The sequence below is a fragment of the Schistocerca nitens genome, chromosome 9 (genome assembly GCF_023898315.1).
Source record: "Schistocerca nitens isolate TAMUIC-IGC-003100 chromosome 9, iqSchNite1.1, whole genome shotgun sequence".
NCBI lineage: Eukaryota > Metazoa > Arthropoda > Insecta > Orthoptera > Acrididae > Schistocerca > Schistocerca nitens.
In genome coordinates, this window is record NC_064622.1 from 8993750 (window position 1) to 9137928 (window position 144179).

The window sequence follows — 144179 nt, forward strand, 5'->3', positions numbered from 1 at the left end:
CATCACGCAAATCTGTTCAATCTCCCTCGTGCCGGCTGGTCACACGCAGCTGTGACTCTTGCAATGCGCACACTCTCATTCGAGATGATCAACGGATGAGAATCAAACACCTCGCTGATCAACTGGCCATCTCTGCTGATAGTGTTGACACACTCGTACGTTAGAAGGGATACTCAGATGTTCGTGCGCCCTGGGTTGCTTGCCGCCTAACACAAGACCGTAAAGGGCAACCAAAGACCGCCTGTCCGCAACTGCTTGCGCGTTACGAGGGAGGTTATTGACCCAGCAAGACTTTGGGACCAACGTCGGTCGGTAGAGTGGTGTCATGCCGGCGCACAAGCTTCCCAGCAGGGTGCCGTAAGGCCATAGCATTGAACGGAGACTGGAAAACACGGTTTTGTAGACAAAGGATTGGGGAATAATATGGTGTACTATAATCCTGAATAACACCAACTGACTCTCAGAAAGAAATGGTTGCATTGCTTATTGAACGCCCCTCCTACTGACATGTGTTGCGAGACAGGACCACCTGTCATTCGCAACGCCACATTAGGTTTCCTGGAGGAGAGGGGGAGGGGCGGACACCTTCCATGAACCAGCCCTGCAAAACTCGATATCAGAGCGCTGCTTATCTTCATTTCGGCGTTTTTTTTTATTTTTATTTGAACGAAGTGATATTTTAAGATGGGAGTACGAGGTCAACATATTTCGATTCTGATAACTAGTTTCACTCAGCACACAGTGTCTTAGTTACTGTTATCTAATAAAGATATTGATACAGACAGATACATAGACAACTTTTGTAATACTTTGCGTAGAATAAATCCAATTTCAGGTTAGAATTCTCTAATGAAACGAAATCGTTTGATATACATCACCATAATATTCCATATGAAACTTCGTGGCAGATTAACACTGTGTGCTGGGTCGAGACGACAACTCGCTACCTTTGCCTTTCGCGGTCAAGTGCTCTATCGACTTCTTATTTTTTTCAAGTTTAGATATTGTTAATGGTTTTCGATCTGCAAGCTTACAGCTCGGTAATAAGAGACGTAAAACACAAAAGAATGTGTAGCCCTATTTCGAGGTTAGAGCGTAGCGCTAACACAGCGTTCCTCTTCACAGATCGGCCACATCACAACTTTCAGAGTGGGCAGCTTCGGGCCGGTGGAGACAGGGTGGGCAGGGTTCGAAACCCGAGGCCTGGACACGATGCCTCCCCCTGCCCGTCCCCGAACCGCACCTCTCCAGCTTTTCTTTCTTTTTTAAGTAGCAAACGGGTTAAGTAAACAAAACATCTTTAGTTGTAGAAGCGTAAATACAACAGAAAAGCCATCCTTTCAGCGGAACCAGCAAGAGACATTATACTCGAACAAGACGTGCGAAAGTCTTTATTAACAAAGTGTAGAGAAAAAAAAAATAATACTGAAAGTAAGCTACGAGGAGTGAGGCCGCAGGCAAAGAGGGAAGAAGGGGCGGCTCGACAGAAGGGGAGTGGAGGCAGAGTCGGCGGGGCGCGGCGTTCGAGTCCTGGCCACGGTGTCTTCGGCACCACTACCGGCAAGAAGCGCCCGAGTGGAGGGCAGGAGCCGAGGGGGAAGCGACAGCGGGGTTGGGGGAGTGACCAGCGTGCTCTGGTACAGTGCATTAAAGAAAGGGGCGTGTGTCCATGCGCCTACTCCATTGTGGGGTGCGACACAGAAATGTAGCGCGGGGTAGTCTCAGATGTCAGCGAGGCGGGGGGATGAGGGGGGTGAGTGTCGTCTGCGTGTGGCGCCATCCAGCTGAGAGGGGGAGACGTAAAGATCGCGCGAAGGTAATTGGCGAAGAAGACGCGGTAACGCTGTCGGTGCTCGACTTCACTGTGGGCGGTTTGTAAGCGCTACCAGAAGTCAAGGCGTGATTTATTGCCACCAGTAGACAGGTAGGTGGTCGTCCATCCCTTGACCCAAAGAAAAGCACGGTTTTTGGTGTCAGGGAAATGAGTGTCCTCAGGATGGATGAAAGTCAGTGGGTCGAACGAATCGAAGGCGGAGGTAACAGGCAACGAACTGTCGACCCAGTTTCCAGATGTCACTGGTGGCAGCACAAGTTCGGTGTCCGTCATCGTCATCCACGAGGTCTCAAACTGAAGAGAGCAGATTGTTCGACACTTCGATTCCGTGAAGACGTTGATTTGTGGGGAATTTTCCACATGCGACGTGGTGCCACGTTGGTGGGAAGAAAACGCTGGTGGACATCATCGCTTCGATGGATAGTTCAGTTCGACACTGTTGCTGGATATGTAACGAAGCAGTGCGGTGCAGAATTCTTTTGTTCGAGGAAGGCGGGTGCTCGGTAAGTGAGTGTGAGCATAACTGAAGTCGGCGACGAAAACAGAAATGTGCGTAAGATGGTGCGTGATGTGGCTTACTGGCAGTGGCAGGGATAGGGTCGTGGGCTAAGAATGCCCAGTAAGCTGCACGTAAGTATAGCGCAGCCGTTCCACTGCTTGTGCGTACTGTCCATGTACAAAGACACCGTTTTGAGTCACGCATTGACAGGCCGAGGCCGCTTCTCGCGGAGAAAGTGGGAGGGGGGCATTTCGTAACGAACTGTAAAGAGCGTGCCGGCCGGAAGGAAGTATCCGAACTCGGACTGTGGCCTGCGTCCAACAGCTGATGGCAATGGGAAGATGGGAATACCTGTGCGATGTGGACAATTCTGGACGCGACATGTTGACTGAGATATTCGACGCGTTGTAAGGAATCGAGTCGGCGGAGAAGATTTTGTCGCACTGCCGTGCGGATAATTTGGAAGTTACGCCGAAAACTGACGGCGCCGGAGCTGCGCGCGGTAGAGGTGAAAATGATAGCAAGGTATCGCAGTTTTTGTACGCTCGGGGGGCGTGCTAAGTCGTCGTGTGAGAGGCCGCATCCAATGGGCATCGTGGAGCATTTAGTCACATTCATGTTACTGCCAGTTGCAGTTCCGCACGTTTATATCAAATCAAGTACCATCTGTTTTTCAATCTGTGAGCGGACTAAGAGGTGGGGAACGTCGTCCGCGTACGCACGACACCGAAAAGTGTGCTGTCGCAAAGTGAGACCACAAAAGATGGGTCGCCAGGCTCCAGATGAGTGGCTCCAGGGTTGTGGCACAGAGTTGTGTCGAAAGTGCACAACGCTGCCTTATGGAGTGCCGGATGGTCGCTGTGCCCGACACATTACCGTCGACGTGATCCGGGGATTGGGCGCTGCAGTATAGGTGCCGGATGATATCGATAAAGGCGGCTGGAAAACTAGTTCGGCTTATTACTGTGAGCAGAAAACGGTGCCGCACCTTGGCGAATGTGCTGTCAAAATCAATGTCAACGACGTCGGGGCGGAATCTGCACGCCGCTACCAGTACGATTAAATGACGACATTCCCCTGTGCCCGTTTGTATATTAACTGTGTAAGTAGGCTGTTTAGGTTTTTATGTTGGTAATGACACTGTGTGGACTCTGTGGCTGGTTGGACTCACTGTTGGAATCTTTGCTATTGTAGCGTTGGGCAGTTGGCTGTTAACAGCGCGTAGCGTTGGGCAGTTGGAGGTGAGCCGCCATCAGTGGTGGATGTGGGGAGAGAGATGGCGGAGTTTTGAGAGGTTACTGTGAGCGGACGATCTGGATGTGAGTCCGTCAGAAAAAGGAGATTTGTAAGACTGGATCTCATGAACTGATATATATATATATATATATATATATATATATATATATATATATATATATATATATATATATATATATATAACGACTTTTGAACACTATTAATGTAAATACATTGTTTGTTCTCCATCAATATCTTTCATTTGCTAACTGTGCCTATCAGTAGTTAGAATATTTTATTTAGCTGGCAGTATCGGCGCTCGCTGTATTGCAGTAGTTCGAGCAACGAAGATTTTTGTGAGGCAAGTGATTTGTGAAAGGTATAGGTTAATGTTAGTCAGGGCCATTCTTTTGTAGGGATTATTGAAAGTCAGACTGCGTTGCGCTAAAAATATTGTGTGACAGTTTAGTGGTGACCAGGATAAGTAAAGAGAGAAATGTCTGAGTACGTTCAGTTTTGCTCAGCTGTTTGAAAATCAAATAACGTAAGAGGTTTACCAGCACAGTCTTTCTTTACATTCAAAGGGGAAGTTTCATCTTTCTTTACATACAAAGGGGAAGTTTCAACTGAGTCACCCGGAGTTGTCTGTTCTGGGGATAGAATGCTACGCAACGCGTCGCCAGGAGCCGAGCAAACATTTTATAGTCTGCCTTAAGCAGAGTTATGGGGCTGTAATGTGCTGTCGTCACTCCCGGTATCGGTTTGTGGATGGGAATAACAACTTCCATGGCAAGGATGGCGGTACGGCGTTGCTCATTGTCAACAACTCGTGGAACATTGTTACCCACCACGACCCATTAGCGCGAGGAAGGCGCGATAAAATTCTGTCGGCAATCCGTCGATGCCAGGTGACTTATTCGAAGCACCTTTGTTGATCGTGAAATTCGTCGCACGTCATGGCCCCGTCAGCTCGTCCGCTTCGTCGTCGTCGGCGAGGGCGCGAGTGACGGGTAGCAACACAAAGTGCTTAGCGTGGACGCTGGCAGTGTCCTAGTGGTACATTGTGTGGAAGTGGTCTACAAAGGCACTGACGATTTCGGCCTGGCATGTGATGTGCTGGGCGCCACATGTGTAGATCTCGGTTATGAGCCGTTGTCGTCGCTTTTTCCTATCGGAGGCAATATGATCCGTGATGGGGCATTCCTGTTCCACCACGCCCTGTAGTCTACGGCGTGTCAACGTTACGATTTGTGCCTTAATCCCGCTGCCTTGCCTCTGCGTATCAGGGGTGGGTGGCTGGGCGTCCAGGTCGCGGAGAACTGCGTGCAAATAGTCGGTAGTGTGGCGGCGCCGCAAAACTTGAAATTTCCTGGCAGATTAAAACTGTGTGCCGGACCGAGACTCGAACTCGGGACCTTTGCCTTTCGCGGGCAAGTGCTCTACCGACTGAACTACCCAAGCACGACTTACGCCCCGTCCTCACTGTTGTACTTCTGCCAGTACCTCGTCTCCTACCTTCCAAACTTTACAGAAGCTCTCCTGCGAACCTTGCAGAACTAGCACTCCTGAAAGAAAGGATATAGCGGAGACATGGCTTAGCCACAGCCTGGGGGATGTTTCCAGAATGAGATTTCTGCCTCAGTACAGGAAGTTTCATATCAGCGCACACTCCGCTGCAGAGTGAAAATCTCATTCTCAACTACCTTCTTGTCATACTGAATCAAGGTACGCCGAATGGCGGGTTTCACACATTCCAGCCACCAAGTCAAGGTTATGCTGTACTGAGGCAAGCGACATTCACAGATGGCCCATGTCTCGGTAACGTGAAGATGGGAGGTGTTTGGCTTCCACGGTGCACGACGGCACCATACCACATGTTGCGGGAGGAAAATGTTGCAGATTTAGGCACAGTGGTCCAAAAAGGCCAAGATCTAAAATTCTGCACCTTGGAGTGCAGGTGTGAGTTCCCCAGAGACGTAAATTCTGTCAAGGCGGCTCGCGGAGTGACTCGTCTGGTAATTATGTCCAGGTGCGTCCCAAGTGTCGCTTTGCAGCAGATCACGGATGACAAGGCGCAGTTCTTGAAAAGTATTGTAGTGGGGCATTAATCCGTAGAGTGCAGGGCACAATGAAAATCACCACCACCCCTCCCTCCACCCAAGCAAGTAATGATCATAGCACCCAGAAAATAAATGGGCGCTTTATTCTGAACAGAAGTGTGCTCTGTCGCGTCTGGGGATGGAGCCTGACGGAGTATAGATGTTGACGATACGTGTCCCCACGACGGACGGAAGGTATGTGACATCGCCCGACGGAACGCCCTCTCGTGTGTGGATGGCTACGCTACGTCCCAGGTCGTCACCAGGAGAAGGATAAGTGTTATATCCCGCGACGTTCTGAACTGTGGCCAAATATACTTCCTATAGCAGTGCGATGTCGACGTTCGATGCCCGTATCATTTTGTGCAGCAGTTGAATTTTCACGTGCTGATCGTTGCTATTCGATACATTTGGAGTCGTGCCCCGCTGTGAAAAATGGTTCAAATGGCTCTGAGCACTGTGGGACTTAACATCTGAGGTCATCAGTCCCCTAGAACTTAGAACTACTTAAACCTAACTAACCTAAGGACAGCACACACATCCATGCCCGAGGCAGGATACGAACCTGCGACCGTAGCGGTCGCGCGGTTCCAGACGCGGCCAGAACCGCTCAGCCACACCGGCCGGCTCCCGCTGTGGAGGGGAACTCTATCAGCAAAGGGTCAAGAGGGCCGAGGCAGCGGCAAGCCGTGCCGTACGTCATCTGATACCGCGTAACTAGGTGTCCATCTGGGGCAGCTCCGTGCCCGGTGTGTGGTACGGGCCATCGTCGATGTCGTCCACGGCATCGAGGGCGCTGTCGTTGTGGCGTTCGTATGCTCCACCTCATCCGTAGGAGCGGAGGACGTCTCGGCGGCAGTCGTAATAGTGAAGTCCATTGCTTCAGGTGCATCTTGGCGAGCCGGCAGATTAGGTACCGGTGCGGCGAAAGACGTCTTCGCGTTGTCGTCATTCTTGTCGTCTTGCAGGCTATCCGGGTCGAAAGGCCTCTGGAGCCTCACGGGGAGGTGAGCTGTCTCATTCCGAAACCGTACGGCACCTCATTTTGGGCCGTTCAGGTGAAAGTTGTTTTCGTGTCCTTCCCACTGTGTTTGAAGACGGGAGTAGCGGCGGTCTGGGTGGAAGGCTGTCGCGGGGACGATAAGGTGAGGGACGTCCAGAGCATCAAGTGGGAGAGGCTCGGAAGTCGTCGCTGGCGCCCGAGTAGCGTCAGGTTGTGAGGGTGGCGCGTCGACCCGGCGGTATCCGTGGCAGCTGGAAGGGACAGCGGCACGTGGTCCTACTGAGGACGGTCGGCAGGAGGAGAAGAGAGCGCCGATGTGCAGGTGATGGTTGAAAGCGTCGTCAGAGTCGGAGGGGCCACGGTAGCGGCTGGAAACACTCAGACATGAGGTGCCTTCGTTGCCGCATCCGGAACGGGCAACAAAGAGCACAGGAGGACTTTAGTGCCATAAAACTGAATGACAAGTGTGCTAACAAACAATCAGAAATTGAAAATATTTTGAATAATCATTTTTTATATGTTGTGGAGAAAATAGGATCTAGATCTTCACTAGAAGAGGCAAGACTTCTAATAGAAGAGGCCATACCTGTGCAGTTTGAAACAACTGTAGTTCCACCAACCTCTCCCTCTGAAATCAGTAAAATAATAAACTCACTGAAAAGTAAAAGCTCTTACGGAATTGATGACATTTCTAGCAAGGTACTCAAAGCTTGTTCCCCACAGATAAGTAGGATTCTCAGCCACGTATGTAATAGCTCTTTGGAGCAGGGTGTTTTCCCTGATAGACTGAAATATGCCATTGTAAAACCATTGCATAAAATGGGGAATACGTCGGATGTCAACAACTACCGCCCAATCTCTCTTCTGACAGCTGTATCAAAAATTTTTGAGAAACTAATGTATTCAAGAATAGCCTCCCATATTTGTAAAAATGAAGTACTAACAAAATGTCAGTTTGGTTTTCAGAAAGGCTTTTCAACAGAAAATGCTATATACGCTTTCACTGATCAAATATTAAATGCTCTGAATAACCGGACATCACCCATTGGTATTTTTTGTGATCTCTCAAAGGCCTTTGATTGTGTAAATCATGGAATTCTTTTAGATAAGCTAAATCATTATGGTTTGAGGGGGACAGTGCACAGATGGTTTAATTCATACTTAACTGGAAGAATGCAGAAAGTTGAAATAAGTGGTTCATGTAATGTTACAACAACAGCTGATTCCTCAAACTGGGGGCCTATCAAGTACGGGGTCCCACAGGGTTCGGTCTTAGGTCCTTTACTGTTCTTGATATACATTAATGACTTACCATTCCACATTGATGAAGATGCAAAGTTAGTTCTTTTTGCTGAGGATACAAGTATAGTAATAACATCCAAAAACCAAGAACTAAGTGATGTAATTGTAAATGATGTTTTTCACAAAATTATTAAGTGGTTCTCAGCAAATGGACTCTCTTTAAATTTTGATAAAACACAGTATATACAGTTACATACAGTAAATGGCACAAATCCAGTAATAAATATAGACTTTGAACAGAAGTCTGTAGCTAAGGTAGAATTTTCAAAATTTTTAGGTGTGTCCATTGATGAGAGGTTAAACTGGGAGCAACACATTGATGGTCTGCTGAAACGTCTGAGTTCAGCTGCGTATGCTATTAGGGTTATTGCAAATTAGCTTACTATGCCTACTTTCATTCACTGCTTTCGTATGGCATCATATTCTGGGGTAATTCATCGTTGAGTAGAAAAGTATTCATTGCTCAAAAACGTGTAATGAGAATAATTGCTGGAGCCCACCCACGGTCATCCTGCAGACATCTATTTAAGGATCTAGGGATCCTCACAGTAACCTCACAATATATATTTTCACTTATGAAATTTGTTGTTAATAATCCAACCCAGTTCAAAAGTAATAGCAGTGTGCATAGCTATAACACCAGGAGAAAGGATGATCTTCACTATGCAGGGTTAAATCTGACTTTGACACAGAAAGGGGTAAATTATGCTGCCACAAAAGGCTTTGGTCACCTACCAAACAGCATCAAAAGCCTGACAGATAGCCAACTAACATTTAAAAATAAATTAAAAGAATTTCTAGATGACAACTTCTTCTACTCATTGGCTGAATTTTTAGATATAAATTAAGGAAAAAAAAACTTAAACATTAGTGTCATGCAATATTTTGTGTAATGTAATATCTTGTACAGACATCTTTTATTAACCTGACACGTTCCACATCGTTACGAAGTGTCGTATTCATGATCTATGGAACAAGTATTAATCTAATCTTCGGCATGGACTTTGTCTGTAACGATTGCGCGGCAACCGCTGACTTGCACGTAAGGTTGCACGTGCCAACGGAGATCGATGGTAGTCTGTAGTGCACCGTTAACAACGAGCTACGTTTGGAAATGCACCCAGAGTTCGGCAGTGTGACCATCTACAGTGTCGTAGGGGCGGAAACCCGCAATAACGTCTTCTACCGGAAGCTCGAATGGTAGTTCGAAAACTCGTATGGCGCGCATGTGGTCGACAGTGACCTTGCTGACATTGTTGTCGGAGTGGCAGAAAAAGTAGTCCATGTTTGGTGTCTTTGAGCCGTGCTGGCCCCCACTTTTGCGTTGGTTTAAACCTTGACTGTTACTCTGCGTTTGGTTTCCAGCGGTTATTGCTTCAAATGGTTCAAATGGCTCTGAGCACTATGGGACTCAACATCTGTGGTCATCAGTCCCCTAGGACTTAGAACTACTTAAACCTAACTAACCTAAGGACATCACACACATCCATGCCCGAGGCAGTGTAATGTCTCTTGCAGCGGTCTCTCCGCGATATTTTCAGAAATTTTATAAATTGTATAACTCAGTACATATCTCGGAATATGTCTTCTTATCTTACCGATTCCTAAACTTTAATATACGGTGATTATCAATGCAAAGTAGTTTCAAGCCCTATTATTCCTTGGAGCGTGCATTTACTCCATGGAATAGCTTCTCTGTTATCTATGTTCTCGCTTACGAAAAGAGGGTTTGAGATCTTGCCGATTAGCCGGGAAAAAAGGAGGATGTATATGTGTGTATTGTTGAGCTAGTCGCCATCTTGATGAGATTCTGTATGAGAAGGAATTTAATACATGAACTAAACTAATGTAAGTGTGTTCGCGTATTATTTAACGGATTATTATTACTGACAGTGTCTGCTTACTACGCTGTGTTGCACGGTATCAGTGGGTAACGTCTGATTTACACTGGACGAACCTGCCGTTTTGTATGCTCAACATATCCAGTTACTTCAAATAAATGGGCTAACACGGTCTTACCAGCAGATCTCCGGTCTCTCCCACGTGATCACCGAAAGTTAATAATTATTACAAATGTTTTCAGGAGATCGACTGACAATTTTCGTCGCACCGAGACTTCGAAATTGCTTCACTGCCTTGTGGAATTTAAGTTAAGCTCAATTTAATCAGGATGGAACAGTATTGAACTGTGTGAATGTGATAAGCCTACTTTGTGAATGAAAATTCCGTTAATATACGCATGTTTTTTACTATCCTGATCAGTGAAACTAAATCAGGCCGGTGCGAGAGAAGTTTTTAAATTTTAGATCCCACAAAAAACATTAAAGCAGGATTCGAACATGCGACCGTAGCAGTCACGCGGTTCCAGACTGAAGCGCCTACAACCGCACTGCCACACCGGCCGGCTCGGTTATTGTGGTTATGCCGTGGTTCTTCCTGTTTGTACGTGCGGCAGCAACCGTGTGTATCGGTATTCGCACCTTGTACTATCTTTGGTCTGGTGCTGATAGTTTTCAGCCAGCCGGTGTGCGGCGGTCGGTCGGTCGGTGTGGATCAGCCAGGAAATGTCCGCGCGGTGCAGTGGGACGGGCCCGCTGGCGGTCTCTGCGCAGTGTCGGAGTGCGTGGGAGCTGTTCCGATTGCTACTAGGACATCAGAGTTGAGTGGTGATTTAATTACCGAAGCCAGTATGTTGACACTGTGCCGTTGGTTATCATGGGTGGCTGTTGGGGGTATTCCCGTGAGCAGCAGCGAGTGTTCGAGTTGGCGAAAGTTTGGCCACCATCCGGTGGAGTTTAACTGTATTTGGTTATTTGAAGTCCAAGTGCACCAGCAGAATTTTCTGTCTTGTGACCGTTAGCGTTTCGGTTACGTACCCTGGCCGCTGACGTAAAATTCAGGCAGTGTCCTTCCCTCAGCGTGTTGTCGCGGTCCAAAACGTGTGTGTAGTTTTGACAGCTTATGCATACTTGGTTGTGGGCGGCTACGTCTTTTACGTTTTGGCTTTGGAGTTCCTTGTGTACTGGTCGGGTGGAAGGCAAGTCGTCTCGTCGGTGGGTCCGTCGACAGTCTCTTGGTTGGGTTGCCGGCGGATCGGATATAGTTCATCCGACTACATGTCTCCCCTAAGCGAACGTTAATATTTCAAGTGCAGACCGACCCCTTAAACTTCTGAGCGCCACTGGCTACACTGCCTTTTCTTATTGGCGTTTGATTGTGCATTTTAGTGGCTCATAGCCGATGGTTTGAATTCAGATGCTTTTAGTTGGGTTTTAAATAATGGGCCTTCAGCCGCTGTAAAATTGAAAGTTCCTTACTTGTCAAGTATTGCATTGCTTGAGCCTCCAGCGTCACTTAAAATATTTTAGATAAAGCTTTGGGCCTTCTGCCTTTGGAAAATTTATTGTAGTTGTGTTTTTCAATCATGGGCCTTCAGACGAAAATTTAAATTGATTACTTGCTAAATCTTAGATTGTTTGGGCCTTGAGCCTCATTAAAAAAAAAAAAAAAATTATTTAAGGATCAAGACTTGGGCTTTCTGGCTTGTAAAAATTTATTGTAGTTGTGTTTGTAAATTATGGGCCTTCAGCCGTTTTAAAAATTAAGGAGGTTGTGTCCTTAAGCCATAAGATTGTGTGACATATTCAGTCGATAGTTAAGCTCGTAAATTTGCGCTGTAATGTTTGGGCAACTAAATAAAGTTATATGTGTTCGAATGTAACTGACAGCCGCTCATTTTTGGCCGCTTTCCACAATTGCAACTGCCTGTTCCGTCCTGCGGATTTAACCAGGCGTTTCAGTCACGAAGTATTTTTACGCACACTGCGTCATTGACGACTTTGACGTAGACTGTACTGCTTAAGATGGACAAAGGGGTGCCCAGAATGTCGGAAGCTGGGTTGTCAGGTACGTCGCGTTCCACTTCCAAGGCCTTTGGTCGGGTATAGTCTTAGCAGAAGGTGAATCGTGGTGTGGATTTTCGAAAACGGTTTGCCACGGTTCTAGTATAAATAAGCGACAAGCAGGCGGAAACAGCAGCACGTCCGCTCTGCACGGCTGCGAAAGCCGGACTGACTGAGCTACCCAGGTGCGACTCAGCACAAGACCCGTTCTCACAGATTTACTTCCGCCAGTATCCCGTCTCTTACTTTCCACACTTCACAGAAGCTCCCCTGCGAATCTTGCAAGACTAGCACTTCTGGTAGAAAAGATATTATGGAGACACGGTTTAGCCACAGCCTGGGGGATGCTTCCAGATTGCAATTTTCACTCGGCACCTGCGCTGTTTCATGCGGTCGTGCATTGTCGCCCACAAAAGTGAAGTCAGGGAAGAACGCACCCCTGAAAAGGCTCACCTGGGAAATGAGTAGAGCGTCACAATAATGTTGACCAGTGAGAGTAAAGTGTTCGATGATTTGGAGGTAGGTACGCCCATGCAACATTATGCCTTTCTATACGATAACACCTGGACCACGAAAACGATAATGTTCTACAACGTTTATGGGCGGATTATGTCTTCCCGCCACTCGCCATTTGGGTGTACGTCCAGAATCATTACTCAGACTGAATTTTCTCTCATCCGGGAAGAGCACAGGACCCTATTCCTATTCACTGGATGTACTGTCTACTCGAGGTACCGCTGTGGTGTAACGGTGCCGAGCCGATGGCAACCAAAGGGCTGCTGCTACCAAACAAAATGGCACCCCGAACCACCACTCGTGGTTGTCGGGCCGTACGGCGGGGAAGACGTCTTCGCTGGTCGTCGAAGCTCAAATCGAAGCGACGCTCGTCAGTGAAGACAGCTCTGCTGCAGTTAACTGGATCCCAGGGCGAAGACGCGTCTGGGTACGTGCCGCACAGCCATCGAACGGCTCACAACGACGATATTCTACACTTTATTTTGTTGCCCTTCATGGCAAGCCATCCTGCGCTCACACTTCAGTAAGACAATGGACGCCCGCACACGGCGAGAGTTTCTACTACTAGACTTCGTGCTCGATGCCAGCAAGGTCGCTGGATCTATCCCCAACTGATAACGTTTGAAACATTATGGGCAGGGCCGTCTAACCAGCTCGGAATTTTGACGATCTATCTCGGCAATTGGACAGCATTCAGCACGGTGATACACAGGAGAACATCCGACGACAATATCAATCAATGCAAAGCCGAATAACAGCTTGCATAAGGGCCAGAAGTCCAATGCATTATTGACTTGTTCAGTTTGTGAAACTCCTGAACACGTCATTCAGTTTTTCTGAAATTGTAATTATTTGTTTAGTTGCACATGTACATCACTTCTAGTGATATCCGTTCTATCTGAATGATTCCTTCGTGGTGCGTCCTCTTTTTCCTCTTTAGAGCGTTCAAATGGCTCTGAGCACTATGGGACTTAACGTCTGAGGTCATCAGTCCCCTAGACTTAGAGCTACTTAAACCTAAATAACCTGAGGACATCAGACACGTCCACGCCCGAGGCAGGATTCGATCCTGCGACCTTAGCGGTCGCGAGGTTCCACACTGAAGCGCCTAGAACCGCTCGGTCACAGTGGCCGGCCCTTAGAGTGTATTACACACGAATGAGAAGGCGAAAAAATTTTCGTATTCAGCCGAACATCCAGAGAAACATAAACAGCTGCAAAAGAAACATTCAAAATCCATTATTCTCTTATATAAATCTTTGTATGTGATCTCCTTCGTATTTACGTTTATCAGATATTTGTGCCTTCTTTTTTCTTTTTTTTCTTTTATATATATAGCCATTTTCGCTATTTCCTGCCAGACGATAAAGTAATTTTAACAGTGCGACATAGCCGCTGCTAGTTACACAAACAAGTCTTAGTGTGGCTTATTTCTTCTTGTACATGTCATCCTGTTGACTTTTTTTTCCAAAGAGTCGAAATAGAAAATGCTCCTAGGGCGTGCTGAAAAGTAATGTCTCCGAATTTCCTTGTGTGAAAACTTGTTTTTGAAATGAAACAGACTCTGCACGTATATTCTTCGTGTCTACTCATTTATTTCTCATCGTAGACACACTGGCGATGAACAAATTCCTCCTAACGGGAGACCATTTTGTTGACATCATCACAGTAAAAAGTTGACGGAGCCATAACCTCACCTTTGCTTTCACAGCTTCATCATTATCGTAATGAAGTCCTCGAAGGTGGAAGGTGTTCTGTAAGTTCCGGAAACGGATGAAAATCGGATGGGGCCAACTCCGGAGTGTATGGAGGACGATGGATGAGGCTTTCGATTGTTGTAGATGCCGCAGCCGCGTCGTGTGTGGTCTGGCGCTGCCATGCTGAAGGGGAGGGGGGGTGGGGGGTGTTCCACGTGTGGACAACCGGCAGAGGGCTGCAACTGGGATCAGCGAAGTGGGAAAGTCGACGGGGTAATATGCATGATATGTAATACCTCAGTCGACACTGAGAACGGAATAAAAAATATCGGGAGCGATACTTTCATGCACGCCCTCACACGTTCCTATAATTTGAATTTCTTTTCCCTGCTTCACACTATGTCTTCTCTGCCAAATCCCTCCTGCAGTAGCCTGGGGGCTTGTAGCATAAAATGAGACGTTTTCCACTTCCCACACAAAGCTATTGCTCAAAACCTAACTGTTAATTTTCTAAATTCAACAGCACCGACCACTCGTATTAGCGGCCGAATCGTAGCGCCATATTGTCGCAAAGTCCGGACGGGTTTCCTAATCGTCATCTTCATCTTCTCCTGAAGATGGCCGGCCGCTGTGGCCGAGTGGTTCTAGGCGGTTCAGTCCGGAACCACGAGACTGCTACGGTCTCAGGTTCGAGTCCTGCCTCGGGCATGGATGTGTGTGATGTCCTTAGATTAGTTAGGTTTAAGTAGTTCTAAGTTCTAGGGGACTGATGACCTCAGATGTTAGGTCCCATAGTGCTTAGAGCCCATTGAACCATTTTTGAACCTGAAGATGACGAACAGGAAACTCGTCGAAGCGTCGCGAGTACACGACGCCACGATTCGGCCGGTAGCGCGAGAAAAGTTTCTCGATGAAATTCGGCGAGACGTCCTGCATTCCCGTACAACACACGACTGTGTTCCGAGGAAACGACGCTGCACAGGCGCCAAGTGGATGGCAACTGGTCGGTAACGCGGTGCTAACTACTTACTGGTTAAGCCGCCGGCACACGAGACGAGGCAGCTGACGTTGACGTGCAGGCGCCCGGGACATAGAATCTCGCGCGACACAACGCCGTCGACACACGGGACGACCTGGTTAAAATCATTTTGCGCTCTCAGCACTGTCCAGCGCCAATTGTCACCTTTCTTTGGCTCGCAAACAATGCAGTTTGGTCATGACTTTTCCACACGCTAGTCACGTTCTTCTGTCTGTAATACACATAAATAAAAACTTCAACATCCGTGAACATGTAATATGAGAAAAAGGAATGATACACGTCCAGTCAGTAAGAACATTTGCTTATAAAAGTTCAATCTCACTCCTGACAGAGAAAGTACTTATGTTTACATAACATCAAGTCTCGCGGGAATTATTTCTGTTAATTTCGTAACACAGTCCCATAGCCTTTTGGAAAATGCGAAGTTGAGAAAAAAGTTAAATACAACACGAGCCGATCCCTACGACCTGCATACTGTTGCGTAACATGGTGCCTTTACTCACTACGCTGGACCGCAGCTTCGTAAGAAGCGGTTTCGTGTTTTATCTTACAGTCTTCTACAGGCGTTAAGCGCCCAAATGTTATTAACTTACATTCAATTACAACAAATACTATGAAGAATGAGACATTTTTCACGAATCTTCAGTGTGTCGTCACTGACCCTAAACGGCTTATTCTGATATCACGCGAGTTATCACGCGGTAATAACTAAATACGAGATTTCTTTAAACACCAATATGACGTTCCCCGTCGCTTTATTACAACAAGTAGTAGCAATAACGAATCGCTCTCGAGACATTCATTGTACTGGTTCTTAGAAACAGCAAATATTCATGAGGTGTAAGGTACAAGAGCCACCGAATACGAGCTAGTGCTGAATGCGACAAGTATGAAGGGCGTCTTGCTTACTGCAGGCCTCAAAGTTTTAGATAGTGCCATAAGGAGGGTTCTCGGTTCTTCTGTTTCTACTTTACGCCACACTCCGTCGAAATATCGTGGAATTTATTTGGCGTTTCACACGACAAAACTTCGCCTGAATGTGGAATAGCAGGAAGTGACGTCACAAAACTCGCAGAACGGCACGATATCGCTAGCTAACTCGTCCCGGAGCCGCCTGAGAAGCAGGGGCCTTGCGACGAACTTGTGACGTCACACTAGTCGGCTAGTCCGCCACACTTCGCGAACTCTCGGCTGCGTGCAGGAAAACAATGTCTGACTGAAAAGGTAGCCACTGAATGTCGTGTGCTGCCGATAGTGCATGCATTGAAACTCTCAGTCAGTAATTATTAAACTCACTTCAAATAAGAGGGTTGCCCGCATTTCTCTCTTCAACAGTTCTTTATTGAACATAATGAGAATTACACACACGAAATAACGGTGTTTTATCCACACACCCTGTTTTTGCACGTAATCTCCATCCCGATCTATGGCCTTCAGATGGTTCCGGACTGAAGTGCCTAGAACCGCCCGGCCACAGCGGCCGGCCTCTATGGCCTTCCTCCAGCGCGAAACGAGGGCGTGTATGCCCTGCCGGTACCAATCCTTCTCCAGGTGGCGGAGCCAGTGCTTCACTGTGTGAATCACCTGGTCATCGTCCCCAAAATGTCTTCTACGAATGGCATTCTTTAATGGCGGAAACAAGTGGGAGTCCGAGGGGGTTAGGCCAGGGCTGTCAAGTGTGACAGCCGTGGATGGTCTCCTCCTCGACCGCTGCAATTCGTGGAGCTCTTCCGAACCGCCTTCTGATCATCTCACCCACCGTGCCCAGCGACTAACTGTACTTCTGTTGACAGCAGGTGCTCAACACACTTTTGTCAAGCGTTTCCACAACGAAGCATTGTTTCGAAATTTTGTAGAAAATCCTAAGAAATTCTGGTCGTATGTAAAGTACACAAGCGGCAAGACACAGTCAATACCTTCGCTGCGCAGTGCCGATGGTACTGTTACCGACGACTGTGCCGCCAAAGCGGAGTTATTGAACGCAGTTTTCCGAAATTCCTTCACCAGGGAAGACGAATGGAATATTCGAGAATTTGAAACACGAACAGCTGCTAGCATGAGTTTCTTAGAAGTAGATACCTTAGGGGTTGCGAAGCAACTCAAATCACTTGATACGGGCAAGTCTTCAAGTCCAGATTGTATACCGATTAGCTTCCTTTCAGATTACGCTGATACAATAGCTCCCTACTTAGCAATCATATACAACCGCTCGCTCACCGATAGATCGGTACCTACAGATTGGAAAATTGCGCAGGTCGCACCAGTGTTTAAGAAGGGTAGTAGGAGTAATCCATCGAACTACAGACCTATATCATTGACGTCGGTTTGCAGTAGGGTTTTGGAGCATATACTGTATTCAGACATTATGAATCATCTCGAAGGGATCGATCTATTCATACGTAATCAGCATGGTTTCAGAAAACATCGTTCTTGTGCAACGCTGCTAGCTCTTTATTCGCACGAAGTAATGGCCGCTATCGACAGGGGATCTTTAGTTGATTCCGTACTTCTAGATTTCCGGAAAGCTTTTGACACCGTTCCTCACAAGCGACGTCTAATCAAGCTGTGGGCCTACGGCATATCGTCTCAGTTGTGCGACTGGATTCGGGATTTCCTGTCAGGAAGGTCGCAGTTCGTACTAATAGACGGCAAATCGTCGAGTAAAACTGAAGTGATATCGGGTGTTCCCCAGGGAAGCGTCCTGGGACCTCTGCTGTTCCTAATCTATATAAATGACCTGGGTGACAATCTGAGCAGTTCTCTCAGGTTGTTCGCAGATGATGCTGTAATTTACCGTCTATTAAGGTCATCCGAAGACCAGTATCAGTTGCAAAGCGATTTAGAAAAGATTGCTGTATGGTGTGGCAGGTGGCAGTTGACGCTAAATAACGAAAAGTGTGAGGTGATCCACATGAGTTCCAAAAGAAATCCGTTGGAATTCGATTACTCGATAAATAGTACAATTCTCAAGGCTGTCAATTCAACTAAGTACTTGGATATTAAAATTACGAACAACTTCAGTTGGAAAGACCACATAGATAATATTGTGGGGAAGGCGAGCCAAAGGTTGCGTTTCATTGGCAGGACACTTAGAAGATGCAACAAGTCCACTAAAGAGACAGCTTACACTACACTCGTTCGTCCAATGTTAGAATATTGCTGCGTGGTGTGGGATCCTTGCCGGGTGGGATTGACGGAGGACATCGAAAGGGTGTAAAAAAGGGCAGCTCGTTTTGTATTATCACGTAATCGGGGAGAGGGTGTGGCAGGTATGATACGCGAGTTGGGATGGAAGTCATTAAAGCAAAGACGTTCTTCGTCGCGGCGAGATCTATTTACGAAATTTCAGTCACCAACTTTCTCTTCCGAATACGAAAATATTTTGTTGACCCCAACCTACATAGGTAGGAATGATCATCAAAATAAAATAAGAGAAATCAGAGCTCGAACAGAAAGGTTTAGGTGTTCGTTTTTCCCGCGCGCTGTTCGGGAGTGGAATGGTAGAGAGATAGTATGATTGTGGTTCGATGAACCCTCTGCCAAGCACTTAAATCTGAATTGCAGAGTAATCATGTAGATGTAGATGTGAATATTCCCCACAGTTTCTTGAGCCGCGTTGCGGCTCGCGTTGGTGCTGTCTGTAGGTTTCCGCCCTCTGTTGGAGGCCAGACGGTATCGTACAGTTGACACGGTTGCGGTTCTTTGTCTTCTTCTCGTGTTGACTGGCGCCACTCGGTTTCGTAAACAGACTTCCATTAGTCTGAATTACCATCTCGTGAAGTGAATGCAACTCTTGGCTGCCTATCATATCGCTCGCGAAAGTGTTTGTTGGCGGACCTTCTCGGACGTCGATGCCTGGAGCACCGTCTGTGGCCCCTTGGTTCTTGTAAGACATGTCTGTTCTAAAAGGAGGTCTGATGGCCAGTAGTTCAGTGTAACGCTCCTTCAGTCCACGCCTTCTGCGGGTATAATCTGCCTCAGTACCCTTTAAGGAACTTATGTACTGGTCCTTGTGTTTTATTATTGTATTATTTATTACAATACCTTGTAATGCCTACATTAAAGATTATATATGTCTAGTTAATAGTTGTGGTCGCCATCTGGAATAAATCTAGCAGTGTCGTGTTTAGTGGATGTTAAGGGTCGTGTTACAAAGATTACCATCATGTTATTCCACCTGTTTGGTGATCAGTTGGTTGTTTTTTTTTAATTAACCTTTGCTATTGTATTTGCTGTTTTACAGCGAAATGGTTCAAATGGCTCTGAGCACTATGCGACTTAACTTCTGAGGTCATCAGTCGCCTAGAACTCAGAACTAATTAAACCTAACTAACCTAAGGACATCACACACATCCATGCCCGAGGCAGGATTCGAACCTGCGACCGTAGCGGTCGCTCGGTTCCAGACTGTAGCGCCTAGAGCCGCACGGCCACTCCGGCCGTCGTTTTACAGCAGCTTTCTAAATGTTTTATAGTATTGCCTTTCCTGGCGTGGAAGGCCTTCAGCCGTGATTGTGGTCATTTGCCTTAAAATTCTAATTTGGTATTTGTATTGTAGCAGTAAGCCTTAAAACCTTATTTACTGCCATTCCTGGCGTCTGACGCCTTCTGCTGCGTTCATGGTGACTTGCCTTTAATATTTCAATACCTGTAATTTGTAAGTTGAAAGCGAGCTTTTTAAACAATTCTTAATTTATTGCCATTCCTGGCGTGTAAGGCGTTCTGCCCAGATCACAGAGGCTTGCCTTTGAAACATTATCTGCTGTGTCTGTATTTAATGGTGATTTGCTAAATTGTAACTCACTGAAAACACTATGATTTACACAGTTGTTTATTCCTTCATTAATAACGTGTGCTATTTTTATTTATTGTTGAGTCTGGAATTACTGGGTTAAAATAAATTGCGTGTAACTGTAAAAGGCAGGCAATAGTAACTGATTGCGGCGCCGTCCACAATCGTAACCGAATCCTGCCTTCCCTTGACTTCCAGGTTTCATTTCTCTCTCTGTGCAGTGAGAAATCCAATGACAGCACTTTGCCTGTAACACACGTCACGTACAGACGCCCTTTTGAAACTGTCCTGCAGCTACACTGTGTGTCGGAAGTGACGGGAACATGGCGCGTTCACTCAGGAGACCACAAGTAATGGGTAGCATTCATCTCACGCTAGGTGGGGAGAGCCCTACGTCATAGTGACGTAACGCTACGTCATCATGGCGTAAAAAAACCTAAATCGACTTCATGAGTACTTATATCGATCTTTGTAGCTGTACCACAGAGGTTTCACGGTAACGTGAAAGCTAAACGTAAATACACGGGTATAAACGAAGTGACAGCAGTTCCGTGGTATGCTCATCCCAGTTGAATTACATATTATGCTGTAATCTCAACAGTTTTCGATGTTAGTGTGTGTTTCTTGATATAATGAATGTCTGAACGAAGGAACCAAAACAATAATGAAAGTCAAAAATAGCGTCTAGTCATTTTTTGAAAAAAAAAATCCGATTAATTGTGCATAAATCCCGTGGATAGAAACGTGAAATAGAGAGAAATTAAAGTGTTTCGTATTTTTATAAAAGAGAATGGATTGTACATAATTCTTCTGGAGAGAAACGTTAAACTGAGAAATTAATGTGGTTCCAAAGATAATTCCGAATGTTGCTGGAATTTTAATTTTGCTTTCATGCTGCAGATGAGCACAGACACTTTTGCTCTTCAGAAATAGCTTATTGCTGATGATTATGATGTGCTGACCTGTTATAACACATGACATTATTTTTCTTCGTATGTTGTATACTGTGAAAAAACAGTGACATGCAAGTCACATTTACCGGAAATTTAAGCAACTGAAAGCAGTGAGTGCTGTTGCCATTTTCAGCTACTTTTTGTATGACTCTTACGCAATATGGAAATAGCTATAGTAATCATGCCAAACACCTCCAAAATTAATACCATGTCTATAGAGAGAATAAACACACACAGTATTCCACCATCGCACATGAAACATCGATTAGTGCTGCTAAAACTGTGGGCTGTTGTGGCTATCTTGTCAAGTAGCTCACCCATTGTGACAGCCAGAGTTCCAACATCATTTGGTAACTACTAGGAGACTTACTTTTTTTATAGTTGATACTGCTTACATATTAAAATGTGAGTAACAATTATAGACGAAATATCACTGTTTTTTTCACAGTATACAGCGTATAAAGAATGAAGGCAAAATTAAAACTCCAGCAAATTCCGAATTATCTTTGGAACCACATTAATTTCTCGGTTTAACGTTTCTGCCCAGAAGAGTTTTGTACAGTCCATTGACTTATATAAAAATACGAAACACTTTAATGTCTCCCAATTTCACGTGTCTGTCCACATGATTTATGCAGAATTAATCGGATTTTTTAAAATGACTACTCGCTTTTCTTGACTTTCGTTGTGGTTCAGTCTCAGGACTGAAGACCACAACAACAACAATGGTTCCTTCGTTCAGATATTCGCTATATTCATGTAACACACAATAACATCCCACATCCTTGGGATTAGAGCTTAATAATTAATTATCTCACGTTTCTGTCGCACAATTTTGCACGATTCGTGAGATTTTTCAAAAATGACTACAAGTTTTTTTTTTTTACTTTCGTTATATTCATGAAATACCCAATAACATCCTAAATTCTTTGGATTACAGCTTAATAATTAATTATTTCACGTTTCTTCCGTATGATTTCTGGACGATTCATCGGATTTTAACAAATGACTACGAGCGTTTCTTTCTTTTTTTTTTTTCTTTCGTTATGGTTCCTTCTTTCAGACATTCATTATGTTCAAGAAACACACAATAACATCGAAAACTGTTGGGATTCCAGCTTCATAACTAATTCAGCTGGGCTGAACGTACCACATTTAGCTTTCACGTTACCGTGCAACCTATGTGGTACAGCTGCAAAGATCGATACACCTACTCATGAAGTCGATTTAGGTTCATTGACGTCACGATGACGTAGCGTTACGTCACTATGACGTAAGGCTCTCCTCAGCTAGCGTGAGATGAATGCTACCCTCAAATAATAGACACGTAACGTTTCGCATTCGTAGCATTGTTTTCGGCTGAGACCAAAAAATGCGGTGCATTACTTTCTGGCCAAGCCCACGCAGTTACTCGCTTTCCACCGGAGTCGGCTGCTGGCACTCGTTAAGGCATGCAGCGTCACGTGCTGTGAAGTCAAAAAATGGTTCAAATGGCTCTGAGCACTATGGGACTTAACTTCTGTGGTCATCAGTCCCCTAGAACTTAGAACTACTTAAACCTAACCAACCTAAGGACATCACACACATCCATGCCCGAGGCAGGATTCGAACCTGCGACCGTAGCGGTCACGCGGTTCCAGACTGAAGCGCCTTTAACCGCACGGCCACACCGGCCGGCGCTGTGAAGTCACCCCACGGCAACTTCTCGTGGACCTCGACTCGTCCCGTGAGCCGACGGCTTTGGCCATTCCGCAGTCGCGCCGTCTGCAGAGTCCTGTTCGTCTACACAGTAAACGATTCGCAACGACCAATTACCAACTCGCCTCCGTCGACGAGTTCGATTTGCGTTGCTCCGCGTGCGGAGGGCCTAAAAGCTGCGGCAGCGCAGACTACGGCTGCACTTCGTCACCGCGTACAGCAGAGCAGTCTCCTAAAAGTTATGACCGATGACCGCTGCCGATCGCCGAAGAAACCTCCACTTTGTTAGGCAAACGGACTCTTCTCGTGATATACGGCGGTCACGTCTGGAGCGCAGGGGGATAAAAACAGCAGAATACGAAAACCAGTAGCGGGCCGGAGTGCCGCGCAATAAACTGCCCGAGGGCAAAAAAACGCGTCGGCCGCCTCCTGGTTAAAGAGGAGAGGGGGGGGGGGGGGGCTTCTGGGCCGCCGTGACGTGACGTGTGCGGCTGTCAGATGACGTAGCGCTGCTGCCGGCGCCTGCGCTCTGTCCAAGACCGTGGCGGTTCGGGGAGCAGCGGCGAACAGATACTCGTCTCGGTGTCTGACAACAGCGGACCGCTACTGTCGCCGTCTCGAGTGGGGGCGTTCATGAACCTGACCGAAAATGTCAATTTTCAGTTTTGAATGGTGGGCTCCATGTGGTTCCCAAGTCGTGCAGCGACCGTAAACCATAAAATTACCAAATAAGCAGCAACCAGTCGCAAAATCATGTTTTATTTATTCACTTTAGCAAATCGATGTCAACTGATTAACAGCCATCATCGGCGCTTTCAATGAATACGTGCCCTGAGTAGTAAAATAATCAGTAACTTCCTGTCTCCCTATTATTAATGCATCACCTAACCCAGATATTCACGGACTTATACAGCCCACTACCGAGAAAATAGTTCCTTGTAATTATTATGCTTTTGCTAACATGCATCTGTAATTATTGTTGTACATAGTGAGTTGTTATGCTCGGAGGTTCGAGTCGTCACTCGGGCATGGGTGTGTGTGTGTGTGTGTTTGTCCTTAGGATAATTTAGGTTAAGTAGTGTGTAAGCTTAGGGACTGATGACCTTAGCAGTTAAGTCCCATAAGATTTCACACGCATTTGAACATTTTTTTTGTTATGCTCGAATTACAGTTATGGTTCAGTTACGAAATGAACTGTGTGTGACTGATCGACACGTATAGCCTAAGAAAACGACCCAACACTACACAGCACTGAAAACAACCCTAAGAACGTCCCTAAGTTTTACTTTTTCATATGAAAACATAAGAAAATATCTTAACGCCTTTAAGCCCTGGATCTGAATACGAATATTATGGCACAAAACACATTAAACCATAAACGGTAGTTCGTTCTGGATCTTAAATTTGTCATAGTCAATTCTCGATCTATCACTTTATGTTTCACCTGTGCTTAAGACAGTTTTACTACTCAGGGCACATATTCGTTGAACGCATCGATGATGGCTGTTAATCAGTTGACATCGATATGCAAAAGTGAATAAATAAAACATGATTTTGCGACTGGTTGCTGCTTATTTGGTAATTTTCAGTTTATTTTTTATTCACGAAAATAAGTTCCTTTCAATGATGAACTCTCATCCGAAGTGCTTCTAAAATAATTAAATGTCCGACCCGACCTTCCTGCCACGCCCACTTTTTGAAGAAACACTTCAATATACTAGTATAAATCCATATAAAGGCAGGGATATTTGTAGCGAAATTAACATTGTCGGCAGGAATATTTACGCACAGTGTATACGCAATAGTAGGAGATCTAGTACACTGACGAATGCAGTCAAATGGTATCGCATTTGACGTCGGTACTGCAGTACAAGACTACCGTGATTCAGATAGTAGGCGGTGGAACTCGCTAAGAGGGCAGTCGGCTGTGTCCGGTGTGTGCCTGTCTTTCCTCCAGAAAGGAAACACACATCATTACCGACAGTGCGTATTGTGTATATAAACAACGCGGAAATCAGTTACCGTGAAATGAAACAGCAAAAATCGGTGCGTAGAAGCAAATGGGACTAGAATCTTGAAATCGCCAAGAAGTTGAACCGTTGAAGTACAGTGATTTATAATTTCGTCAGATTCGGCACACGATATGGATAGAACGGAAAATATGGGCGAAGTAGAAAATTATCGGAGGCATCGACAGGTTTACTTTTGCGCAAATAAAGGGTCACAAACCATTATTCCTCTCAATTTGTTGCTCATTCGTAGTTGTCTGTAAGTGCCAGACGTATACGCCAAATTTTGTGAAATCTAAACATCTTGCTTTCGAGAAAAGACTGCAGGAACCTTCTCTGACACCCAAAAGTACGCAGGCTACATTGGGGCCGGCCGGTGTGGCCGAGCTGTTCTAGGCGCGTCAGTCTGGAACCGCGTGACCGCTACGGTCGCAGGTTCGAATCCTGCCTCGGGCATGGGTGTGTGTTGTCCTTAGGTTAGTTAGGTTTAAGTAGTTCTAAGTTCTAGGGGACTTATGACCTAAGATGTTGAGTCCCATAGTGCTCAGAGCCATTTGAACCATTTTTTGCTACATTGGGTTTTGCTGAAAAACATATGTCTTGGTTCAAATGGTTCAAATGGCTCTGAGCACTATGGGACTCAACATCTTAGGTCATAAGTCCCCTAGAACTTAGAACTACTTAAACCTAACTAACCTAAGGACAACACACACCCATGCCCGAGGCAGGATTCGAACCTGCGACCGTAGCAGTCCCGCGGTTCCGGACTGCAGCGCTAGAAGCGCACGGCCACCGCGGCCGGCTCATATGTCTTGGACTTGAGACTGGACAAAGTGATCTTCAGTGATGAGAAGAAGTTTAATTTAGTTCGTCTGAATGGATATCAATATGATTGGCATGATCTGAAGACAGAGAAGCGAGTAAGAATGAGCAGACATTTTGGTGGTGGATGTGTTATGATTTCGGCGGCATTCTGCATTATACGTAAATGACTCATTTCTTGGGCTAACTCTAGGATGAACGGTACTACGTACACTGAGGTAATAGTGGCAGAATGGGTTAGATGAGGAGCTAGGGGACGAAAGTCTAATGTTTCAACAAATAATGCATCTATGAGGGTTTCTCCACAGCAAAAGATATCGATGTCTTGAACTGGACTGCACGTAGCCTGGATTTGAATTCCGTGAAGAATCTTTGGCAATACTTGAAGATGTATTTGTCGCTATGGAAGGCAATTTGAGGCCGTATGTGAGCTGAAAAGAGCGATACTAGAAGGGTGGAAAATAATTTCACTTCAAGGATTACAAACGCTAACAAAACAGAACAGAAGTTTTGAGGTAATAGAAGAACGGAGGTTGAACAGTATACTAGCAATGTAATAAGAAAACAGCACAGTGAGTTGCTTTATAACAATTTCCATCCAGGAAAGGCAAACGCTTTATTTTGTTACTCTTGCTTGAAACAAGGTACGTAATTCCATTATGGATGTTTATGTCTTATATGTATCTAATACTTTGATAACAAATTCCATACATACATGATTCAGACATTTATATTACTTTCGTAAGAACCCTGGCTTTATATGATTTCCACTACTGTACTAGCTCGAAGGACAACGATTGCGTGGGACGCTTTCAAGCAATCTCGCGCGGTATACATCTAGAAGGCTTTTATAGATCATCTATTACTGTGTTCCGTATCTTAGAAACGGTAACAAACCAGCTGCTTTGTTTATGAAGAGCCAGTTCTTCTTTTGCCACATTTTCATCTGTTACAGTGGTCAGAACTGCAACATATCACACAGATCTTGTACTTAATGGTGGGAACGTAGGGGGGATGAAGGTATGAGAGAGAATGGGCTTTAAGATAGGAAATTTCACTCAAGACATCTTGAGAAGAACAGATTTACAGCGCCTTTCTGCAGCTGAAAGCCGGCCGCAGTGACGGAGCGGTTCTAGGCGCTACAGTCTGGTACCGCGCGACCGCTACGGTCGCAGGTTCGAATCCTGCCTCGGGCATAGATGTGTGTGATGTCATTAGGTTAGTTAGGTTTAAGTAGTTCTATGTTCTAGGGGACTGATGACCTCAGGTGTTAAGTCACATAGTGCTCAGAGCCATTTTTTGCAGCTCAAAAGTCAGTTGAAAAATGGTAAAGGGAAGAAGGCAGATGACAAGAAACCAGAAGACAAGCCTTGAAGGAAAACAGGACCCTGAATACAAATATGGGGCCTTCTGAGGAGCTGAAATGGTTCAAATGGCTCTAAGCACTATGGGACTTAACATCTGAGGTCATCAGTCCCCTAGAACTTAGAACTACTTAAACCATACTAATCTGAAGACATCACACACATCTATGCCCGAGGCAGGATTCGAACGTGCGACCGTAGCGGTCGCACGGTTCCAGACTGTAGCGCCTAGAACCGCTCGGCCACCCCGGTCGGCGAGGAGATGACATAAGATAAAACATTAGATTGAAAATTAAATTGCATTTCCGAAAACTATGTTTCTTAATGTTTATGTACATTCTTCTCAGAATCTATGAAGGCTAAATTTATGAAATTATGTTCACTTAGTTCTACAAACCCAATAAACGTTGTTTGAAGAGTAAATTTTAAAATTCTGAGAGCAAGCTGAGGTATGGGGCAGATTCACGAATTTTATATAGTTACAGAATTATAATTAAAAATTATTAAAATTCTCCTATTCGATGTTTAAAAGAAGTCGAGCGAGAAGCTTATCATATGCAAAGAGATTACACAGAGAAAATTCTGTAGAAATCTCTTGAGTAGTTTCTGAGACAAAGGTATATACACTCCTGGAAATGGAAAAAAGAACACATTGACACCGGTGTGTCAGACCCACCATACTTGCTCCGGACACTGCGAGAGGGCTGTACAAGCAATGATCACACGCACGGCACAGCGGACACACCAGGAACCGCGGTGTTGGCCGTCGAATGGCGCTAGCTGCGCAGCATTTGTGCACCGCCGCCGTCAGTGTCAGCCAGTTTGCCGTGGCATACGGAGCTGCATCGCAGTCTTTAACACTGGTAGCATGCCGCGACAGCGTGGACGTGAACCGTATGTGCAGCTGACGGACTTTGAGCGAGGGCGTATAGTGGGCATGCGGGAGGCCGGGTGGACGTACCGCCGAATTGCTCAACACGTGGGGCGTGAGGTCTCCACAGTACATCGATGTTGTCGCCAGTGGTCGGCGGAAGGTGCACGTGCCCGTCGACCTGGGACCGGACCGCAGCGACGCACGGATGCACGCCAAGACCGTAGGATCCTACGCAGTGCCGTAGGGGACCGCACCGCCACTTCCCAGCAAATTAGGGACACTGTTGCTCCTGGTGAGGACCATTCGCAACCGTCTCCATGAAGCTGGGCTACGGTCCCGCACACCGTTAGGCCGTCTTCCGCTCACGCCCCAACATCGTGCAGCCCGCCTCCAGTGGTGTCGCGACAGGCGTGAATGGAGGGACGAATGGAGACGTGTCGTCTTCAGCGATGAGAGTCGCTTCTGCCTTGGTGCCAATGATGGTCGTATGCGTGTTTGGCGCCGTGCAGGTGAGCGCCACAATCAGGACTGCATACGACCGAGGCACACAGGGCCAACACCCGGCATCATGGTGTGGGGAGCGATCTCCTACACTGGCCGTACACCACTGGTGATCGTCGAGGGGACACTGAATAGTGCACGGTACATCCAAACCGTCATCGAACCCATCGTTCTACCATTCCTAGACCGGCAAGGGAACTTGCTGTTCCAACAGGACAATGCACGTCCGCATGTATCCCGTGCCACCCAACGTGCTCTACAAGGTGTAAGTCAACTACCCTGGCCAGCAAGATCTCCGGATCTGTCCCCCATTGAGCATGTTTGGGACTGGATGAAGCGTCGTCTCACGCGGTGTGCACGTCCAGCACGAACGCTGGTCCAACTGAGGCGCCAGGTGGAAATGGCATGGCAAGCCGTTCCACAGGACTACATCCAGCATCTCCACGATCGTCTCCATGGGAGAATAGCAGCCTGCATTGCTGCGAAAGGTGGATATACACTGTACTAGTGCCGACATTGTGCATGCTATGTTGCCTGTGTCTATGTGCCTGTGGTTCTGTCAGTGTGATCATGTGATGTATCTGACCCCAGGAATGTGTCAATAAAGTTTCCCCTTCCTGGGACAATGAATTCACGGTGTTCTTATTTCATTTTCCAGGAGTGTATATTATTTTTTGAAAAAAATTTCAATTTGATAAAAATGTTATACATATAAGCTACAGAACATGGATTATTATTTCATGTTAACCATGGTACAAAGTTTCATTTCTATATCTTCGAAATTGTGGATTTGATGATTTTTTAAATAATGTGTGTTTTTCACGGACGACATTTTCGTCGCACCCTTTAAGGTCGATTCACACTTGTCGAAAATCAGTAGAAACAAAATGTGAAAACATTCCACAATGCATTTCAAATGGCGGTGTCTCGACCGACCGTCATCGGAACGGAACGCTACCGTCAAGAATTATGGGGAAAGAAGTTTTGACGTTGACACTGTTCGCTAACAACGGAAATTAACATAATGTCGCAGCGGTCATTTTATACGACAATCCTGCTGTTGTATGGGGATGAGTATAAAATTGCGTGGCAACTGGAGTGGCACATAATTGATTGAAATTGGTATAGTATAATAGAGGTGTTTACCTGCAAGCGTTAAAACTTTTAAAATATGAAACTGAATAAAAAATCCAATAATCAACTTAAGCCCTATTTAGCTAAGTCGATTAGAGACTCATACAACCGGTTTCGCAACTTTTAAGTGGCATCTGCTGGTGTATATAATGCTGTGTCATGTGCTACAGGGAACTATCACGGAGTGCTGCAGAGTAACAGCAGGCGTGGCTAGGCTGAGTTCTCAGTCTTCTTGAACTGGTAAAACCGTCGTCAGTGCTGAATGTCTAGTCTGTTGCAAAATCACGTTGCTCTGCCATCTCTTGGCCGACTGAAACATGTTCCTGTGAGCTATGTCGAGCAACGGTCTACGCGCTTTGTTAATGTTACCCAGAAATTTACTGGGTCGCGAAGCCGACACGCTTACTTGTGTTTGTCACCAATATAATAGCAATCAACGGTCGGTGATGGTTTTACCAGTTAAAGTAGGCTGAGAACTTTGTCTAGCTATGCCAGGTGCGGCATTGTGTTACAGCACCCTGTACCATATGACATAGCATTATGTACACCAGAGGATGCAACTTAAAAGTTGACAAACCGGTTTTGTGAGTCTCTAATCGATTTCAGTACCTACAGCTATTGCGAACTATTGGATTTTTCATTCAGTTTTATATTTTAAAAGTCTTCACACCTGTGTGTGTTAACACCTGCCTTATACTGTATGAATGGTCAATGAATTATGTGCAGTTACTTTAGCTGTGGCTGTCCTAGTTTTCAAATTATCTGTAACTGGAAACGTAGTCCAAAGTTGAAGTACATGGCACATTACGAATCATGTGGACGAAATGTATAAACTGCATACCGATTCGCCGTGGAATTCTGGTGGTATATGGACCAAATGCAATTCCCCGTGCCGCCGTAGTGAAATGGTGCCAAGAATTTGACCAAAACTGCACACAGGCGTGGTCGATGCTGATTGGGAACGAAAACTGGCGGCATTGACCACAGACGACACTGTCTAGACAGTCGAGGAACTGATTCATAGCTGTCGCAGGTTTTCCGACAATGGGGACGTTCAAACAATGATTCTCGAATGACCTCGTGACCAATGAGCGGATTTCTCGCCGAGAGGAATCGAACGATTCGGAGAATATTCGACAGCTGTTCACAGAGCCTTGGTGGCTATGTTTAAAAATAGTGTCAGGTGTTTGTGTTATTTTAATGTGTAATGCAGCATTGAATTACAGTTACTTGGTCTACCAAAATAATGTGTAACTTACCTTTGGGAGGCACGTCGTAATAGCGAATTTTGTGCTTTTGTGATTTCTTAGTATGAATTTTGTTTTCCTGGTTGCAAAAATTTCATAAGGACCTTGATATATTCCTTTCAATATTTTCTAGTAAAGGTGCGAAAAATAACTTTGACAAAGAGAGAGCATAGAGTTGTACATAAATAATAACACAAATTGATGAAACAGTTTTCATTAAATAGCCTTCCACAATTTATTTCAGTTGGGGTCATTCACAGAAACCGTCTACGGAACGGATAGGAATGAAATGGGACGGAAAGGAACAGCACCGTCAACATTTTTCGGGAAGAAGATTTTGACCATAGACTTTGTCCTCTGACAACGGAAGTTAACTAGTTTTTGCTGCAGTCACTCATATTATATAACAATGCAGTTAGTGCCTTTTAGGTCTTTTTAATCTTTATTTTATGGTTGCTTTGTTTTCGCGATATATTGCGAAAATGCGAAGATTACATGACGACTTTATATTTTTCCTACGAATGGGCGCTGACCCCGAACATCTAAATAAAAAAACTGAGTTAACTTTCGCAATAGCCAATGCAAAACCTCACACTTTATTGGTATAAGATTGGAGATAGATAGAGTTTCTAATTAGAATTATGTCAACACTGAATATATCACTCGGTTGAGGATTTTTCTTTTGTTTTTTGCCTTTATCTAAGAATTAGAGCCAAAAGAAAACGTACAGTTCACGTAAGGACAGCGGATACAAGACAAGAAGATGTATATATAGAGAGTCGGTTATCCCCGCTCCATTAGCGACTGCAACAGGGAAGGGAATGATTAGCAGTGCTACAAGGTACTCACCGCTATACACCACATGGCAGCCTGCGGGGTGAAGATGCAGATGCAGAAAGAATTAAGTAAAAAGGCACTACGTACCACCTTCGAGATGTAAGGTGCGACAAAAAGACTCATCCGATTTCTCAAGGCTGTATCTTCTAAGTGGTTCAATGCAGATACAGGGTGCTTGTTGAAACACGCATCGAAACCATACATACGTTTACGTTGCCGTTACCGGTCTCCCTGGCACAGTGCGTTGAGTCGGGATGGCGGTAACACAGCAACAAAAGGCGCTTCTAGAGATTCACTCCAAAACAACAGTTCGGTAGTTCTGGTACATTACAGCATATAAATTGCAGTTTATCAGTAATAATCTCCTGCGCTTTTACGCAACCAAAGAAATTAATTTTGACGCAGATACAGTTGAAACCTCCCCTTAGAAAAATTATGAATTACTGTGCTGGTAAACCCCTTACGTTATTTGATTTTCAAACAGCTGAGCAACACTGAGCGTACTCAGACATTTCTCTCTTTACTTATTCTGATCATCACTAAACTGACACAATATTTTTAGCGCAACGCAGTCTGACTTTCAAAAATCCCTACAAAAGAATGGCCCTGACTAACATTAACCTATACCTTTCACGAATCACTTGCCTCACAAAAATCTTCGTTACTCGAAATACTGCAATACAGCGAGCGCCACTACTGCCAGCTAAATAAAAGATTCAAACTACTGAAGGCACTAACTACTGATAGGCATAGTTAGCAAATGAAAGATTTTAACAGAGAACAAACATTGTATTTACCTTAATAGTGTTCAAAACTATATATATATATATATATATATATATATATATATGACATCCATCTTTACAAATTTCCTTTTTCTGACGGACACGTCCAGATCGTCCGTTCTCAAAACTCTGCCATCTCTCTCTCCCCACATCCACCACTGCTGGCGGCTCACCTCCAACTGCCCAACGCTATGCGCTGTTCACATCCAACTGCCCAACACTACAATACAGGATATTCCAACAATGCAAACCAGCCACATATTGCACACAGCACAGTCAGTGATTTTCATACAGAGCGCTACGTGCTGTTACCAACATAAAAACCTAAACAGCCTACTTACGCAGTTTACATGCACAAACATAAAAAATATAATTATTGTAATTACTTTGTGCTCAATATTATTGTTGTTATTTTGTACTCAACAGAGTGTTCTTCATAATGATCAAAAACAAGAGTTTCCTGTTATTAGTGATAAATGCGAAAGTTGTTCGTGAGTAACAGAACCATGTTTTACATGAGTTGGGTAAAAAGTAGTGACAACACGACTATAATTCATAGCAGTAGTTACCGGCGGACGTTCACCGTACTACATGCCCTCAGTATAGTCCCCCCACATCCCGATCACCACGCAGTCAGAGCATCCACCTCTGTCCACGTCTTTCACGGACTGCCCCTTGTCACGTATGATGCCGTCTCTTGTGTTGTGGCCTGTGCCACGAAGAGTTTCCTTCATTACGAGGAACATGTATTATTCACACGGACTCATATCGCGTGAATACGCTGGATGTTCCAGTATCTCCCACACCCACGTAAACGGGAGCTCCTGTGTGGGGTTCGTCGTGTGGCGTCGTGCATTGTCGTGATGGAAAATGGGACGCCAGAAGGAAACGTCGTTATGCGCTCCGACAACGTCCCACTTAAGTCCTGATCCACGCGTGTTGTTCACGTTTCTTAGGCATACTGTTTGGGCGCTCGAACTGGCCTCCCGCAGTTTCAGACAGAACACACAGCGAGTGACTCGGACAAATCCGTCACCGCTCACTGCACTGCTTCATTTGACCTTCTGCTACCAGCTGTAGACAGCAGGCGTGTCAGGTGACGCTCATCCTTAATGTTAAGGCGGTGATAGTACTGCTTTTCATCCAACTCGTGTACATAAGTTCGACGGAGTATTGAAGCTACGTTTAATATATTTTTGTTTTGGGTATTTTTTTATCCTTTTGTTGAACAAATTGTGTTTTCTAGCGCTATGTGATAAATCTACACTGTTTTCTTTATTTTTACTGCAACATCCCTCTGTTTCACTTTACAAACCAACAGTTTTCGAATAAAACCAGAATTAAACATTGACAATTTCAGTTTTGCTATAAATACTGTTCATTCTTAAGTAACAGACAGGAGGATAACTGCATAGTGCAAAAATGTTGGTCGGGTTACCACCTAGCTATTTATATGTCCTACTCAGTATCTAGACGGTTCACCGTTTCTGGTCTTAGGGGAATCTAGTTAGACACTGATCGCATACGTAAAGGAAGCGATCATTATGAGGGAACGCCCGATAAGCATACAACACACCTCATGTACAGCTTACGCGGGTACAGCCTCAAGTGATCAAAGCTACTGGGAGAACTACCGTAGTCTACACTTACTTATTACGGTAGCGTGTGGTAGATTACGGTAGTTTAAAAACTCTAAGCGCTTCGCGCTTTTCGTTTCAGCAGGTGTAATTCTGTTAGCCTGCCCTGTGCGACGTTACTTCCGTCGACGGTATGGCTGTGCGCCGCCTTTCACTCGAAGCGTTCGGCGATAGTACGAGTATTTTCAGTGCTCTTGCCGTTTATGCAAGAAGAAATCCCCGAGTCGCCCCGTGTGCACTATCAAGATGTAGTGCACATTCAACAAAGTTTTGCACGTAGTGCAAAGAAGTCTGTTGCTCATGCCAACTGAGAGTTGGACATTCCTCAATCGACGGTCTGGCGTGTTTTCCGGCGACATTTATGTTTCAAACCACTACGGTTTCAATTGCTATAACCGATTCGTGACCGTGATAAACAATACCCTTTAGACTGAAACGTAGCTGTACAAGCCAATTTTTATTCTTGATTGCTTGTTGGTTGCCTGATGCTAATTACTAATCATGTGTAAACAGCACAGATTACTTTTCTGGCTTCTATCTCTGTTGAGTTAGATTCTGTGGGCATGTTAAGGAGTTTTAAGTGTTAGACCTTCAGCCGATTTGAATTTAACTTGTTTACTTCAGCCTAACTAAAGAACTGTTTTAAGATAAGGCTTGTCTGTTAAATTTCTGATTATACTTTCGTTTTAAGGTACAGGCCTTCAGCCGTTTTTAAATTAAAGTGCCTTTCAGCCGGTAATTAAGGCCCAAGGATTAAAGTTTCTTTTCGTTTAAAAAATATTTTTTTTTCGATATTGTAATGTTTAATCAAATAATAAAGTTGTATGTTCGAGTGTAGCTGACAGTTTGTGTTTTGGCCCCTTTTCAAAATTTATACCTCCTGTCCTGTCCTGCGTCTCAGGTTTGATGCGGCCAGCCACGAGTTTCTCTCCTGTGTTAGCCCGTATGCGAGAGCAGCACTCGCTATCGACGTCTCCAGCTCTTTTTTGGACACACTCCAACCTCTGCCTTTTCCTCCAGCTTCCTCCAGTACGTCTGCAGCACGTGATCTAGAGGCTAACGTTGCTGCCTCCGGACCACGGAGTCCCTGGTTCGATTGCCGGGTTGGGGATTTTCTCTGCCCGGGGACTGGAGGGAACTTCCTCATTTCTTATCTTACCACTCCACTTAAGTTTCAACACCCTTCTATAGCACCACCTCTCACATGTTCCGATTGACTTCTGTTCAGGTTTTTCACAGTCCATGATTCACTTCTCCGTACAAGCTGTTCTGTGATAAATTACGGCCAATGTTTGATACTGGTAGACTTATTTTGACCAGGAACGCCGCTTTTGCTTCCGTGTCTTTGTTTTATATGACCTCTTTACTGCATCAGTTATGTGTTGCTTTGCTTCAAAGATAGCAAAATTCCTTCGCTTCATCTACTTTGTGGTCTCCGTTCTTAATGTTATATTTATAGGAAATCTCATTTTCGCTACTCGTCATTAGTTTCGTCTTTCTTTAGTTTACTGTCAAACCATAGCACGTGCTCATTAGACTCTTCTTTCTGCTCACCATGTCTTGCAGTTTTTATTTGCCAAATTCACTGAGGATCGCAATATCGTCTGCGAATATTATCCTTTAACCCAGAATTTTTATCTCCTTTAACCCAGAATTGTTATCTTACTCTCGAATGTACTTGTGTTTGCATCACTGCTTCTTCGATATGCAGTATGAAAATTATTGAAACCGACAAACCTTGGGAAGTTGCACGAGACACCAGAACAAACATTTTTCTCTATTCCAGAATGAGATTTTCACTCTGCAGCGGAGTGTGCGCTGATATGAAACTTCCTGGCAGATTAAAACTGTGTGCCCGACCGAGACTCGAACTCGGGACCTTTGCCTTTCGCGGGCAACTGCTCTACCATCTGAGCTACCGAAGCACGACTCACGCCCAGTCCTCACAGCTTTACTTCTGCCAGTATCTTGTCTCCTACCTTCCAAACTTTACAGAAGCTCTCCTGCGAACCTTGCAGAACTAGCACTCCTGAAAGAAAGGATATTGCGGAGACATAGCTTAACCACGGCCTGGGGGATGTTTCCAGAATGAGATTTTCACTCTGCTGCCAGGAAGTTTCATATCAGCGCACACTCCGCTGCAGAGTGAAAATCTCATTCTGGAAACATCCCCCAGGCTGTGGCTAAGCCATGTCTCCGCAATATCCTTTCTTTCAGGAGTGCTAGTTCTGCAAGGTTCGCAGGAGAGCTTCTGTAAAGTTTGGAAGGTAGGAGACGAGATACTGGCAGAAGTAAAGCTGTGAGGACCGGGCGTGAGTCGTGCTTCGGTACCTCAGATGGGAGAGCACTTGCTCGCGAAAGGCAAAGGTCCCGAGTTCGAGTCTCGGTCGGGCACACAGTTTTAATGCCAGGAAGTTTCATTTTTCTCTATTGTCATAATTATCTGAGAGCATTTTTTTTAAATCCGGTACAGAGCGTAATCGCTCTCAGCAGTCGTGCAATTGAGCATAACATGGGAAGGAATCAGATGAGTGTAAGAAACGTCCGTCGTGAGCATTTGCTAATCCACTTCATTTGCATACAGCACGTGCACAACCTGGAAGCAGATGACTGTCCACTCAGAGCACAGTTTTCTCAGTGGAACAGTGTCAGATGCATCCTAACGTTTTCGTGCTTTGTGCTGCTCACAGATCAAGCAACGTTGGGTCTTCAACAACCACAATTCGCATGTTTTGAGTGAGGTGAATCCACATGCCACATTCACCCGCGCCCATCAACTGCTGTTCTACGTAGATGTGTGGGAAGATGTTGTTGGTCACTGTTTAATTGGGACATACCTCTTACCTAGGCCATTATATGACGGGCGCTGTTACAGTTTCCTCGCCAGAGCATTACCAGCGTTTTGAATAGCTTGCCACGCGCCACAACACAGCACCAGTGGTTCCAGCAAGGCGGGGAGCCGGCACATTTCTGTCGGCCTGTGCGCCGATTCTTGAACCGGCAGTTTCCAGGAAAGTGGATTATCAGTGGTGATCCTGTACCGTGGCATACTCGATCCCCTGATTCTGGTTTCTTTTCCTGAGGATAAATGTGCAACCTTGTTTACAAAACCCTGTTGAATCTGGAGAGGATCTGGTTGCCTGGATGGCGGCAGCAGCAGCAGCAGTGGGAATTAAGGACACTCCTGCAGCCTTTGACCGTGTTAGAGAGAACATGACACACTGGTGTAATCCCTATTTACAACTCAATGGAGGCATTTTTTATCCTCAACTGCAGCTAAAGTAATTGTATTCTGTTAATGGTCTTGTCTAACAGAAAAATAAAATTTGTTTGTGCTACTTTCTGTTCACAGAGGAAAATACATTAGAAAAAGCGCTTTCACTGTCCCATGCAACCTCCTAGAGCTGGTCAGTTTAATTAATTTTCATCCGGAGGGAACTCCCTTTACCGGTTTAAAAAATCCTAACAGCTAATTATGACGTTAGAGAAAAATATTTGTTCCGGTGTCCCGTGCAACCTCCCAGAGTTTGTCGGCGTAAATAATTTGAATTTAAATTGAATGAACTTTGAAGGGAACACAGTCATCCATTGACAATATATAGGTCCTATAAGGACACTTGCACTGGTTCTGTACCGTCTCGGCAAATATTACACTACTGGCCATTAAAATTGCTACACCAAGAAGAAATGCAGATGATCAACGGGTATTCATTGCACAAATATATTATAGTCAAACTGACATGTGATTACATTTTCACGCAATTTGGGTGCATAGATCCTGAGAAATCAGTACCCAGAACAACCATCTCTGGCTGTAATAACGGCCTTGATACGCCTGGGCATTGAGTCAAACAGAGTTTGGATGGCGTGCTGCCCATGCAGCTTCAACACGATACCACAGTTCATCAAGAGTAGTGACTGGCGTATTGTGACGAGCTAGTTGCTCGGCCATCATTGACCAGACGTTTTCAGTTGGTGAGAGATCTCGAGAATGTGCTGGCCAGGGCAGCAGTCGAACATTTTCTGTATCCAGAAAGGCCCATACAGGACCTGCAACATGTGGTCGTGCATTATCCTGTTGAAATGTAGGGTTTCGCAGGGATCGAATGAAGGGTAGAGCCACGGGTCGTAACACGTCTGAAATGTAGGGTCCAATGTTCAAAGTGCCGTCAATGCGAACAAGAGGTGACCGAGACGTGTAACCAATGGCACCCCATACCATGACGCCGCGTGATACGCCAGTATGGCGATGACGAATACACGCTTCCAATGTGCCTTCACCGCGGTGTCGCCAAACACGGATGCGACCATCATGATGCTGTAAACAGAACCTGGATTCATCCGAAAAAATGACGTTTTACCATTCGTGCACCCAGGTTCGTCGTCGAGTACACCATCGCAGGCGCTCCAGTCTGTGATGCAGCGTCAAGGGTAACTGCAGCCACGGTCTGCGAGCTGATAGTCCATGCTGCTGCATACGTCGTCGAACTATTCGTGCAGATGGTTGTTGTCTTGCAAACGTCCCCATCTGTTGACTCAGGGATCGAGACGTGGCTGCACGATCCGTTACAGCCATGCGGATAAGATGCCTGTCATCTCGACTGCTAGTGATACGAGGCCTTTGGGTCCAGCACGGCGTTCCGTATTACCCTCCTGAACCCAACGATTCCATATTCTGCTAACAGTCATGGGAGCTCGACCAACGCGAGCAGCATGGTCGCGATAAGATAAACCGCAATCGCGATAGGCTACAATCCGACCTTTATCAAAGTCGGAAACGTGATGATACGCATTTCTCCTCCTTACACGAGGCATCACAACAATGTTTCACCAGGCAACGCCGGTCAACTGCTGGTTGTGTATGAGAAAGCGGTTGGAACTTTCCTCATGTCGGCACGTTGTAGGTGTCGCCACCGGCGCCAACCTTGTGTGAATGCTCTGAAAAGCTAAACATTTGCATATCACAGCATCTTCTTCCTGTCGGTGAAATTTCGCGTCTGTAGCACGTCATATTCGTGGTGTAGCAATTTTAATGGCCAGTAGTGTACTATCAGCATATTGTTCTATCCTATTTTGTATTAAAATAGAAACTGGGTTAGATAACGTGGTAGAACACGGTATGGTGCAAATCTGAGAGAAAACCATCGTTTGCGAAACAGCTTTGGTGTCGGAGAACTCAATAACATCTCGTACAAGTTACTGAGAGGAACCTTTTCGTATTGTAGGGGAAACTCTTATTCAAATGGCAGCTGTGTTGACACAACGTCTTGGCACTGCAAAACAGTGACACACACACACACACACACACACAAACTCTTACACACAGACAGAAAGGGACAGACAAATGCTTTCGCGGACAGAGAAACAATCAGAGCGGCCGAGGCGAGACGTCGGAAGTCGGCAGTAATGACCGGCCGTTGACAGAGGGCTTTCCCACGGCGGCCGCACGTGTGGGCGCCCACGTGGAGGGTCCGCCGGTGCGAGGAGGTTGGCTAACCTGAGCAAACACGGCATTTGTCAGCCGCGCCACGCCATCCGTCGAGTAACCGTAGCCCAGGCGGGCAGGAAGCGTTAATGGTTCCTCCCGCACCGCCACACCGGCGCGGACACGCTGAGTTATCTCGCGAAACCACCTCTGTGGACCAGGCAGAACAACGGATTCTACCCTTTGTTTGCAAATCAGTAATGATCCGGAGCTAAGGACTCTGACCGTAGAATCTCTTAGTCACTGGGATTACTTAAGAATACTTGAAAACTGTTAGAGTAATGTCGCCTCCTATAGGTCTTAAGTTGGTGCATAAGTTTTGTTTTGCATGCTCATATTCCGGTTGCTATGGGTTTATTTAATGATAGTCATTTTTATTGTTAGTTGACTACATGGTTCAAATGGCTCTGAGCACTAAGGGACTTAACATCTGAGGTCATCAGTCCCCTAGAACTTAGAGCTACTTAAACGTAACTAACCTAAGGACAACACACACATCCATGCCCGCGGCAGGATTCGAACCTGTGACCGTAGCAGCAGCGCGATTCCAGACTGAAGCGGCTAGAACCGATCGGCCACAGCGGCCGGCTAAAAACGGAACGCAAGAGGCGTAACGTGTGGTACCTGTGTAGAACGACCGGCAGTCACGTACGTCCGGAGATCTCTTCATTATCCGTCGCTGTTGCAAAGTGATATTACGCCACGACACATACACAACTGCTTCCTGTTTTCAAGCTTGATCTGTGTTCAGTGTTTTTTACGGGCTATACAATGGACTAGCTTACCACTAAATGTGAGTGGGGTGCGGTGGGCAGTTTCCCTTGTCAGAACGGACAACGCTTATCCATTGCAATTATAATAAGAACTTGGAAACTTCACAAAAAGCACAAAAAACGGAAATAATTTGCTGAATTACGAGATAGAAAGCAACAATGTGAGTTTTTCAAACACTCGTCCGCGCAGAATATCTGTTACAATATCAACGCAAATACCGACGTATATCCTGATCTTTTCGTTAAGAAAAACTAAATGTGTTTTGACGTACGAGTGTATAACATTTTCCTGCAGTCACTGCGAAAACCTCATTCCTTTTGCACCACTAGCGTCGTAATGCAAATCAAGTACGCCAATGCCGTGTTCAAATTCAGTGCGTTTCTGGTACGATTATCTTCGACTCTAGTGTAAACACCGGTCTGTGGAACTCTCGTAGGTTACGAATGTCTATGGAGAGAGCATTCAGATGTGCAAAACACAGTCTCTGTAGTAAAAATAAGCTTCCTAGAAAATTACGTGACTATGGTGCAGCGTAAGATTGGCCAGTATATCATTACATCGCCGACACATACAGTTCCCGTTCTGAAGTGCCGTCTTTATAGGCATTTCAACAATTAGCATTCTATATCTGAAAAGCACTGTGTCTAAAGTTTCGAAGACATAAATCCAAGGATAATTCTCTTTTCTTGTGGCAAAATTCACAGCTGAGAAGACACAATTTCTTTTGTAGGGAAAAGATAGCCAGAACTAATTTTTAGGTTTTTACTGCACTTTATCGTATTCCTGAACCTCTGATTTAATCATTTATGATGCGGTGGTGTTACGAAACGGCTTCCTAGTACCCGAAAATAGAAAAAATTCCCGAAAAAATTCGATTTTGGAGCTATTACATGCAGCACATTACGGCTTTAAAATATTTTTCACGGACGAAAATTTCCTTCTTTAATTTGTGGTACAGCCCTTTTAATCTTCGTTCTTCCTTAAGGAATCTAAAATATTGATCGAAAATAATAATTCATAATGATAGAAGAACCCTGGAGATACTAAAAGGTATCAGATAGATTATATAATGGTAAGACAGAGATTTAGGAACCAGGTTTTAAATTGTAAGACATTTCCAGGGGCAGATGTGAACTCTGACCACAATCTATTGGTTATGGCCTGTAGTTTAAAACTGAAGAAACTGCAAAAAGGTGGGGATTTAAGGAGATGGGACCTGGATAAACTGACTAAACCAGAGGTTGTAGAGGGTTTCAGGGAGAGCATAAGGAAACAATTGACAGGAATGGGAGAAATAAATACAGTAGAAGAAGAATAGGTAGCTCTGAGGGATGAAGTAGTGAAGGCAGCAGCCAATCAAGTAGGTAAAAAGACGAGGGCGGGTAGAAATCCTTGGGTAACAGAAGAAATATTGAATTTAATTGATGAAAGGAGAAAATATAAAAATGCAGTAAATGAAGCAGGCAAAAAGGAATACAAACGTCTCAAAAATGAGATCGACAGGAAGTGCAAAACTGCTAAGCAGGGATGGCTAAAGGACATATAAGGATATAGAGGCTTATCTCACTAGGTGTAAGATAGATACTCCCTACAGGAAAATTAAAGAGACCTTTGGAGATGAGAGAACCACTTGTATGAATATCAAGAGCTCAGATGGAAACCCAGTTCTAAGCAAGGGAAAGCAGAAAGGTGGAGGGAGTATATAGAGGGTGTATACAAGGGTGATGTACTTGAGGACAATATTATGGAAATGGAAGAGGATATAGATGAAGATGAAATGGGAGATACGATACTGCGTGAAGAGTTTGACAGAGCGCTGAAACACCTGAGTCGAAACAAGGCCCCGGGAGTAGACAACATTCCATTAGAACTATTGATGGCCTTGGGAGAGCCAGTCATGACAAAACTCTACCATCTGGTGAGCAAGATGTACGAGGCAGGCGAAATACCCTCAGAGTTCAAGAAGAATATGATAATTCCAATCCCAAAGAAAGCATGTGTTGACAGATGTGAAAATTACCGAACTATTAGTTTAATAAGTCACAGCTGCAAAATACTAACGCGAAATCTTTATAGACGAATGGAAAACTGGTAGAAGTCGACCTCGGGGAAGATCAGTTTGGATTCCGTAGAAATGTTGGAACACGTGAGGCAATACTGACCTTACGCCTTATCTTAGAAGAAAGATTAAGGAAAGGCAAACCTAGGGTTTCTAGCAACTGTAGACTTTGAGAAAGCTTTTGACAATGTTGACTGGAATACTCTCTTTCAAGTTCTGAAGGTGGCAGCGATCAAATACAGGGAGCGAAAGCCTATTTACAATTTGTACAGAAACCAGTTATACGAGTCGAGGTGCATGAAAGGGAAGCAGTGGTTGGGAAGGGAGTGAGACAGGGTTGTAGCCTCTCACCTATGTTATTCAATCTGTATATTGAGCAAGCAGTAAAGGAAACAAAAGAAGAATTCGGAGTAGGTATTAAAATCCATGGAGAAGAAATAGAAACTTTGAGGTTCGCCGATGACATTGTAATTCTGGCAGAGACAGCAAAGGACTTGGAAGAGCAGTTGAACGGAATGGACAGTGTCGTGAAAGAAGGATATAAGATTAACATCAACAAAAGCAAAACGAGGATAATGGAATGTAGTCGAATTAAATAAGGTGTTGCTGAGGGAATTAGATTAGGAAATGACAAACTTAAAGTAGTAAATGAGTTTTGCTATTTGGGGGGCAAAATAACTGACGATGGTCGAAGTAGAGAGGATATAAAATGTAGACTGGCAATGGCAAGGAAATCGTTTCTGAAGAAGAGAAATTTGTTAACATCGAGTATAGATTTAAGCGTCAGGAAGTCGTTTCTGAAAGTATTTGTATGGAGTGCAGCCATGTATGGAAGTGAAACACGGACGATAAATAGTTTGGACAGGAAGAGAATAGAAGCTTTCGAAATGTGGTGCTACAGAAGAATGCTGAAGATTAGATCACATAACTAATGAGGAGGTATTGAATAGTACTGGGGAGAAGAGGAGTTTGTGGCACAACTTTTATTTATTTATTTATTTATTTATTTATTGTTCCGTGGGACCAAATTAAGGAGAAGTCTCCATGGTCATGGAACGAGTCAATACATGAAATTATAACACGATAGTAGATACAGATAAAATGAAATATAAAAAAAAACATATTCAGGTGACAAGTCGTAAGTTTAAATGAAGAAAATCAACAATGTAACACTGGAATTTGCTTAATTTTTTAGCTCTTCCAGGAGCTCCTCGACAGAATAGAAGGAGTGAGCCATGAGGAAACTCTTCAGTTTAGACTTAAAAGAGTTTGGGCTACTGCTAAAATTTTTGAGTTCTTGTGGTAGCTTATTGAAAATGGATGCAGCAGAATACTGCACTCCTTTCTGCACAAGAGTCAAGGAAGTGCATTCTACATGCAGATTTGATTTCTGCCTCGTATTAACTGAGTGAAAGCTGCTAACTCTTGGGAATAGGGTAATATTACTAACAACAAACGACATTAAAGAAAATATATAGTGTGAGGGCAATGTCAGAATTCCCAGATTTTTGAATAGGGGTCGACAAGAGGTTTTCGAACTTACACCACATATAGCTCGAACAGCCCGTTTTTGAGCCAAAAATACCCTTTTTGAATCAGAAGAATTACCCTAAAAAATAATACCATATGACATAAGCGCATACTTTTCGTGTTGAAGTGTCACTTATTTCAGATACTGTTCTAATGGTAAATAAAGCAGCATTTAGCTTCTGAACAAGATCCTGGACATGGGCTTTCCGCAACAGCTTACCATCTATCCGAACGCCTAGGAACTTCAACTGTTCCGTCTCGCTTATAATATGCCTATTCTGTCTCGTCAAAATATCGGTTCTTGTTGAATTGTGAGTTAGAAACTGTAAAAACTGAATCTTACTGTGATTTAGCATCAAATTATTTTCCACAAGCCACGAACTTATTTCATGAACTACATTATTTGTTACTGTTTCAACATTACACACAAGATCCTTCACAATCAAGCTGGTGTCATCAGCAAACAGAAATACAGGGTTATTACAAATGATTGAAGCGATTTCACAGCTCTACAATAACTTTATTATTTGAGATATTTTCACAATGCTTTGCACACACATACAAAAACTCAAAAGTTTTTTTAGGCATTCACAAATGTTTGATATGTGCCCCTTTAGTGATTCGGCAGACATCAAACCGATAATCAAGTTCCTCTCACACTCGGCGCGGCATGTTCCCATCAATGAGTTCGAAAGCATCGTTGATGCGAGCTCGCAATTCTGGTACGTTTCTTGGTAGAGGAGGTTTAAACAATGAATCTTTCACATAACCCCACACAAAGAAATCGCATGGGGGTAAGTCGGGAGAGCGCGGAGGCCATGACATGAATTGCTGATCATGATCTCCACCACGACCGATCCATCGGTTTTCCAATCTCCTGTTTAAGAAATGCCGAACATCATGATGGAAGTGCGGTAGAGCACCATCCTGTTGAAAGATGAAGTCGGCGCTGTCGGTCTCCAGTTGTGGCATGAGCCAATTTTCCAGCATGTCCGCGGGCTACGCGTGAAACTTGCACGCACGCGTTCAACCGTTTCTTCGCTCACTGCAGGCCGACCCGTTGATTTCCCCTTACAGAGGCATCCAGAAGCTTTAAACTGCGCATACCATCGCCGAATGGAGTTAGCAGTTGGTGGATCTTTGTTGAACTTCGTCCTGAAGTGTCGTTGCACTGTTATGACTGACTGATGTGAGTGCATTTCAAGCACGACATACGCTTTCTCGGCTTCTGTCGCCATTTTGTCTCACTGCGCTCTCGAGCGGTCTGGCGGCAGAAACCTGAAGTGCGGCTTCAGCCGAACAAAACTTTATGAGTTTTTCTACGTATCTGTAGTGTGTCGTGACCATATGTCAATGAATGGAGCTACAGTGAATTTATGAAATCGCTTCAATCATTTGTAATAGCCCTGTAGTTTTGAATCACCTGTAATACTAGAAGGCATATCATTTATATAAATAAGAAACAGCAGTGGCCCCAGCACCGACCCTTGGGGAACGCCCCACTTAACAGTGCCCCATTGGGACTGAACATCACTACCACTCTCAATATTGAGGAGAACTAGCCTCTGCTTTCTGTTCTTAAAGTAAGAGGCGAACCAATTGCAAGCTACTCCCCTTACTCCATGATGGTCCAACTTCTGGAGTAATATTCTGTGGTCAACACAGTCAAAAGCCTTCGTTAAATCAAAGAAAACACCTAGCGTTCACAACATTTTATTTAATCCGTCCAAAACCTCACAGAGAAAAGAGAATATAGCATTTTCAGTTGTTAAACCATTTCTAAAACCAAACTGAACATTTGACAGAAAATTATGTGAATTTAAATGCTCCAGTAACCTTGTATATACAACCTTCTCGATAACTTTAGCAAACACCGATGGCATAGAAATAGGTCTAAAATTGTCAACATTATCAAAGTCTCCCTTTTTATAAAGTGGCTTCACTACCGAGTACTTTAATCGGTCAGGAAACCGACCACTCCTAAAGGAAGAGTTACAGATATGGCTGAGAACTGGGCTAACATACATAGAACAATACTTCAGTATTCTGCTAGATACCCCGTCATATCCATGAGAGTTCTTGGTCTTTAGTGATTTAATTATTAACTCAATCTCCCTCTTGTCAGTATCATGGAGGAGCATCTCAGGTAACAGTCTCGGAACACTTTTTTCTAAGAGCGCTATATGATTCCCTGTTGGGACTAGGTTTCTATTTAGTTCACCTGCTATATTCAGAAAGTGATTATTAAATACTGTACATATATGCGACTTATCAGTAACACGGACATTCCCACTACGCACTGATTCTATATCCTCGACCTGTCTCGGCAGACCAGCAACTTCCTTTACAACTGACCATATGGTTTTAATTTTATCCTGAGACTTAGCTATTCTATCTGCATACCACATGCTTTTTGCCTATAAACATCTTGCCACTCTTGTTCCTTTATAAGGTTTACAAAGGTCTCTACAGCAACTGGATCAGCTTTCCTGAACAGCTGATGACTATATTTAACACGTGTTGCAGCACAAAAATCTTTTAAAGTTAAAATTTGTGCATCATGATCTGAAAGGCCATTCACCTTTTTTCTAACAGAATGCCCTTCTAGTAATGAGGAATGAACAAAAATGATGTCTATGGTTGTTCTACTGTTCCCTTGCACTCTCGTTGGAAAGATTACGGTTTGCATAAGATTATATGAATTAAGGAGGTCTACCAGCATCCTCTTCCTTGCACAATAACTTATACAATTAATATTGAAGTCACCACATATAACTCACTTTTTGTATTTCCTATAAAGTGAACCAAGAACCTCCTCTAGCTTTAGCAAAAATGTTGTGAAATCGGTGTCTGGGGATCTATAAATAACAACAATTAGAAGTTTAGCTCCGTTAAATTTAACCACACCTGCACAACATTCAAACACCTTTTCAGTGTAGTTCTTTGAAACATCAATTGACTCAAATGGGATGCCGTTTTTCACACACATGGCTACTCCCCCACACCGCAAAGAGCTCCTCGAAAAGCTGCCAGCCAACCTGTATCCTGGTAAAGGAAGCCTCTGAATTATCTCCTTATGTAAGAAGTGTTCAGATATACCAATAATTTCAGAGTCAACATCTATAAGCAGTTCACTAACTTTATCTCTAATACCTTGAATATTTTGATGAAATATACTAATTCCCTCATTACTATTACCAGCCCCACCCACAATCACTATCTGATCCTCTTTAGTAAAATTCCTACATAACCCCCCTATGTTAACAGTCACCTGAGCCAATCATGCATTAGGCTTCACAATGCTGGTGACCTGGTACTCACTCCCCAGCACTTCCTGCAACTGCTGGCCTACACCTTGTAAGTAGGCTGTTTAGGTTTTTTTACTGGTAACACCACCTCTGTATGAAAATCACTGGCTGTGCTGTGTGCAGTCTGTGGCTGGTTTGCATTGTTGTCTGCCATTGTAGTGTTGGGCAGCGGCAGCTGGATGTGAACAGCGCGTAGCGTTGCGCAGTTGGAGGTGAGCCGCCAGCAGTGGTGGATGTGGGGGGAGAGATGGCAGAGTTTTGTAATTTGTCATAAACTGCTATATATATTATGACTATTAAGGTAAATACAGTGTTTGTTCTCTATTAATATCTTTAATTTGCTAACTATCCCTATCAGTAGTTAGTGCCTTCCATAGTTTGAATCTTTTATTTAGCTGGCAGTAGTGGCGCCAGCTGTATTTCAGTAGTTCGAGTAACCAAGATTTTTGTGAGGTAAGCGATTTGTGAAACGCATAGGTTAATGTTAGTCAGGGCCATTCTTTCGTAGGGATTTTTTGAAAGTCAGATTGCGTTGCGCTAAAAATATTGTGTGTCAGTTAAAGCACAGTCTTGTATAATTGTTCAAAAAGGGGACGTTTCATATGTCGACCCTTAGCCGAGGATACCTCACTGGAATCTTCTGATTTTTTTTGTAGTTTGTGTAATTAGTGTAGCTATTGTTTATTGCTAGCGCGTAATTGTAGAGAGAATTTCCTTTGTAGTTGTAGTTTTTCATTGTTGTACACAGTTGTGGCATGCATTTAGATTTGCACCAAGTATTTCGCAGCTGCGCTTGCAATTAACTAGATATTATTTTCAGTGTTATGTTAATGTGTTCTCTTATTTTTGCTCTTCAAATTGTGCTTTTCTGTGTTATCGTGTGAAATATTGTGACAATAATGGTGTGTGAAAAACGTAACACTAGGCTCCAAAGTAAACTGAGAAATAATAGTGACGACGAGCGTAGCTTGCCAGCACCACTGTGTAATGAGTTAACAGACGTTCAAATTAGTGATTTGGTAGCTGTGCATAGGGAAATGGAGCGGGCTACAAACAATGGCGTAGACAGTGAAACAGGTAGTGAACAGGGAAGCATTATCGATCGATCGCTCGGCAACAGCTCGCCTCAGGAATCCGAAATGACAGGAAGCAATTTTGCAAATACTGTAGATTCAGGTTTTGCGTCCTCACCGTTTTCTCAAATGAGTCAAGACACATTTTCCGCTTGTCAAAATGTGAATGTTGCCGGTGCAAATTCACTGCAGAAAAGCACTGAGGAACATGTTTCAGACACCAGTGCATTGTTATTACAATTAATGCAACAAATGGGACAAAAGCTTGAAAAGTTAGACACAATGGAACAAAATCAGAGACAAACACAGCAACAGTTAGACACAATGGAACAAAATCAGAGACAAACACAGCAACAGTTAGACACAATGAAACAAAATCAGAGACAAACACAGCAAAAGCTTCAAAAGTTAGACACAGTGGAACAAAATCTTAAAAAGTTAGACTCATTGGAACAAACTCTTGAACAAACACGTGAAGATTTAACTACTGAGTTACATAACATTGAATCGAAATGTCAAAAAGTCTGTAATGACGTAACCTATTTTTTCGCGACATGAAACTGCATTACAGAATCACGAAGCAGCCATAAAAGAACTGCAAACCATTGTTCATGAAAATCACGACACCTTGCAAGCTAAAATTGACTCAGTTGCATCTACCGATTCGGTTACGCAACTTGCAAAAACTCAGGAAAACTTAAAGGACACAGTAGATACGATTTCAACACAAATGGACACTCTGAAACTTGGTTCAGAAAAACACACTGAGGAAATGTGTTCACTATCGGAGAAAGTAGCCGAACTTTCGGATCAGTTCACTAACTTATCTACGAAGGTAGATGATAATCTGAATGACACAAAACCGGTAGTCTTTAATGACACAGAAGAGAGCGAACAAATTAGGAAACTGAAACAAAATCTGAATCAAATTAATACGCCACACCAAAGAGAAATACGGGAAGTACAAGATCAGCTGACACCGGTAATACAAGAGTTACGTATTTCAGAGGACACTCGCGCCCCAATAAGGGAAGAGGGACTTAGAAATACGGAACACCCACAAGATAATAACACAGGACACTTCGGAAATTATGAAAGAAATTGGCAAGGTGCACCGAATTTTGAGATGGAACCGCCGACACGATGTAACAATGACAGATATGCTACTCGCCGACACGATGATTTTGTCTATAAGCTGTTTATTACTACACGTAAATTCAAAACATTTAAGAATTCTGCCAACGACATTCAGCCACAAGCGTGGCTCCATCAATTCTCTCATTGTTTTCCTCCCAACTAGTCATTGGAGCACAGGTTAGAATTTATGTGTGGCTACTTGGAGAATGAACCAGCTGTAAGAATGCGATCGGTCATTCACGATTGTCACAGTGAAGGAGATTTTTATCATGCCTTCCTCTCAGCATATTGGTCTCAAGCTACACAAGACCGAGTAAAACATAGCATCATAATGATGAAACGTTTCGAACAATCTGAATTTTCCAGTCTTATGAAATATTTTGAAGACATGTTGCATAAGAATCAGTATCTTTCAAACCCATACAGCCCCTCAGAACTCATCCGCATTTGCTTAATCAAATCACCTGAACATTTACGGCATATTATTTTAGCAGGACGTTGCAAATACGACATTGAAGCTTTTCAGGGACTGTTACAAGAATTAGAAATTGACACTGACAATCGCGGAACCCGAAAACAGAAACACAACAATTACAGCTCACATCCGTCACAATTCCGTGACGACAGAAACAATAACTGGACACGACAAGTCTATTCTTACAACGCAAATCGTGACCAAAACAAACACCACCCATATGACAACCACTGGCAGAGTAATAATAGGTACAGAGAAAGATCGCACTTCCATAGTAATGAATATGATAGAGATTACCATGGAAACAGACAATATGGGAACCAAAACAATTATTATCAAGGGAGACAGAATAACTTCAGACGCAACAGTTCGGCGCACAGTTACGATTCAGGGAGAAATTCTCCACCACGTGACCGACAAGAAAGAAACTATGGCATCTACCGACATGACGACAGACGATATGATCGTAACGACAGACCTGAATTGCACTAGAACTGGCGGGATTCAAACAGAGCAGGGCCTTCTCGTCAGAGTGAATTTGTAGGTTCAAATGGTTCAAATGGCTCTGAGCACTATGGGACTCAACATCTTAGGTCATAAGTCCCCTAGAACTTAGAACTACTTAAACCTAACTAACCTAAGGACATCACACACACCCATGCCCGAGGCAGGATTCGAACCTGCGACCGTAGCAGTTCCGTGGTTCCGGACTGCAGCGCGAGAACTGCTAGGCCACCGCGGCCGGCGTGAATTTGTAGAAGTTCGGTCTCCTAATCCCGATAACGGCGCGCGCCAACAAAGAGACAGACAATGACTCGCACCGCAGGCAGCCACCTGCGCCGGCTGGCTCAGAGAAAAATAACACAGACGCTAACCTTGAGAAAAGATTTAGCATTCCTTACCGACGTATAAAACATGACAATTCCTTTTCAGTTGAAAGTCTGCATACTAGGAAGAGTAAAGGATTGCACCACACTTCACATGTAAAACCGTTTATTGAAAGATAATCTGCTTTTTAACTTTGTCTTTGCCATAAAACTTTTCACTTCACATTTCTAGTACGCATTGTCAGACTTAGAAACTGTTACCATGCAACAATGTTTGAAGTTAAATATCCAATCAAGAACCAAGAGAACTTATTTAAACAGAAATTACGAATGCTTTGTTATTATGACCAGATGACACAGTGTTATTGTGTGTGTACATTCTTGCTTGTTAGCTGCATGATTACGTAACGACTATAAGGCTCACATACTTAGAACATTTACCAGTACTGCTAATGAGTTTTTAATGCAACATTTTGGTTTACTTGAAAATACATTCTGGATTTAAAGTACTTTCTGCGAAATACCAGATGACACAGTGGTTAGTTTATGTGACAGCTACACGATTTTATCACGACGCTACTAATGAGTGACAATTTACAATGTTGCTTTTTCAGTGTTTCTGTTTAAATCTGCACAGTTTTCTGAATTCTTCTGGAAAGTAAAACATGTTTTAGTAGTAACTTTTGTGGTATAGCAACAATGAGACAGCCTTTTTCGTGGCACAACAATACGTTACTGTACAGTACTTTCTTCATCACGCCAATAAGCATAATAACTACGATATCTATACGCAAAGCATTTCACTTTTGTTTATCATGAGGTAAGTACATTGACTTCAGCAGAACTTTGCTTACAGAGGACGATAACTACACTCCTGGAAATGGAAAAAAGAACACATTGACACCGGTGTGTCAGACCCACCATACTTGCTCCGGACACTGCGAGAGGGCTGTACAAGCAATGATCACACGCACGGCACAGCGGACACACCAGGAACCGCGGTGTTGGCCGTCGAATGGCGCTAGCTGCGCAGCATTTGTGCACCGCCGCCGTCAGTGTCAGCCAGTTTGCCGTGGCATACGGAGCTCCATCGCAGTCTTTAACACTGGTAGCATGCTGCGACAGCGTGGACGTGAACCGTATGTGCAGTTGACGGACTTTGAGCGAGGGCGTATAGTGGGCATGCGGGAGGCCGGGTGGACGTACCGCCGAATTGCTCAACACGTGGGGCGTGAGGTCTCCACAGTACATCGATGTTGTCGCCAGTGGTCGGCGGAAGGTGCACGTGCCCGTCGACCTGGGACCAGACCGCAGCGGCGCACGGATGCACGCCAAGACCGTAGGATCCTACGCAGTGCCGTAGGGGACCGCACCGCCACTTCCCAGCAAATTAGGGACACTGTTGCTCCTGGGGTATCGGCGAGGACCATTCGCAACCGTCTCCATGAAGCTGGGCTACGGTCCCGCACACCGTTAGGCCGTCTTCCGCTCACGCCCCAACATCGTGCAGCCCGCCTCCAGTGGTGTCGCGACAGGCGTGAATGGAGGGCCGAATGGAGACGTGTCGTCTTCAGCGATGAGAGTCGCTTCTGCCTTGGTGCCAATGATGGTCGTATGCGTGTTTGGCGCCGTGCAGGTGAGCGCCACAATCAGGACTGCATACGACCGAGGCACACAGCGCCAACACCCGGCATCATGGTGTGGGGAGCGATCTCCTACACTGGCCGTACACCACTGGTGATCGTCGAGGGGACACTGAATAGTGCATGGTACATCCAAACCGTCATCGAACCCATCGTTCTACCATTCCTAGACCGGCAAGGGAACTTGCTGTTCCAAGAGGACAATGCACGTCCGCATGTATCCCGTGCCACCCAATGTGCTCTAGAAGGTGTAAGTCAACTACCCTGGCCAGCAAGATCTCCGGATCTGTCCCCCATTGAGCATGTTTGGGACTGGATGAAGCGTCGTCTCACGCGGTCTGCACGTCCAGCACGAACGCTGGTCCAACTGAGGCGCCAGGTGGAAATGGCATGGCAAGCCGTTCCACAGGACTACATCCAGCATCTCTACGATCGTCTCCATGGGAGAATAGCAGCCTGCATTGCTGCGAAAGGTGGATATACACTGTACTAGTGCCGACATTGTGCATGCTCTGTTGCCTGTGTCTATGTGCCTGTGGTTCTGTCAGTGTGATCATGTGATGTATCTGACCCCAGGAATGTGTCAATAAAGTTTCCCCTTCCTGGGACAATGAATTCACGGTGTTCTTATTTCAATTTCCAGGAGTGTATGAGACTTCCACAGAGATTATCTTACAAGACGCACAGTTTAGCGCTACAGTAGACATATTTGAGTGATTAATTTTGTACTTAAAACATTTATTTTTAATGATATTTGAAGTACAATGATGCAAAGGTTTTCCGTGATACATTTCATCCCATAGCTGTAATCTGTAACACCTGAGGATATTATACATTAATCCTCAGGGGGGTACATGCTTACTTTGTGTACCATGTGTTTGGCAAGCACAAGGAGCCCTAGCTAATATGGTATTTGCTTATACAACTTTACACATCGGTACCATATTTCTGTAACAGAATTACACAGCTATCTGATTATTTAACAGAGAAATAAACATTTTTTTTACTACGGCAGTGACAGATGTTTACGTAATTACACCGTTGGATAACTTCAAACTTACGAAATTGTATTTTGTCTGTACTTTGTGAACTGTTCATATTTTTTCGCAACCATTGTGATACTATTAGAGCTTTGAATGATGTGTTTGGTATGGGATCACGATTTTTAAAGTACGTTTGAGGTAGATGACACTATTGAAACGAGCAGAGAATTTTCTTTAGGTTTTGAAATTATTGCAGAAAGCTACGACGTTTTTGAGATTTGGCTGAGTTTTGATGTTGTTGTTATTACGATGACTATGTGTATTATGCTGTTGCGGTATGTTTATGATCAATAAGCTGATACTATATGAGTTATTTGATTATGCTATGTATGTTATGATGAAATATTGAAGAATTGTCAACGAATAAGGTAAGGAATAATGAGTAGTGGTTAGGGACTCTGATTTATGAAAAGGATGTTGGAAACCAAGAATCGTACTTTAAGAGTTATGAAATGTGTGTAAATGCGTGAATGTATCACAATGCCGGCGAAAATTTTTTGGACACTGTTATATTTATAGGATTTTGTTTCTACACATTCGTAACGCAAATTTTCGACCTCTGAAATTTTTTTTATATGAGACTGTCACTGTAGCGCAAACTGCTGTCGTAAATATTTCGGTAAGGAAGCTAAGTGACTCAGGTGGCGCCCAGGTGTGCCAGCCACCTGGAGAAAAAGCCAGTAGGTGAAAAAAAAAGGCCATTATCCTCGTTGTTGACATTCCTTTGTAGAAAGCATCGCAAGTACGACACGCTCATTACTTGGAAAGGTACTTACATCTGCACACCTGATTATGACAAGCGTATTTCTACGAGAATTGAGAGAATTTCTACTAACTTATGAAATGCCACATGACTATTGAATGATATTTTTATGCTTTGTACATAGTTACTTATTTCATTTGATATCTGTTTTCCAGCTATGTTGCAGCATTGGTTTTATAAAATAAAATTAAATGCATTTGCTAATGTGAAATTTTTCTGTCAACAGATCTATAAAATAATAATTTTATGATCCACGTTCTTCGAAAAAGGAGCACATCGAAAGGAAAGAACAATAAGAGGGGTTAATAACAGTAACTGCATACATAATTTTATTTTCAACTACTTGGTAATTTTTTTTTTTTTGGTAGAGTAAGTTATTGTGATGCATCACTGTAGTGTTAAGATGTGACATAGGTATTAGACATGGCCATTTTTAGTGTAATATTTTTTCTGCTTGTGCTATGTCATGTTTAGATATGTTTTTGCATTGCTGCTGCTGTTTGCCAGGCATAGTGTTACTGAATTTGACTTTGTATTATGCTGTTAAGCCAGTTTTACTACGGATTTATTTTTCTTGTTTGCTGCATAGTGCCTTATATTAGTTGTAATATTGCAATTGCTTTGCAAATTTCCCTTTTTTTGTCATTGCTGTTTGTGTTAATTGTTTTGTGCTGCTGTATTGCCTCGTCCCTTAGTTTAGCATCTGAGCTCAGTAGATTTAAGTTAGCTTAAGAGGGGGTAGACTATAGAAGAGAATGAGTTGCGATGAATTTGAAGAAATGCATTGAGAAGTTATACGAAAAACGTAAAGAAAGCAGGTATAGGTAGGATTTTCTTGAAAATAAATAATGAGGTAAGAAGTATGTGAACATATAAATACAGAAAGCATGCTTGGATAGGATTATTTTGGTGGAAACAAATGTTGAAATAAGACGAAAGATCTATGGAATGAAGTTTTGGGTTGGACTGCAGTACCAAATGTTACACTGAAAACAAACCCTGTCCTTTCCTCCTGTGTTATTCTGATATGTGTTTATGTACCCTTGTGTATTTGTCTTTTTTCTGTCTTTATGTGTTTAGCTAATAAGATTTATGTTGTAGAATTTTTCAAATACTATGTTATTTTCTTTGTAAAGATGTTTAGACATTATTTATTCTGTTCTGTTTTAATGCTCATGTGTGAAATTAATGTTTCGAAAACTATTCTCATTATTTTATATATTCACTTATGTCATAATTCCTGTAACACTGATGTATATGTTATTTCTATTCTTTTGTAAAGCCCCTATTCCTACAAATGTTATCTGTATTATTATGTTTTTAATGATGTATTTTGTACCGTTGTTATTGTATTCTTATGCTATAAAATTGTAATTGATACCAGTTCATCATATTATTAACTTGTAAGTTCCATTTCACTGCACACATTTCTGTTGGTCATAGTATATGGACAATATGTGAGAAGTAGGGACTGTTAGTGTTTGCACGTGTGTTAATAATTCAGCAAGGGACTGGATAACAGCATTGCTGGTTCTAAGGACAATTCCAAAAACTTTGTGAGTGCACAAGTGGTGGGTTATGGACTTGCTATATTATCCGCAAGACTCTTCAATGGTGATTGTGCACCTGCACAGTCACAACAGATGGCTGCTGGCCATCTCTACAAGGACTACAGTGGGTCTGCATCTTTGATGACCCACCAGTACCATTATTTCTACAAGGACTACAGTGGGTCTACACCTCTGGTGACCCACCAATACTGTAATCTCTACCAGGACTACAGTGGGTCTGCTCTGTGATGACCTACCTACCAATACTCTTCAAAATTTCGACTGACTCTGCTGTGGGTTTGCTCTGTTGTGGACCAATACCTGTCTGCATGTCAAGAGTCAGCACTGTCTTTCCGTTGGAAGGACAACACTACTTCTTCAAGGTTGCATGGAAATCCACTACTACCTTGTGCATTTTCTTTTACTGCTCAGACTTTGAGAAAAACACTGCAATGTTACTGTGATGAAAGATCAGGACTGTCTTTATGGACTGTGAGAAAATTTTAGCTTTTGACCAACATTGTATCAATAAGTGTGTGCAATTGATATCTTTGTTATTGTAATTATAAAAAAAAATTTTCAAATCATTATTGGCCACTGTTCAAAACAATTTGTAAAATTTTTTGTGGGGAGCATGGGGGCTATGTAAGTAGGCTGTTTAGGTTTTTTTATTGGTAACGCCACCTCTGTATGAAAATCACTGGCTGTGCTGTGTGCAGTCTGTGGCTGCTTTGCATTGTTGTAATACTCGCCATTGTAGTGTTAGGCAGCTGGCTGTGAACAGCGCGTAGCGTTGCGCAGTTGGAGGTGAGCCGCCAGCAGTGGTGGATGTGGGGAGAGAGATGGTGGAGTTTTGTAATTTGTCATGAACTGCTATATATAATATGACTATTAAGGTAAATACAGTGTTTGTTCTCTATTAATATCTTTCATTTGCTAACTATCCCTATCAGTAGTTAGTGCCTTCCATAGTTTGAATCTTTTATTTAGCTGGCAGTAGTGGCGCCAGCTGTATTGCAGTAGTTCGAGTAACCAAGATTTTTGTGAGGCAAGCGATTTGTGAAACGCATAGGTTAATGTTAGTCAGGGCCATTCTTTCGTAGGGATTTTTTGAAAGTCAGATTGCGTTGCGCTAAAAATATTGTGTGTCAGTTAAAGCACAGTCTTGTATAATTGTTCAAAAAGGGGACGTTTCAACCTCTGCCATGAGAACTACCTAACAGCAGAACCTTCTTCTTCCTCTTCGTATTTGCAACTGTTCTAGGCACAGTAACTACTGATGTCTGCTGTATACTTGCTACATCTACAGCTACTAGAGATTCCTCTCCACTAGACTCTGACAGTTGGTCATGTCTATTGTAAACACCAATAGTAAAACTATCTGAAAATCTTCTTCTCCTAGCATATCTCTTGTCAACATCTCTTGTCAAATCTTGACAAGAAGAAGGGACCGGTTGGTAGGGCATGTTCTGAGGTATCCAGGGATCACAAATTTAGTATTGGAGGGCAGCGTGGAGGTTAAAAATCGTATAGGGAGACCAAGAGATGAATACATTAAGCAGATTCAGAAGGATGTAGGTTGCAGTAAGTACTGGGAGGTGAAGAAGCTTGCACAGGATAGAGTAGCATGCAGAGCTGCATCAAACCAGTCTCAGGACTGAAGACCACAACAACAACAACAACAATGATAGATGTGTACTAATACAGATTCCGGGCAAAAAATTATCACACTCGAAAAGTAGTCGTCGATTTTAATTCTATACGGCGTATGCCACGGGGGGGATATCAGATGTACTGATAATGCTTTCAACGTCGGCCGCCAACTGATAGCGTAGTGGTGTTCCTGGAGGAGATGCTAAACAGTGTTTGGTGCGTGCACAATGTTGTTACACCAGTTCTTTTGCCGTTCTTGCGACAGGAATGTGCTGTGTTGTTCCAACAGGCTAATGCTCGCCCACACGCTGGCCGTGAAACTCAACGTGGTCTGCGATATATAGAGCAACTTCCCTGGTCAACACGATCTTCAGACTTTTCTCCGATGGAGCACGTGTGGGACATGATGGGACGAAAAGTGACTCCTGCGACTCGTAAACCAACAACTCTTACAGGACTACGTGTACGGGTCGAGTTGGCGTGGAGTAACGTATCCCAGGACAGTATTCGCTATCTGTACGATCGGCTGGATGCCCTAGTCAACGCCTCCATTGGAGCACGTGGAGGCTACACCACGTACCAATACGGGTGTTTCAGCACGGTTCGATACCTGCTACCTCAGAACCACTTGCGCCATTTTGTCAATGGAGTGAGTGATTGATTATTTTGTAAACATTTTTGTTTATTTATAGACGCAATCACATTCTTATGAACAGTCATAAGACAACGCATGAACCTGTGTTCAGTGTATGCCGCCTTTAGAATCTGAAGATGGTCATTGTATGGCCGAAACCGGTTATGACTGTGCGATAAGAATGTGATTGCGTCTGTCAATAAACAAAAAAAATTTTTACAACCACTTGCGCTATTGATCTGTAAACGTCATCATTTCATGTAGTCCATAGGCACTGTTACAACAATAAATCTTGAGTAAGTTGGAGACCTCTAAAAGGGTGTATTGATTTTTTCCCCGGCAGTGTATTCCAGTTTCCTGTTGTAGCTAGTAACCACTTCCAAATAATTGTAATACCTTGGAGATCTGCATAATCTTTAGGAAAAGAGTCTTGTTGGAATATATAAATCTTATCTGCAGATTACAATCGCTCGAAATGTGCACACAATCAATGAATATACTGACAGCACACTCCCACGCTTACTTATCCATCGGTCACCATCGCTGTAGACCATTCGCTGCGTTAACAGCTCCACAGCATTCTGTCGTCGGTGTTTCCTCCCAATGATTACATTCGTATCTACATCTACATCTACATTTACACTTCGCAAGCCACCAACGGTGTGTGGCGGAGGGCACTTTACGTGCCACTGTCATTACCTCCCTTTCCTGTTCCAGTCGCGTATGGTTCGCGGGAAGAACGACTGTCGGAAAGCTTCTGTGCGCGCTCGAATTTCTCTAATTTTACATTCGTGATCTCCTCGGGAGGTATAAGTAGGGGGAAGCAATATATTCGATACCTCGTCCAGAAACGCACCCTCTCGAAACCTGGACAGCAAGCTACACCGCGATGCAGAGCGCCTCTCTTGCAGAGTATGCCACTTGAGTTTGCTAAACATCCCCGTAACGCAATCACGCTTACCAAATAACCCTGTGTCGAAACGCGCAGCTCCCCTTTCGATCTTCTTTGTCTCCTCTGTCAACCCGAATTGGTACGGATCCCACAATTATGAGCAATACTTCAAATCGTTCCGCACGCATACTCCCAGATATTTTACAGAAGTAACTGCTACCAGTGTTTATTCCGCTATCATATAATCATACAATAAAGGATCCTTCTTTCTATGTATTCGCAATACATTACATTTGTCTATGTTAAGGATCAGTTGCCACTCCCTGCACCAACTGCCTATCTGCTGCGGTTCTTCCTGCATTTCGCTGCAATTTTCTAATGCTGCAACTTCTCTGTATACTACAGCATCATCCGCGAAAAGCCGCATGGAACTTCCGATACTATGTACTAGGTCATTTATATATATTGTGAAAAGCAACGGTCCCATAACACTCCCCTGTGGCACGCCAGAGGTTACTTTAACGTCTGTAGACGTCCAATGAGAACAACATGCTGTGTTCTGTTTGCTAAAAACTCTTCAATCCAGCCACACAGCTGGTCAGATATTTCGTAGGCTCTTGCTTTGTTTATCAGGCGACAGTGCGGAACTGTATCGAACGCCTTCCGGAAGTCAAGGAAAATGGCATCTATCTGGGACCCTGTGTCTAACATTTTCTGGGTCTCATGAACAAATAACGCGAGTTGGGTCTCACACGATCGCTGTTTCCGGAATCCATGTTGATTCCTACAGAGTAGATTCTGGGTTTCCAGAATTGACATGATACGCAAGCTAAAAACATGTTCTAAAATTCTACAACAGATCGACGTCAGAGATATAGGTCTATAGTTTTGCGCATCTGCTCGACGACCCTTCTTGAAAACTGGGACTACCTGTGCTCTTTTCCAATCGTTTGGAACTTTCCGTTCCTCTAGAGACTTGCGGTACACGGCTGTTAGAAGGGGGGCAAGTTCATTCGCGTACTCTGTGTAGAATCGAATTGGTATCCCGTCAGGTCCAGTGGACTTTCCTCTGTTGAGTGATTTCAGTTGCTTTTCTATTCCTTGGACACTTATTTCGATGTCAGCCATTTTTTCGTTTGTGCGAGGATTTAGAGAAGGAACTGCAGTGCGGTCTTCCTCTGTGAAACAGCTTTGGAAAAAGGTGTTTAGTATTTCAGCTTTACGCGTGTCATCCTCTGTTTCGATGCCATCATCATCCCGGAGTGTCTGGCTATGCTGTTTCGAGCCACTTAGTGATTTAACGGAAGACCAAAACTTCCTAGGATTTTTTGTCAAGTCGGTATATAGAATTTTACTTTCGAATTCACTGAATGCTTCACGCATAGCCCTCCTTACGCTAACTTTGACATCGTTTAGCTTCTGTTTGTCTGAGAGGTTTTGGCTGCGTTTAAACTTGGAGTGAAGCTCTCTTTGCTTTCGCAGTAGTTTCCTAACTTTGTTGTTGTACCACGGTGGGTTTTTCGCGTCCCTCACAGTTTTACTCGGCACGTACCTGTCTAAAACACATTTTACGATTGCCTTGAACTTTTTCCATAAACACTCAACATTGTCAGTGTCGGAACAGAAATTTTCGTTTTGATCTGTTAGGTAGTCTGAAATCTGCCTTCTATTACTCTTGCTAAACAGATAAACCTCCCTCTCTTTTTTTATATTCTTATTTACTTCCATATTCAGGGTTGCTGCAACGGCCTTATGATCACTGATTCCCTGTTCTGCGCTTACGGAGTCGAAAAGTTCGAGTCTGTTAGTTATCAGTAGGTCCAAGATGTTATCTCCACGAGTCGGTTCTCTGTTTAATTGCTCGAGGCAATTTTCCGATAGTGCACTCAGTATAATTTCACTCGATGCTTTGTCCCTACCACCCGTCCTAAACATCTGAGTGTCCCAGTCTATATCTGGTAAACTGAAATCTCCACCTAAGACTATAACATGCTGAGGAAATTTATGTGAAATGTATTCCAGATTTTCTCTCAGTTGTTCTGCCACTAATGCTGCTGAGTCGGGAGGTCGGTAAAAGGAGGCAATTATTAACCTAGCTCGGTTGTTGAGTGTAACCTCCACCCATAACAATTCACAGGAACTATCCACTTCTACTTCACTACAGGATAAACTACTACTAACAGCGACAAACACGCCACCACCGGTTGCATGCAATCTATCCTTTCTAAACACCGTCTGTGCCTTTGTAAAAATTTCAGCCAGCTTTCTGTACCTATAACGATTTCAGCTTCTGTGCTTTCTATCAGCGCTTGAAGTTCCGGTACTTTACCAATGCAGCTTCGACAGTTGACAATTACAATACCGACACCGTAGCTCCAGCATATTTCTTTACATCGACTCCCCACCTATTTCTTGCCCTATGCACGGATGTGTTTGTTGCGATGTAGACAATGAGCGTTTGCTTAGGAAGTCGGGTCTCCCGCATACGAGTTACGTTACTTGCCTACTGGAGTCGTCCGTTCTTTTGAAATTATAAAAACTTCGTGCTGTCTCATGACGCTGTAATTTCATTATTCTTTCTTACTCCCCAAGTATCTCCGTCTCTCGCCGAGTCCAAATTTTCTCGTAGCCTTCCTTTCAAATGTTAGACGCTTTTGTATCTTGGTGGAATGCTTAATTAGCGTATAACGACATTGTAGATTTTCATTTTCGGAAAATGTGATATGGCGCTAGATATTCACATACTACCCAGTTTGTGTAGCGTTTGACTCGAAAATACAATGTGTCCCAGGAAGAATGGTCAATATTGTGGGTACGACGGGAACACCAATAGAAGAAAGAACGTCTAGTAAATACGAACTCTAAAATACATACCTTAAGAGCTACGAACATTTCTTCATCTTCGATACTTGAATCGAATCTCGCCTATTATAAGGTCTTTGCTTTCCATATTTTGGGAGGAAGTAGTATGGACAATAACAAGAAAACTGGCTAGTAAATATGGGTTGTAAAATACATGCATTAAGAGGTATGAAAACTTGTTCAGTTGGTGAGATGTGTATCACAGTAGCGAAGATGGGAAGCCTATAGCTCTTAAGGTAAGCATTTTAGACTCCGCGATTACTGGACTTCTTTGCTTTGAAAGATCGTTGCCGTCATATTCCTGAATGTCTGCATGCTTCCTGGGACACCTTTTTAAATGGCTATACAGTCACACAAATCAGCCCTATCGTATTAACTCTTCAGCACCCTTTGTCTCGATGTAGCTTTTTCCACTACGACCTTCGTGCTAGTTCTTCCTTTGACGTATTTCTATTTTAATCCGTAACAAAAAAGCGATGATGGTTAGTGCTTTAAGTGTCAGAAATCGGAATTTAAGTTATATTTGTACCATACCTACTTAAAAACTTATTTCACTGAATGTATGCCATATAAAATTACGAATGTGGTGGGATCAAGGTTCACCGGAAATGTCTCAGCAGAAATTCGCCATTGAACTTGGCATCTGTGGCGTATGTATTCTTACAATGTGATGAATAATTCGTGGAGATTTTGTTTTTATGGCCATTGGGCGCCTAATGTCCATAAATGAAAACCATCAAGGATTTAAATTTCGGCCCAGTAAGCGTGCACTGCATAAGGAATAACTAATAGATGGGTTCGTGATAAAGGCAATGTGCTGGTGGAGCGTGTTTTACTAAACTGGACATCTGATGAACGTGGATGAATCAGTACATTGTGTTGTTTATAAAATCAATAAGACAGTGGCAGGTTTCATCCAAAATCATATGAGAAGCAGAAGAAAAAAATTAGACCTGCCCATAACACCTGGAATGTCGACAACAGGCAGGGGGCGATATCACAACAATTCAGCGTGTTTCAAAAAGAATGGGGTGATTTCAAAACGTTATATTTATTGATAAAAACATACCACAAGCATGGGATGGATCGCAAAATATTCAAAAATCTTAAAGTGTGAATTATGCTATTACAAATGCCCTATGTGTTCACGAGCAGCAACACTAGCAACATGTGGACGATAGCTAAATTCCTCGTAAACTTTACACAATGTATCTCCTTTTACGGAAGTCATTGGAACGGTAGTCTGATCATTTAATATTAAAAGACTACGACCAACGTGTGGACGGGGCCAAGGGATTGACACATCAGACGTGATTTAACACATAAATAATTTATTCATAACATACAATACATAACACCAACTACGTAAATCCTGCTTAGATGCTTACCGCCGGCCGCGGTGGTCTCGCGGTTCAAGGCGCGCAGTCCGGAACCGTGCGACTGCTGCGGTCGCAGGTTCGAATCCTGCCTCGGGCATGGAAGTGTGTGCTGTCCTTAGGTTAGTTAGGTTTAAGTAGTTCTAAGTTCTAGGGGACTGATGACCACAGCAGTTGAGTCCCATAGTGCTCAGAGCCATTTGAACCATTTTAGATGCTTACCATTGCCCAAAATGGGAGGGCCACCACTTTCGAATTGGAAAGGATTTAATTTAAGAAATTAAAACGCCTATTATAATTTTTAAAAATAATAACACAACACATAAGTAAGCGCTATGTGAACGCACTCGTAAATCTTTAATTATTAATCACAAAGCGTGGGTTTACCACATTTAAATTCTCATTGCAATATAAAACATAAATACATGAATTCACAACACAGCATGGCTTCAAAATTTCTACCTGGACAACCTATGGTCCTAAAACTTTCGTGTTACATTCCAGCCAATCACATTAATAACTTATAAACACGGTTGGTAAAATACAAACGTTTGCACTATAATCAATTTTAATAATACACAATCACTCAAAAAACAACATCAGAAGTTCTATACGGAGCATGTAAGCCTGTTTATACAATCTTTCGGACCAAAAGAGGCACGAAGGCCAACATAACAGAAGTGCGCTAGTTGTTTTTAGGATAGGTGCTCCCATTAGCTTAATCACTGAGCAGATATTTACTTAAGCGACAGGTAAGATAGTTAATGCAAATAGAGGGTATTTCTAAAGTTTTTTTCCTTTCTCCCTTTTAACAAGGGGTTTTTAGTAAGGCGGAAATTACACTTTGAGGAGACGCAACAGCAACCTAGCGGGCACGCCTTCACGAGGACGCCATGCCGCTACACACGTACTGAAGCAGCCGCGTGTCCGCTGTCAAGCCAAACATTAACAACACAGTTCCATATTCCTGACACCCAAATAGTCGGGATCAAAACAAAACCAAAAATCCCAAAAGCGCAAGATCCTGCATAGCTTCAGAACAGATCTTACTTCATGCGGTTGCCTTCACAAATACAGATACCGAAATGAAAACAAGAACGTGTAACAACATTCCCTGATGTTCTTCGTTAGGTTCCGGTAGCGCTAGACAACACTGACATACAAATGTTAACAAACCTCTAAGGCAACACCCTGCAACTGACAAGCCGAAACCAATGTGACCCCTTATCAGCCCCGTGACAGGACTCGAACCCCAAACTACTGTCAGTGCAACTCACTTAGAATAAATACAGCGCAAATAGTATGGCGGACACATATACCCAGGGATTAACAGAACGCTAGACTGAACTAGAATTAACCTTAATAATACAGCATTAGATCTTGGGAGACAAGGAACTAACGCCCCACCCAAAATTCTGCAACCACAGGGCGGGAGGATGAACTACCAAAACATAGAAGTGCAAACGTACAGAAATAACTACCAAAATACACCACTACACCGGTTAGCAACGATGCGTGGAGGAATCTGCACTGTCAGAATTGCACCAGTGAACAGAACAGAGGATTGCCACGGCGGTGGCCACAAGGCGGGAAGGACGACTGGATAAACTCAATCCCAAAGGACGATCAACTTGAAACATTCACACTTACCTTCTTTCCTCCTTTCCCTCGGCGCACTTCGCCGTTTGTCCGGGACTGCTGTGCGCAACTCTGAGCCGTCCCCAGTCGTCCCGGCAGACACCGACCCAGCCGAACTGCTCCCGGACTCAAAACTTCGCCGAACGGCGGCTCCACCGCCCCATGATGGTTACTGTTTGTTTGCCTTCGTCGACGCAGGCGATGATTAGACTGTCATCCGCCTCCCGCGGACAACCAGTGAAGAGCGGACACAGGGGCCCAACCAGGCCGGCGTTCCTCCACGGGTAGAAGTGCGGGTTCGATAACAACACCAGTACGCGGAAGGCATGATGTCGACGTCTCCAGAGCCGACACGAAGGCCACTGCGCGACAACCTCCTCCAGCCCTTTTTTTTTTCATTGATTTTCAATTCCCCCGAAGGGGGCGGGCTGGCAGCAGCTTAGTACGCTGCTCTACAGCCTACAGACTTTTTTAAAAACGGAAGAAGAAAAGAAACAAGAAAAACAGGCGATAAAACGGCGACTTCAAGCGTAAAAATGGCGGAAAAATGCGGAAAGTTAAAACAGAAAGCAAAAGGGGTTGGCAATGTTAATAAAATAAACAGGAATAAAACAAGTAACATAGTAGACACACATTTAAAAAACATGGCGACAGTCTGGTTTCTGTTCGCAAGAGATAAAAAATCACACCCAGCGACAGTATGATGGCCGTTCGCAACACTTCTCAAAAGACACAACACAGAACACTCACTGTAAAACACTGCACGAAAATGGCGGCACAAAGATGACACCCCCGAGCCAAAGGCAGATGGGGGGGGGGGACCTAGAGGAGGGGGAAAAACACGGAGGGAGGAGAGGAAAAAACGAAAGGGGGGGAAGCAAGGAGGGAGAGGACTCATAAGGGGGAGAGGGGCAGGGCAGACGCGAGAGGGAATGAGAAGAGGCAGAGGCGGGAAATGCAAAAGGCCCCGGGGGAGAGAAGGGGGCAGAGAGAGGGGAGGTGGGGAAAAAAAGAGGATGGAAGGGGGGAGAGGGAGCCCGGGAAAAGGACAGAGGAAAGGAGGGGGAGTGAGGATCAGAGTTGATAGGAGGGATAAATGGAGGGAGAGAGGGCATCATCCGGGAGGGGGAGTTGATGGAAGCCAGCTTGGGAAAGGAGATGAAGGGCGTAGAGATGGAGGGTAGGTGGGACACAACAGTGAAGACGTGGCAGGGGGTGGGGGCGGGAGAGGAGAGGAGCAACCAGGGGGTGAGGGGGATCAAGGCGGCGGGAGGTGTAGAGGATGCGGATATGATCGAGGAATAGGAGCAGAAGGGGGAAAGGAATGAGGTCATAGAGGATCCGCATGGGGGACAGGAGGCGTATACAGAAGGTGAGGCGGAGTGCATGATGCTCAAGGATCTGGAGGGACAAATAGAATTTGGGGGGGGGGCAAATATCCAGGCAGGACTGGCATAACAGAGGATCGGACGGATTAAGGATTTGTAGGTGTGGAGGATGGTAGGGGGTGCAACCACCATGTCCGGCCAGAGAGGAGTTTGAGGAGTCGGAGGCGGTTGTGGGCTTGGGTTGGATGGAGGGGAGATGAGGGATCCAGGTGAGGTGATGGTCAATGGTGAGGCCAAGGTGAGGGTGGGGGTGAGGTGGACAGGACAGGCGCAGACAGTAAGGGAGAAATCCAGGAGCCGGAAGGGGCGAGTGGTACGACCTATGATGATTGCCTGGGTCTTGGAAGGATTGATTTTCAGGAGCCACTGGTTACACCATGCAGCAAAAAGGTCAAGGTGATTCTGGAGAAGGCGTTCGGACCGTTGGAGGGTAGGAGCGAGGGCGAGGAATGCGGTGTCATCGGCATATTGCAAGAGGTGTACTGGAGGGGAGGTTGGGGCATATCTGCCGTGTACAGGAGGTAGAGGAAAGGGGAGAGGACAGAGCCCTGGGGCACACCTGCAGAGGGGTAGAAGGTGTGGGAATTGGCATTATGGATGGTAACATAGGAGGGGCGGTGGGAGAGGAAGGAGGCCATCAGACGGATGTAGTTGATAGGAAGGGCGTAGGTTTAGAGGTTAAACAGGAGACCGGAATGCCAGACACAGTCATATGCCTTTTCGAGGTCGAGGGAGACAAAAATGGCAGAGCCACGGGAGTTAAGCTGGAGGGAGAGGAGATGAGTGAGGCGGAGGAGTTGGTCATTAGCAGAGAAGGAAGGTCGAAAGCCACATTGGGTGTTGGGGAGGAGGTGGTTTTGGTGGAGGTGGTGATGGATGCGCCGGGAAAGGATGGATTCCAAGAGCTTGCTGAACACCGATGTGAGACAGATTGGACGATAGGAAGAGGCGATGGAGGGTTCTTGGATTTGGAGAACATCAGGATATGGGAGGTTTTCCACAGGTTGGGATAGAAGCCAGTGGCAAGGATGACATTGTAGAGGGTGGCAAGGACTGAAAGGAAGGAGGGAGGGCAGTGTTTGAGGTGGCGGTAGGTAATGCAGTCGTGGCCAGGAGCAGTGTTGCGTTTAGTGTGGAGTGTGAGGCTGATGTGCTGTGTAGTGATGGGAGTGTTGAGTTCAGGTGGCGGTGTGTGGCCCAAGTACTGGAAGCTAGGAGCAAGGGGAGGAACAGAGGTAATTGTATGGTCCATGGCGTCAGGGAAGAGGGAATAATCAAAGTGGGGATCATCTGGGATGGAAAAAACAACAGAGAGGTGGGAGGCAAAGTGGTTGGCCTTACTGAGGTTGTCAGGAAAGGGACGGTCATTAAGGAGGAGAGGGTACTGGGGGGTGGGGCGGTTCCCAGTAAGGCAGTGGAAAGCAGACCAATACTTGGAAGAGTTTATGGGGAGCGTGGTGTTGAGTTGTGTACATGTCTGGCGCCAGGCATGGCGTTTCTTCGCAGTAAGCAGGTTGTGGATGTGTGTCGTTGTAATTGCCGGTGGCGGGTAAGTGTATCCCGGTCTTGAGTGCGGAGAAAAGAGCGGTAGAGGTAGCGGAACTCTCGAAGGAGAAGGACGACCTGTGGAGGCAGGTCGAGGCGGTGAGGGTGGATGGCTTTGGTGGGGATATGGGTGGCGACAGCGTCAAACAAGGTCTGGTGCAGGAAGGCGGCAGTGCGAGAGATGTCATCAGGAGATTGGAGGGTAAGGTCGTGGCCGTCAACCTGGGTGTGAATGGAGTCCCGGTAGGCATCCCAGTTGGCACGGGAGTAATCATGGACAAGTTTAGGAGGGACGTCGTGGCGAGGAGCGTTGCGGGGGTGGTGACCATTAGAGATAGTGAGGAGAACAGGAGCACGGTCACTGCCAATGAGGTCAAGGACATCTGCAGTGATGCGCCCAAGGAGGTTGGGAGAGGCAAGGACCACATCGGGAGTGGTGTTGGATTCGGGTCAGGTGTGCTGAGTCAGGGGAACCAGGTTTCCCTGGAGGGTGGTGAGAAACTGATACCACCACTGGAGGTCGGCAGGATCACAGCTATCGATATTGAGGTTGGCGGCAATCACATAGGTGGAGAAGGTGCGGTCAATGTGGGCCAGGAAATCGTACGGGATGGGGGTGCGAGGGTGGACATAAATGGTGGCACAGGTGATGGTAAGGGTGGGGAAGAAGAGGCTGAGGGTGAGATGCTTGACAGGATTGTTAAGGAGAGGTTGGGGCTGGACAGGGAGGTGCTCGAGGTGGCCAATAGCAACTCCACCACGTGCCAGAGGGTATGGGTTATCGGTGCAGTGTAGGGTGTAAGGAGCTGTGGAGATGGAGATATGGGGTTGAAGGAAGGTTTCATTTAGGACAGAGGCATCCACGCGGTGCTGACGGAGGGTGTGGAGGAAGAAGAGTTTGTGGGTGGGCATGGAGCGAATGTTGTGGTACAGCATACGGTAGGGTTGTTGTACCATGGGAGGGGAGAGTTAGACAAGGGTGGTGAGGGGGGTGAAGGTGAAGTGGGCCTGGTTGTGGGAGTATGTGGCATAGGTGGTAAGATGGAAGATGCAGTGAGGGCGATTTGGGAAAGGGTGTGGGAGCACTGGAAGGGGTGGATGTTTTGGAGCACAACGGTGATGAAATGGATGATGTCCTCTGCAGTAGGTGGAGGGCGGAGCGAGTTGTTGGGGTGGATGGGGTCATCAACAGGACGGACAGGGACGGTGAGCTCAGGGGTGACTGGAGGTGGTTTCGCTTTTCACTTCGAGGAGTAGGTAGGATGTGGTTCGTTACAGGTGTTGCAGAAGGGGGGAGAGGTGAGGTTGGGGCAATTCTTGAGGAAGTGTGAAGCTTTGCAGTGGAGATAAGTAGGGGGGTTCTTGCAGGCAGAGGTAACATGGTCATTGTATGTGAGGCAGCGTTGGCAGCGGTAGGATTGGACTGGGTAACGGGAGGGATCCACCTTATGATGGCGATTGTAGATGAGGGCTCCCTCTGTGAGGAGGCGGTCAATGGAGGAGGAGGATTCTGTGAATATCTGCATGAGATAAGTCGGCCCGGCATCATCGAAGATGCAACAGGCCGAGCGGATTTCAATGTCGGGCCGGGAGTTGAGTTCCGTCAACACTTCTGCCTCCGTGACCACGGGGCTAAGCTTCGTGATCACAGCGGTGAAGGTTGTCAGATGTCGGGGAGGTTGAGGCTGACGGAGAGAGGACGGGGTGTGGTAGGGGGTGAGGGTTGCACGTCGGCCAAATTGGATACGGGGGATGTGGAAGAGGAGATCGGTGTGGAACGAAGCATTGGGGGATTTAATGAGGACCGAGTCCTTGCGAGGAATCGGAAGGGAGATGGGGGCACTGGGGTAGTATTTCCGCATGGCGAGGGTGAGGGAGCGGGCATCAAGGAATTGAGGGTCAGGATTGGAGAGGACAAAGGTGTGGGTGGCAGGCGTGGCGGGGGTGGGGGTCGGTGTCGCGTCCACGGGGGTGGGTGGCTCACGAGGAGTGAGGTTTTCTTGGAGGAGATTTCGGGGGAAGGGTCAACATTCGGGCGATTTGAAGGTTTCGTGGTCACGACCGGGTGTAGAGGGGGCAGGGGGACGGGTTGCAGGGGGAGATGGCGGGGGGCAGGACCACCCTGAGCAGCGGATGACGCAGACGGAGGGGGCGTGAGCGTCACAGAGACTGTGGAACGTCGAGCCGAAATCCGTGCCGGCTTGGAGCCCATCGGAGGCGGTGCAGGGAGCGGCGGAAAGTCAGTAGCTGTCGATGGGGCGACAGTGATAGGGGAGGGGGAGTTGGGGGTAGTTACAGCCGAAAATGGCGCAGGGGTGGGTTGGATAGGGAGAGAAGGAAGGACGGGAAGGGGGGGGTGGAGGATGAGCTCCATGTCATGGTGCAGCGGAGGAAGGGTGAAAATGATAGTGGTGGTGGGTTGGGACATGGTGGCGGCGCGCGAGAAGGGCGGCGGCGGCGGCAGCGAGCACCGGCAGGCGGCGACCAGGCGGCGGGGGCGGTGGCGAGGAGGACCGGACAGCGAGCAGTAGTGACGGCGAGCAGACGACACGGCAAGGAAAAGTTGGGGCTCTTCCACGTCGAAGATACACCCTGAGAGTAGCCCAGGCAGTGCGAGTCTTCGATGAAGAAGTGAGGGAATCCCACCCTCGAATGTGTCCTCCAGCGTGACCGCGCTCGCCTATAAATACGAGGGGCGTTCAGAAAGTAAGCTCCGATCGGTCGCGAAATGGAAACGACTATGAAAATCCGATAAAGCTTTGCACAGATGTGTTGGGTAGTGTCTCTAGTATAACCCCAGTTAGCATCACGTCGCTCTTCTCATTTCTGAGCTCGCAGTGAGTGCGTAAAGATGTCTAGAAAATAGTGTCTGCCGCCAAGTACGAGGGCCTGGTGAGAAATTTCGCCTGAAGCTATGCAGCTAACATTACATAACTGTCGTGCTGTTTCGTCTTCAAGACAATTCTCAGCCGCATTCTGCAGGGGCAATGAAGATGCTCCTGCATCGTTTGCAAATGGAAATGTTAGATTACCCACAATACAGTCCGCAATTGTCTCCCCCTGAGTTTCATCTCTGGTCACATGAACCGCTGTCTTTGACGACAACATTTTGACACAGACAACGAGGTGTAGGCCAGCGTGGAGAATTGGCGGAAAGCACTGGCGGCTGCCTTCTATGATGAGGCTATTGAAAAGTTGGTACAACGCTATGACAAAAGTCTAAGTCAGAACGGCGACTATGTAGAGAAGTAGCTGAAAGGTGTAGCTAATTGTTACAAGTAAAACATTTCTGATGTTCACTGTGGTTTCAATTTGGCAATCAATCGGAGCTTACTTTCTGAACAGGCCTCGTAGTACAGGCCAAAGAGTCTGCTGCAGTAAACACGTGAGTCGGTCGTATTACCAACCTACGGTTTCTAAGTACACCAAAGACAGAACTCGCAATCGATAGTGGGTACACTACAGGTGGGAGTTCAAACTAAAGAGTTTCATAAAGACCAACCCTGAACAACCGCGGAAAAACGAAATAGAAGCGTAGCAATAAAAGACAGCAACGAGATACTAGAGCCCGATCGCGCCCAAACACTGTCGATTACCAAAAATATTGGCTGCACACACGTTGCTCAGGAAACGCGCCGTGGAAAGATGGAAGTACACACGGCTCAGTCATGGCGGCTATTATTCTATTTTCCACTTCTTGTATATCTTGAGGTAAAGGGGAGATGAACGCGCTTTGCTTCACGCATCTCCACAAGAAAATATCCGATGGAGCCATGTCTGGCGATCTCGGAGCTACAGTCTCGGGGTCCCGTGCCCCCAACCTAGCGTTGAGGCGGAGTGTCATTGAGAAACTGACGTACATTGTTGTGTCAGTGTGGTCGAACTCCAGCATCTTCGGAAATGAATTCATCGCATTCCTCCTGAAGTTATGGAAAAAGCCAATTCTGCAGCATTTCAAGAGAGCTCAGCCCAGTCACTGTGTTTTCCTCAAAAAAGAAGGAACTCTTACCTTTGCTCAAGCGTCCTGTCTCTCAAATTCGTGATACCATTGACGAATGTTTTTGGGTGAAGGCAGATGAATGCTAAAACGCCGCCGAAATCTCTGACTCAATCCGTTAGGTGGCTATAATTTCGCACCTTACAAGCACTCATCTACATACTTTGTCGTGATTAACAACTGGAATTAGGTATCACTTGATAGGTTGTACATCGTATATATGAATATTTAAAGAAGAGTGACATTGTCACGTACGCCTTGTAAATAGGTGTTAATGCTTATTGCATGAAAGGTGATGGAGTCTATCAAAACGGCGTCATGAATGATTGCCTACACCAGTGGAAGTTCGAACGCCAGTGGAAATGAAACGGCAGCTGTAAGTTAGGCCCTGGGTGGAGAAGCCCCCACAGGTGTGTTGGTCCTGCTTAACACAGGAAGCAACCCAAGACGGACGGTCGGCGCACCTGAGAGCTGAAGCACAACACAGCGGCGGCCGGCCGGTTTTGTAGAAGGTTTTGTAGAAGGATAACCGGATAATACTTCGGAAATTCGGAAAGTCTTTGGCGCAGCAGAGAGGAACGAGGACGCGTTACCTCGGAAATCATGCAGGCTGGGTTATTTCCGAGGATTTTTACTCTGAGAAACACAGCATTGTATGAATTCCTAATTACCGAGGATAGGTATTTCCTCGCAAACTTTCCGCGCTGGACGACAAAAGTCTAAAATATGGTATGCATTCAGAACAATCAGTAGAAAGAGAGAATATTCCGTGGTTTCTAAAATATGATTCGCCTTCTGATTTACGAGGGAGGGGAGCTGAGCTTTGCTGGGAAGTCAGCGGTGGAGAGAAGAGGTCTTCCGTTTTAAGCGCCCAGGTTTGACGGTCGCTCAGTATCAACTTCTGTTACTACAGACGAACTTGCTATCTTTGCTCCGAGGAGATTTCATAGTTAGAGCGGTTAGGCCCTGTACTATTGCGAACTTATACGAATCTGGACATCACGTCTGGGTAGGGAGTCGTCGTTGAGTATGCAGTGTTCAGTGATTGAGAGCACTTCTTCTGCCTATACTCATGTTGAGACGTTATCTGAACTCCGTCCTTGTGGCTGGGAGTGTTTCTCGTCTTTGTAACACAGGGAGGAGAAGACAGTATTAGATTATACTAGTCAGAGGACCGTCTTCTGCAGTCCTAGTGTTTGTTTTTTTATATACACTCCTGGAAATTGAAATAAGAACACCGTGAATTCATTGTCCCAGGAAGCGGAAACTTTATTGACACATTCCTGGGGTCAGATACATCACATGATCACACTGACAGAACCACAGGCACATAGACACAGGCAACAGAGCATGCACAATGTCGGCACTAGTACAGTGTATATCCACCTTTCGCAGCAATGCAGGCTGCTATTCTCCCATGGAGACGATCGTAGAGATGCTGGATGTAGTCCTGTGGAACGGCTTGCCATGCCATTTCCACCTGGCGCCTCAGTTGGACCAGCGTTCGTGCTGGACGTGCAGACCGCGTGAGACGACGCTTCATCCAGTCCCAAACATGCTCAATGGGGGACAGATCCGGAGATCTTGCTGGCCAGGGTAGTTGACTTACACCTTCTAGAGCACGTTGGGTGGCACGGGATACATGCGGACGTGCATTGTGCTGTTGGAACAGCAAGTTCCCTTGCCGGTCTAGGAATGGTAGAACGATGGGTTCGATGACGGTTTGGATGTACCGTGCACTATTCAGTGTCCCCTCGACGATCACCAGTGGTGTACGGCCAGTGTAGGAGATCGCTCCCCACACCATGATGCCGGGTGTTGGCCCTGTGTGCCTCGGTCGTATGCAGTCCTGATTGTGGCGCTCACCTGCACGGCGCCAAACACGCATACGACCATCATTGGCACCAAGGCAGAAGCGACTCTCATCGCTGAAGACGACACGTCTCCATTCGTCCCTCCATTCACGCCTGTCGCGACTCCACTGGAGGCGGGCTGCACGATGTTGGGGCGTGAGCGGAAGACGGCCTAACGGTGTGCGGGACCGTAGCCCAGCTTCATGGAGACGGTTGCGAATGGTCCTCGCCGATACCCCAGGTGCAACAGTGTCCCTAATTTGCTGGGAAGTGGCGGTGCGGTCCCCTACGGCACTGCGTAGGATCCTACGGTCTTGGCGTGCATCCGTGCGTCGCTGCGGTCCGGTCCCAGGTCGACGGGCACGTGCACCTTCCGCCGACCACTGGCGACAACATCGATGTACTGTGGAGACCTCACGCCCCACGTGTTGAGCAATTCGGCGGTACGTCCACCCGGCCTCCCGCATGCCCACTATACGCCCTCGCTCAAAGTCCGTCAACTGCACATACGGTTCATGCTACCAGTGTTAAAGAGTGCGATGGAGCTCCGTATGCCACGGCAAACTGGCTGACACTGACGGCGGCGGTGCACAAATGCTGCGCAGCTAGCGCCATTCGACGGCCAACACCGCGGTTCCTGGTGTGTCCGCTGTGCCGTGCGTGTGATCATTGCTTGTACAGCCCTCTCGCAGTGTGCGGAGCAAGTATGGTGGGTCTGACACACCGGTGTCAATGTGTTCTTTTTTCCATTTCCAGGAGTGTATTTTGTGGCTGGAGTTCTTCCGTCGTCGCGGACGTGTACGAGAACCATCACTTCAACGCACCGGACGCAGTACATACGGTGATATTGCTAATTCCTTCGGCTTATTAGGGCTATAAAGCTAAATAGCTGTGATCACGTAAATTTGATTTGTACTGAGGTTGCACACCACTACAGATTATCTTTGAAAGTTGTGTCTTCTGGTGTTTGGTACATAGATGATGTCAGTCATCTCGCGTTATTTATATTAGATGGCGTAGCCATAAAAAGGGCAGATTAGAGCAATTGATCAATCAAATTAACTAGAAAATTCATATGTATCTATTTATGTCCATTGGACATTGATATACAGGGTGGCTGGAAATTGCCGTTACAAACTTCTAGGGCATGTAGAGGGTAGTGAACACAGAACATTTTGAATAGGAACCCATGTCCGGAAACGTATCGTTTCCGTTCTAAGACAGTTTCAGTTCAGATGTGTACCTCGTCAACGTCTGCTTAGGGCAAGAGAAACGTCCCAGACTCCCCTGTCCTGGTATGCAACAGGGTAGACACGATGACGTGTACTACGTCAGACGATCCCAGATGTCGCTCATTGTCCGCTTTGCTGTGAGACCGAGTCAATACCTGTGCATGAGCGATAGAGGAAACATGGTGCAGTACACGCTTGCGGAATACACAGACGTGCTCCTTGTGTACGGCGAGGCTGGAGGTAACGGAACAGCTGCTAGTCGGTTGTACCACGAACGTTTTCCGCACCGTCACGCTCCATCGCACAAACTGATTGTCCAAGTTGCACAACGGCTACGAGAACCGGGTACCTTCACCGCGAGGAGGCAGCACTGTGGTGCTCCACGGCGACGCCGCACTCCCGAATTTGAAGAGAGTGTACTGCGTCGCATTGAAGACAGCCCGTCGACGAGTTCGCGAACAGTTACGCGTTCAATGGCTGCTAGTCACAGTACCGTCTTGGACGTCCTGCACGAGCAACAATTACATCCGTACCACTTACAAAGGGTACACGCTGCGGGTCCAGCAGACTTTCCACAACGCGTCGCCTTCTGTACATGATTCCTGCACCGTTGCATCGACGCGCCCCTGTTCCCACGTCGAGTTCTCTTCACAGATGAATGTAGGTTCACAAGGGATTGTGTTCTGAATGCTCGAAATAGCCATGTCTGGCATGTTCAGGGATTTCAAGACAGGTTTGGAATTAACGTGTGGGTAGGTATTCTGGATGGTCATGTGATTGGACCACACCTCCTTCAATCCAAGCTCACGAGTCCGCACACTTAGTCTTCCTACGACACGTACTGAACTCGTTATTGGAAGCTGTGCCATTGAATGTCCATCAGCAAATGAGCTCTGAAATTGCCCTTTGGAGAGACGCTACAGCTATAGTTTTATAGCTACCTTTTGGAAACTTCTCACATCTTTGTTATTGTAGTGTATCTCCATTCTACCTAAATCCAATCATCCTAGCTTTATCTAATCACTTAATCTATCTTGCTTCTGTACTTTTACGACACAAAAACAGAAAATTATGAATTTCAACCAAAATATTACTTTGTGAGATCCAGCATGCTGTTTCCATTAAATTACAATGGAAAAGGAATCCGAATATAAATTTTGAAGTTTCTAGCTCCTTCCTGTTGCGCCGATGATTTTTACATAAAACGTCCAAATTTCAAAAACTGTTAGAGCTACTAAGCTGAAACGTAACACAGTATTATTTTAGCATCACTCCTGACATACTATTAACTTTTCAGGTCATTTACTTTATTTTTAAGGTATTGCGCAGCATTCGTGACGTCATAGCTAGTTAGAGCGGACTAGGCTGGCACACAATGGAAAGCATATGAATTCTACATGGCGTGAGTAGGCTGCTTCCCTACAAGGAGTTGTGGGCCAACTTACCGCAGGAGGGAGTGCAGCGGCTTTATGACACACTTCCCAACCCAATCTCTCATGCAACCAGGCCAGAGAGGTTGCAACGTAATGTTGGTAAGTGGGTCACACTGCCAAGTTGACTCGATTTTTCACACATTGAAATACGTAACATCACATACTCTCTCAATCCGCAGAGTTTTACTACGTTTTCTCCTCCCATTTGTGAGGCAATGTGGTGTACTTCAGTTGTACCGGTGCCGATTTCTCGCTAGAGACAGCGTTGTACAAAATAATGCAAACACACATTCAGCGATACTTACTAACTCTGCTGCCAGAAGCAGTACCAAAGAATTAACCGTACCACCTATGCTGCTACTTGAAGTAACCTCCACTGTGCATCATCATGCCTTATGAATTATTATCACATAAACTTGTGTACATACACCTGTATATGAAGATGGGCCTGTCATGTTTCGAAAACTAGTTAATGAAAACAAAATATTTTATAGGTGAATAGTTGCAGCTATCTGTAGTTACAGAACAGTTGCTATACAGTCGCGGTGTTGCAGAATATCCGTACTTGTTAAGCTTCATTGAATCTGAGGATGTCGCATCTCAAGAACGAAACTAGACAAATAAATTCAACAACACGCTACTTCTGGTCCCTGCTTTGGTGGTACCAACTGTACATTAATCACAATGGTCGCTGTTCCCCTGCAGGCGATATCTGGGTTTGGTAAGTTTCTCTGAAGTTTCGTACTCGGTGTCCTATTAGGGCAAAGAAGAATTTCCCAGCTTTTTACTGAAATGGTTCCTATGCCAGTAAAATAACACTTTTATTATGTTGGTACATGGTGCGAAATATATTTCAGATCTCAGTCTGTAAAGTGATTTGCGGAATGGCTTTTTCAGTAACTATTTTCTTAGAAGTAGATACCTTAGGGGTTGCGAAGCAACTCAAATCGCTTGATACGGGCAAGTCTTCAGGTCCAGATTGTATACCGATTAGGTTCCTTTCAGATTGCGCTGATACAATAGCTCCCTACTTAGCAATCATATACAACCGCTCGCTCACCGATGGATCTGTACCTACAGACTGGAAAATTGCGCAGGTCGCACCAGTGTTTAAGAAGGGTAGTAGGAGTAATCCATCGAACTACAGACTTATATCATTGACGTCGGTTTGCAGTAGGGTTTTGGAGCATATACTGTATTCAAACATTATGAATCACCTCGAAGGGAACGATCTATTGATACGTAATCAGCATGGTTTCAGAAAACATCGTTCTTGTGCAACGCAGCTAGCTCTTTATTCGCACGAAATAATGGCCGCTATCAACAGGGGATCTCAAGTTGATTCCGTATTTCTAGATTTCCGGAAAGCTTTTGACACCGTTCCTCACAAACGACTTCTAATCAAGCTGCGGGCCTATGGGGTATCGTCTCAGTTGTCCGACTGGATTCGTGATTTCCTGTCACGAAGGTCGCAGTTCGTAGTAATAGACGGCAAATCATCGAGTAAAACTGAAGTGATATCAGCTGTTCCCCAGGGAAGCGTACTGGGACCTCTGCTGCTCCTGATCTATATAAATGACCTGGGTGACAATCTGAGCAGTTCTCTTAGGTTTTTCGCAGATGATGCTGTAATTTACCGTCTAGTAAGGTCATCCGAAGACCAGTATCAGTGCAAAGCGATTTAGAAAAGATTGCTGTATGGTGTGGCAGGTGGCAGTTGACGCTAAATAACGAAAAGTGTGAGGTGATCCACATGAGTTCCAAAAGAAATCCGTTGGAATTCGATTACTCGATAAATAGTACAGTTCTCAAGGCTGTCAATTCAACTAAGTACCTGGGTGTAAAAATTACGAACAACTTCAGATGGAAAGACCACATAGATAATATTGTGGGGAAGGCGAGCCAAAGGTTGCGTTTCATTGGCAGGACACTTAGAAGATGCAACAAGTCCACTAAAGAGATAGCTTACACTACACTCGTTCGTCCTCTGTTAGAATATTGCTGCGCGGTGTGGGATCCTTACAAGGTGGGATTGACGGAGGACATCGAAAGGGTGCAAAAACGGGCAGCTCGTTTTGTATTATCACGTAAAAGGGGAGAGAGTGTGGCAAGTATGATACGCGAATTGGGATGGAAGTCATTAAAGCAAAGACGTTTTTCGTCGCGGCGAGATCTATTTACGAAATTTCAGTCACCAACTTTCTCTTCCGAATACGAAAATATTTTGTTGAGCTCAACCTACATAGGTACGAATGATCATCAAAATAAAATAAGAGAAATCAGAACTCGAACAGAAAGGTTTAGGTGTTCGTTTTTCCCGCGCGCTGTTCGGGAGTGGAATGGTAGAGAGATAGTATGATTGTGGTTCGATGAACCCTCTGCCAAGCATTTAAATGTGAATTGCAGAGTAGTCATGTAGATGTAGACTATATATGAAAGAAAAATAGGGGTCAAACTGCCTTCGAGTATGACTTTCATTGTGGGCGAAGTTGAAACTTGAGTTGGGGAAGAAAATCAATCATATCCGCTTCAAAGGAAGCAGCCCATCATTTGCTTTAAGTTTCTAATATTGCAATTTTGAATTTCACATGTAGTGTTGTGCATGCTACGATTGAAATGCTGAGATAGCAAAGACAATTGTACATTTATTGAGTCTAAGGAACGTAAAACAATAACACAGTTTTCTTGAAACGTAAGTCGGCACTATTTGGTTCACGCTGAAAATCAGTCACCTACTTTGCACTGGAATGTTCTTAATGAAACGAAGTCTGTGATGCCGTGCTCGGTTGAGTGTAGTAGGCTACGGGAGGATGGGCCGAAGACAGAATCCACTAGGATGGTGAGTCTGAAGATGGTCAAGATGAGGTGCAGCGAGACAGTAGCTGGACGATGAATGAGATGAGGTCCAGCGAGGCGGAATTTTGTTAATATTCAAATGTGTGTGAATTCCTAAGGGACGACACTGCTGAGGTCAATTGTCCCTAGACTTACACACAACTTAAACTAACTTATACTAAGAACAACACACCATCCATGCGACCTAAATACTCACTCAGTGGACAGTTAGTGGTTGAGACCTCCAGGGGCACGTGACTCTTGGAAACGAAATTCTGCCGCTATTTGTGGCGATGCCTACGCCTCTCACAGCGAGTGTGGCGCCACGTGGCATCGTGGTGACTCCTGGAGGTTCGGCTGGAAACAACGCTGTGTGCTTATGCCGACACTGGACTGTGTTTGTTTGGTATCCAGAGGCTCTGTCGTTAGCAGGCCAGAGTTCTGCAACCTGCGGTACCCAACTGTATGGCTGGTAGCAGTGTTGCAGGCAGTAGTCTAAGGGTAAAGCATCACAGCTCATCCTAAACACACTGGTACGTACAGGGTGTCCGAAAAGTCTTTCCCTGATTACATAAATTGATAACTCAGGCTAGAAGTAAGATACAAATATGAAACTTGTGTCGAATTGTTTACAACTATCAAATTTTTTTTCTGTTTTAGGTTCGCAGTACGTAAGTAGTGGATGAGGTGCAGTGCCCAAGAAGCCATGTTAACGAATCAGGAGAAGGCACAGTGTGTCCTGTGGTACCATGAGACACGATCACCAACCACAGTGCAGAGACACTTCCAGACAACATTTGGAAGGAATCCACCTGGTGTCAAGAGCATCAAAGCCAGGTATGAGAAGTTCAAGAACACAGGATCGGTTACTGACCTTCCGAGGTCTGGTCAACCTAGAACCTCAGCATACAGGGTGGAAGCTGCAAGGCAGTCTTTTCTGCAAAGTCCGAAGAAATCGGTACGCAGGGCCTCACGTGAATTACAGATGCCAAAAAGCTCTCTCCATGACATGTTACACAAACGTTTGTTGTTTTGTGCATACAAAGCGCAAATCGTTCAGGCCTTGTTGCCCAATGACAGTACACGTCGATACGACTTTGCGATCAAAATGCTATCACGTATTGAGGACGATGACGGTTATCTCAGACGAATTGCCTTTTCCGACGAAGCGACCTTTTTTGTCAGTGGAGTAGTGAATCGCCATGATGTGCGCATTTGGGGTTCACAACCCCCTGGCGAGGTCACGGAGTGCACCAGAGGCAGTCCAAAGGTGAACGTTTGGTGCGCGCTATTGCACGATCGAATTATCGGGCCATTCTTCTTCGGTGAGGCTACTATCACATCTTCAGTGTATCTGGATATGTTGCAACTGTATGCTGTTCCTCAGCTGCTTCAGTATCACCACAGTGTCTTGTTTCAGCAAGACGGTGCACCGCCTCATTGGGGTTTGGACGTCCGTGCGTATCTCGATACGACCTTTCCTGGGCGATGGATTGGTCGTGATGGGCCAACGGTTTGGCCTCCACGCTCTCCTCACATAATCCCATTAGACTTCTTTTTATGGGGCTATGTCAAGGACGAGGTCTACCCAACACGCGTACCTGATCTTGAAACCCTGCGGCAACGGATAACCACAGTCGTTGAATCGATCCCTCCAGTGATGTTGGCTAATGTGTGGACGGAAATTGAATATCGCCTAGATGTGCTACGTGTTACCAAGGGTGCTCATTTGGAACTTTTCTGATGTGTGAAAAAAAAAACTTTGATAGTTTGTAAACAATTAGACACCAGTTTCATATTTGTATCTTACTTCTAGCCTGAGTTATCAGGGAAAGACTTTTCGGACACCCTGTATGTAAGAATCTCATGGAGCCTCACGAGGCTGGTGCAAGATATTCAGCTACCTGCTCTGCACAATATTTTTGCTGCGCATTTCTGCTGAAAGGTTGTGGTGTAAGGAAGTTTTGACTGAAAGAAAATAACTGAAGCAAATTAGGTCAACAGTATAAAAGGATGATTACAGTCATTGGAGACAGAGCAGAGGTTCGAACTCAGGAAGTGTGGAGAAGAGGACCGACGGTGTCCTTTCAGAGAAACTATCCTAGCATTTGCCTTGACTGATTTGAGGGAAATCATGGGTGGTGTGGTGATGATTTGAACCACTGCCCTCCTGAAAACGAGTCAAATATCTAACCACTGTGCCAGATCGCACACATCAACACAATGACAGAGATATCTAATTGCAAATCACGCAGAACTGAGCTTTTTGATTAATGCATGCACCTGATGGCGCACCTCTGTTTGTTCTCATCTCAGTGCCAAAGACTAGCACAAACTGAGTTTTATTTAGTGTGTGGCCCGCAAATTCTGCTTCTGATATGTTTAAACAATTTTTATCTGTCTAGAATTGCGTGAAATGAGTCTTTAGAATTAAGAGTTGGGCGGGAAGTTGGGTGATCCCGTGTTCCATTACCCTCCTGGACGTGTGGGGTGTGGAGTGTTTGGGCACAGATGCTTGACAGGAAGACCGGACAGCTACTGTTGTCGAACCCCGACATAAACGCTGCAGCAGTAAGCGGCTGGCCGTCAGCAGGACGTTAGGAACACCGTTTAGGACAGCAGATGACAAGAGAAGCAGCAAGTGATTTGGGCACTGCGTTCATGTAGGCCGGAGAGGGCGTGGCGTCTGGCGCCGCTGGAGGCTGGGGGCGCCTGCAGCGGACGCGCGTTACGACCTGTCGACGGCTGCGTCTTCACAGCAGTCTGGCGGCGCCCGCACTGAGTGACTGCGAACGCAGCACCGCTCTACAGTTCTCTCTCAGCCGCCTCGGTCATCGCTAGACGAGTCCACTGTCATCACTCTGAGGGTGGAGTGTTCACGGCACTCACTCTCTCTCTCCTTCCCCCCCTCCACTCTCCTCACTCTCTCTCTCTCTCTCTCTTTCTGTCTCTCTCTCTCTCAGAGGAAGAGAGAGAGAGTGAGAGAGAGAGAGAGAGAGAGACAGAGAGAGATGGGAGGACACGAGTGAAGAGACCAGAAACCTTATCACGCCTAGTGTGCAAATGTTACTGATTATTTGACTTCTGATGCCCTTTAAGACGAGCTTATATCGTCAGAGCAAGACCGACATATAAACTCGGATGGAAAAACCGAGCTGTAGACCTCTCGTAGAGCCGTTAACATTTCGGCAAAATACACCATTCTGATGAGACTGCCTGAAGAGTTTGACAGAGCACTGAAAGACCTAAGTCGAAACAAGGCCCTGGGAGTAGACAACATTCCATTAGAACTACTAACAGCCTTGGGAGAGCCAGTCCTGACAAAACTCTACCATCTGGTGAGCAAGATGTATGAGACAGGCGAAATTACCCTCAGACTTCAAGAAGAATATAACAATTCTAATCCCAAAGAAAGCAGCTGTTGACAGATGTGAAAATTACCGAACTATTAGTTTAATAAGCCACTGCTGTAAAATACTAACACGAATTATTTACAGACGAATGGAAAAACTGGTAGAAGCCGACCTCGGGGAAGATCAGTTTGGATTCCGTAGAAATGTTGGAACACGTGAGGCAATACGACTTATCAAAGAAGAAAGATTAAGGAAAGGCAAACTTAAATTTCTAGCATTTGTAGAGTTACAGAAAGCTTTTGACAATGTGACTGGAATACTCTCTTTCAAATTCTAAAGGTGGCAGGGGTAAAATACAGGGAGCGAAAGGCTATTTACAATTTGTATAGAAAGCAGATGGCAGTTATAAGAGTCGAGGGACATGAAAGGGAAGCAGTGGTTGGGAAAGGAGTGAGACAGGGTTGTAGCCTCTCCCCAATGTTATTCAATCTGTATGTTGAGCAAGCAATAAAGGAAACGAAAGAAATGTTCGGAGTAGGTATTAAAATCCATGGAGAAGAAATAAAAACTTTGAGGTTCGCCGATGACATTGTAATTCTGTCAGAGACAGCAAAGGACTTGGAAGAACAGTTGAATGGAATGGACAGTGTCTTGAAAGGAGGATATAAGATTAACATCAACAAAAGCAAAACGAGGATAATGGAATGTAGATGAAGTAAGTCGGGTGATGCTGAGGGAATTAGATTAGGAAATGAGACTCTTAAAGTAGTAAAGGAGGTTTGCTATTTGGGGAGCAAAATAACTGATGATGGTCGAAGTAGAGAGGATATAAAATGTAGACTGGCAATGGCAAGGAAAGCGTTTCTGAAGAAGAGAAATTTGTTAACATCGAGTATAGATTTAAGTGTCAGGAAGTCATTTCTGAAAGTATTTGTATGGAGTGTAGCCATGTATGGAAGTGAAACATGGACGATAAATAGTTTGGACAAGAAGAGAATAGAAGCTTTCGAAATGTGGTGCTACAGAAGAATGCTGAAGATTAGATGTGTAGATCACATAACTAATGAGGAGAACAGGAGTTTGTGGCACAACTTGACTAGAAGAAGGGATCGGTTGCTAGGACATGTTCTGAGGCCTCAAGGGATCACCAATGTAGTACTGGAGGGCAGCGTGGAGGGTAGAAATGGTAGAGGGAGACCAAGAGATGAATACACTAAGAAGATTCAGAAGGATGCACAAGATAGAGTAGCACAGAGAGCTGCATCAAGTCAGTCTCAGGACTGGAGACCACAACAACAACAACAACCCCATATTGCTGGTAACCTTAAACACATTTTGGAGACTGTGGAGGAGAGACATAGATTGGAACAAACCAACAGAAAAATATTTCAACAACAAGAAGGATTTGTACGACATAATGTTGTGCGCCAGGCGCATGAGAGGGCTCTGGTAGCGGCACTATGAGGATGCAAATGAGGTTTGCCTCAAATACACGCTGTGAGTGTTATTTGCTCCTGAGGCTGGACATGGCGAGTTGATGTTAGTCATGGATGCCTTTAACGCGACGAAGACGGCGTTATGAACACCTACCGAGTTTGGACGAGGTCGTGTGGTCGGGCTACGAGAGGCTAGATGCTCTGTCTGCGATATTGGAGAAGGACTTGGCGGGAATGTAGTTAGTGCATATGATTGCTGGCACTACTGGGAGGCAAGACCCTTATGTTCGGCGCACGGCTCTGGCACATCGTACTGCACCTGTGGCAGCAATTTTTAGCAGCAGTTGGCACCACAGTGACACAACTAATTGTTACAAATCGGCTACCTCAAGGACAGTTCCGAACCAGAGGCCTTATAGCGTGCATTCCACTGACCACGAACCACCGCCTTTTGGGACTTCAGTGGTGTGAAGCAAGAGCTCAATCAAAGCCAGCGTGCGTGTCTGTTGTGTTTTCTGATGAAAGTTGGTTCTGCCTCAGTGCCAGCGATGACAGTGGATTGGTTACAAGGAGACCAAATGTGGGTCTCCAACCAGCCTGTCGGACACACTGAACGTTAACCTGGTGTTACATACAGTCTGGGATGCAATTTTGTTCGACAGCAGGAGCACTTTCGTGGTTATCCCATGCACCCAGACTGCAAATTTGTACGTCAGTCTTGTTGTTCGACCTGTTGTGCTGCCAGTTATGAACAGCATTGCAGGGGGTGTTTTCCAACAGGATAACGCTCGTCCGCATACCGCTGTTGGTCTGCTCGGTCATCAGATCTGTCTCCTTTCGAGCGCGCATGGGACGCCATCGGACGACAACTCTAGGGTCATCCACAACCAGCAGGAACCATCCCTGTATTCACTAACCAGATGCAACAGGAATGGAACTCCATCACACAGACTGACATCCGGCACCTGCACAACACAAAGGACGAACGCTTGCATGCCTGCAGTCAATATTCTAGCGGTTACACCGGTTATTAATGTACCTGCATTTCACAGTTGCAGTGGCTTATTTCGCACTTAGATTAGCCTCTGATCTTGCAAAGTAAATCGCTTAAAGACGTTACATAGACAAACATATTCCCCAGATTTGATTACTCTACATTCATTATTTTTTGGTGTTGCGATTCTTTTTTCATCCATGTATATCCAAAGAAAACATAGTTCTTTCTTTCCTAGACATCTTTTCCGCACTCGCAGCTATGCAATTAACATCAGTTCTATGTCGTCCTTTGCTACTGTAATACGTCTTATTTAGACTATAAATGTTTCACTTCATTTCAAAGCATCTCGTACACATATTAAACGAGGTGTAAGTCAGTCTAAACAACATGAAAACGAAAATGTATTCAGTGTAACTGAAGAGTAGAACACTAAAAATCGTACACCTAAAAGTGGAAGAACATTAGGAATGAAGTAAGAAACAAAAGATTTGACCACTAAGGAAGCTTTACGTAAAGCGAAATACGTATGGTCTAATGATTACTTCGGAGGGGTAAAAGACTGTACCACGAAAAATTCTGCGTAAAACATATTAGTTGCTATCCCGTCAGAAACGCTATAATGCCTATCAGATCAGCATATAGTGGACACCATAGCATCACAGTCCAACAGATGAAGGCTATTATTGACCCACTGCAGCCCACTACAAGGGGTATCTCGAACCACACCTTAATCACAAGTGTTTTCCCTGAGGCTTGGTAACAGGGAGTAGTTAAGCCACTAACTAAAAAGGACGCTGTCAAAGCATCCTCTGATTACCGACCTATCTGCATTCTTCCTGCACTGACTAAGGCATTAGAATATATAATCGGTGAAAAGCTAACGATCTACCTAACTACAAACAACTTACTAGACGAATACCAATCAGATCTCTGTAAGCACAGCAGCACAACATCTGCGTTAATAAAGATACCAGATGATCTGAAGCTTGCCATGGGGGCTCAAGGGACGAGTATCACATGATTCTTAGACTTCAGCATAGCCTTTGACACTGTCGACTTTGACATTTTTCTTATGATACTTAGCAGCCTAAATTTCTCAGCAAGTACAGTGCAATGGTTTCGCTCATACCTGACTTCTTGCCGACACTGCATCATGTCCAGCACCATAAAGTGTCGATGGAAACAGATAGCATCAGGTGTCCCAGAGGGCGTAGTCTTCCTCTTTTCTTTAGTCGTCAGTCTTCTGAATGCTTTGATGCGACCCGCCACGTATTCCTCTCTTGTGCCAACCTCTTCATCTCGGAGTAACACTTGCAATCTATGTCCTCAATTATTTGCTGTATCTATTCCAATCTCTGTCTTCCTCTACAGTTTTTACCCTATACATGTCTTCTAGTGCCATGGAAATTATTCCCTGATGTCTTAAGAGATGTCCTACCATCCTCTCCCTTCTTCTTGTCAGTGTCTTCCCCATATTCCTTTGCGCGCTGATTCTCCTGAGAACCTCCACATTCTTTATTTACCATTCTACCTAATTTTCAACATTCTTCTGTAGCAACAAATTTGAAGTGCTTTGATTCTTTTTTTCCGGTTTTCCCACAGTCCATGTTTCACTACCATACAACTGCGCTTAAATGTACGTTCTCAGAAATTTATTCCTCAAATTAAAGCCTATGTTCGATACTAGCAGATTTCTCTTGGTTGGGAATGCCCTTTTTGCCGTTGCTAGTCTGCTTCTTTATGTCCTCCTTGCCTATGTAGCAGGATTCTTAAATTCCACCTACTTCGTGATCACCAGTCCTGATGTTAAGTTTCTCGCTATTCTCATTTCTGCTACTTTCGTCTTCCTTCGGTTTACTCTCATTCCATATTCTTCACTCATTGGACTGTTCATTCCAACCGGCAGATCCTTTAGTTCTTCTACACTTTCACTGAAGATAGCTGTGTCATCCGCGTGTCACTGATATTCTTGAATTTTAATTCCACTCTCGAACCTTTCTTTTATTTCTGTCATTGCTTCTTAGAAGTATAGGTTGAACAAAAAGGGTGATCTCAACTTCATAGCGAGCCATCACGACGAGTAATTCTAGGTATGACGGGGAATCAGGGTGCTTGTTAGCCGCTAGCACTGAGAACTGTGGCATTAGATTTTTTCGGTGTCAAGGAGGACGGCAGGAGACTTGGCCAGGGTGGCAGAAGACAAAGGAACAGCCGCAGGCTCTTCCAGGAAAGCATCTGAGCTTCTACAAAAGGGTGAAAAGGGCGATTTGCCTGTCAGCGCATGTGGTGACATCTCGGCATGAAGTCGGGTCAAGAGGGCGGCCTAGTCATCACCAGGACAACGGCTGCTAGCCTGGATTCCGGAGTCGTATTGTCCACCTCGGATGGGCGTCCGACAGACGGGAAGGAGCACACGTCCACCGCACGTGTGGAATGCATGCTCGTTTCTCTGGCGCCATGCTCAGTCGGGTAATGGAAATGAGCTTGTGGCATCGTTGGCCGGGAGGCCTATTCGGGGAAGTTCGGCCGCCACATTGGGCGACTTGCGAGGATCAAATGATGATGAGGACAACACAACACCCAGTCCACGAGCGGAGAAAATCTCGAACCCGGCCGGGGATCGAACCCGGGCCTGCTTGCATGCGAGGCAAGCACGTTACCACCCCCCGACTAACCAGGCAGAACGCTTAGCAGGGGGAGAGCGGCCTTTGCAGTTGCACACCTGCAGCCAGTCTCCGCATCACCCTTTGGGCAATTGAGTGGTGAATATAACGACCACCTGGGCCTATCAGAAATCTTTCTCTGAAGGCTCACTGCAGCGAGTCCATCTGACATCCAGCCCTCTTTTTCAACCGGCCTATGTCGTATTGACATAGCGATTCACAATCTCGATCAGTACGTCATATAGAGCCAGAAAGCGTACTTGCTATTTCCTTGGTAGACGCATCATTTTAGCTTGACACTCTTCGTCTTTAGTAACTTCGTCAGCCATCGGCATCATTTCTCACTGTTTATTTTGTTCTGCGGTTTTTATTCTTTTTCTGTAACTTGATCTACATGCTACACTACTGGCCATTAAAATTGCGTCCGCAGCTCGTGGTAGTGCGGTAGCGTTCTCGCTTCCCACGCCCGGGTTCCCGGGTTCGATTCCGGGGGGGGTCAGGGATTTTCTCTGCCTCGTGATGACTGGGTGTTGTGTGATGTCCTTAGGTTAGTTAGGTTTAAGTAGTTCTAAGTTCTAGGGGACTGATGACCATAGATGTTAAGTCCCATAGTGCTCAGAGTCATTTGAACCATTTTTTAACCATTAAAATTGCTACACCACGAAAATGACGCGCTACAGACGCGAAATTTAACCGACAGGAAGAAGATGCTGTGATATGCAAACGATAAGCTTTTCAGAGCATCCACACAAGGTTGGCGCCGGTTGCGACACCTACAACGTGCTGACATGAGGAAAGTTTCCAACCGATTTTTCATACACAAGCAGCAGTCGACTGGCGTTGCCTGGTGAAGTGTTGTTGTTGTTGTGATGCCTCGTGTAAGGAGGAGAAATGCGTACCATCACGTTTCCGACTTTGATAAAGGTCGGATTGTAGCCTATCGCAATTGCGGTTTGTCGTATCGCGACATTGCTGCTCGGGTTGATCGAGATCCAATGACTGCTAGCAGAATATGGAATCGGTGGGTTCAGGAGGGTAATACGGAACGCCGTGCTGGATCCCAACGGCCTCGTATCACTAGCAGTCGAGATGACAGGCATCTTATCCGCATGGCTGTAACGGATCGTGCAGCCATGTCTCGATCCCTGAGTCAACAGATGGGGACGTTTGCAACACAACAACCATCTGCACGAACAGTTCGACGACGTTTGCAGCAGCGTGGACTATCAGCTCGGAGACCATGGCTGCGGTTACCCTTCACGCTGCTTCACGGACAGGAGCGCCTGCGATGGTGTATTCAACGACGAACCTCGTTGCACGAATGGCAAAACGTCATTTTTTCGGCTGAAACCAGGTTCTGTTTACAGCATCATGATGGTTACATCCGTGTTTGGCGACATCGCATGGCTGTAACGGATCGTGCAGCCATGTCTCGATCCCTGAGTCAACAGATGGGGACGTTTGCAACACAACAACCATCTGCACGAACAGTTCGACGACGTTTGCAGCAGTATGGACTATCAGCTCGGAGACCATGGCTGCGGTTACCCTTCACGCTGCTTCACAGACAGGAGCGCCTGCGATGGTGTATTCAACGACGAACCTCGGTGCACGAATGGCAAAACGTTATTTTTTCGGCTGAATCCAGGTTCTGTTTACAGCATCATGATGGTCACATCCGTGTTTGGCGACATCGCAGTGAATGTACATTGGAAGCGTGTGTATTCGTCATTGGCATACTGGCCTATCACCCGGCGTGATGGTATGGGGTGCCATTGCTTATTCGTCTCGGTCACCTCTTGTTCGTATTGACGGCACTTTGAACAGTAGACGTTACATTTCAGATGTTACGAGCCATGGCTCTACCCTTCATTCGATCCCTGCGAAACCCTACATTTCAGCAGGATAATGCACGACCGCATGTTGCAGGTCCTGTACGGGCCTTTCTGGATATAGAAAATGTTCGACTGATGCCCGGGCCAGCACATTCTCCAGATCTCTCACCAATTGAAAACGTCTGGTCAATGGTGGCCGAGCAACTGGCTCGTCACAATACTCCAAGCAGTACTTTTGATGAACTGTGGTATCGTGTTGAAGCTGCATGGGCAGCTGTACCTGTACACGCCATCCAAGCTCTGTTTGACTGAATGTCCAGACGTATCAAGGCCGTTATTACGGGCAGAGGTGGTTGTTCTGGGTACTGATTTCTCAGGATCTATGCACCCAGATTGCGTGAAAATGTAATATATCAGTTCTAGTATAGTATATTTATCCAATGAATACCCGTTTATCATCTGCTTTTCTTCTTGGTGTACCAATTTTAATGGCCAGTAGTGTAATTCTACGAAATCACGTGTTGGATTTGTAATAACCTGTCTGAATAGAGCAGTATTTCAGTTCAGTACACTATTCATGCTGATCATTTGAATTAGAATGAATTTTGTGAGCTGAGAGTACGTAATGAGGGTAGGAAAGCGTACAATCCCTGTCTTACATCCTTTTCAACACGAGCACTTCGTCCTTGGTCTTCTGCTCTTATTGTTACGTTTTGGATCTTGTACAAACTGTATATTACCAGTCTGTCCCTATATCTCACGCCTATTGTTCGAAGAATTCCGAACATCTTACACCATTTTACATTGTAGATCACTTTTTCCATCCTGACGTATCCTATGAACGTGTCTTGATTTTTCTGTAGTTTTGCTTCCATTATCAACTGTAACGTCAGAAGTGCCACTCCGGTGCCTTTACCTCTCCTAAAGCCAATCTGATCGTCATCTAGCACATCCTCAATTTTCTTTTTCCATTCTTTTGTATATTATTCTTGCCAGTAACTTGGATGCATGAGGTGTTAAGCTGATTGTGCGGTGATTCTCGCACTTGTGTCTTGCTTTCTTTGGAATTGTGTGGATGATGTTTTTGCGAAAGTTAGATGGTATAGCGCTGGACTCATTTGTTCTACACACCAACGCGATTAGTCGTTTTGTTGCCAATGTCCCCAATGATTTTAGAAATTCTGGTGGAATGCTATCCATCCCTTCGTCCTTATTTATCTTAAGGCTTCTTCTAAATTCTGATTCTAATACTGGATCCCCTACCTCTTCCATACCGACTTCTGTTTCTTGTTCTATCACGTCATCAGACAACGTTTCCCCCTCATAGACGCCTTCAGTATACTCTTTCCTCCAATCAGCGCTCTCCTCTGCATTTGACAGTGGGATTCCCGTTGCACTCGGTGCTAAGTCATAAACTGTTTTCATTGTATGTCTATAATGTGTCATCAGTTTTTTTCTATTGCAAATGCAGCATGTTGGTTGATGAACTCCAGTTGTATCTAAGTGCAAAAGCAAAAAAGCTGAAGACAGCTATCGGGAATCCCAAAACCGAACTGTGTGTACTATCGAAATGGGCGGACGACAGAGGATTAAAGCTCAACCCATCCAAAACCTAAGTGGTGGTGGTTGGTCAGTTTGGCTCATTAGCCCGAAATATCGGGAACACTTACCATATTTAATCCTAAATGCGACGCTCATCAACTTCCCTCCCTCAGCAAAGAATCTGTGAGTAACAATAAATGAAAATCTGTATTCGACTGAGCACGTAACTGCAATGTGCAAGAAGGCATCAGCATTTCTCCATGTCCTACAAAATTGCAAATAGCTCTTCCCTCTCGACCTGAAAAAGAAACTTGTACAAACACTTATACTTGCACTTCACTTAAAACTTCCGGGTTGACAGGCCGTGGTCGAAGTATAAAACTCTCTCCTGACGTTTCGTCTCCGACTGCGGGAGACATCCGCGGAGGTAAAGCTTGACCTCCGAGGATGCCTCCCGCAGTCGGAGACGAAACGTAAGGAGAGAGTTTTATACTTCGTCCACGGCCTGTCAGCCCGGAAGTTTTAAGTGAAGACAATACCGGCCGTGAAAGCTTACATTGTATGATCAACTTATACTTGCAATTATTGATTACATCGATGTTATCCAGCAATGTCTCTCTCGGGAAATGTCACGGCACCTTGAACTACTGAAGAATGACTGTGTTCGATGTCTCTATGGTGTTCGAGTCTTTGATCATATTTCATCATCATACGCACAGCTGTCCTTGTTGGTGCTGACAAGCGCAGAAATTTCACTATCCTCTCTCTTATTACAGTTTTAACAACTTACATTGTCCCTAATAAGCCGGCCGGGGTGGCCGAGCGGCTCTAGGCGCTACAGTCTGGAGCCGCGTGACCGCTACGGTCGCAGGTTCGAATCCTGCCTCGGGCATGGATGTGTGTGATGTCCTTAGGTTAGTTAGGTTTACGTAGTTCTAAGTTCTAGGGGACTGATGACCTCAGAAGTTAAGTCCTATAGTGCTCAGAGCCATTTGAACCATTTTTTCTCCCTAATATCTCTCGCCGACCTTAACGCTCTTTTCTGAACAACATGACAGAAACACGTCTTCCTATCAGAGCAAATTCCTTTCTGTCCCGTTCCACCTTTCAAGCACTTTCCTGAAGTCCATCTCAGTAGCAGGAAGCCGAGTCTGGAATAGCCTCCCGCATGCTATTTGAGAATAACTCTTCCAGCTTCAGAGGACAGTTAAGGACATATCTGCTGAACCAAGAGTAATGACAATTCTTTTTTCTTGAAGCGAGAACCTACACCTGTCAAATACACTCCTGGAAATGGAAAAAAAGAACACATTGACACCGGTGTGTCAGACCCACCATACTTGCTCCGGACACTGCGAGAGGGCTGTACAAGCAATGATCACACGCACGGCACAGCGGACACACCAGGAACCGCGGTGTTGGCCGTCGAATGGCGCTAGCTACGCAGCATTTGTGCACCGCCGCCGTCAGTGTCAGCCAGTTTGCCGTGGCATACGGAGCTCCATCGCAGTCTTTAACACTGGTAGCATGCCGCGACAGCGTGGACGTGAACCGTATGTGCAGTTGACGGACTTTGAGCGAGGGCGTATAGTGAGCATGCGGGAGGCCGGGTGGACGTACCGCCGAATTGCTCAACACGTGGGGCGTGAGGTCTCCACAGTACATCGATGTTGTCGCCAGTGGTCGGCGGAAGGTGCACGTGCCCGTCGACCTGGGACCGGACCGCAGCGACGCACGGATGCACGCCAAGACCGTAGGATCCTACGCAGTGCCGTAGAGGACCGCACCGGCACTTCCCAGCAAATTAGGGACACTGTTGCTCCTGGGGTATCGGCGAGGACCATTCGCAACCGTCTCCATGAAGCTGGGCTACGGTCCCGCACACCGTTAGGCCGTCTTCCGCTCACGCCCCAACATCGTGCAGCCCGCCTCCAGTGGTGTCGCGACAGGCGTGAATGGAGGGACGAATGGAGACGTGTCGTCTTCAGCGATGAGAGTCGCTTCTGCCTTGGTGCCAATGATGGTCGTATGCGTGTTTGGCGCCGTGCAGGTGAGCGCCACAATCAGGACTGCATACGACCGAGGCACACAGGGCCAACACCCGGCATCATGGTGTGGGGAGCGATCTCCTACACTGGCCGTACACCACTGATGATCGTCGAGGGGACACTGAATAGTGCACGGTACATCCAAACCGTCATCGAACCCATCGTTCTACCATTCATAGACCGGCAAGGGAACTTACTGTTCCAACAGGACAATGCACGTCCGCATGTATCCCGTGCCGACATTGTGCATGCTCTGTTGCCTGTGTCTATGTGCCTGTGGTTCTGTCAGTGTGATCATGTGATGTATCTGACCCCAGGAATGTGTCAATAAAGTTTCCCCTTCCTGGGACAATGAATTCACGGTGTTCTTATTTCAATTTCCAGGAGTGTACTTGAAATAATGCATTGCAAACCGCCAGCTGTACCAACACAACTTTGCTCGTCTACCAGTTTCAGTTCACAAAAGTGTTCTGGCGTAGCCACAAGCGCCGGAACGAAGAAGAAGAAGATCGTAAGACCAGAGAGGCCGCTGAAACTACGTCGGACAATAGCGCGCTGACCAGGACGTCACCACGATAGGAGTGGCATCTGGCCGAATGGAACACAAGGGCCACTCCGGCCAGCCTCGTCCCGACGTCAGTGGACAGTATTCGCAGAGTACTAGCACGGCCTAGCAGAGAGTGCCACGAGAACAGTTGTTAGTTGTCCACATCCATTGCTTGTTTGGACTCTGTCTGTAGCGAGGATCATTACTTCTTTGGACGTCACCCATTGGTTGCGACACTATCGTCATTCGGAAGTTAAGTACTGTCAATCTGCTTTATCGAAATAAAGCTATTAATGTTATTTGCTTGAATTGTTGTATAGCATTCCGAGAAAGCAGCATCCTTTTAGGCTCGCTATACGAGACGAGTGGGCAAGACCCACAAAAAGCATCATCGCTGGAGGGAAAGGTGGACTTGGGTGATTTACACACATATATTTTGACTGGAATACTCTCTTTCAAATTCTGAAGGTGGCAGGGGTAAAATAGAGGGAGCGAAAGGCTATTTACAATTTGTACAGAAACCAGATGGCAGTTATAAGAGTCGAGGGACAAGAAAGGAAAGCAGTGGTTGGAAAGGGAGGGAGACAGGGTTCTAGCTTCTCCCCGATGTTATTCAATCTGTATATTGAGCAAGCAGTAAAGGAAACAAACGAAAAATTTGGAGTAGGTACTAAAATCCATGGAGAAGAAGTAAAAGCTTTGAGTTTCGCCGATGACATTGTAATTCTGTGAGAGACAGCAAAGGACTTGGAAGAGCAGTTCAACGGAATGGACAGTGTCTTGAAAGGAGGGTATAAGATGAACATCAACAAAAGCAAAACGAGGATAATGGAATGTAGTCGAATTAAGTCAGGTGATGCTGAGGGAATTAGATTAGGAATTGAGACAAAGTAGTGAAGGAGTTATGCTATTTGGGGAGCAAAATAACTGACGATGGTCGAAGTAGAGAGGATATAAAATGTAGACTGGCAATGGCAAGGAAAGCGTTTCTGAAGATGAGAAATTTGTTAGCATCGAGTCTAGATTTGTCAGGAAATCGTTTCTGAAAGTATTTGTATGGAAGTGAAACATGGACGATAAATAATTTAGACAAGAAGAGAATACAAGCTTTCGAAATGTGCTGCTACAGAAGAATGGTGAAGATTAGATGGGTAGATCACATAACTAATGAGGAGGTATTGAATAGAATTGTGGAGAAGAGGAGTTTGTGGCACGACTTGACTAGAAGAAGGGATCCGTTGGTAGGACATGTTCTGAGGCATCAAGGGATCATCAATTTAGTACTGGAGGGTAGTGTGTAGGGTAAAAATCGTAGAGGGAGACGAAGAGATGAATACACTAAGCAGATTCAGAAGGATGTAGGCTGCAGTAGGTACTGGGAGATGAAGAAGATTGCACAGGATAGAGTAGCATGGAGAGCTGCATCAAACCAGTCTGAGGACTGAAGACCACAACAACAACATCAGTTCAACGGCATCTCACTATAGACTTGCCACTAACTTGGCTCAATGTGTGCTAATCATTACAGCAACTTAAGTCAGAAGATCACGACAACAAAACTGAAATATGGTAAATACACTCCTGGAAGTGGAAAAAAGAACACATTGACACCGGTGTGTCAGACCCACCATACTTGCTCCGGACACTGCGAGAGGGCTGTACAAGCAATGATCACACGCACGGCACAGCGGACACACCAGGAACCGCGGTGTTGGCCGTCGAATGGCGCTAGCTGCGCAGCATTTGTGCACCGCCGCCGTCAGTGTCAGCCAGTTTGCCGTGGCATACGGAGCTCCATCGCAGTCTTTAACACTGGTAGCATGCCGCGACAGCGTGGACGTGAACCGTATGTACGGTTGACGGACTTTGAGCGAGGGCGTATAGTGGGCATGCGGGAGGCCGGGTGGACGTACCGCCGAATTGCTTAACACGTGGGGCGTGAGGTCTCCACAGTACATCGATGTTGTCGCCAGTGGTCGGCGGAAGGTGCACGTGCCCGTCGACCTGGGACCGGACCGCAGCGACGCACGGATGCACGCCAAGACCGTAGGATCCTACGCAGTGCCGTAGGGGACCGCACCGCCACTTCCCAGCAAATTAGGGACACTGTTGCTCCTGGGGTATCGGCGAGGACCATTCGCAACCGTCTCCATGAAGCTGGGCTACGGTCCCGCACACCGTTAGGCCGTCTTCCGCTCACGCCCCAACATCGTGCAGCCCGCCTCCAGTGGTGTCGCGACAGGCGTGAATGGAGGGACGAATGGAGACGTGTCGTCTTCAGCGATGAGAGTCGCTTCTGCCTTGGTGCCAATGATGGTCGTATGCGTGTTTGGCGCCGTGCAGGTGAGCGCCACAATCAGGACTGCATACGACCGAGGCACACAGGGCCAACACCCGGCATCATGGTGTGGGGAGCGATCTCCTACACTGGCCGTACACCACTGGTGATCGTCGAGGGGACACTGAATAGTGCACGGTACATCCAAACCGTCATCGAACCCATCGTTCTACCATTCCTAGACCGGCAAGGGAACTTGCTGTTCCAACAGGACAATGCACGTCCGCATGTATCCCGTGCCACCCAACGTGCTCTAGAAGGTGTAAGTCAACTACCCTGGCCAGCAAGATCTCCGGATCTGTCCCCCATTGAGCATGTTTGGGACTGGATGAAGCGTCGTCTCACGCGGTCTGCACGTCCAGCACGAACGCTGGTCCAACTGAGGCGCCAGGTGGAAATGGCATGGCAAGCCGTTCCACAGGACTACATCCAGCATCTCTACGATCGTCTCCATGGGAGAATAGCAGCCTGCATTGCTGCGAAAGGTGGATATACACTGTACTAGTGCCGACATTGTGCATGCTCTGTTGCCTGTGTCTATGTGCCTGTGGTTCTGTCAGTGTGATCATGTGATGTATCTGACCCCAGGAATGTGTCAATAAAGTTTCCCCTTCCTGGGACAATGAATTCACGGTGTTCTTATTTCAATTTCCAGGAGTGTAATAATCGCCAAGTTACGTCTTGTGTGAGCCAAGACAGGGACAGGTGCCGTTGTACTGATATGTGACTATGGTTTTGTGAAGCGAAATAGGTACAAAAATAAAGCTGTGTTGGTGGTGCTCATGGTTTGCAATATATTATTTCAGATAATGACCACCATTGTCCCTGTATGCACTGGTTATCATTGTACATTCTTCTTTCCAGCCAGAGCTTCGTCACTTCCCAGTTGTCCTAGCTGGTCCAGTTTCCTTAAATTTCCTCTGGGCATTCTCAGAAAACGTCTACTTTTGACACCTATTAATTCTTTTTATATCTATCACTATCTTTATTGTTATTATTATTAGTATTAGTTACAGCTGCAGCATTATTAGTAGAAGTACTGCCAGTGTTAATTTTATTAGTTCATAGTCAGTAGACTTATTATTACTCACATTAACATATAAATAATTTTAATGCTATTTGTCATGTTAAAATTGTTATTTCTTAGGTAACGATAATGTAACAAAGTTACTGTATCTGAGAAACCCTAGTCTGATGTAAGAGAGGGCCTGATGGCCCTAATCACATCAGGTTGAATGAATAAGTAAGACTTTCATTACAGCCACAAAAGGCGGTATATAAACTAAATTTCTTTTATCCAAAAAATAGTTGTGGACGATGGATACAAGTGCTACTGTGAGATAAAAACATTGGGAGAAGAGCAGAGTTCGTGGCAGGCAGCATCAACCCAGTCAGCAGGCTCATGACCCAAAAACTCGTATCACATTGCGTTTATTTATGTTTGGAGGCTGGTGGCTATCTTTGCATCAGGCACTGATTATTTTCAGGTACTGCATTTCGTAACAGGTTGCTATAGATTTCTCCTCCTTTTACACAAGTATATCGTGTGAGGACAGCCGTTATTTCCTATTGAGACAGAAAAAAAGGTAGGAGAAGGCTGTTGTACCATCAGTGAAAACTAGATGTACCGTCATTGAAAGATTGAGATAAGCAAAGCATTAACAGTGGTGGAAAACATTTATGCTTAAGGAATGGGACGGAAAATGACTAGTAAGTACCCGAGCAGTCAGCAGCAAATATTTAGCTCTGGGAAGAAGAAAGCTGTACACTTGTGGCACAAACTGGTATTGCATGGCAGGGATGTGCCAGCAACGTTTGTGTAGTGGATGAAAGTGGAGGATGGGAAAAACCCACCACGGTTCACTGACAAAGTTACAAACATACTAGGAAAGCAGAGAGAAAGCTGCATAGCCGATTCAGACGAAGACGATTGATTGCTAACAAACAAAAGCTGGTCTAAGTGAAAACAAGCTCTGTGGGAAGCATGATCTTACCTCCAGACTTCTACAAAGCCGTAAAAAAGATTTGTGCACAAATAAAATTTTTGAAAGGAATTAACACATTTAGTCATATGCTCTTTGGCCACGATTGTACCGAAACCGAAGACAGTAAAATGGAGGCCCAAATAGCAAAGTTTGAAACCGCATCACCGAGGTAGTCCGTCGCAGAAATGCGAAAATGATTGATATAGAAGTACGAGGGGCATTCAATAAGTAATGCCGAAAAATTTTTTTCTTAGCCACTTTCGCTTGCAAAAAATTCGAAATTTGCTGTAGGACATCGTCGAATACCCCCCCGCTAACCGCTACAGTTTATGAAGTTTCAATAGGTGGTGGCGTAATTGCAGGTGCCAAGATTGCGTCTACAATGGAGGGGCGTTCGAAGGAGAAAGTTGTCACTGAGTTTCTTTTGGCGGAAAACCAGAGCGGCGGAGATATTCACAGGCGCTTGCAGAATGACTACCGAGACCTGGCAGTGAACAAAAGCACGGCGAGTCGTTGGGCGAGGCGTCTGTCGTCATCGCAACAAGGTCGCGCTAACATGTCCGATTGCAGCTTGTCGGCCGGCCGCACACACCTGCAATGTTGGAACGCACAGTACTCTCATTCGAGGTGATCGATCGATCACAATCCGACACCGCGCTGCGCAACTGGACGTCTCTGTTGGTAGTGCTGACACACTCGTCCACCAGTTGGAGTGCTCAAAGGTGTGAGCACGCTGGGTTCCTCGATATCTAACAGAAGGTCATACAGAGCAACGAAGGGCCCTCTGTGCGGAATCGCTAACGTTTTCCGGGGCTGATCGTGGCAATTTTTTGTGCAACAACGTCACAGACGATGAGACGTGGAATGGCCTCACCCCAGTTTTCATCCGAAGGAAAAGTACAAAGCTGGACCTTCAGCTGGTAAGGTGACGGCGGCGGTCTTCTGGGAGACTGAAGCGGTTACTCTGTTCGATGTCCGCCCGGATGGTGCAACGATAAACTCGGAAGTGTATTGTAATACCCTCAGGAAATTGAAGAAACGACTTCACTATGATCGTCGACACAGAAATGCAAACGGGCTTCTCCTGCTGCACGACCGCACGAGGTCTCAGACAAGTGTGCGCAGCTGAGAGCAGCTCACGAAACGTCATGTCACTGTTCTTCCTCGCCCACCCTACAACCCAGATGTCTCACCTTCCGACTTGCATCTGTTTCGCCCACTGAAGGATGCACTCCGCGAGAAGCAGTACGTGGATGGCGGGGGGGTTATTGATGAAGCAAGACGTCAACTCCGACGTCGACCAGCAGAGTGGTACCATGAGGACATCCAGTCCCTAACAATAAGGTGGCGTAAGGCCATACCATGGTACGAAGTTTATGTTGAAAAATAGTGTTTTGTAGCCAAGAGAGTCTGAATAATATGCTGTATTGGAGGCCTGAATAAAATCAGCCTGCTTTCAGAAAGGAAATGTGTTTACATTACGTACTGAACCCTCCTCGTAAATGAGTGCGTAAGCGTAAAACAGCTATGGTCTGCTGGATAGAAGGAAGGCCAGGAAACCTAACGAGAGCCCGTTAGATACTATAGGGTCCAGTCACATTACTGTGGTCACCGCCCACGATCAACGTCAACGTGCAATAACCACTTACAGACGAGAGCCGGTAGCATTAGCAGTGGAGGGTATAGAAAGCGTGTCGGGAGGACGCGGAAAACAGTGCAGTTCAAAAATGGTTCAAATGGCTCTCAGCACTATGCGACTTAACTTCTGAGGTCATCAGTACCCTAGAACGTAGAACTACTTGAACCTAACTAACCTAAGGACATCACACACATCCATGCCCGAGGCAGGATTCGAACCTGCCACAGTAGCGGTTCCGCGGATCCACACTGAAGCGCCTATAACCGCACGGCCACCCTGACCGGCGAAAACAGTGCAGTCAGTGTGGTAATGCGGAAATGGAGCGTTTATGTGTTGTACAACTGGGCATATTCAGTGGCTTTCCGGTCAAGGGCAGAAGCATTTCGGAAACACCTAAGTCTGCAAGTGTTCGCATGCCGCCGTGGTTAAAGAATACTGCGCATGGCAAAATGGCGCCATCCAATTGTCCGCTAAGGCATCTGCGGTGCACCACGAGCCATGCACGACTTGGGTGAATGGCGGCTGCTGAGATGTGTACTGGCTAACAGACGTGCAACTGTTGAGGAACTGAATGTCCGTTTGAACCAAGGGCCTACCAGCAGTGTCTACTCAGCGACCAACTAGCGGACATTGCTACGTTTGAGCCTCCGCAGCAAGTGTCTGGTCCACGAAACCGTGCTGATCGCTGCTCATCGGCGACGAAGGCTCGAATATGCACGTCAGTACCGCATCTTGCCACTAAATATCATTAACATTCCAGAATGAGATTTTCACTCTGCAGCGGAGAGTGCGCTGATATGAAACTTCCTGGCAGATTAAAACTGTGTGCCGGACCGAGACTCGAACTCGGTACCTTCGCGTTTCGCAGGCAAGTGCTCTACCATCTGAGCTACCCAAGCTGGACTCACACCCCCTCCTCACAGCTTTACTTCCGCCAGTACCTCGTGTCCTACTTTCCAAACTTTACAGAAGCTCTCCTGCGAACCTTGCAGAACTAGCACTTCTGAAAGAAAGGATATTGCGGAGACATGGCTTAGCCACCGCCTGGGGGATGTTTTAAGTTGGTAGAGCACTTGCCCGCGAAAGCCAAAGGTCCCGAGTTCGAGACTCGGTCCGGCACACAGTTTTAATCTGCCAGGAACTTTCATCACTAACATCGCCAAAACACACATAACAGAAACGAGCACGCAAAGATATTGTACATGACGTAAGAATAATAGAACGTGGTTTTGTCTGTCGATAAATGTTATCGAAGTTAGGCATAAGTTTTCGAAAGCAAAGCGAAAGCGTAAACGTGAATCGTAAGATGACAGATGATTAGCTATACGTGAAAGAAATTGGTATGAAAAAAAGTGAATTGGTTATTAAAAAAATTCGTTATTAAAAAAAAATCAAGCAGTTTTGTAGTCAAAAGTGTACGTTGTATTATGTGATGATAATTTTTAATATCAGAGAATTTAGATAATGAAAGCAAAAATACTTAAGCCTGAAGCATTCCAGCAGACATCGATGACATTCATGCTATCGAGCTTTTGAATGTTGAGTCCGGTGGAGTGACGAGAAGTACAGCACACGTGCAGCTGTACCACCGCAGTAGCGACGACTTGGAAGCTGTTGCGGTATTACGGCGACGAGTGAGTGTGCCTGAAGCGGCCGTGAAGTGCGCCGCTGCGCAACCCTCCCCTCCGCACAGAAGCCGCACCGACGACAGACGGGGTGGTTAGAGTGCTTGCAAAAACTGTCGCGTCCCGTTAGAGAGACGGCGTGAATTGGAGGGTCTGGAGCTTCGTTGCTGTAAACAGCCGAGCCGCGCTCACGGCACAGCGCGGCAGATAACACGGTCCACATGTGGGCCAGCAGCGCCTCGTCCCCCGCAGCCGGCAGGTTGGGCAAGCTGGGCGCTCCACCGTGTTACCACACACGGTGCACGCTATAGGTACTTGCGAGGGAAACTTCCCATCACACCCCCTCAGGTGTAGTGGTAAGATGGCCCATTGGACAGCCCGTCAAAAATGTACACACATCCAGCATCAAAACAGGAAGAAGATGCACTGCTTTGTGGAAAAAAGAAGCAAAATAGAAACAGTGAACTTTCCGAGACCAACGTTGAAAGGTGGCTACACTGAGCCACAGCGCCAGAGATCGCTAGAGAGCATTGTTCCGCCGCCTCCACTGGCAGTGATTATTGAGATGTCGTAGTGGGCAGTGCTTGTCGAGGAGTTGTAGTAGTCAGTTCGTGTTCAGATGTGCTAGTAGGGAGTGCTTGCTGAGATGTGATACTGAAAAGTTCTTGTTGAGATGTGGTAATAGCGAGTCGGTGTGGAGATATATTGTAATGATTAGAGTGATTTTGGTCAATATATGAAGGTAACGAAACTTGATTTATTTTTCATTATTTCCATGTTTTAAATAATGCGTCATTACAGGTTCAGTCAACAAAGCATCTGGCTTGTGTTCTTGTATTAGAGTGTAATTCTGATTTTCTTGAGTAATTATGGTATTTTTATTTTCTTTAATTAATTCAGTATAAATGATATTTAAAATTTCTTGTGTTATTGAAGAAGAACCGTGCCAGATGCGTACGTTGAGTCATACTTCCACACACAGAACAGTTACACTTGTGCTTTGGTTTCGTATGTTTTTATAGTTGCTGGGGACTTAATTAATTAATTGTGTTAATGAAAATTTCCATTTCATTCTTTGTTATTGTTCTAAGCAGTCAGATTGCGTAATAATACTAGTCAGGGCCAACCGTTTACGAGACTTCGTAATCGAACAGACAGCTACTAAACCAGAAATTAAAATTTATTTGCATTTTAAAATAATTAAGCCCCCATGCACGTGGCGACCGCTGCTTCGGATCCTCCCTTGGAATTCTTCTGATTGTAGAAATAGTAGACAGTAGTATTGTTGTAGTAATTTGTAGTTTAGTAATTAGAGTCTGTTTTGCATGTGTAGATTTGGTAATTGTCATTCTTATAATGCTATTTTTTCTCTGAAATTGATTTGTTGTCTTGTATACGCGTTTGACGATTTAGTGCAATTATTTCAATTGTTCGTTAATCGTGTTTGAGGGAAACATTTCGAGTGAATGGTATTGTTGATGTGTAATTGTGTGTAATTTGATGTGCAATTGTGTGTAATTTCCGTACAGTGACGAGTTTTGTATGTTTTGTAAATGATTACGCTATCAATGAAAAAGACAAAAATGATGAATAGTGAGAAAGACGAAATTGTTAACATGGCGAACTCGCCAACACAGGACAACAGTATGATGAATAATGGAGTTGAAAACAATGTAATAAGTCGGGAAAATAGTCCGGAACCATTTCAAAATTTTTCTCAATCAGAAAATTCACAGAATAAGAGATTAACGACAGAAGATTCTGTAATAGTATCGAACACAGATAGCTTTACAGCTATGACGAAGGAAACTGGTTTTGCGAGAAATGTTAGGGGCGAAAAGAATTTCGAACCAGATCATACGGAGCAGTTGATGAGTGCAATATTAAATTTGGGATCACAGTTACGATCTGAATTAAAAACAGAGATGGGAACTTTGGCAACACGGTTAGACTCACAAATGGAAACACGGATGGGAACAATGGAAACTCGGTTAGGATCTGAATTAAAAACAGTGGCAACACGTTTAGAAACAGAGTTGGAAACAATGGAAACACGGTTAGACTCACGAATAGGGACATGTTTCAAAAATATGAAAGATGAGTTAAAGAAAGAAATCAGAGAAGAAGTACAACCGATTTTGAATTCTCACAATAATAGATTAATTGCAGTAGAGATTAGACAAAGGGAACAGGATAGAGAACAGGAAGAAAGAGATCGCGTGATAGTACAAAAATTTTCAGAGTTAAATTTACAATGTGCACACGATAAGAAAGAAATATTTGAGAGAATCGAGGAATCCGTACCAAATGACAGAATAAATAATCTAACACAACAATATGAACAGTTAACTACCAAATGTGTCAACACTGAAACCCGAGTCGCGACACTTACGGAAGACGTAAATAAACAGAAAGAAAAAATAGGTGACTTATCGGAAAGAGTTGAGGAGATTTCAGATAAATTGACAAATCTTAGTTTACATGGGGACAGAGATTCAGATGATACAGCACCATTGCCATTTGCAGAAAGCGAAGAGTATCAGAACATAAATAAGCATGTTGAAAATCAGGGAAAATTTAATGAACGCGTGAAAAGGGAATTTGAGGCATTAAAAAATCAAGTCAAACAAATTGAAGGCGAAATTGTAGGAAAAGACGGCAAAGGAAATTTAGAATCGCAGATACCAGAGGGGTTTGAAGAAAATAATTTGTTTCATTTACGGGACGCAACAAGAGAGAGCCAGGCGCGCGAACTTGACAATAATCGACATTCAGACTGGAGCAGACGCGGTAGGTCTTTGTCGCCGCGAGGCGGCAGCTTTGACTATAAACACTTTTTAACTGTTCGGAAATTTAAGATCTTTCGCAATTCCAAGAATGACATACATCCATGTGCATGGTTAGATCAATTTACGTACGTACTTCCGCCAAATTTGCCACTAAGTCACAAACTGAAATTTATGTGCAGCTATTAATGTCCTCAGGGGATTCACTATACTAAGTGAATATGTGCCGTAGCGCTCACAAGGCCCCGAGCTGTAGTGGTGCTATTTCCCTTTTAGTTTTCTGCACCGCTGCCTACTCTTTCACTATTCTTTGCATCTATAAAAAACAATTCTTCTACTATCCTTCTATCTAAACAGTAGGTAAACAATAACCGGATATGACTATTTTACCCAAAAGTGACTTTGGAAATTACCGTTTGGACTTACTATATTTTCTGCAGCATTCATTCGTAGCTTAAACGAAATTTTACCTGTTTATCTTCGTGACAATATTACTTCATATGTTGACGACATTCTTATTGCTAAACGTTCTTGGAGTGAGTACAACAAAATTTTGGATTCATTATTAAGTATTTTTGCACGAGTTGGCATTACAGTGAACTTAAAAAAAATCTGAATTTGGTCGTTCTCAGGTGAAATTTCTCGGTCACATTATTTCTACAGAAGATATTCTTCCTGATCCAGAGAAATTAGACGCTATTCGTAATTATGCTGTTCCTTCCACAAAACGTGATGTTCGTAGTTTCCTTGGTGTCTGTAATTTTCTTAGACGCTTTGTTAGATTGGATGATTTGGCCACACCTCGTTTACACATTTCAGTTATGCGCACTTTGGTCCCAGAAAATGCTTTCGTAAATTACGAGAAAATTGTTACTTCAGTAATATGGAAAAACGTATTCGATCTGTTCTTGCCAAATGCAAATTATGCCAATAGGCTAAGCCGCCAACAATTTCTCACAGAGCACCGTTGTTTCCTATCATTCCAGCGAAATTAAAGGACATGGCTGCAGTCGATTTGTTCGGTCCAGTGGTTCGTTCTACTAATGGTTTTGCGTACATTTTTGTAGCAGTGGAATTGACATCAAAATATGTGTGTTTTACACCTTTACGCAAAGCAACAGCTCGTTCAGTATCTAACGCTTTCATCAAACATTTTCTTAAAGAAGTTGGTCATGTTGATAAGGTTATATCAGATAATGGATCACAGTTTCGCTCTAAAATTTGGCTTCGTACTCTACGGCGTCGTAAACTTAAACCAATTTTCATTTCACTTTTTCACCCCCAGTCTAACGCTTCAGAAAGATGGATGAAAGAAATTAATAAATTGTGTCGTCTTTATTGTCATCAGAATCACAGAACGTGGGATCAGTATCTTCATATTTTTCAAAACATTCTGAATGAACTTCCTAATGACTCAACTTCTTTACCGCCTATACTGATATTAAAAAATAAAGTACCAACAAATCGCATTTCTGAAATCGTTCCTTTTCCGCCTTCACGGAAACTGCGGCATTCTGAAGTTGTCAACCTGGCTCTACGAAATATTGCGTCTGCGGCTGCAAGAAGAGAGAAATCAGCTAAACGTCCTGGTCGTTTAAAAATTTTGTCAGTTGGTCAAAAGGTGTTAATTAAGTCTCATCGTTTGTCTCATAAAGGAAAAGGCTTGTGTCGCAAATTTTTTTCTGCTTTATAACGGTCCATATAGGATTCGCAAAATTATACATGATAATACTGTGGAAGTAGAAACTCTTAAATCTCGGCGCTCTAAGGGAATACATCATATATCGAACGTAAAAATTTTTGTGGAATTACATAGTTTTGAGAAACCAACAGTTATACGTAAACAGGTGGAGAATGCAAGGATACCGCGCCGTGTTCCGGCGGCGGCAGATACTCAAAGCAACAGTGAAGTCTGCGCGCCGCAAAAGGCAGTCGTTGACCGCAAACAATTACTTCATACGTCACGCGCCTACAGCTGATCGAGCGCACAGTGTGAATGCACTGACAGCCGTAAACAAATACACAGTCTAATTTTTCCGACTAAATTCTGTATAAAGCTATGGTGACTTTATAAATTATGTTATTAACGTTCAGTATTTTTCAGGATACGGTTGTGTAAAATATTTAAGACCTTTAGGTAAATTCTGTGCGTGTCCGACGTTAAGACGACTTGCTATGGAGAAAATTTCAGGAAGAATGTAATTTCGAAAAAAAAAAAGTAAAAAAACCAAAAAGGTAACGATTAATTGAGTTTATTTTTCAGGTAACATATTTCCACTTAGGTACGTACTTTATACGTAATTTGCTGCTTGCGATTACGTGACTCATACTTTGTGCTAAATTTCATGTTCTATGAATTTACTTATGAAGCGACGTGCTTGTGTACATTTACTGATTTTGACAATGTTTTATTAATGAACAGTGTTGTTACTTGCGTATATTATGCATCGCTTGGCTACTATGCTTTTTCACTGATGTCATATTTTTTTATTATGTGCCTGCTGTGCTTATTTATTTAAATTATAATTGCCACCTGATTAGTTGTGCTGTTATGTATGTAGGTTACACTTTGTGATTTATCTGCTTGCGCCTTCATGTTTACTTATTAAGATTACATATAAACATTTATTTGCTTATGCTGATATGATGCTAATGACTTGTTTATCACGTAAGATATATGTTTGCTGCTTTTTGTATGGATTGCATATTTACACATTTCTGTTTTGTTGTCATAACTACTCTTCAATTTAGAATATAGCAATGATGATGTACAGTGTACGAACATAGAGTTTAGGTTACACTGTGGTATTAATTATAGATTGTTCGCTTGGCAGAGCCTCGTTGTAAGAATTGTGCTGCATCCACTTGTTGACATTCTGTTCGCTACTGGTATATTTACTCGCTATTGCATGTTTTGCTTACGCTCAGTGCCTTATATTTTTAAGATAAGAAAATGAACTGCAGTAATTCGACATAAACGACATTAGTACAAGAAACTTCATAGAAGTCACATGAGCTGGAGGTTTTATGAAAGCTGTATAAATGTATGCTAATAGGAAGGAAGCTAACGACATGACATACCAAAACTAGGTTTAGACCATTGACAGTTATTACACTACTTTTTTCGTGAGCAATTGAAATAGGAAGTGACACTTAACACAAGAAATACTCCACATGTTTGCTTCTGTTTGCCATAAGTCTTGAAGTGGTGTACACACTGTGAAATATTATGATCATTCACACTCCGTAATCGTACTTAATTACTGAGAGTTATTCGAACTAAGTCTGTTAGAGGTCATGTATGCATTTCTTTTATTTAATGATGGACAAGGAACCAAAATGTATCTTATAATTTATAATGAGTAGAAAATTTGGGTCAGATGGATTACACAGAGGTTGTGTGTAGACACTGTGTCTTCGGATTGTATGGGATGATGAATTGAAGTTGCACTAGGATTTTGTCTGTACTTGTTCGAGGAGACTGACTAGAGGAAAGAGTTGTTATGGAAGTGAAATGATATTGGTGCTGAGGTTTATATATATCGACGTAGTGAAGAGGTATTATTGAAGTATTAAGATTAAGTGATGATTATTGGAGTTTTCGTGGACAAGAGGTAAGGTAAATGATATTGATGATAAGGTTTATATGTATCGACGTATTGAAGAGGTATTAGTAAAGTATTGAGATTATGCTGATGATTATTGGAGTTTTGGTGGATAAGAGGTAAAGTAAGTGAGAAGCATATTTTTTTTTGTTGGTCCATATGGAACAAGGAGGATGAAGGTGGCAGACTAGAACACTCAAGTAGAAGGAAGATTGTCTACACACACACTTTGTCAAATCACTAAGCAGTATATACTTTTTTTTGAGAGAGGAAGCATTTGCATATCTTGGTACACTGACAGTTGTTCAGCAACCGTACATTTTGATCTGGCTTGGCAAACATTGGTCTTGACATGATGACTATGACGTTGACTTAACTATTATTGACTGTTATACATTGCTGCCACTACTACTTGGTACACATGATGAACATCAAATCTTGGACAGAGTTACATTTACACAGTTAACACTATTCAATTACACAGTAGTACTTAATGTGGATGAAAGATGAGTGAGTGTGTTTTGTGTGTTTTCCTTTCCTAATCCTACCCACCTATCTCCTAAATATTATTTTATTTGTTGGTAGTGGCTTGCACTGACACCCATAAATGTTATAGGTTTACTGGTATTTGTGTATTGTAATAGTTAATAGGACAATTATCTGATATCATTTGTGTGTTTGTTATGATTTGTATGTTTAGTGTAAAAGCATTGTATGTGTATTCAAACTATTGTTCATGCCTGAACTGTCTGATTAGTGATGGTGCTGCACTTTTCAACATGATGTGTGACATTTAGTCACATTTAATTTCTGCTGATGAACAGTGTGATTAGTGATAGTGAATTTTATGGACTGCGGTCAGCACCTGGTCAACATTACTGGGTGCCACTGATGGACTGCTTCTTCTGAAATGGTGTTACTTGTTGCTGTCTGCACCTGCTCAACATTGCTGGGTGCCACTGATGGACTGCTTCTACTGAAATGGTGTTACTTGTTGGTGTCTGCACCTGCTCAACATTGCTGGTGCCACTAATGGAATTGCTTATACTGAAATGGTGTTACTTGTTGATGTCTGCACCTGCTCAACATTGCTGGGTGCCACTGATGGACTGCTTCTACTGAAATGGTGTTACTTGTTGATGTCTGCACCTGCTCAACATTACTGGGTGCCACTGATGGACTGCTTCTACTGAAAAGATGTCACCTGTTGATGTCTGCACCTGCTCAACATTGCTGGGTGCCACTGATGGACTGCTTCTACTGAAAAGATGTCACCTGTTGGTGTCTGCACCTGCTCAACATTGCTGGGTGCCACTGATGGACTGCTTCTACCGAAATGGTGTTACTTGTTGGTGTCTGCACCTATTCAACATTGCTGGGTGCCACTGATGGACTGCTTCTACTGAAAAGATGTCACCTGTTGCTGTGTGCACCTGCTCAACATTGCTGGCGCAACTAATGGAACTGCTTATACTGAAATGGTGTTACTTGTTGGTGTCTGCACCTATTCAACATTACTGGGTGCCACTGATGGATTGTTTCTACTGAAATAATGTTACTTGTTGGTATTTGCACCTGTTGACCATTGCTGGGTGCTACTGCTGGAACTGTCAACTGCTTATTCTTGGGCTATGGAAAGCGTTTATGTGAATATTTGTATAAACTGATTTTTTGTGTATTACTGTTTGTGAAAAGTTATGAGACTCTTACCTGCACATATTCGTCATTGCTAACGCTATTGATTGAACTGTTTAACCACATAATACTTGTGTAAACTGTTATGTAAAGTCACATGTATGAAAGAATTTGTATTGCTTACTGTATTCTATATAATAGGTTATTGAAAGGTCAGTGCAAAGCCAAAATTTTATCTAGTTATATGATATTTACGTATTAATATTATCTTTTATTTTTGTCTGTATTTTTTTGACGAATTTGGTGGTATTTTCACCACCAATGCTGGCAAAAATACCATCAAATTCTAGCCGTGGAGGAAGGGCATATGAAAGGTGGCTACACTGAGCCACAGCGCCAGAGGTCGCTAGAGAGCATTGTTCCGCCGCCTCCACTGGCAGTGATTATTGAGATGTCGTAGTGGGCAGTGCTTGTCGAGGAGTTGTAGTAGTCAGTTCGTGTTCAGATGTGCTAGTAGGGAGTGCTTGCTGAGATGTGATACTGAAAAGTTCTTGTTGAGATGTGGTAATAGCGAGTCGGTGTGGAGATATATTGTAATGATTAGAGTGATTTTGGTCAATATATGAAGGTAACGAAACTTGATTTATTTTTCATTATTTCCATGTTTTAAATAATGCGTCATTACAGGTTCAGTCAACAAAGCATCTGGCTTGTGTTCTTGTATTAGAGTGTAATTCTGGTTTTCTTGAGTAATTATGGTATTTTTATTTTCTTTAATTAATTCAGTATAAATGATATTTACGAGACTTCGTAATCGAACAGACAGCTACTAAAGCAGAAATTAAAATTTATTTGCATTTTAAAATAATTAAGCCCCCATGCACGGTTCTTATTCAATAACACAAGAAATTTTAAATATCATTTATACTGAATTAATTAAAGAAAATAAAAATACCATAATTACTCAAGAGAACCAGAATTACACTCTAATCCAAGAACACAAGCCAGATGCTTTGTTGACTGAACCTGTAATGACGCATTATTTAAAACATGGAAATAATGAAAAATAAATCAAGTTTCGTTACCTTCATATATTGACCAAAATCACTCTAATCATTACAATATATCTCCACACCGACTCGCTATTACCACATCTCAACAAGAACTTTTCAGTATCACATCTCAGCAAGCACTCCCTACTAGCACATCTGAACACGAACTGACTACTACGAGTCCTCGACAAGCACTGCCCACTACGACATCTCAATAATCACTGCCAGTGGAGGCGGCGGAACAATGCTCTCTAGCGATCTCTGGCGCTGTGGCTCAGTGTAGCCACCTTTCAACGTGTGCGCCACCTAGCGACTTTGCATAACGGCAGCGTCGTGGTCGTGTTGCGGCGGCGCGGTTCTCTCCGTCCCTTTACGACGGACCTGCACCTACCTGTGAACATTGTCTCAGCATTTCATCAGTAGGAAAGCCGAGTGAAACCTACTGTACTTTGACGTGAATCAGGCTGCAATTTAAGTCACTAATCTACGTTTCAGGAGAAACACGAATTGAAAGTTTGGAAATTTTGTTCCCATTTACTGTATTCTGAAACTTAGGTGATCAAGTATCACTGCCAAGCCCGTGCTAGTCTTAACACAGTCACTCACAATGCCTTTCACTCACGGTAGCAAGTTTATCGTGTTGCATTTCCCGAAAACGTAATAGCTACAAAAATACTGATTGTTTTTGATTGAGAATGCTCGTCAAATATTAAGTCTGTCGGTACCAAATGCAGTCACAGTTTTTAGCCACCGACCTGCTCAAAACGCCACGCGGAATGTATGTCTTTTTTCGTCACAAAATTCACTTAAAAATTTCGAAATTTCTACACACACGTCGGAATAATTATGCCGTCACTTTACCGCACTTTTAATGTATGAAACACTGCTAGACCAGCAGAGAAAGGCGCGCGAAGAATATTGCTTTACCATTGGTCAGTTTACTCAACAACCAATAGCAAAACAACACACTCCCACGTCAGTCCGCGCTTTTCATCCATAACCAATCGCAAAATAGTAAACCTCACGACTGCACTTTTTACCGACGTAATTATCTAATATGCTGAAGTTTTGTTTATGCATAAAGTTATTTACTGTTGTTATTTATACCTGAATTAACTTTCCCTTTACCATAAACTTACTTTACAAATCTATTCTACAAAAATCCCCTTTGTCCATATCCATACTTCTTCGAAATGTTCCCACACTATTTCCTATTACATAACTCGTTAAACAATTATCTTTATATTAACATTAATCCACATTCACACACCATTCATACTGCTAAAACACATTTATAACATTTTACCTACACAAAAAGACATAATAACACTTTATGAAGATACTAGAACAGTTTATGAAAAACATTCTATTACCTTAGTGCACTCTAGTGGGCACAATCGAAACTAAAATCACAGTCCCCCTATCCAATATTGTCCTCTATCGGCTGATACATAAACTACGTGCGCGTCCAGTCTCGCGTCACCATCTGTCACCATCCAGCTGTGAGACACATCTCCCACTTAACCGCCTCCAAGGTAGGATCGGTATACGGCGCTACGCCTCAGTGTGGTCACGGTGTTGGACTGCAGAGGAGGGAGATCCAGGTTGAAATGTCCCTCATGCCCCACTTCTTTTTTTCCACAAAATTATGAACTCTCTGTCCGGTCACTGACGTGTCTGTTCCATATACCTATGTCTGTATCGTGGTGTAACGACCTTTTCCAACGGTGACGTGTAACGAAGATACCTCCAGACGCACCTACCTTCTATTGGTTTGACGTCCAAGTACTACATGTTATGCCTCTACCGTTCCGTTTTGGAAGTTTTCACTCTCGAGTTCCTTCGGGGTAACCTAGCTCACACCCGGTTGTTTGTTGTTTCCATTTTTGTGAGAGCTCGATGAGGCATCTCGCCTGCTCTCGTCACATTTATCTGCGACGGTAATATATCTTTTTATCATATGATTCATAATGTATAAGCAGTGTGTAGTATGACAATAGCCAAGACTACAGAAGGAGAAAAGACACTCCAATGACCGGACGGACAGTTCATAAATATGTGGGAAAAAAACAAACATAGGGCGCGGTGGAGGTATGAGGACGGATCGCAGTCCAACACCGTGACCACACAATCAGGACGGTGTGGTTCTTGCGAGTCGCTCGATGCCGCACGTCTTCACCTTGGACGGTTCACTGTTTTTATTTTGCTTCTTTTTTCACAGTTCAGTACACCCTCTTCTTGTTTTCATGCTTGATCTGTGCTCAGTTTTTGACGAGCTATCCTTTGGGCCATTTTACCATTAAATCTAAGCTTTTCTTTCACAGTAAGCAGTATGATGTTAATAGTAGGGGCTTTGATTTCTACATCTACATATAGTTTCCGCAAACCACTGTATGGCAGCTGGCGGCGGGTGGCCTGTACCACTACCAGCCGTCTCTTTCCTGTTCCACTCGCAAAAAGAGCGAGTAGGAAGTGACTGTCTGCTTGCCTCCGTGCAACCCCTAATCTCTCTAATCTTCGTGGTCCTTACGCGAAATCTAGGTTGGCGGCAGCAGCATCGTTCTGCAGTCAGCTTCAAATATCGGTTCTCTAAATTTTGTCGATAGTGCTCCTCGGAAAGGAAAGCCCCTTTCCGCCAGTAATGCCAGCCTGAGTTCGCGAAGCTTCTCCGTAATACTGTCCGCCTTGATAGCTGAGTGGTCATCGTGACGGATTGCCGTCCTAAGGGCCTGGGTTCTATTCCCGGCTGGGCCGGGGATTTTCTCCGCTCAGGGACTCGGTGTTGTCTTCATCATCGTTTCATCCCCATCCGGCGCGCAGACCTGCACCAAGGCGGCCGGACCTGCACTGTGAAGGGGCCTTACGGCCAATGACGCCAAACGCTCATTTCCATTTTTTCCGTAATACTCGCATGTTGTTCGAATCTACCGGTAACAAATGTAGCAAATCGCCTCTGAATTGATTACAGATCTTTCTTTAATCTGATCTTGTGGGATGCTAAACACTTGAGCAGTACTCAAGAACGAGTAGTACTAATATTCTATAGGCAGTCTCCTTTACAGATGAAGCACACTTTCTTAAAATTCTCCCAATGAACCGAAGTCTACCAGTGACCTTCGCTGCTACAAATTTTACATGTTCATTCCATTTCATATTGCTTTGCACCGTTACACATAGCTATTTGTCTGTGTCAAGCAGTACGTTACTAATGCTGTATTAGAACATTACCGGTTTGTTTTTCCTTCTCATCTGCATCAATTTACAATTTTCTACGTTTTGAACTAGCTGCCATTGATCATACCAACTATAAATTCTGTCTAAGTCATCTTCTATCCCCCTACAGTCTCTCAACGACGACACCGTGCCGTACATCACACCATCATCAAAACACAGTTGCAGACTGTTGCTTACCGTGTCCGCCAGATCATTTGTGTAGACGGGGTGTTTCCGTAAGAGCGAACAAAAATGCAAGAGGATATAGAGAATGCTCCACCGAACCATCTGAGGTGCGGAAGCTTGGGTCGGAGAAGGCAGCTTAAGGAGAAATGGTTCAAATGGCTCTGAGCACTGAGGTCATAAGTCCCCTACAACTTAGAACTACTTAAACCTAACTAACCTAAGGACATCACACAACATCCAGCCATCACGAGGCAGAGAAAATCCCTGACCCCGCCGGGAAGCGAACCCGGGAACCCGGGCGTGGGAAGCAAGAACGCTACCAAAAATGGCTCTGAGCACTATGGGACTCAACTGCTGTGGTCATCAGTCCCCTAGAACTTAGAACTACTTAAACCTAACTAACCTAAGGACAACACACACATCCATGCCCGAGGCAGGATTCGAACCTGCGACCGTAGCAGTTGCACGGTTCCGGACTGCGCGCCTAGAACCGCGAGACCACCGCGGCCGGCAAGAACACTACCGCACGACCACGAGATGCGGCCTCGGAGAAGCCAGCTTAAGGAGATATGGAAGTAAAATTGTCCATGTTATTTACAACTGACATGCGTACAATTTTACACGTACTCTTCTGTTCATTTACATTCTTTGTTTGTGCAAGGAAACAAGGACGACGAGCCTCATTACTAAAGAGTCATGATGCAGGCTTTGTTTACTTTACTTATCCATAAGGTAGCTCTGTTTAAAAGAAAATGTGAACTCCTCCCGAACAGGCCACGAATGCCCAACAGGACCGACCGGTCGCCGTGTCACCCTGAGCGCACAGGCGTCACTGATTGCGGAGATGGAGGGGCATGTGGTCAGCACACCTCTGTCCCGGCCGTTTGTCAGGTTACGAGACCGCAGCCGCTACTGCTCAACCGAGTAGCTCCTCAGTTTGCCTCATAAGAACCCCGCTTGCCAACAGCGCTCGGCAGACGGGACGGTCACCCACGACGTGCTAGCCCAGCCAAACAACGCTTAACTTCGGTGATCTGACGGGAACCGGTGTTACCACTGCGACGAGGCCGTCGGCTAGCTCTGGTTTATCGTATTTAAACTGTCCCATGTCCTGGGAGGATGCGGATACAACATGACGGAGCACCGCCTCACTTCGGTGTGGATGTCCGCAGCCATCTCAGTGCTGTATTTCCCGGCCGCTGCATTGGAAGGGCAAGTCCTATTCCGAGCCCTGCGAGCTCACCTGACCTGAACCTAACCTAAATCCCCTTCATTATTTCCTATGGGGATATATAAGTCACTTTCATATTACACTCCTGGAAATGGAAAAAAGAACACATTGACACCGGTGTGTCAGACCCACCATACTTGCTCCGGACACTGCGAGAGGGCTGTACAAGCAATGATCACACGCACGGCACAGCGGACACATCAGGAACCGCGGTGTTGGCCGTCGAATGGCGCTAGCTGCGCAGCATTTGTGCACCACCGCCGTCAGTGTCAGCCAGTTTGCCGTGGCATACGGAGCTCCATCGCAGTCTTTAACACTGGTAGCATGCCGCGACAGCGTGGACGTGAACCGTATGTGCAGTTGACGGACTTTGAGCGAGGGTGTATAGTGGGCATGCGGGAGGCCGGGTGGACGTACCGCCGAATTGCTCAACACGTGGGGCGTGAGGTCTCCACAGTACATCGATGTTGTCGCCAGTGGTCGGCGGAAGGTGCACATGCCCGTCGACCTGGGACCGGACCGCAGCGACGCACGGATGCACGCCAAGACCGTAGGATCCTACGCAGTGCCGTAGGGGACCGCACCGCCACTTCCCAGCAAATTAAGGACACTGTTGCTCCTGGGGTATCGGCGAGGACCATTCGCAACCGGGTCCATGAAGCTGGGCTACGGTCCCGCACACCGTTAGGCCGTCTTCCGCTCACGCCCCAACATCGTGCAGCCCGCCTCCAGTGGTGTCGCGACAGGCGTGAATGGAGGGACGAATGGAGACGTGTCGTCTTCAGCGATGAGAGTCGCTTCTGCCTTGGTGCCAATGATGGTCGTATGCGTGTTTGGCGCCGTGTAGGTGAGCGCCACAATCAGGACTGCATACGACCGAGGCACACAGGGCCAACACCCGGCATCATGGTGTGGGGAGCGATCTCCTACACTGGCCGTACACCACTGGTGATCGTCGAGGGGACACTGAATAGTGCACGGTACATCCAAACCGTCATCGAACCCATCGTTCTACCATTCCTAGACCGGCAAGGGAACTTGCTGTTCCAACAGGACAATGCACGTCCCCATGTATCCCGTGCCACCCAACGTGCTCTAGAAGGTGTAAGTCAACTACCCTGGCCAGCAAGATCTCCGGATCTGTCCCCCATTGAGCATGTTTGGGACTGGATGAAGCGTCGTCTCACGCGGTCTGCACGTCCAGCACGAACGCTGGTCCAACTGAGGCGCCAGGTGGAAATGGCATGGCAAGCCGTTCCACAGGACTACATCCAGCATCTCTACGATCGTCTCCATGGGAGAATAGCAGCCTGCATTGCTGCGAAAGGTGGATATACACTGTACTAGTGCCGACATTGTGCATGCTCTGTTGCCTGTGTCTATGTGCCTGTGGTTCTGTCAGTGTGATCATGTGATGTATCTGACCCCAGGAATGTGTCAATAAAGTTTCCCCTTCCTGGGACAACGAATTCACGGTGTTCTTATTTCAATTTCCAGGAGTGTAGAAGGAATGATGTTGTTGTGGTCACCAGTTCTGAGACTGGTTTGATGCAGCTCTCCATGCTACTCTATCCTGTGCAAGCTTCTACATCTCCCAGTAGCTACTGCAGCCTACATCCTTCTGAATCTGCTTAGTGTATTCATCTCTTGGTCTCCCTCTATGATTTTTACCCTCCACACTGCCCTCCAATGCTAAATTTGTGATCCCTTGATGCCTCAGAACATGTCCTACCAACCGGTCCCTTCTTCTTGTCAAGTTGTGCAACAAACTCCTCTTCTCCCAAGTTCTATTCAATACCTCCTCATTAGTTATATCATCTAGCCACCTAATCTTCAGCATTCTTCTGTAGCACCACATTTAAAGCTTCTATTGTCGTTTTGTCTAAACTATTTATGGTCCACGTTTCACTTCCATACATGGCTACACTCCATAGAAATACTTTCAGAAATGACTTCCTGACACTTAAATCAATACTCGATGTTAACAAATTTCTCTTCTTCAGAAACGCTTTCCTTGCCATTGCCAGTCTACATTTTATATCCTCTCTACTTCGACCATCATCAGTTATTTTGCTCCTCGAATAGAAAAACTCCTTGACTACTTTAAGTGTCTCAATTCCTAATCTAATTCTGTCAGCATCACCCGACTAAATTTGATTACGTTCCATTATCCTCGTTTTGCTTTTGTTGATGTTCATCTTAGGATGACTCTCCTGTACCGCTCCCCAGCGGAGCTGGGATTCTAGCTGCGTGCGATGTGATTCGAAACACAACAGGGATGTTTGTCGGTGTGCCTCAGAATCTTGTTCGTCGATGTCGTGCTCGCACTGAGGCTGATGCCCGTCAGTTTCAGCACATTTTGTCCCATACAGTACAAATGGTACGTTCATTGTGTCACTGATGGTATTTGCAGTTAAGTGTAACTAATCTAAATAAAAAAAAGTACATAGCAAAGTGATTTTTTTCCTATTATTTCCTTAAGCTAGCTTCTCCAACAGCAGCTTCCCTGCCTCAAATTCTTCAATGGAGCATCCTCTATGCCCTGTTAAATTTTTGCACACTCTCCTGGAAATACCTCTTATAGAAAACAAAAGCTTCCTGTCACACTTCCCTCGGGCACACCTGACGACACCCTCGTCTGTGATGGACACTCGCCGTGGACAATGTAATGGTCCGCCTAAGTCGTTGATATCTTGCTAATTGCTGTAAACGCACTATTTCACTCCAATTTACGGAGCTTGTTAGCACTTGATGTTAGGTTGGCGCCATTACAATGTATTGTATTGTAGTAATCGCTGCTGCTTGCTGGATCGCTGCTGTGTCTCGATGCTGATGCTGGCTCTAAATCTGGTTGTCTAGGGGTAAAAAACATGAGGTCCCGTGTTTTTCATGTGCTTTTGATGATAAAGAACGAGCGAAACCAACACGTATGTAAACATCAAATATTTATTACTTTAGTGGCCATATTAATTCCACTGTCCACCAAAGACCATAACACAACACAAAGTAGTACTTCCTTTACATGTTCTTTGCCTTGTTTTGCCAAACAATAACACAGAAACACACTTCACCAAAGTGACATTCCGACTGCCCCCGACTGCCTCCGACTGGTTGTCGACCCTTCTCGCTGCTTGTATTTATAACATTGTCAAAGAACTACTAAAAAGAGATATAGTTTATAAGTCACATGTACATCTGTTATCATAATTTGTGCAGAAAAGTTATTAATTTGCATCGAGTGACATAATTTAACATGTTATTAAAATGACAGACAGATTTGTTGACTTGACAGAATAATTCTTTGTTACAAAAAGGCCGTTTTTTAGAAGTTTGTCAACTGACTTCTCTAATTTGCATAAATAAGTAAGTAACATGAATTATTAACAATTACATTGGTTTTCGTCTAAAATAGGATTGATTACGTGAATACTGAGTGAAAACGCTCCTAGTGAACAAATAGGTTTCACTGGGTGATTTTTATTTAAGGAGATCCAAAATACTTAAGTTGGCCACTATTTTTCGTACTTCACATTAATTATTTAAGATAAACTTAGTGTTTTTCATGATGACATTTGCTGTATCAGTGATCAAGTGATATAAACTTTTGTGTGGGTCAGTTATTCAGTATAATTTAATGGGTTGACTGTTTATGGAGACATGTTGTGCAATCATTGTTAACATACACAATAACTTTTCTATAATCATAAATACTCGTTAAACTGGTTGAATTTGGAAGGGATCGCATACTTTATTAAAGTAAAGCCTTTAATATGTTCCGTTACAAGAAGAACACACTGAGTTCTGTTGTTCGTCCAGATTGTCTCGGCTTGTATCAGATCAGAAATCGAGGTAGTTCGCAGTGCAGCGGATGACTCTCCCGTACCGTTTCCCAGCCCGGCCCTGCACGTGTCGACAGCGTGGGACTGGCTGCGTCTGCGGCGGCAATTAACGCCGGCCAGCGGCGTCGTAAAGTAGAGCCCGGCACCCACACGCAGCAGCAGCAGCAGGAAGAGAGAGAACGGGACGGCGCCCCCGGGACGTTGGCAGCTGCGCAGCGGCGCTGCCTCTCTGGCAGCTGCGGCGGGAGCGGCGACTGCGCCGGGGCAACACCGGCTCAAAGGAAGGCCTCGGCGCTTGTTGGTGACGTCACGTCAGCTAGGCACGGCGAACGCCAGGTCTCTTGCAGGCATACCCATAACGGTGGTGTCTCCCTCTCTGACACAGGAAAATGTGAAACTATTGGCGATAGTCGACCAACACACATTCTTCTGAGAGATTTCTGCAATCAGTTAATTGTGCAATTCATTACACTTCTTAACAAATAGTGTACTCCTGAACTTAAATTTCCACCTGTTTTAAGGATTGACATACAAAAACAACTTCACGGTCCAGCAGCAACAGAATTCGTGCTTCTTTACCTTATTTGTAAATCTGAGGAAGTTACGTTTGTACTGGGTTGCTTTTACAGGAAACTGTGAACATATTGGTCCTCTTCTTTAGGTGTCTCGGTTGACTATGGGGTGAGGAGCACTGAATGTTAATGAAATATCTTGAGATTGTAAACGTTGGGGGAGGGGGTGGGGGACAGAAGAAGAGGCAAAAGAGAGATAATTGTTTTCTCAAATAAAATTTTTTTATCTAATAAAGTTTCCCCTTTCAGTTGCAAGAGGGGAATATTTATCTTTTATAATGTGCATGTTTAAAAAAGTTTAAGCTCAGCAGCATTTTCGATCTATGAAGCTATTTTGTTTCCTGTTTAGAATTCCTTTCGTTGAAAACGACTGTAATCTAATGACTGGGAACAGTTGGACATTTACACATGTAAATTAGTTCACATTTCCAGTGGCGAAGTCAAACGAAAATAAATAAATAAATAAAAGAAACGAGTTCATTGTAAGGGAGTTGGGGTAAGTTTCGATAACAAAATGGATCAAGTAAATACAGTTACTTGAATCTAAAATTTCCGAAGTTTGCAATGGGGCAAAGCATCTTCTCATATTGATCTAAGTTTGTTTCGACAGGATTCAGTAATACAGAACTATGATCTTCATTTGTAGCTTTATGACAGTAAGAAAATCTTTCATCTAAATAAAACTGCAGAATCCAAAACAATACCAAACATATTGTCCAAAAATAACAGATTTATAGTGATAAGCACGCCCAGGCGTTTCTGCCTGCAACCAGGCGTTCGCCGTGCCTAGCTGACGCGACGTCACCAACAAGCGCCGAGGCCTTCCTTTGAGTCGGTGTTGCCGGGGTCGGCTCCAGCCCGCGCGCTGTTCCAGTCTCCCGGTCTGGCCGGCAGGGAGGGTGGCTCTCGTATACCCTCTGTCCAAAACTTTACTACTGCTGCCGTACAGTACACGAGATAACTCTAAGAATAATATTATCTTGGAACTCTTCCATTTGGTCCGTGTTTGCATAGAAAAACAGTAATATCAGAAATCGAGTCCGCCTTCGTGCAAAACACCTTGTTATTCGTTTGTTTCTTTATTATCCCGCTCAGAGAGAACTGACCGAGAACACAGAACAGAAAGCACACACACACGAAAAGAACCACTTCCCCATCACACACAGAGATGTGTGCAGGATAATAAAAGCTTGTTCCCATGAAATAAGTGGGATTCTTAGCCACATTTGTAATAGCTCTCTGAAGCAGGGTATTTTCCCAGATAGACTGAAGTATGCCATTGTTAAACCACTGCATAAAAAAGGGTATACGTCTGATGTCAACAACTACTGCCCAATCACTCTTCTGACTGCCTTATCCAAAATTTTTGAAAAAGTAATGTATTGTAGAGTGGCTTCACACCTTTGTAAAAATAAAGTTTTAACAAAATGTCAGTTTGGTTTCCAGAAGGGTTTTTCAACGGAAAATGCTATATATACTTTCACTAATGACATATTAAATGCTCTGAGTAAGCGGAAGTCACCCGCTGGGATTTTTTGTGATATATCAAAGGCTTTTGATTGTGTAAATCATAGAATACTTCTAGATAAGCTCAAGTACTGTAGTATGAATGGGACAGTCCTCCAATGGTTTAAATCATACCTAACTGGAAGAGTGTAGAAAGTTGAAACAAGCAGTTCACATTATAGGCAAAAAACTGGTGATTTCTCAAACTGGGGAACAATCAAGAAAGGGGTGCCACAAGGTTCGGTCTTGGGTCCTCTGCTGTTCTTAATATATATTAATGACTTGCCATTCTGTATTCACGAAGATGCAAAGCTGGGACTCTTTGCCGATGATACAAGTATAGCTATCACACTCAACAGACAAGAATTAACTGGTGAAATTGTAAACGATGTTTTTCAGAAAATCATTAAGTGGTTCTCTGCAAATGGGCTCTCATTAAACTTTGACAAAACACAGTATATACAGTTCCACACAGTAAATTGAATGACACTATTAATAAATATAGACTTCGATCAGAAATCGGTAGCTGAGGTAGAATATTCAAAATTTCTAGGTGTATGCATTGATGAGGGGTTGAACTGGAAAAAACACACTGAAGATCTGCTGAAACGTTTGAGTTCAGCTACTTATGCTATTAGGGTCATTGCAAATTTTGGCGATATACATCTGAGTAAATTAGCTTACCACACCTGTTTTCATTCTCTGCTTTCGTATGGCATCATATTCTCGGGTAACTCATCATTGAGTAAAAGAGTGTTCATTGCACAAAAGCGTGTAATCAGAATAAGTGCTGGAGCTCATCCAAATCATCCTGCAGACACTTATTTAAAGAGCTAGAGATCTTCACTGTAGCCTCACAATATATATATTCGCTTATGAAATTTGTTATTAACAATCCAAACGAATTCAAAAGTAATAGCAGTGTACATGGTTACAACACTAGGAGAAAGGATGATCTTCGCCACTCAAGGTTAAATCTAACTTTGGCTCAGAAGGGGGTAAATTATCTGTCAGATAGCCATATAGCATTTAAAAGGAAATTAAAAGAATATCTTGAAACGTCCCCTTAGAAAAATTAATGAATTACTGTGCTGATAAACCTCTTACATTATTTGCTTTTCAGACAACTGAGCAAAACTGAACGTACTCAGACATTTCGCTCTTTACCTATTCTGGTCAACACTAAACTGACACACATTATTTTTAGCGCAACGCAATCTGACTTTCGAAAATCCCTACAAAAGAATGGCCCTGACTAACATTAACCTATACCCTTCATGAATCACTTACCTCACAAAAATCTTCGTTACTCGAACTACTGCAATACAGCGAGCGCCAATACTGCCAGCTAAATAAAAGATTCTAACTACTGAAAGCACTAAATACTGATAGGCATAGTTAGCAAATGAAAGATTTTGGTAGAGAATAAACAATGTATTTACCTTAAAAGTGTTCAAAAGTCATAATATATATTTCAGTTCATGACATCCAGCCTTACAAATTTCCAGATCGTCCGCTCTCAAGACTCTGCCATGTCTCTCCCCACATCCACCACTGCTGGTGGCTCACCTCCAACTGCGCAACGCTATGCGCTGTTAACATCCAGCTGCCCAACACTACAATAGCCAACAACAATGCAAACCAGCCACAGACTGCACACAGCACAGCCAGTGATTTTCATACAGAGCGCTACGTGGCGTTACCAATATAAAAACCTAAACAGCCTACTTACATAGCCCCCATGCTCCCCACAAAAAATTTTACAAATTGTTTTGGGCACTGGCCAATACATATTTGTTAAAATTTTTTCACAATTACAATAACAAAGAAATCTAATGCACACACTTATCGATACAATGTTGATGAAAAGCTAAAATTCTCTCACAGTCCATAAAGACAGTCCTGATCATCCATCATAGTAAAATTGCAGTATTTTTTTCTCAAAGTCTGAGCAGTAAAAGAAAATGCACACAGAAGTAGTGGATTTCCATGCAGTCTTGAAGAAGTAGTGTTGTCCTTCCAATGGAAGGACAGTTCTGACTCTTGACATGCAGACAGGTAATAGGCCACAACAGAACAAACCCACAGCAGAGTCAGTCGAAGTTTTGAAGAATATTGGTAGGTAGGTCATCACAGAGCAGACCCACTGTAGTCCTGGTAGAGATTATGGTATTGGTGGGCCACCAGAGATGCAGACCCACTGCAGTCCCTGTCGGTATTGGTGGGCCACCAGAGATGCAGACCCACTGTAGTCCTTGTAGAGACGGCCAGCAGCCGTCTGTTGCGACTGTGCAGGTGCTCAATCACCATCGAAGAGTCTTGCAGAGAATATAGCAAGTCTATGAACCACCACTTGTGCAGTCACAAATTTTTTTTTTATATGTCCTTAGAACCAGCAATGCTGTTAACCAGTCCCTTGCTGAATTATTAAAACACGTACAAACACTATCAGTCCCTACTTCTCACATATTGTCCATATACTATGACCAACAGAAACGTGTGCAGTGAAATGTAACTTACAAGTTAATAATTTGATGAACTGATGTCAATTACAATTTTATAACATAATAATACAATAACAAAGGTACAAAATACACAATTAAAGAACATAACAATACAGATAACATTTGTAGTAGTACAGGCTTTACAAAAGAATAGAAATAAACAGATACATCAGTGTTACAGTAATTATGACATAAGTAAATATATAAAATAATGAGAATAGTTTTCGAAACATTAATTTCACACATGAGCATTGAAACAGAACAGAATTAGTAATGTCTATAAACATCTTTACAAAGAAAATGACATATTATTAATGCAAATTATATTTGAGGATAACAGTATTCCTCATCATAGTGAATGTAATCGAGTATTAGAAAAATTTTACAACGTAAGTCTTATCAGATAAACACATAAAGACAGGAAGAACACAAATACACAAGGGTACACAAACACATAGCGGAATGATACAAAAGGACAGGACAGGGTTTGTTTTCAGTGTGACATTTGGTACTGCAGTCCAAACCAAAGCTTCATTCCCTAGATCTTTCCTCTAATTTCAACATTTGTTTCCACCAAAAAAATCCAATCCAAGTATGCTTTCTGTATTTATATGTTCACATATTTCTCACCTCATTATTTATTATCCATTATCTTACCTCAACATTTATTTCCAAGAAAATCCTACCTAAACCTGTTGTCCCTAAAACATAATTTTTGTTCATATGCTCTTTCAAAATACTTTTTTGGCCAAACCATTTTCTTATAGCTTCTCAATGCATTTCTTCCAATTCATCACAACTCTTTTTCTCATATAGCCTACCCCATTGTTGTTGTTGTGGTCTTCAGTCCTGAGACTGGTTTGATGCAGCTCTCCATGCTACTCTATCCTGTGCAAGCTTCTTCATCTCCCAGTACCTACTGCAACCTACATCCTTCTGAATCTGCTTAGTGTATTGATCTCTTGGTCTCCCTCTACGATTTTTACCCTCCACGCTGCCCTCCAATGCTAAATTTGTGATCCCTTGATGCCTCAAAACATGTCCTACCAACCGATCCCTTCTTCTAGTCAAGTTGTGCCACAAACTTCTCTTCTCCCCAATCCTATTCAATACCTCCTCATTAGTTACGTGATCTACCCACCTTATCTTCAGCATATCTTAAGCTAACTTAAATCTACTGAGCTCAGATGCTAAACTAAGGGACAATGCAATGCAGCAGCACAAAACAATTAACACAAACAGCAAAGACAAAAAATTCAAATGGCAAAGCAAGCAGCAATATATATAAATTAGCAAAGCAATTGCAATATTATAACTAATATAAGGCAATGTGCAGCAAACAAGAAAAATAAATCCGTAGTAAAACTGGCTTAACAGAGTAATACAAAGTGAAATTGAGTAGCACTATACCTGGCAAGCAGCAGCAGCAAATGTAATAACTTATATCTAAACATGACAAAACCCACAATCAGAAAAAATAGTACACTAAAGACAACAATGCAAATAAGGGAGATGTACATTCACATCTTAATGTCTATGTAATTGAAGTGGTGCACCACAAAAACTTATTCTACAAAAAATTACCAAGTACTTTAAAAGAAAATTATGTATGCAGTTACTGTTATTAGTCCCTTCTTATTGATCTTTCCTTTCCAAGTGCTCCTTTTTTGAAGAATGTGGATCATAAAATTATTATTTAATATATCTGTTAACAGAAAGTGTTCATATTAGCAAATGCATTTAATTTTATTTTATAAAACCAATGCTGCAACACAGGTGGAAAACAGATATCAAATGAAATAAGCAATTATGCAAAGCAAAGCATAAAAACATCATTCAATAGCTATGTGGCATTTCATAAGTCAGTTGAAGTTCTCTCAACTCTTGTAGAAAGACACTTGTCATAATCAGGTTTACAGATGTAAGAATACTTCCCATCAATTCATAAGCATTTCAGCAAGTAGCACAAAGTACGATACGTTTCCAAGTAATGAGCGTGTCGTATTTGCGATGCTTTCTACAAAGGAATGTCAATATCGAGGATAATGGCCTCTTTTTTTTTCTCCACCTGTGCGTCTGAAAGGCACACACTAATGGCTTTTTTCCAGGCGAATGTCGCGCAGCTGGGTGCTTACAGTGCATTACGTCAAGGTGACCTACCTTCCTTACCGAAATATTTGCGACTTCAGTTTCTGCTAGTGACAGTTTGATACAAATAAAATTTCACAGGTCGAAATATTTGCGTTACAATTCTGTAGAAACAAAATCCTATAAATATAACAGTGCCAAAAAAAATTTCGGCGACATTGTGATACATTCACACATTTACACACATTTCATAACTCTTACAGTACGATTCTTGGTTTCCAACATCCTTTTTCACAAGTCAGAGTCCATAACCACTACTAATTATTCCTTACCTTATAGCACATATACATATTCGTCGACACTTCTTCAATATTTCATCATAATAAATACATAGTATAATCAAATTCCTCATATAGCATCAGCTTATTGATCATTAACATACCTCAACAGCATAATACACATTGTCATCGTAATAATATCATAAAAACTCAGCCAAATCTCAAAATCGTTGTAGCTTCCTCCAATAATTTCGAAACCTAAAAAAAAATCTCTGCTCATTTCAATAGTGTCATCTACCTCAAACGTACTTTAAAAATCATGATCCCATACCAAATACATCATTCAAAGCTCTCATAGTATCACAATGATTCCGAAAAAATATGAACAGTTCATAAAATACAGACAAAATACAATTTCATAAGTGTGAAGTTATCCAACTTTGTAATTACGTAAACATCTGTCACTGATGTAGTAAAATAAAGGTTTGTAAAGTTGTATAAGCAAATACCATATTAGCTAGGGCTCCTTGTGCTTGCCAGACACATGGTACACAAAGTAAGCGTGTATCCCCCTGAGGATTAATGTAATTATACCCTCAGGTGTTACAGATTACAGCAATGGAATGAAATGTATCATGGAAAACCTTTGTATCATTGTAATTCAAAAATCTTTAAAAATAAATGTTTTAAGTACAAAATTAATCACTCAAATGCGTGTCCTGTAGCGCTAAATGTGCGTCTAGCTGTAAGATAATTCTGTGGAAGTGTCATAGTTATCGTCCTCTGTAAGCAAATTTCTGCTGAAGTCAATGTACTCACCTCATCATAAACAAAAGTGAAATGCTTTGCGTATAGATATCGTAGTTATTATGCTTATTGCCATGATGAAGAAAGTACTGTGCTCCAACGTATTGTTGTGCTACGGAAAAGGCTGTCTCATTGTAGCTATACTACAAAAGTTACTACTAAAACATGTTTTATTTTCCAGAAGAATTCAGAAAAACTGTGCAAATATAAAACAGATACACCGCAAAACCAACAATGTAAATTGTGCCACATATTAGTAGCGTTGTGATATAATTGTGTAGCTGTTAAATAAACTAACCACTGTGTCATCTGGTATCTCTCAGAAAGTACTTTAAATCCCTAATGTATTGTCAAGTAAACCAAAATGTTGCAGTAATATTTCATTAGCAGTACTGGTATATGTTCTAAGTATGTAAACCTTATAGTCGTTACGTAATCGTGCAACTAACAAGCAAAGATGTACACATACAATAACACTGTGTCGTCTGTTCACTATAACAATGCATTCGTAATTACTGTCTAAATAAGTTGCCCAGGTCCTTGACTGGATAGTTAACTTTAAAACATTGTTGCATGTTAACAGTTTCTAAGTGTGACAAATTATGCTAGTAGTGTGAAGTGAAAAGTTTTATGGCAAGGACTAAGTTAAAAAGCAGATTATCTCTCAATAAACGGTTTTACATGTGAAATGTGGTGCAAGCCTTTACTCTTCCTACTATGCAGAGCTCCAGCTTCAACGGAATCATCATGTTGTATATGTCAGTAAGGAATGCTAAAATTTTTCTCAAGGTTAGCGTCTATGTTATTTTTCTCTGAGCCAGCCGGCGCACGTGGCTTCCTGCGGTGCGAGTCATTGTATGTCTCTTTGTTGGCGCGCGTCGTTATTGGGATTAGGAGAAATAAACTTCTACAAATTCACCTTGCCGAGAGGGCCCAGCCCTGTTTGAATCCCACCATTTCTGATACAATTCAGGTCTGTCGTTACGATTATATCGTCTGTCGTCATGTCGGTAGCTCCTGTAGTTTCTTTCTTGTCGGTTAAGTGGTGGAGAATTTCTCCCTGAATTATCATTGCACGGTGGACCGTTCCATCTGTTCTGTCTGCCGTGATAATAATAGTTCTGGTTGCCATATTTTCTGTTTCTATGATTGTCTCTGTCATATTCATTACTATGGAAATGCGATCTTTCTCTGTAACTCTTATTCTGCCAACGGTTGTCATACGGGTGGTGTCTGTTTTGATCACGATTTGTGTTGTGAGAATAGCCTTGTCGTGTCCAGTTATTATTTCAGTCATCGTGGAATTGTGACGGATGTGACCTGTAATTGTTGTGTTCCTGTTTTCGCGTCCCGCGATTGTCAGTGTCAATTTCCAATTCTTGTAATAGTCTTTGAAAAGCTTCAATGTCGTCTTTGCAACGTCCTTCAAAATAATGTAAATATTCAGGCAATTTGATTAAGCAAATGTGGATGAGTTCTGAGGGGCTGTATGGGTTTGAGAGATACTGATTCTTATGTAACATGTCTTCGAAATATTTAACAAGACTAGAAAATTCAGATTGTTCGAAATGTTTCATCATTATGATGCTATGTTTTACTCGGTCTTGTGTAGCTTGAGACCAATATGCTGAGAGGAAGGCATGATAAAATTCTCCTTTACTGTGGCAGTCGTGAATGACCGATAGCATTCTTACAGCTGGTTCATTCTCTAAATAGCCACACATAAATTCTAATCTGTGCTCTAATGACCAGTTGGGAGGAAAACAATGATAGAATTGATGATGCCACGCTTGTGGATGAATGTCGTTGCCAGAATTCTTAAATGTTTTGAATTTACGTGTAGTAATGAACAGTTTATAGTCAAAATCATCGTGTCGGCGAGTCGCATGTCGGTCATTGTTACTTCGTTTCAGCGGTTCCATTTCAAAATTCAGTGCACCTTGCCAATTTCTTTCATAATTTCCGAAGTGCCCTGTGTTATTATTTTGTGGCTGTTCCATATTTCTATGTCCCTCTTCCCGTATTGGAGCGCGAGTGTCCTCTGAAACATGTAATTCTCGTATTACCTGTATCAACTGACCTTGTACTTCCCGGATTTCTCTTTGGTGTTGCGTATTAATTTGATTCTGATTTTGTTTGAATTTCCTAATTTGTTCGCACTCTTCTGTGTCATTAAAGACTACCGGTTTTGTGTCATTCAGATCATCATCCACCTTTGTAGATAAGTTAGTGAAGTGATCCGAAAGTTCGGCTACTTTCTCCGATAGTGAACTTATTTCCTCAGTGTGTTTTTCTGAACCAAGTTTCAGAGTGTCCATTTGTGTTGAAATTGTATCTACTGTGTCCTTTAAGTTTTCCTGAGTTTTTGCAAGTTGCGTAACCGAATTCGGTAGATACAACTGAGTCAATCTTAGCTTGCAAGGTCTCACGATTTTCATGAACAATAGTTTGCAGTTCTTTTATGGCTGCTTCGTGACTCTGTAATGTATTTTCATGCCGCGAAAAAATAGGTTGGAAATGCTCACCAATTTGTGTTTTTACGTCATTACAGACTTTTTGACATTTCGATTCGATTTTATGTAACTCAGTAGTTAAATCTTCACTTGTTAGTTCAAGCGTGGTGTCTAACTACCGAAGATTTTGTTCCATTGTGTCTCACTTTTGAAGATTTTGTTCCATTGTGTCCAACTGTTGCTGTGTTTGTCTCTGATTTTGTTTCATTTGTTGCATTAATTGCAATAATAATGTATTAGTGTCTGGAATCTGTTCCTCTATGCTTTTCGGCTGTGCATTTGCACCGGCAACATTCACATTTTGAAGAGCAGATAATGTGTCTTGACTTATTTGAGAAAACGGTGAGGACCCAAAACCTGAGTCTACAGTATTCTGTCATTTCGGATTCCTGAGGCGAGCTGTTGCCGACCGATCGATCGATAATGCTTCCCTGTTCACTACCTGTTTCACTGTCTACACCATTATTTGCCCCCCGCTCCATTTCCCTATGCACAATTACTAAATTACCACTTTGAAAGTCTGTTAATTCATTACACAGTGGTGCTGATAATCTACGCTCGTCGTCACTATTATTTCACAGTTTACTTTGGAGCCTATTGTTACGTTTTTAACACGCCATTATTGTCATAATATTTCACACGATAACACAGAAAAGCACAATTTGAAGAGAAAAATAAGAAAACACATTAACATAGCACTGAAAATAATATCTAGTTAATTGCAAGCGCAGCTGCGAAATACATGGTGCAAATCTACATGCATGCCACAACTGTTTTACTGTACAACAATGAAAAACTACAACTACAAATGAAATTCTTTCTATAATTACGCTCTAGCAATAAAGAAAAGCTACACTAATTACACAAACTACAAGAAAAAAATCAGAAGATTCCAGTGAGGTATCCTCGGCTAAGGGTCGACATATGAAACGTCCCCTTAGAAAAATTAATGAATTACTGTGCTGATAAACCTCTTACATTATTTGCTTTTCAGACAACTGAGCAAAACTGAACGTACTCAGACATTTCGCTCTTTACCTATTCTGGTCAACACTAAACTGACACACAATATTTTTAGCGCAACGCAATCTGACTTTCAAAAATCCCTACAAAAGAATGGCCCTGACTAACATTAACCTATACCCTTCATGAATCACTTACCTCACAAAAATCTTCGTTACTCGAACTACTGCAATACAGCGAGCGCCAATACTGTCAGCTCAATAAAAGATTCTAACTACTGAAAACACTAACTACTGATAGGCATAGTTAGCAAATGAAAGATTTTGGTAGAGAACAAACAGTGTATTTACCTTAAAAGTGTCCAAAAGTCATAATATATATTTCAGTTCATGACATCCAGCCTTACAAATTTCCAGATCGTCCGCTCTCAAAACTCTGCCATGTCTCTCCCCACATCCACCACTGCTGGTGGCTAACCTCCAACTGCGCAACGCTATGCGCTGTTAACATCCAGCTGCCCAACACTACAATAGCCAACAACAATGCAAACCAGCCACAGACTGCACCGCGCGGCCGCTACGGCCGCAGGTTCGAATCCTGCCTCGGGCATGGATGTGTGTGATGTCCTTAGGTTAGTTAGGTTTAAATAGATCTAAGTTCTAGGGGACTGATGACCTCAGAAGTTAAGTCCTGTAGTGCTCAGAGCCATTTGAACCATTTGAACAGACTGCACACAGCACAGCCAGTGATTTTCATACAGAGCGCTACGTGGAGTTACCAACATAAAAACCTAAACAGCCTACTTACAATCTTAATGGCAACTCTTTCTACTCATTAGATGATTTTTTGTATATAATAAGTGGGTAATTTCCCCAACCCCCACAAAAAAATATTAAGTGTTATGTAATATTTTGTGTAATGTAATACCCGTATAGACACCTTTTATTAACCTGACACGTTCCACATCATTACGAAGTGTCGTATTCATGATCTATGGAACAAGTACTAATCTAATCTAATCTAATCTAAAGAGACATAAATAATGAACAGAAGTCGTCGTAATTCGCGCTACAGTTTTTCATAGCCTTTCTCGCCACATGCGATACGCCTCTCGCGACACACGCGAACAGCAACATGGCGTAATATTCTGGATCAGAAACAAAGTGCAAAAGTTTTGATTTCCTGTGTATAAAAGCAGCCACACACCATCCAACGAACGTGAGTACACTAATAGCTAAGCAACAGCTCAGTACATACCAAATAACTAGTTTCCACAACACTACCACAACCCCAAGTGCATATTACTGACATACCAAGTTCACCTTTTAGTATTCTGTTTACTAACAGCCGCTCACATGGTTGCAGATGACATGATGTTCGCTAATTAAAAGGACGGCAACAGAAAAAAGTGTACAGAAAATATGTCGCAAACAGCGCCAATAATTCCTTAAAACATGCTGTAACATACAATAAATAAGGTAGTATGAAAGTATCAATAGAAAACTATATTTCAAAAGACGAATTCTAAAAATGTAATAATGTTTTACTGTGTTTGTACAACCATGCCATTTTCTGCATGTTTTAGATTAAAAAACCCCAATGATGATGGTGATATTTGTCGCCGAAACTAGTTTGGAATAATAAAGAAATAAACGAATAACAAGATGTTTTGCATGAAGGCGGACTCGATTTCTGATATTACTGTATAACTGAAAGAAGTGCACAGTCAGACGAAGAAAAATGGCACTTTCATTCAAAGACAATAATTACACTGCACCCACTAACATTTAGGATGCTCTCCTGGACATTACAAAACTTGGACATGCTACTTACTAGTGTGTGTGTGTGTGTGTGTGTGTGTGTGTGTGTGTGTGTGTCTGTAACATTCCCTAGGCCTTTGTACCGCTTTGTAACATCCCCTTCACAGAATGACAAGCCCTAACCTATAACGCAGTGGACCCTTCGGACTGCCTGGTACGGGAAGCGGTGGATTTACACGGGTGCGTGGCAGGGCCTCGTTGTGACTTACCTGCGCGGAGGCAGCGTACTCAGCCTCCGCACTTTCTCGACCCGTAATCTTACCTACCCTTTCCTCTGTCCAGCCGCTCGTACGTTATTCGGCACCCTCTGGATTCTGGACTTCGCAAATACGTAGAACTAAGGTTTCGAGAGGAACTTCGGTGCTACTAAATAATGCAACGCAGCTCTGATACAGGCAGTTATATTCTAGAGACGCGTTGGCCTCAAAATCCTTTGATACAGTTTATTACAAACAAATTGCAAAATCGTAGTTTACACGCCAGAATCCAGCCAGATAATGGTGAGACGGATATGCCCCTATAAGTGGCTTCAACGCCACTGTCGATACCAACTGCATTTGGTTGTTGTCTCAATCAGGTTCAAAAATGGTTCAAATGGCTCTGAGCTCTATGGGACTTAACATCTGAGGTCATCAGTCCCCTAGAACGTAGAACTACTTAAACCTAACTAACCTAAGGACTTCACACACATCCATGCCCGAGGCAGGATTCGAACCTGCGACCGTAGGAGTCGCGCGGTTCCGGGTTGAAGCGCCTGGAACCGCTCGGGCACAGCGGCCGGCTGTCTCAATCAGGCTAATCCAAATTCTGATCGTATTAATATAATTCACTCAGCTGCCACGCGGGTCTCTTAATGCACAAGGCCAGTGTGGTATCGATAGCTACCACGCCACGGCTTAGGTACCAGTTAAGTTGGCACTACGACACCGACACCGATGACAGCGGCCCGTAGCCGGCGCTGGAGAGCTCTACGAGCATCGCTACAGATTCGCCCCATTTCATGAGGTGCAGCCAGCCAGGACACTTCGCTTCAGCATCCCACCTTGCAAGTTATGTAATATGTTTGCGTATGTTTATCCACTAGTAAAGGTGCTTTTAACAGTATTGGCAGTAGCGAGAGTTTAGTAGCTTTTCCTGCTCCTGTTCCTTACCATCCCGGGCGGGATACAAAAGCCATGATGTTGTATTACCGGATGCCACGGAACTCAGTCTTTACTTATACTTGGTACCCCACATAAAAATAATGATCATTGGCAGAAAACAAAAACAGAATTGAAACAGCAGCCGCGAGCACAGCAGCTCACTTATGGTTTCAATGACTGTCGTGTCCTTGCAAGCAATAAGCTTTGCCTACATTCCTCAGTAATTGTCACATATTAAGATAAATATTCATTCACAGTCAAAATAGCTTCACCACCTAGTCGAACGTTACTTTGTCACGGTCTTATTTAGATGTAGCCAAAAAGCAAAGCTTAGTTTGTAATGGCCGAAGTGGCCGTGCGGTTCTAGGCGCTGCAGTCTGAAACCGCAAGACCGCTACGGTCGCAGGTTCGAATCCTGCCTCGGGCATGGAAGTGTGTGATGTCCTTAGGTTAGTTAGGTTTAACTAGTTCTAACTTCTAGGGGACTAATGACCTCAGAAGTTGTGTCCCATAGTGCTCAGAGCAATTTTAACCATTAGTTTGCAATCTTGCGGGAGCCCAACTGCTGGCCACCCGTACTGCTTCCTGGTCCAAAAACTAGTTCTCAACAGAGGCGTGGTGTGCGCCCTTCTCCCCCACTAAACCGTTTGTGACATCAGCTATCATCTTTTCCCTTAAAATAGACACATTTTACCTTGCACTTTCCCTGTTGCTGTCTGCGCATATACAATTCTGATTTACACTCTTCTGCAGATTTTACTCCGGCCCTCTGCTCTAATTTAAAGTTTTTTCAAACGAACTACTTTTTTACGCTTCGGCAGTCTCTGGTTGGATCGGTCAACTTCTCCATCCCAAGTGGCGCCCGCCTGTCGATACTGCGTCGTACTTCGAAGCCACCCCTGGCTTTTCTGTGCCCTCCCGCCCTCACGTTCTTGCAAGTCACCTTGCCGGCTTACCGCGCCCGACTCAGCTCTTACAGTGACCCTTCGGCACGCTACCTCCGCTCTGCCCGTCCGTCTCTCTGCCATTCCTCTGCATCCTAATCGACGCTCCCTTAATTAAGAAGGTATAACTTTAGTGTCATTGCCCGTACAACAACTGGGTTTCCCTCTGAAGCCACCTCATATTCCTAGCTGTCGAAGGAACTTGTTAAAACTAATGCTTATCTGAAGCGTGGTCATTCGTGCGCAGCACATCGCCATGTTTCATGTGACCACTACGGACAGTATTTCATGCTGAGCTACGTGGTGCCTTGCTGTCCACAAGCTTAAAAAGGAATTGCTGTGTTAGGCCGTTCCGTTCCAGCTCGGTTGACAACAGCGAGATGGTCTTCGGTGCGTGTAGACGGACTAAATACGTCTCGCCAACGCATCTCAGACGTGCTCGACGCGATGTGAGTCAGGATAACGGGCAGGCCAGTCCACTCGTTCTTCCAGTACCCTCTCATTCCGAGAGCCCCTCCAAGTACGCCGCCCGGTGCCGTCACGCACTGTCATCAGTAAAAATGAAGTTAGGGCCAAATCACCGCTGAAAAGACGCGTTTGACAAAGTACTACAGTGTTACTCGGATCAGAGCAGATTCAATCTGCACAGTGGTTCTTCACGTTCCGTCAGACGAAGGGACAAGTAATGCACCCGGGAACATTGTCGAACATCATCGCATTTGTAATCGAGATGTTTTGCTGTGGGAAAACTTATGTTGCACGGATGTACTGACCTCCTAATTTTTGAGCACGTCACTCTCACCGGTCAACGTTTCCGCGACTCTGTACTCGGTCCTAGCGTGCGTCTTTGCAGAGGTCCTTTCGGCCCTGACGTCTTTTTTATGCGCGACCGAATAGTACAGCGCAGGTGCAGGAGCTCTTGAAACGGCATACGGACTGGCCTACCAGTTCCGCCAACCTAAAATCCATCAAGAACGTATGGAATGCTTTGGAGCGATACACTGAAGGGCCAAAGAAACTTGTACACCTGCCTAATGTCGTGTAGGGCCCCCGCGAGATCGCAGAAGTGCCGCAACACGACGTGGCATGGACTCGACTAACGTCTGAAGTAGTGTTGGAGGGAACTGACACCATGACTCCTGCGGGCCTGTCCATAAATCCGTACGTGTGCGGAGGGGTGGAGGTCTCTTCTGAACAGTACGTTGCGAGGTATCCCAGATATGATCAATAACGCTCATGTCTGGAAAGTTTGGTGGTCATCGGAAATGTTTAAAATCAGAAGAGTGTTCCTGGAACCACTCTGTAGCAGTTCTGGGCGTGTGGGGTGTCGCATTGTCCTGCTGGAATTGCGCAAGTCCGTCGGAATGCACAATGGACATGAATGCATGCAGGTGATCAGACAGGATACTTAAGTACGTGTTACCTGTCAGAGTCGTACCTACACTTATCAGGGGTCCCATATCCCTGCAAATGCACAAGGCCCTACACCACTACACAGCTTCCACCAGCTTCAACAGTCCCCTTCGGACATGCAGCTCTGTGGATTCTTGAGGTTGTCTCCGCACCCGCACACTTCTATCTGCTCGATACAATTTTAAACGAGCCTCGTCCGACCAGGCAACGTCTTTCCAGTCATCAAGAGTCCAGTGTCGATGTTGACGTGCCCAGAGAGGCCTAAAGCTTTGTGTCGTGCAGTCATCAATGGTACACGAGTGGGCCTTCGGCTCCGAAAGCCCATATCGATGGTGTTTTGTTAATTGGTTCGCACGCTGACACTTGTTGACGGCCCAGCACTCCAGCAATTTGTGGAACGGTTGCGCTTCTGTCTTGTCGAACGATTCTCTTCAGTCGTCGTGGGCCCGTTCTTGCAGGATCTTTCTCCGGCCGCAGCGATGTCGGAGATTTGATGTTTTAACGTGTTCCTGATATTCACGGTACACTCGTGAAATGGCCGTACGGAAAAGTCCCCACTTCATCGTTACCTCGGAGATGCTGTGTCCCATCTCTCGTGCTCTAACTATAATAGCACATTCATGCTCACTTAAATCTTGATAACCTGCCATTGTAGCAGCCATAACTGATGTAACAACTGCGCCAGACACTTGTCGTCTTATATAGGCGTTGCCAACCGCAGCTCTGTATTCTGCCTGTTTACGTTCCTCTGCACTTGAATACGTCTTCCTATACCAGTTTCTTTGGCGCCTCGATGTATCTCAGAAAAGAGACTCGCCGCGTTCCACTGTCGCGTGTACTTTTACGCAATGTGCTTTCAGTGCATGCCTTTTTTTTTTAGTTTTGTTTCTGCGAGGTCCCAGTACGTATTACTATTTGCTTAGACAAAGCTATTTATCGCAGTATGAGCATAGCTTCGAAAAAAGAAGGTAATTTCTGTTTATTTTTTAGTAATTTTGAATTGTAATGCATTTAGAATATGCTGCAATACTTTAACACACCTGACACTATCGAATAAGTGATTGTATATTTCTCATAACAAAACAGCGAAACACTTTTTGGTCGATATAGCAGTGGGTGTACATTCGGCAACGACCTGTACTTTTTCATTCACAAGGTAGAATGCAGGAGGAAGAAGAGAGTGAAAGAGAAAAGGATAAAAGTGATGAAAAAGGTTATGCATTTCGATTGACGAAACGCCACAAAGCACCTAAACCTGTCTCCCCAACAAAAGGAAAATAGTTCTCTACCATGCATCTGCCTGAGATGATGAGAAAAGCCAGAAAATTTGTTTCGTATATACAAGCAATCCATCAAAACATTTTATTACTACGATAAAAGACGTATTTGAATCCTGATGTAGCATGTATGCTATATGACCTAATATTTTAGTGAATAATACCAGTGTCACAGTATTTTAGTCTTACGAACATAGCAATGGCCACCAGTATAAACTTTTCATTCTAAGCTCAGGATTGAGAAGAACGTATGAAGTTTAAAAAAAAAAAAAACCAGGCCCATAAAATTACAGAGCAATACGCTTAACGTCGCTTTGCTGCCGAATTCTTGAGCGTATTCCTAGTTCGAATGTAATAAATTAAGACGAATCAGTACGGATTAAGAAAGCACCGATCGTGCGAAACTCCACTTGCCAGTTTTTCGCACGATATCATGCGAACCTTGAATGAAGGGCAACAGATTTCCAGGAAGCTTTAGACACAGTGCATCACAACACACTGTTAACGAAGGTCCGAGCCTTACGAAACAGGTTCTCATATATGCCAGCGGCTCGAAAACTTTTTAAGTGATGGAACCCAGGAAATTGTCCTGGACGGCGAGTGTTCATCAGAGACAAGGGTATGGTCAGGAGGGCCCCAGGCAAATGGAGTAGGACAACTCTTGTTGTCTTTATACATAAACGCCCTGACTGATTGGGTGACCAAGAATCTGCGATAATTTGCTGATGCTGTAATATACAGGAAACTGCCGCCTTTGAGTGACACACGATGACTTGGGCAGATTACTATTTGGAGTGGTTAATGGCAGCTTGCTGTAAATCTGGGAAAACTTAAGTTAATAGAGGTGAATAGAAAAAAGTACTGCAATAATGGAGTAAAGTATTAGTGCTGTGCTGCTGGACAGCCGTAGCGATGAACTATCTAGACGTAACGTTGCGTTGCAAAGCGACGGAAAATGGAACGAGCAGATAAGGTGGTTATGGGTAGGAAAATGGTCGATTTCGGTTTACTTTGAGAATTATAGAAAAGTGTGGTTATTTTATAGAGAAAAGTGCGTACAGATTACTTGTGCGACCCATGCTTGAGTACTGCTTGAGTGTTTGGGATCCGATCTCGATCGGGTAAAAGGAGGACATCGAAGAGTAGATCAGTTACGGGAAAGTTCTATCAACTCTCGCGTATTGCGGAAATCCTCCGTGAACTAAAATGGAAATTCTTGGAGGAAAGACGACGTTCTTTTCGAGAAACGATGAGAAATTTTAGAGAACCGACTTTTACTGCTGACTACAGAACGATCCACAAGATATCAACGTAAATCTCCCGTAAGAACTACGAAGACAAGTGAAATAGGGGCCCAACGGCAGTACATAGATAGTCAAGAAAGAATACGCAGTCTCGGTTGCAAAACTGTTTTTTTAATTCATTTAATCTGTGACGCGTTTCACTCCCACAGGGGCATCATCAGACATCTGGGGGAAAAACAAGTTTGCTCAGTACAAATTTATGAGCCAGCAATCAGCTGTAAAGCTACATTGTCAGTTAAGTGAAGCAACTGGGACACCACGACCCGAGTTGTGAAAAGAGCGTTACCAAAGACAAACTCACCGGGTAAAAACACTCGAGGATCACTGGCAAAAGTACAGAACGCTCCGCAGTTGGCAAAAATGGCACGCCGTCCACCTACGGAAATAAATAAGAATATCTTTCAAAGGGAGGAGCGGTAAGCGGAAGAAACATAAGAAACCACGAAAATAAGGGTGGAGATGAACAAATACTGCGAGCTAAGGGACCTCGGCTGACAGATTACGTGAGTAACATAAGGAATAAAATCGAACAGGAGTCACACGTTGCCTGTGTTTACACGTCTCGCTCTTAATACAACGCAGGGCGTGTTTACAACAGGCCAGGTGCATAAAGCGTTTGCGGCCCCTGCTACGGAGCAACCATACAAAATATTGAGATCATTTACGGATTGTGGGCGATGGCCAGAAGTTTTCAAGTGTTGCGCGAAGGGAGAATATTTTTTAAGTAGTCGTTTTTTGTTAAAAGATGCTCACTGAAACGGACAATAAAGGACCTTCCCGTTTCGCCGATATAGTGTGCGTCACAATCGAGACACTTGATTCTATATAATCCCGATCTCGAGAAGGGGAAAGACTTAGGATTCTCATTCTGAGAAAGCAGTAACTGTGGTGCGACGTTTCTAGAGAAAACGACTTGTACATTAGCCAAGCCATAACAAACGGGGCCCAAAAAGGGGATACCTAAACCCACGTCTGCGCCACTCGTTTGTGGTTGCGAGCTCATGACCTTAAGCTCCATTGGTTCCTGATATTCGTTGTAGAAACGTCGCACCAAAGATCATTTTCGTGTGCTATCTACGAAAGGTTGTTAATATCTTTTTCAATAGATTCCAAGATGAAGGGCATTTGAAACATTCGGCAATCACCGACCGAAAAAGGTTAACTTATAATGCCTTGGGTTGGCTGATGTAGCGTGAATCACTGAAGAGCTGGTGGCAGATTTCATATAAACATGGAAACATATCTTATTATTATGCATTGGTAAAGAACAGTGTAACATGAAGACTGTTAAAGTCTAGAAAAAGGGCCGCTCGGGATCAGCCGAGCGGTCTGGGCCCTGCAGTCATGGACTGTGTGGCTGGTCCCAGCGGAAGTTAGAGTCCTCCCTCGGGCATGGGTGTGTGTATTTGTCCTTAGGATAATTTAGTTTAAGTACTGTGTAAGCTTAGGGACTGATGACCTTAGCAGTTAAGTCCCATAAGATTTCACACAAAAAAATGGCTCTGAGCACTATGGGACTTAACCTAACTAACCTAAGGACATCACACACATCCATGCCGTAGCGGTCGCGCGGTTCCAGACTGAACCGCCTAGAACCGCTCGGCCACACTGGCCGGCTATTTCACACACATTTGAACATTTTTTTTCTAGTAAAAGGGCATTAATATCCACTTATTGGCCTTTAAAAACGATCAAAATGTCATCGACATATCTTCTATATAAAGGATCTGGGAGTTGGATGCAGTTACACGGGAAAAACACCCGTCTCCGAGATTGCGTTCGAGTAGATCGGCGAGGAAGCCTGAGAGACAACTCCCCACAGCTATGTCATCAGCTTACTTATAAATATTATTATCAAATGAAAAATAGTTATGTGAAGTAAGTAAACCCAGAAGGGAGACTTCCTCGCTGATGACAGACGGATCATTGAGCAGGGAATCCCGCGCGGTACCGATCGTTTCTATAAGAGGAACAGTAGCACAGAGATTTTTTATATCAAGTGAAAGAAGAATACAACCGGCCGGAAATGTACAATTTTGTTGCAACTCGTCTAGATGTTTCCTACTGCGTAACGAAAATGCGTCAGGAAAAGTAACTATATCTTTCAACACATCGAGTAAAAACCGTTGGTTTCCAATTCCGTTAACTATGACTCGGACAGGAACGGCAGGTTTGTGAGTTTCAAGTTGTGCACAAAGAATGGGAGTTCTGGAGTTCATCACTTTCTGTTTATACAGGTAATTCGGAGGAATTGTATATTGACTATCGTCAAGCTGCGCCGTAACAGTTTTATCGTACTCCAATGTGCGATCAAATCCCATTGCATGTACCCCATTTTCCGCAAAAAAGCTTAACACTTGTTCAACATAACCCTTTCTACAGAGTAGCGCTCCAGTGCTCCCTTTGTCTGCCGGTACCATAATAGCTTCTTTCTGATCAGTCTTTTTGGCGATCGATCTGAGGACATTGTGTTCAGAAGAGAGAACAGATTTATTCATTGCCTTAGGTAAAACGTAGCTAGCTTTGATACTAAGTTGAAGGTTTCCATCTTTGTCGGTGAGGGCTTTATCCACGGCGAGCTTCAAATCAGCCGAGAGGGAGGGCACTGTCTCGTCATTCGAAACCGGTCGAACTCGATACTTCGGGCCCTCCTTAAGCAGGAGCCTAATTAGATGACTGTCAGACATAGTCGTTTCTTCCTGCGCCCCTTTGCAAGTGGAGCAGGAAAAGGAATGACGAGGAGCGGCGGGCTCTTTCCGATATGCCCAGTATGCTGGCTTTCAGAGTGTACATGTAGATGTAGAAGATACAGTATAGTCCTCCACAGAAAGTTAAATTCACATACCCTCTAGAGACTAGTTTATGAATACTTCCTGACAACAGCCGCTTCAGAAAATGCATGTTGACACCACTAAAAACAACACTGGTGTACAAGTTGTAGACCACAGACTTAGTTTCTACTTCTTATATTGTAGTTTTTCAGGTTGATTCCAAATCTGAAAACTGTTTCTTTTATCACGTAAGGTTCTGAAGGTACCGAAAACGCGAATTAACCAGAACTCCGTACCCGCACATGACATCGTCGGGTATTTAAGTGATGACAGGGTTCTAGGTAGGTGCGACGCATACGAGGGCAGTTCAATAAGTAATGCAACACATTTTTTTTCTGAAACAGCATTGAAATACACCAGATTATTCCCCAATCTTTTAGATACACAACACTATTTTTCAACGTAATCTCCATTCAATGCTACGGCCTTACGCCACCTTGAAATGAGGGCCTGTATGCCTGCACGGTACCATTCCACTGGTCGATGTCGAAGCCGACGTCGTACTGCATCAATTTCTTCATCATCCGCGTAGTGCCTCCCACGGATTACGTCCTTCATTGGGCCAAACATATGGAAATCCGACGGTGCGAGATCGGGGCTGTAGGGTGCATGAGGAAGAACAGTCCACTGAAGTTTTGTGAGCTCCTCTCGGGTGCGAAGACTTGTGTGAGGTGTTGCGTTGTCATGAAGAAGCGTTCTGATTTTTGTGCCTATGAACACGCTGAAGTCGTTTCTTCAATTTCTGAAGAGTAGCACAATACACTTCAGAGTTGATCGTTTGACCATGGGGAAGGACATCGAACAGAATAACCCCTTCAGCGTCCCAGAAGACTTAACCGTGACTTTACCGGCTGAGGGTATGGCTTTAAACTTTTTCTTGGTAGGGGAGTGGGTGTGGCGCCACTCCATTGATTGCCGTTTTGTTTCAGGTTCGAAGTGATGAACCCATGTTTCATCGCCTGTAACAATCTTTGACAAGAAATTGTCACCCTCAGCCACATGACGAGCAAGCAACTCCGCACAGATGGTTCTCCTTTGCTCTTTATGGTGTTCGGTTAGACAACGAGGGACCCAGCGGGAACAAACCTTTGAATATCCCAACTGGTGAACAATTGTGACAGCCCTAGCAACAGAGATGTCAAGTTGAGCACTGAGTTGTTTGATGGTGATCCGTCGATCATCTCGAACGAGTGTGTTCGCACGCTCCGCCATTGCAGGAGTCACAGCTGTGCACGGCCGGCCCGCACGCGGGAGACCAGACAGTCTTGCTTGACCTTGCGGCGATGATGACACACGCTTTGCCCAACGACTCACCGTGCTTTTGTCCACTGCCAGATCACCGTAGACATTCTACAAGCGCCTATGAATATCTGAGATGCCCTGGTTTTCCGCCAAAAGAAACTCGATCACTGCCCGTTGTTTGCAACGCACATCCGTTACAGACGCCATTTTTACAGCTCCGTACAGCGCTGCCACCTGTCGGAGGTCAATGAAACTATACGAGACGAAGCGGGAATGTTTGAAAATATTCCACAAGAAATTTCCGGTTTTTTTAACCAAAATTGGCCGAGAAAAAAAATGTGTTGCATTACTTATTGAACTGCCCTCGTACATTAGTTCCTAGGGAACCATTTTGTGTTCTGATAAATTGTAACCTCCTCCTTCCAAATTGTCCTACTGGACTTGGATATAACTGACGGTGGTCGTATATGCCTAATGAAATTTTACAGTGAGTAAGTCTATCATTACCGAAGGAAAATAACACCGGTTATTTGGAGGAAGGCGTACAACAGACTCTTCTGAAGGAATACTCTATTGTAAACTTAAGCTAAATACTGATGATAATTATGAAATGGGTGGAATATAATGTAATCGCTCACGAACAACATAGGGGGAAAAGGGTACCACGTAACATTTACTACAAAAATTACCTATAGTAGAAAGAAAACACTGATTAGCTAAAAAGGGGATAATTAAACGGTCTCCAGCCTCCTAGGGCAATGAGAGTCCAGAACCTTAGGAAAAGTAATGGCAAAGAAATTTAACCAAATTATCATGGACGTGGCAGCAAAAGGTTGTCACACTTTTCTACAGCACAACAGTTCACCAGAAAATAGATGAATCAGACAGCACTGAGTTCGCAGTTACTTGTTGTAAAATTTTGAAAGTAAAGTTAAATGAAGTTATTGGTTAAAAAAGTGTAACTAAAACTTGGTTATGTAAAATAATTTACTTTCAGTAACTTCAGTGTAACGTAATCCAAAAGGTAGAAAAAGGCAAGCAATTTACTTTTGATTATTGAAAGACTCAATTAAGTTTACTGTAAGAAAATGTGCAAGTCATTTTAATTTTAATATAACAACAATAAGATACTTACGAAGCCAGCAGAAGTTAAATATAGAATAAATGGAATGTGCACTATAAATTTGTGCTGTATCTTTCGTTATTAGTTTTGCCAGTAAATTTTTACCGTTACTCTAAGTGAATGAAGGTAATACTCAAAATCTGAAATTAGTTAAGCCTCCGCAATGCAATACAAGAATGAACAGTTACTGAGGCAGAAAAGTTAGACTGAAAGTAGCATTAGGAAACACACAAAAGTGGCATTAAATAGTTAATAAGTTTTCATATTCTTACGACATTCGGTGATAGCGTGGAAAGGAAATGGACCCTGCCTGATAATAATGTCTGAGAACAACAACATCACGAGTGCTCTACAAGTTTTAACTGCTGCAGGTTGTTATTCAAGTTAGTCATACTTTGTCAAAGAAGTCCCACTGGGTAATACCTCTACGAGGTAATATTTTTTTCACTTAACAGTCCTACGCTGTTATAGATGTGCGAACGACGAAGAGTGTAGCCGACGACATTGCTGAGCTGCAACTGTTGATGCTGCTGCTGCTGCTGGCTGAGAACCCGAGTCGTCTTCAGGGCCGTCGGATAATTATGGGACAGGCAGCAGTTGGAACTGCAGCCTCCTGCGCTTGTCCGCTCCTATCGTGCTCTCAATATTCGCGGCTTAAAGAGTTAGGCGCGCCTACACTGGCGCGATCATAGCGCCCAACAAACACTTCCGCACTCTTTCCTGACTCAAGCTGCTCTGCCTCCTCTCTGCTCGCAACGCGACAGAGACTCTCCATACGCAAAGATGGCACAGCTATTGTTATTTCGTCGTCGCTATCGATACATTTAAATAAAGTTCGCTTGGCTATTACCCAGCATTTCACAATATTTTCATTATATCTAGAGTCAGGCAGCAGTAGCCGGCCGCGACAGAAGCTGCAACAGGGAAATGACCGATTTTGTGACTTTTACGAGTTCCTAACCAGGAGAGAATTTTATAATATAATCTGTGTGCTTTAATAGTTTAATTTCTTGTGTTTCTGCGTGTTTATTTAATATCTAATAGCCACAGTTCTCGCGTTTTCGTTTGCATCGGAAATTAAATGAATTTAGTGACATATTACAAGTTCCTAATCAGGGGCGAATTATTTAGTTTCACCTTAGTGCTTCAGTAGTTAGGTTTTTGAATCTGCGTATTAATTTGACTTATTAGACACAGTTTATGCGTTTTCGTCAGACTCTACAGTAGAGTCGCGCAGCATGTGCCGGTAGCCCGTTTATCAGCATAGTTTAGTTTTCCACGGTCTTTGGTATGGACAGGGACTGCGATTTTTGTGTGTGGATGTGAGCCAAGTTGGTGAAACTTCGCTCTCAGCTCCAGGCTGTGATGGCTTCGGTTACACAGCTTGAGGCTGCTGTGGATGGGCGCCACTATTGTGGGCCGGCCGTGGGGATCCAACGGACGTCCAGCACGGCCGAGTCCTCCGATCGGTCGTCACCGGTGGCCAACCAGGTTACTGCTCGCACTGAGGTT